At 41.8% G+C, this 144179-nt stretch overlaps 2 protein-coding genes across 7 annotated transcripts; both read left to right on the top strand.

The window, feature by feature from the left end:
* Nucleotides 1–18084: 18084 nt before the first annotated feature.
* Nucleotides 18085–58571, top strand: SGPP1 (sphingosine-1-phosphate phosphatase 1). The gene is made up of 3 exons (XM_024194419.3): nucleotides 18085–18819; nucleotides 49729–49818; nucleotides 51735–58571. The coding sequence occupies exons 1-3, from the start codon at nucleotides 18112–18114 to the stop codon at nucleotides 52284–52286; spliced, it is 1350 nt and encodes a 449-aa protein (XP_024050187.2). The 5' UTR covers nucleotides 18085–18111; the 3' UTR covers nucleotides 52287–58571.
* Nucleotides 18764–112915, top strand: WDR89 (WD repeat domain 89). Of its 6 annotated transcripts, XM_026654166.1 has the most exons (6): nucleotides 80178–80242; nucleotides 84408–84489; nucleotides 85023–85070; nucleotides 85535–85640; nucleotides 86937–87112; nucleotides 111552–112915. In XM_026654166.1, the coding sequence occupies exon 6, from the start codon at nucleotides 111592–111594 to the stop codon at nucleotides 112750–112752; it is 1161 nt and encodes a 386-aa protein (XP_026509951.1). In that variant the 5' UTR covers nucleotides 80178–80242; nucleotides 84408–84489; nucleotides 85023–85070; nucleotides 85535–85640; nucleotides 86937–87112; nucleotides 111552–111591; the 3' UTR covers nucleotides 112753–112915. The 6 variants fall into 6 exon arrangements, with proteins under 6 accessions (XP_024050196.1, XP_026509951.1, XP_026509952.1 ...); XM_024194425.3 differs by lacking the exon at nucleotides 80178–80242 and having other exon boundaries at nucleotides 83435–84489; nucleotides 87040–87112; XM_024194423.3 differs by lacking the exons at nucleotides 80178–80242; nucleotides 84408–84489 and having other exon boundaries at nucleotides 85021–85070.
* The last annotated feature ends 31264 nt before the right edge of the window (nucleotides 112916–144179 follow it).

The following is a 144179-nucleotide window of genomic DNA, read 5'->3' on the forward strand; positions in this document are numbered from 1 at the left end:
GGAAGAATGGAGAAGTTAAAAGCTCCACCAGACCTGAAACTCTCTGGAAATATGGAAGATATTTAAACTGCACTTCACTTTCTATCTGCAAGCACTGGGTGCCAGCAAAAAGAAAGACAATCAGGAAGTAGCCTTAATTTTGACAACAGCAGGTTCTGGTGCACTTGATGCATTTAACAGCTTTCGGTTAATTCAGGAATAGGAAGCTACCTATGAAACTGTACTGGATTAACTTTAGGGTTGTGACTATTTGGGGGTTCTCTCTCTACTACTTCTGAATTGTGGATTATTTAATGAAATTATATCATGAAATTACTGTGTAATGGAGAGTCTGTATGTATGTGGATCACACCATGAGTTAGCAGGTTTGTCAGAGACAATGGTGAGCGATCAGCTCTCAATGAAGATCTAGTCAAAGTAAAACACCTTGGGACAACAGGTTTGCTCTAGGTGGGAGAAGATGCTTCCTCTGCTTGTCTGAAGGGAGTGGAGAGTTGGGAGTAATGGAAAGTTACCAGGAGGTGAACAAAAGAGACCAGGAAGGGTTTAGAATAAAGGAACACACAGGAACAGGGGGTCAGAAAGAAGACACATGGGGCAGGAGGAAGCAAGGTCACAGAAACAGGGATGAGGCTTCATGACGGAGAGAGCCCAACTAGCATGCAACGAACAGCCTGCATGAGGTGAGAACAGCTTGCTTGCCTGCCTTCCTGGACCCAGATGGTTCCCCAAGGACTCAGAAGAGAAGGGGGAGACAGAAAGTGAGGGACAATGCAGTTTCAGATGTTTATTGTTTTGTATGATCGCTACTCTCCTGTGCTTTACATGATTAAGGATAAAAGAGCATAAAGGTATTAGACTGGCAAAGTGTGTATGTTGTCTGCTTTACAACTACTGTGTGTCCCTGAAGGAGTTAAACTGTAAATCTTTGGAGTGGAGTTCTGGGGGATGGGTGTATTTTAGGAGCGTGACAGGTCCCCGCTGTGCCCAGAGGTGCTAGGCAGCTGGACAGCAGGTTCCAACACTCACAGAGTGATGTCAGATAGGTCTGCTCCCTGAAAGTGTGCTAGGGACCCTGAGATTGGGACAATGGCTGGAGCTTGAAACACCCTGGGGAGCCAGAGCACAGAGGATTGCATTCCCCTAACAGCAGTTCTAGCGGAAGGCCAGGGGGAGTGCTCATAGGTCTCTGACAGGAGTACAAAGGGAAAGTAAAACAATAAAAGAATTTGTGACTGATTTAATACTGAAGAGTCAATCTTACCACTTTGGGAGAACTAATTGAGCCCCTAATAAGAGATCAGATTGTGACTAGAATCTAGAACAACAAACAAACAAAAATCCTTCAGCCAGAGACTACAGAAGACCCAGAATTAACCCTTGACAAAGCAATTAGAATTTGCCAAGCAAGAGAACTCAGCCAGTCCAGAATGAAGCTCATGCAGGGTGTACAGTGCTCTGGTGCTGTAAACATGATAGCGAATCCAAAATACAACAAGAATAAAGACCTGAAGCAGAAAGGAATGGAGCTGAAAGCCAGATTTAATTAAGAACAGCTCATGGAGCTGCAGATGCTGTGACAATCAGCACAAGTCAGGACAGTGCCTGGTTTATGGGAAGAAATGTAATGGATTACCTGACTTTACAAGAGATTGCAAGCTCCAGCAGAGTATGCACAGTGTGGACAAAAAGCATGACAGCACCACTAGCTCACATGAATTTTTCATAGGAGCAACAGACACCGTTAGAAGCAGAAGATGAATGGACTGTCAACCCGAAAATAAATGGAATATTTATTAATTTTAATTTGGACTGTAGTGCAAAAGCCAGTGTGTTGTCAGAAACTAAAAGAAAAGCCACAGGTAGTGAATGGTAAATAGGTAAAACCCAGGGCTTCCAGGGGCGAGCTTATCCCACTGAAGGATTAGAGCTGAAAGAGCCCAAACACCACACAATTCATGCCTCTATGAAAGTTCTGCTCACCCAAAGGAAGAGACTGAGGGTATGTCTACACTACGAGAGTAGTTCGATTTTAGTTAAATCGAATATGTGCAATCGATATTAGAAAGTCGAACGTGTGTGTCTACACTAAGGACAGTAATTCGACTTTGTCAGTCCACACTACCAGGGAAAGCGTCGACATTGGAAGCAGTGCACTGTGGGCAGCTATCCCACAGTTCCCGCAGTCCCCGCTGCCCATTGGAATTCTGGGTCGAGCCCCCAATGGCTTCTGGGTAAAAAATTGTGGCGAGGGTGCTTTTGGGTAACTGTCGTCATCCGTCAGTCACTACCGCCCTGCCTCCCTCCCTGAAAGCGCCGGCGGGAAATCAGTTCGCGCACTTTTTGATCAGTGACAGCGCGGACGCCACAGCACTGCGATCATGGATCCCGCTGCGACCATCGCTGCAGTTGTGGCCGTTCTCAACGCCTCGCACCTTATCATACACCTTTCCCACAGGCAGATGCAGAGAAATCAGGCGAGGAGGCTACGGCACCGCCGTGAGGGCCTGAAGTCGGAGAGTAGCACAGAGCTGTCAGAAACCACGAGCCCCAGCGCCCAGGACATCACGGTGGCAATGGGGCATGTGGATTTTGTTGAACGGCGATTCTGGGCCCGGGAAACAAGCACGGACTGGTGGGACCGCATAGTGCTTCAGGTCTGGGATGAATCCCAGTGGCTGCGAAACTTTCGCATGCGGAAGGGGACTTTCCTGGAACTTTGTGACTTGCTGTCCCCTGCCCTGAAGCGCAAGGACACCCGCATGCGAGCAGCCCTGACTGTCCAGAAGCGAGTGGCCATAGCCCTCTGGAAGCTTGCAACGCCGGACAGCTACCGGTCAGTCGCGAACCACTTTGGCGTGGGCAAATCTACCGTGGGGGTTGTTGTCATGCAAGTAGCCAAGGCAATCGTCAAGGTACTGCTCCCAAAGGTAGTGACCCTGGGAAACGCGCAGGTCATCATAGATGGCTTCGCCGCGATGGGATTCCCAAACTGCGGTGGGGCTATCGATGGGACTCACATCCCTATCCTGGGACCGGACCACCAGGCCAGCCAGTACATCAACAGAAAGGGCTACTTTTCAATGGTGCTGCAAGCACTGGTGGACCATCGGGGACGGTTTACAAACATCTACGTCGGATGGCCGGGCAAGGTTCATGACGCTCGCGTGTTCAGGAACTCTGGTCTGTTTAGACGGCTGCAGGAAGGTATTTACTTCCCGGACCACAAGATAACTGTTGGGGATGTGGAGATGCCTACAGTGATCCTCGGGGACCCAGCCTACCCGCTAATGCCCTGGCTCATGAAGCCCTATACTGGCGCCCTGGACACAGAAAAAGAACTCTTCAACTACCGGCTGAGCAAGTGCAGAATGGTGGTGGAGTGTGCTTTTGGTCGTCTCAAAGGGAGATGGAGAAGCTTACTCACTCGCTGTGATCTCAGCGAAACCAATATCCCCATCGTTATTGCAGCTTGCTGTGTGCTCCACAATCTGTGTGAGAGCAAGGGGGAGACCTTTATGGCGGGGTGGGAGGTTGAGGCAAATAGCCTGGCTGCTGATTACGCCCAGCCAGACAGCCGGGCGATTAGAAGAGCCCAGCGGGACGCGCTGTGCGTCCGGGAGGCTTTGAAAGCCAGTTTCAAGGCTGAGCAGGGTACCCAGTGACTTTTAAGTTTGTGGACACAGAGGCAGAACTTGCCCCCGTTTCTTTACCCAGTTGCCGTCGACTATCCTCTCCACTTACATACCCCCTTCACCCCCTTCCCAAAAAATAAAATCTGTTCTGTTTTGTTAATGGACACCGTTGTCTTTATTACTGTTTTCGCGGGAATGTTTTAAACCTGGGACGCAGACTGTGGCGGGGGGCGGGTTTAGGGTTGTGATGCAAATGATGCTTCTAAACTCCAGGAATGACAGGCTCCGCGGTGGTGGACTGGTTGTTTCAACGGAGCCTGCCAGCCCTCCTGGCCGGGACTGCGTGTACGTGTCGGCTATGTGACTGTCTTGCAGGGGGAGGAGGGTTACAGATCCCCTGCTGCGCGGCTCTGTGATGCAGGGTAAGGACCGCTGCATAAGATCTGTAACTGCCCTCCCCCGCCACCAAGTCACAGAGCAACACCACCGCCCCCACCACACAAAACATGAAAACCACCTCCCAGACTGACCAGGATAACTAGTCACTGCACTGTATATGTGCCCTGCTGCTGCACCTGCCCCCTGCTAAAGGTGACTGTCCTGTCCAATGACCAAGCCCCTTCCCCCCCCTTCAGACAGACTCCCCTCCAAAAGAAGAGGATGGAAACAGAAATGAACAGAAACGTATTCTTTATTAACAACCGCACATGGAACGGGGGGGTGAAACTTGGACGGGGTCTTGTGTGAGGCGGGTAGGAAAGGACTTTTCAAATTTTGGGGAATGAGAGCCTTCTAGTGGTAGAGCAGTCTGCAGGGGTGGAGTGAAATTTTTCACGGCCCCTTCCACCCCTCCGTGTTTGGACTTTGGGTGAGGGGGGTATGGGACTTGGTGGCGGGGCAGGGCAGTTACAGAGAGACTGCAGCGGGGCTCTCTCCTCCTGCCTCCGGTCCTGCAGAACATCCACAAGGCGGCGGAGCGTGTCCGTTTGCTCCCTCATTAGTCCAAGCAGCGTTTGAGTAGCCTGCCTGTCCTCCTGTCGCCACCTCTCCTCCCGTTCCATGTTTGCCCGGTGCATTTGGGACAAGTTCTCCCTCCACTGTGTCTGCTGGGCTGCCTGTGCTCGGGAGCATTCCATTAGTTCAGCAAACATGTCTTCCCGTGTCCTCTTCTTCCTCCTCCTAATGTGCGCTAGCCTCTGGGCAGATGTGGCTGTGGGAATTGGAAAAAGGGAGTGAATTCCTGAGACAGATCAATGTATCTGTGAACAGAGAACATAGTCTTGCTCTGTGAACAAGACCATGCAGAGCACCTATCACACGCGCACTGAGGACAAGGTCGAATTTTCGGCCCTCGCCTACAGTGCCTGCGGTCTTGCTGTGGCGAGCTGAGGAGCAGGGCAGGACACCGGACTTTGTCTAGATGGCAAACATGGTAAGCCGTAGACTTGTGGCCGCTTAAAACTTTAAGAGTGGCACTGGCCTCCTTTCACATAGAAAGCAATGCGAGTCTCTGCTGGCAGCAATCCTGCAAGCATGAACTCTGGCCCTGTCCCACCCCCTCGCGGCTGTAAACCGCGTGGCTGTAAACCGGCGGTTGCAGTTCTGTAAAGGGACGGGCAAGCAGTCCCAATACTAACTTTCCCCTACCTAATTCACAGCAGGGAGTCATGCCAGACATCACCCTCCTGAAGGTCTCCGAGAGCCAGAAGGAGAAGATGCTCCGGGACACCCTGCAGAAACCGGGGCCATTTGCTGCGCTGCTCTGCAAGGCCATGATCCCGGAGTACCTGCTGGCGTTGTGGCAGGGAAACGTGTCCTACCACGGGGGGCCTAATAAGCTCTCCCTGCCCAGGAACCTGCTGCTGAGGCTGGAAAAACACCTGCAGGAGGTGTATGAGGAGTTCTCCCCGGAGGATGTCGCCTCTATCCCCGGTTACATTGACCAGTTCTTGGCTTAGGTGCCCTTGGAGGGACAAATGACTGCAGGGTTTTGGGCACTATAATCATGAAGCGGACATTGTGAGATTTTTTGAAAATGGTTTGGACTATATATTGAGGCGCCCAAAGACAGAGTAATCATGATACACTTTGCACTGATTCCCCTTTTGTTTGACTTTCCTGTTTACATGTTTGGAAGCACTTTACCCACTGTTAATATTTTCAATCTTCCTGTTTTGTTGCAAATAAATGTTTACATGTTTTAAAGCACTTTAGCTACTGTTAATATTTTAAATATGCCAGTTATGTTGTAAATAAATGTTTGGATATTTAAAACACTTACTGCTTGATCCTTCCCCTGAATCTGTGTCTGGGGTAACGGCTGGGGAGGGTTGGTAGGGGATCTCTGTCAGGGTGATGAAGAGCTCCTGGCTGTCGGGCAAATCAGCGTTGTAAGCGCTGTCTACTGCCTCGTCCTCCTCATCTCCTTCCTCCTCTTCCCCGTCCGCTGAGGAACCGGCCGCGGACAATATCCCATCCTCAGAGTCCACGGTCAGGGGTGGGGTAGTGGTGGCGGCCGCACCTAGGATGGAATGCAGTGCCTCGTAGAAACGGGATGTGTGGGGCTGGGATCCGGAGCGTCTGTTTGCCTCTTTGGTCTTCTGGTAGCCTTGTCTCAGCTCCTTGATTTTCACGCGGCACTGCGTTGCATCCCGGCTGTAGCCTCTCTCTGCCATGGCTTTAGAGATCTTCTCATAGGTCTTTGCATTCCGTCTTTTGGAGCGCAGCTCGGAAAGCACGGACTCATCTCCCCACACAGCGATGAGATCCAAGACTTCCCGATCCGTCCATGCTGGGGCCCTCTTTCTATTGGATTGCACGGCCATCTCTGCTGGAGAGCTCTGCATCGTTGCCACTGCTGCCACTGCTGCTGAGCTCGCCACGGTGTCCAAACAGAAACTGCGCTTCAAACTGCCCAGACAGGAAAAGGAATTCAAATTTTCCCGGGGTGTGGCTGGTCAGAGCATCCGAGCTCGGACTGCTGTCCAGAGCGTCAACAGAGTGGTGCACTGTGGGATAGCTCCCGGAGCTATTAGCGTCGATTTCCATCCACACCTAGCCTAATTCGATATGGCCATTTCGAATTTAGCGCTACTCCTCTCGTTGGGGAGGATTACAGAAATCGATTTATAGAGGGCTCTATGTCGAACTAAATGGCTTCCTGGTGTGGACGGGTGCAGGGTTAATTCGATATAACGGCGCTAAATTCGACATAAAAGCCTAGTGTAGACCAGGCCTAAAAGTGGAGCTGGAAGGCTCATTGCTCTGTGAACCATAGAGAGAGCAGAAGAACCTATAGAGTCGGGACAGTCGGTCGTTACAGAAATAAAAAAAAAAAAATGGAACCCTTCACTTGCATATAGAGTCAAAATAATTAAATAAATATATTAAAAAGGGAACATTTCCCACTACCTACAAGGGGGGAAATTTGGGGGGAATATGGCTGATGCCAGGTATTTTTCTACACTAAGGCTTTGCTTACACTAGACAGTTTTGTCAACCAAAGTCAGCTTTGGTTGACAAAACAGTGGAGATGTACACACTGCAGTGCTCCTCCTGCCAATGTAACTACCCTGCTATGCCAACATAATAAAACGACAAGCACCATAGAGCTTTTAGCGACATAGAGTCAGTGTAGACACCTCATTTGGTTATGTCCAGGAGGTGTCCCACAATGCCCATCATGACTGCTGTAGTCAGCAGTTTGAACTCTGCGGCCCTGAAGGTACACAGGCAGGGCCGTCTCTAGGTTTTTTGCTGCCCCAAGCAAAAAAAACAAAACAACCCCCCCCACAAACAAACAAACAACCCTCTGAGATTGTAACTGCCGAAGCAAAAAAATAAAACAAAAAACACAACAACCCAGAATGCCACCCCTGGAATTGTGCCACCACAACCACCCGAAATGCTGGCCCGGGAATTCTGCCACCCCAAGCCCATGCTTGGTTTGCTGGTGCCTAGAGCCGGCCCTGTACACAGGGATGCACCCCTGTGGCACTCTGTACCTCAAAGCAGCCCTGGAATCCCCATATTCACCATTGTCATATAATTATGATATGTTTTGTACAAAGTATGCCTTGTGAGGAATCATTTTGAAAGTCTTGATCTGTTGAATATTAATATTCTGTTGGCTTGGGTAGTGAGTTGAGACTCATCAGTGCACCACCTCCTGCTGGTCGTCTTGGGAATTAGCTCAACTCCAGCTTCAGAGGCCCTCTGCTGGCCAGTGGCTCACCTACCTCAGGCCCTGGTCTCCCCCAGACCCTGGTGCCCTTTACCTCAGGATTCTGCCCCAGCAGTACCCCCATACTCTGGGTCTCCCCTCCCAGGGGAACCCCCAACCCTCTAAACCTACTTTGCTTCAGTGGCTACTGCCAGTCATCATCTAGTCCCCGCTCACTGGGGCAGACTGCAGTCTGTAATGGACACTCATCATTGACAAGGGGTTCGGACCAGGTGCCTCTGCCTATTCCCAGGCTGTATCTCTGCAGCCCCAGTACCTCTGTAGGTTTTCTACAAGATCTGCAGCCTGGGGTTTTACCAGGCTGGAGCTCCCTTGCCCTATTCCCCAGCACTGCTCCACTTCAAGTACCTTGCTCCCAGACAGCTAGCCCTTCCTACTCCAGGGCTAGAGTAAGACTCCTTCAGCTCCTGGCCCCTAACCCTCTTATAAGGGCCAGCTGGGCCCTGACTGAGCTGGCCACAGCTGTGGCTGCTTCCCCAATCAGCCTAGCTTGGCTGCTTTTAACCCATTCTCCAGGAGTGGGGCAATTGCCCCACTACAACTTGTATGTGCTATTATTGTACGTGAAGTTATGAAGTTTCGCTGTGTGTATGTTATTGAAATATGTTGTGAGGTTGGGAGCTCCCACAACCAGCCTTTCAGGTACAACAATGGAGGAGCCAGATGTGCTGATGGCCCATTAAAGAGAATCCACTATCCCAGGAACTGTATACAATGGAGACTTCTCAGGGAGAGCATGTATACATGGAGGCTGCTTGACCAATAGGGGTAGACCCCATGTCAGAGGCAAAGAGCTTTCCAGCAAGCTGGAAGAAACTATAAAAGAGGGGAAGTGACATCTGTGACGTTATTGACATAAACTGGGACCATATAGATCATTGTTGCAACCAAGGTCCTGTAGTGGCACCCAAATCTTGTATAAAGGGGGTCAAATGGGGTGTCTAAGACAAGGTTATGGTTTACTGGTTATGATTATGTTGTCTATATGTGTATCAGTTTTGTAGTTGAAGTTATGAATATTGGCTCTATACTGTCTGTATGGCAAACTTATGCTATGCTTCTGGGTGACATCCAAGACAAGCTGGGATTAGCTCTGCCTAGCCTGCTTGATGGGCCATTAAGGACCATCAGCTATACAATGGACCCATTGAGAGAAGGCAAATATGCCTTGAGACTCAGCAAAGTATGCAGGGACTCGCCCATGTGACTCCAGACTCCATTTTGCTGTAATTTTCCACAGTGAGAACAAAGAGGTGTTCTTACACCTGGAAAAGACTATATAAGGCTGATGCTTCATCTCCATTGGGTCTTCAATCCTGCTTCTTACCTCTGGAGGAACTTTGCTACAAGCTGAAGCTTTGAACAAAGGACTGAGGACCCATCCCAGCGGGGGATGTATTCCAGAGACTTGATTTGAACTTGCAGTTTATTCTATCGCTGCTGCAAGCCTGAACCAAGAACTTTGCCATTACTATATGTAATTGATTCCATTTAACCAATTCTAACTCTCATCTCTATCTTTTTCCTTTTATGAATAAACCTTTAGATTTTAGATTCTAAAGGATTGGCAACAGCGTGATTTGTGGGTAAGATCTGATTTATATATTGACCTGGGACTGGGGCTTGGTCCTTTGGGATCAGGAGAACCTTTTTCTTTTACTGGGGTATTGGTTTTCATAACCATTTGTCCCCATAGCGAGTGGCACTGGTGGTAATACTGGGAAACTGGAGTGTCTAAGGAGATTGTTTGTGAGACTTGCGGTTAGCCAGTGGGGTGAGGCCGAAGTCCTCCTAGTCTGGCTGGTTTGGTTTGTCTTAGAGGTGGAAAAAACCCCAGCCTTGGGCTGTAACTGCCCTGTTGGAGCAATTTGTCCTGAGTTGGCACTCTCAGTTAGGTTCCGCCAGAACCGCATCGTCACAACATCATCACTTGGTCTCACTCCCCCATAATACCTGGATGCACGTCTAGAGGAAAAAGACTTTGAACTGAGGAGGGTGGCCCTGGGCTGGAGGAGAGTTCCAGTCTGTGTACTGAAGATCTATGAGTTGTTCGTACCATCTATCTGGGTGAGACACTGCTTGAGTCAAATCCTGTTTAGTTTATAGAACTCAGATTGTGAATTTACTTTTATTTCTTAGGTAACCAACTTTGATCTCTATGCTCACTACTTATAATCACTTAAAATCTATCTTTCTGTAGTTAATAAATCTGTTTTATATTTTACCTAAAACTGTGTGTTTTGGTTGAAGTGCTTTGAAAATCTCAGTTCAGGTTACAAAGGCTTAGTGTGTAAGCTTTCCACTTTGAGGGAGGGACGGACTTGGTAATAAACTTACACTGGTCAGGCATCTGACCAGAGCAAGATGGTATATTCCAGGGGTGCAAGGCTGGGGAGCTGGAGGGAATTGGCTGGAGCCTCTCTCTATTGTTGGTTCATGAGTGGCTGGCAACCCTTGCCCAAGAATACAGAGATCATTTTTTTAGTAATGAACATATGATTTGCAAATCAAATACAAACCTGGGTGAGATTTGGTGGTTGCAAACTGTCATGCATTCACAGAGTGTGCTATGCCTCTGACCATTATGCAGTCCCTCTGAGAGCATACCCCTTTAGAGACAGGCCGTATGCAATGTTTCCTCTAATTTTTTCCACCCATGTGCGGAATAAATTTTGTTATGCGCACCAAAGTATGTACGGATGTGCGCCACCAGTAGAAACCAAAAACCTAGATATAATTTTTTTTTTAAAGTTACCAATAGGAATAATTCCTCCAGCCAGGACAGGTTAGGCATTTTAGAACTCACTACTCAGAGAATTAAATTTAAGTGTAAGAGAGAAATAAAAATTATGAAATACATTGACCAGTCAAAAAACCAAAATAACACACTTTGAAATAACAAAATTACAGAGAATATATGTGCATTGCAGGAAGCACTAAGAAGTAACAACAACAGTGTTGGGAGGTATGTGACACAGAGACTGTGTATGTGCGTGTGTGTGTGTGTGTGTGTGACCTAGAGACTGTGTGTGTGCTGGCTCACTGGGGAAGTTTCTGAGAGATGCCCGTCTCCTGTCTCTCTAAGGCACTCACTGTAAGCTCTCCTCCTCCTGAACCATGTCCCCCCTCCCCTGCTCTGCAGACCTGGGATACATGGGCAAAGGGGAGGGGGAGAGACAGAGTGTGTGTGTGAGAGAGAGAGAGACAGACAGAGATTGTGTGTGCTGGCTGCTGCCTGCTGGGGAAGTCTCTCAGAGACCGTGCGCTGTCTCTTTAAGGCACTCACTCACCTGAAGGCTTGTTCAGACCTCAGAGCTGCTGCGAGTCCTAAGCCCTGTCCCCTCTACCCTGCTCTGTGGCGATGGGGTACAGGGGCTGGGCTGGGGGATGGAGAGGGGGACACCCTGACATCAGCATCCTCCTTCCCCCCACCCCCTGCTCTGCACAGCCAGCAGGAGGGTCCCGGGAGCAGCTGCAGGAGCAACCTGGCTGCAAAGCAGCGGGGGAGGGGCACCTGAACACATGCTGCTGGCTGGATGTGTGTGGCTGTGTTAATCAACTACGTGGCACTTAAATCTCTCCTGGGCAGCCGCCCAGGCGCACAGCTAACAGGGAACAGAGGCCCTATGCCTCTACTTTTTGCCAGGGAGAATCCCACGGCTTCATAACTCTGAGACGTGGTCTTTGGCTTCAGCATCTCTGTTCTTACAGTGGTGCCTCCAGTGCTCCAAATGAGTTCAGACCTGTGTCGGAGACTTACCTTCTTGGGAGCCACATGACCAGCAGATGTTTGCAGTGACCCAGGACAGCCTTTTCAAAACAATCCAGCATTTATTAGTCAACTGGAATACAGTACATAAGGATCCCTACGTTAGAATGGAAAAGCAAAGTTTGTATACATGTCCATGTTGGCAGCATTATCTGTCTCTGTCATCCTAAGAGTCCAGGATTCCATCTATCCCTGCACAGGGCTGCAGTCTACTGAATCCTGGCTGCTCTTTGTTTCACGTTGCTGTTTTCACATATTTTATCTCCCTTTCCTGGCAGTTTTTAAAGTTAATGAGACAAGGTGGGTGAGGTAATATCTTTTATTGGACCAACTTCTGTTGGTGAGACAGAGAAGCTTTCGAGCTTACATTGACCTCTTCTTCAGGTTTGGGAAACTTACTCAGAGTATCACAGCTAAATGCAAGATGGAACAGCCTTTCTCAAATGTGGCCGCATGTGGCCACCAGGGGCTTTTCTTGTGGCCACAGCCTCCTGGGCAGTGATGGGGGGGCATGGGGCAAAGCAGCAGCCCCTCCCCTGGGGCCATCAGCAGGGGCTGGTCCATGTTCCCTTCAGGAGCCACAAGCACTGTAGGAGCCTGCGGCCAGCATGAATTCGCCATCTTCCTGGGGATGATGGGGCTTGGGCTTCAGCCCTGGAGTGGCGGGCGGCAGGCTCTGGCCGTGTGGTGGCAGGCTGCATCCCCCACCCGCAGGGCTTTGGGTCCAGCTCTGGGCTCATTCCCCACATGTCACCCCGGCCCCCGCTGCCTCTTCCAGTCCCCAGCCATGCAGCAGGACTCCAGGCTCCCGTCCTGGGCTCACCCCTTCATCGTCTCTGACCCCGTTGCCTCCCATCTCCCCTAAGCCCCCTACCCACTCCCCATCCAGGGCTTAATTTGTTCTCCAACTTGCCAGGGCCATGTACGTCTGCTGTGAAAAGTGATATTGTTAATATCATTCACAGTCTCCCAGCTAGCTAGCAAGTCTGCTGTGAAAAATATGAACAAATATACAAATGTCACTTTTCACAGTAGCAGATTTACTAGCTAGCAAGTATAAAAAAAAAAAAAGCAATTAAAAAAAGCAAAATATGCAAAGCACCTTATTTGTGTTTCTACTCTGTTTAGAGCCAGTAAAGAAGAGAGACAACTGTAAATTATTTTTAATTATTGAGTCTGCAAAAAAACAAACCAAAAAACCTACATAAATAAATTACAATGATTTGGACATGTATATATGCATTCCCCCCCCTCCCCCCCCAAAATTAAGTATTTTAGGGAAAATTGTTAGAGTGGCCACCAGCAAGAGTTGAGGCCACCCAAAAATTTGTTGTGAGAACCTCTAGCATAAGTAGTTAACACATCTCAAGAGACCATTAGCTGTGACACTCTGAGTAAGTTTCCCAGACCTGAAGAACAGGTCAGTGTAAGCTCGAAAACGTGTCTGTCTCATCAACAGAAGTTGGTCCAATAAAAAGTATTACCTCACCCACTTTGTCTCTCTAATTTCCTCGGACCCACATGACAACAACAATATTGCATACATCTTTAAAACTTAATATCCGGTCATTTATCTTCCATTCTATCTCCAAGTATCTACACACATACACCTCTATCCCGATATAACGCTGTGCTCGGGAGCCAAAAAATCTTACCGCGTTATAGGTGAAACTTATATCGAACTTCCTTTGATCCGTCGGAGTGCGCAGCCCCGCCCCCCTGGAGCGCTGCTTTACCGCGTTATATCTGAATTCATGTTATATCGGGTCGCATTATATTGGGGTAGAGGTGTATGTTGACAGTTCTTGATAGTCTATTCATGCCAAATGATATGCCTGCTGCCTATATGACTCTTACCCAGTCCCCTGTCTCAGGAAAGAAATTAACCCCTTCAATCCCAGCAGCTAATAATTCCAAAGTGAGTGGGGAAACTGTGTTATGTATATTTTGTATACAAATAATACAGAAATTTCTCACATCCTCCACACAGACACACTTTCTAGAGCATTTGACAAACATGCAGTGGAGCAAAGTCCAGAGCTATACATTGCACACGCCAATTTGATTTAAAAAAACCTGTGCAGTCTCAGACAAAATGTAGACTGTGATTGCCAGAGCAACAGCTCAGGATGAGAACTTGAAGTAAGTGATTAAGGATATTAGCACAGGGAGGCCAGGACAGCATGTTCCCAGTCCCTAATACAAATTTAGAGGGGAGCTCTCAGTCCTAGATAGGGTTTTGTTTAAAGATACCTGAATGGTGATGCCTAAGGTGTTACTGAAAAATATTTTTAAAAGGATTCATGAAGGTCATTTAGGGACTGAAAAATCTAAGAGGAGGGCAAGACACTGTTAATTTGAAAGACAAAAGTGTCACCTTGAAGAAGCTGTCATTGCTTGCTGCATAGGCCAAAAATATAGGCCAAGTCAGGCAAAGAGCCTATGTTGGTGGCACACAAAAAATTGGCTTCCCGGAGCAAAGTAGGCATAGATTGTTTACACTGACTGGAAAAAACTATGTACTTGTCCTAGACTAGTATTCTCACTTCCCTGAGAAAGCTTTACTAGATAGCTTTACGTCAAGTCTAGCTTTGCTAGACATGGTATACCTGACATAGTAATGTCTGACAATGGGCCACAGTGTAGTAGGCATGAGTTTAAACCCTAATTTTACTGTTAATTGCTTAGAGATTTAATTGCTGGTCCCCACTATCCCTAATCCAATGGGTTGAGTGAATGCTCTAACCAATGGTCTGTAGGATATATGGGGACAAACCCCCCACCCCATCTATTTTACCAGTGGGGCCTAATCCAGTAGGCATGCTCAGAGCACACCTACCTGACCAGGCCCTGCAGGCAAGATAGGTGGAGGACTATCTAGTTTGAGAAGCTCGCTAAGCGTTAGGTGTGAGCTAGAAGTCAAGTAGCTCCTTGGCATCAGGATTTAAGTCATTTAAGGCATGCCCACTGGAGGAAATATAGGCACCGGGATGGGGAAGCAAGATTACTGTAGTGATTTGACAGAGAGAACTCCTCCAATATGGGCCCATTCATTATTTGTCTTCATTTATTTTTTTGTTTTTGTGTTTGTTATACTGAAAATAACAATTTGTGCCTCGCATATGTATATAACTAGCAGGTCATTAAAGTTCTTTGCATTCCCAAGACCAGGTGCAAGTGAAAACTTCTGAAAAATAAGAGGCCTTGACAATGATCTTCTGATTCTGAAGTAAAGTATTCACTGTTTTAACAAGTTTTGTGCTTTTGGTTTTGCTGCTACTTGGAGCTCATCAAATTCATGTTATTTGGAACATCAGTTTTTGGCCTATCTGGTTTAGCCAGCAAAGTCAGATTTTTGACATAGCCGGTGAACTTTCCTGATCATATTATCATACTACAGCATTTTAATAGTGTGCAAACAGTGATGCCCTGACTGAAAAGTTTTGCAATTCTATAGCACACCAATCATTTAGGAAAAATTTAATAAAAACAAACAATGTGTGAAAGAAAAATGTGAAACTGTAAATAGAGTTGTGCAAATAACAAATTTTTTGGTTTGTTGGCAGCAGTGAAAAATTGAAAAAAATTGTTTCACGTCGACCTGAAATGAAAATTTTTTGGTGAACTGAAAAGTAAAATAAAAATTTGTTTGGGGCTGAAATAAATGTTTCATTTGACCCAAAATAAAACATTTTGTTTCTATTTTGAACTTAAAATGTTTTTACAAATAAAATGGAAGGAAATTTTGAAATAAAAAGTCATTTTGAAAATGTCAAAACACAACATTTCTATTTTGTCAGAATTTTCTTTTTGTTTGGCTTTCTTTTTTTCCAGATGAAACAATTAGGCAAATTCAGCACAAATTTAGTGAAATATTAATCTGCATTTTTCACACAAAAAAAGTTTCCCTAGAAACTTGTGTTTCAAGAATAATTGCATCATTCAGACCAGATTCAGTATCTGGGGATTGTAGCAGTTAGTGTCATCCCTTTTTATTGCAGTGTGTAAAGTTCACAGCATAGTGATCAGGAGACAAATGAACAAAACTGCCTATTCTTTTTTCTCATTTGCATTCTCTTCCCATTCTTTCAAAACTGCCTATTCTCTTTGCTTCCTGTAGAGTAAGATAATTGTTGGACCTTATCTAAATAAAGTGCTACACTGGTTCATTGTGTATTTTGCTAAAGATAGCTGGATTCCTGTAAGTGCCGAATGCAGAAGTAATCACTGGAATTCATGAGTGATGACTTTCTTGTAGAGAGATATGGTTAATTTGAATACTTCAGATTGCTTACTAAGATAGTAAGGTACAAGGTTCAGTACTGGAGAGCAATGGACAGCCAGGGCAGATCCCAGAGCACCTAGAGTTATATGGTCCTAGCAAGATACCCTGCTCAATAAAGCAGATGCTGTATTCTGCACAAGCTTCAGTCTCCAAATGGTTTTAAGGCATAGCCCCATGTAGCGCACATTGCAATAGTCTAATCTTAACACTACAAAAGATGAACAACAGTGGCAAGATCTACTTCTGAAAGAAAAGGTTGCAACCTTTTTAACCTATTTAAATAAAGTAGCAATAATTTAACTGAATCCTATATCAGCTCTTCTGTTGTTTTGCCCAGGATTGATGTCAGGGTAATTGTCCTATAGATACTTATAGTAATAGGGTATCTGGCCTCTTAAATGAGGCTGAGCCCGGTTCTCCTGTTCCAGTCCAAGTTTGTCCTAATTTGGTGTACTGAGGAGGGCAGAGCTGCCCCTGGGAGTTCTAAATGAGAGTTCAGACAGCTGAGAGGGAGGAGTCCAGAACTAGAGCTCTGAAGTGGGGAGCAGTTAGAATTCCCTAGAGAGCAATGGAGCCCGAGGAGGCAGGTGAAAGCTGAAGGCAGGAAGGTCACCTACAAATTTCTCTAGGCCAGAGAGAGAGCTGGGGAGGGCTGAAGGCTGGGAGTAGCAGGGGTAGATACCTACTGGTTCTTTGAGCTGGAGGGCCAGAGAGGACTGAAGGCTGGGGAATAATGAAGGGGTAAGCCTAGCGGTGTCTCTGGGCACGAACTGGAACCATATCTGGGAAGGAAATAGGGCAGAGAAGCACCCTACGTAGAAGGGCTGGGATGAGGCATAGTGAAAGACCCCAGAGCCACACTTGAGAGCTGGGGTATGTATGGTGAGACACCCCAGAGCCATATTTGGTGTTGGACTATTGAGACTAATATACTTTTTGCACTGCACTGGGAGAATTCTGCTTTATGGTAGTGGGACTTTTGGTAATAAATTAACCCCACAAAAGGGCTATTTATGTACTCCAAATGCTGTACAGTATTGAGTTTATCTGATGAACCAAGAGGGAAACTGACGCAAGGGGCATTTGCAGGGCTGTCCTGAGGCTACCAGGGGACAGGTGGGAGACAGCCTCAGGTTTACACATCATCACACTTGCCCTTTTTGAACATTGACACAACAATAGCTTTGTTATTAACCTTATTACCATAGGCCCAGGACTCAGCTGTGTTGGCTCATTTTAAGATTCTCTTTGATTTAAAACCATCTGCAGTCACTCCTATTGGTCTTTTTAGAAACTTGCCTTTATTTCATTAGTTGTTCTTTGAACCAGACATCTTTCCCCCTACTTCATTCCTTTTGGCCTTATAAGTCATTACTTTCAAGGCTCTTCTCCATGCTCAGTGGTGGCGAGTGTATTGGGGGGCTCGTCTCCCCCCAGTCCCCGGGTAATGGAGATGGGGGTGGGGTGCGGTGGAGGGCAGCTCTTCCCCTCCGCCCCGCCTCTATAGTGGGTGACGGAGGCGGTGTGGAGGGGCAGCTCTTTTCTCCCTACCCCTGCTGGGGAATGGAGATCGGGTGGGGGCTCCTCTCCCCCCGGCCCATCTCCTGGCTGCTGAGGGGCTGAAGTGCCTCTGCTCAGTGCCCACCCCCCACCCTTGGGCGTTTGTGAGCATCTCCACGTGACACTCGCGCAAGGATGAAGCAGGCAGAGTTCATTGGCCGCTCCCGCGTTCAGAACAAAGTTGTGATTGGTCGCACTTTCTCCTAGAAGGGGGGGATACAGCCAATCAGCAGGGCCTTCCACCAGGATGACAGATCCGGCTTGCGCCGTCAGTGCTCTTGCCTTAGAAGCAGAAGTTTGCGCAGGCCCCGTGGCGGGACCGCGCGCACGGAGGGGCGGTGACAGGAGGAGGGGGCGGGGGTGCGCGCGGCGGGGCGGCCGGGCTCGGCTGAGTCAGGACGGTCACAGGAGGCAGCGGGGAGGGTGACCGACGGGCCGGAGCTGCAGCTGCGTAGCGGGAAGGAGCAACGGCCGGCTGGGCGGGTTTCTAGGGTCGGGTAGAGGCTAAACCCCCTCCCCGCCTCAGGCCGCCCCCGCCGGCATAGTGTCCCCCCCCCGTGGGGAGTCACGCCCCGCCCTCCCCTCAGGGAGAGACTCCCCGCAGCACCCGGCTCCCAGCATGGCTCTGCTCCAGCGCCTGGCCCGGCTCGCTGCCTACCTGCAGGACCCGCAGAAAGTGGCCGACTTCCAGCGTCTCTGCGGGGTGGAGGGGCCTCCGGGCTTGGCGGCCTCCCCTCCCCTCGCTGAGGAGAGCGGGGAGCCGGGGCCGTTAGCCAACGGCAGCTGCCCCGCCATGAACGGCGGAGGCGAAGGCGATGGGTGGCCCCGGCTCAGAGCCGCCGCTGGCGGGGAGGAGCGGCACTTGAAGGGGCTGGGGAACGGGGCGATCCCCGAGGGAGCCGGCGGGGAGGGACCCCCGCAGCAGCAGGAGGAAGGGCAGCAGACCTGGGGGAGGAGGCAGCCGCGCCGCAACTCCCTGACCGGGGAAGCCGCCTGCCAGGAGATCGCCGTCCGCAACCCCTTCCTCTATTATCTGTTCAACCTGGGCACGGAGCTGGGCAACGAGCTCTTCTACATCCTCTTCTTCCCCTTCTGCATCTGGAACCTGGACGCCTGGATGGGCAGGAGGCTCATCATCGTCTGGGTCTGGGTTATGTACCTGGGCCAGTGCACCAAGGATGTGATCCGCTGGCCACGGCCTGCCTCCCCTCCCGTGGTGAAGCTGGAGGTCTTCTACAACTCCGAGTACAGCATGCCCTCCACCCACGCCATGTCGGGCACTGCCATCCCTCTGGCGCTCGTCCTGCTCAGCTACGGCAGGTGGCAGGTAATGCCCGCCCTTCTTTTTCATAGCAAGATATGCGCTTCACTGCCTTAATGGGAGGGGTGAACTGGTTTGGATAAAATACAAAACCTGTTCTCCCCTCTCCCCCTCTATTCTTAAAAATGAATGTGAACTTAACTTTTTTTTTTGGTCATCCAGGTAAGGGTTTAGATGTCAGGAAAGAGACTTCTGGTATTTCCAGCTTTTATTTGAATGGTAACTATGTTCACAGTAAAAAGAACAGGAGTACTTGTGTTCTTTTTGCGGATACAGACTAACACGGCTGCTACTCTGAAACCTGTCATTATGTTCACAGTGTGCTCTAAATCTCTGTCTGCACCCTGTTCTTATGAGACTTTTGTAGCCTCAAGTGGTTTGGGGAAACTTTGTACAAGCATCTGATCTTTTGGCAGGCTGATTGGTTTAATTGACTGACAGAGCACCAGGAACTTTAGAGTTCAGTGATAATCTTACTTTTGCTTCTGATTTACTACGTGTCCTTGGCATCTCCGTGAACTCTGTTTTAGTTTAATAATCTCTTATCTGTGTGTTGAAGATGTAAATAATCCTCAAAGTGCTGCACAATATAGAAGTACTAATTTTTATCAGGAACTGACTTCTGAACCTTTTCAGGTTTGCCCTTCTCTCATCTAAATCTTAATCTCAGGTATATTGCATCATAAATCAACAAGGTCAATTTAAATGATAAATTGTACTCTATGGATAATTAGATCATGTCATGTTTTCAGTTGTGGTAGATATTGCTGAAATTTTTGCTATTGAACATATTGCTAGAAAATCCTCTACAAATACATGATCCTCGAGTTCTCTCACACCACTTGCAGGGGCAGGTGAGCAACAAGAGTTTTTGGTGGGTTTTTTTGGTCATTCCTTGGTAGTAAGTGTTATAGATGGATGTTTCAATGCACTGCATATTAAGCAACAGCTATGTATTTGGAGGATACAGATCTCCTATATCCAGTTTATGTAAAAGAGGTTGATTTCTACTTGCAACATGTTTAGCATTTTCAGACTGTCTGCTGCCTGTACTGCTTTTCATATAGCTGTATAACTTTTAAGAAGTGCAGCAAATTGCTATGAGATACTTTCAGCTTAGTGACTAAAGAACCCTTATCTTTTCAGTCAGTGCTGTTAATGGTCACTGGCTGTTCACAAGCGTCATGCTATGACAGTAGTTTTTGTCTCAGTCTGTGAAATGGTCTATTCTGAAAGGAGAGAGCTGGTTGAAGGTTCAGAAATGTGCAAGTATGGGGTTTAAACAAAGATTGAGATTCAAAGTAACTAACCTTGGTAAAAGTCAGTCCACTCCCAAAAAGTGTAGTTATTTTGGATACCTACACTTTTTTTTTAGCCAAAGGCCGAGTGCCTTCCACTACACAGCAAGTCCCCACCCACTTGATGTGCACAGGCATCTGATAGATCAAGCTGTTAAGGTTTACTTTATGAAATATATATACACCTCTACCTCGATATGATGCTGTCCTCGGGAGCCAAACTGTGTTATAGGTGAAACCGCGTTATATCGAACTTGCTTTGATCCACCAGAGTGCGCAGCCCTCCCCACCCCCCAGAGCTGCTGCTTTACCGTGTTATATCTGAATTCGTGTTATATCAGGTAGCGTTATAGCGGGGTAGAGGTGTATTCAGTTATTAGTCACTGTTTGTTTATAGTTTCACTATAAAGAGTGACTCATAAAAAATGGACCTTATTCAACAACATGTGTATTCAATCACAGTTGCTTACTTTATTGACAGAAAAATGTTTTATTGCCTTTTACCCCATTAGCACTGGAGAGCTGACAGTCTGAGAATGATCTGAGTTATATTACTTTCTATATATCCTTAACAGAATAACTTACTAATGCCAGAGAGACAATGTGGGCGAGGTAATAGGTTTTATTGGACCAATGCCTGTTGGTGAGAGAGAAAAGCTTTTGAGCCACACAGAGTTTTTTCAGGTCTGGGAAAGGTACTCCGAGCATCACAGCTAAATGCAAGGTGGGACCAACAAGACTACAATTACATCGCATATGTTACTAATGCTAGTCAGTTATATCCATGTAAACCCTATGAAGGCAATGCTGGTAGTGATGTATGGGAAGCAGAGCCTAGCTTGATTGTCAGAGTGACTTTGCAGCATTGGCAATCAGAGAAATAATATTTTTACTGGTAAACTAACTACATTTGTTATGAAAATTCAAGTGATGACAAACATGGGAATGCTTTGGTTTAGTTTGTTGTCACTATTCAGAGTAGAACCACGCTTAACCTTTCCAGTAAATCAGCATCTTTTAAATGGATTGCTCTGCCATCTCTTGATTCTATGAAAAACTTAATTTCATATGAAATTATTTGTTTGAATAGTAGAGCACACTGAAACTAAAGTTTATTCAGGATAGTCTGTCATCTGAAGAAGTCTGAACAATCAGACTAGAATGCTTCAGAAACTTTACAGAAAATTGATGCTGTGAATAAATGTGCCGGACTTCACATAAAAGTTTGGGCAGTAACATTTAAGTAGGTTCATTGACACTTTTAAATATTTTTTATTCTTGTTGGGGAGAGGAGTTTGATTTATGTGGATCTCTGTGATTGGGCCTAGATATTGAGAATCTTCAGAACCTCAGTTTTGACTCTTTGTGCTTATTGTCTTATACTAGGCCTTTTATTGCAGCTTGACATCTAACCAAGGAGGATGGCAATGTTTTTTCCGTTTGAAGCCTATTTGTGCTGCTCATGAGTGCTGGCTATAAGGATTTGCTATGAAGCAGTTTAGAGGTTCTCTCTCTACTGTACAATTGGGTGTACTGCATTCATAATAATTCCAGACTCTGGTAAAAGTTTGAACTCATGTCTCTTGTATAGTAATGAAGTGCTCTGTTGATGGATTTTGTTGCATTATGTATTATGAATGCAACTTGCACAATTTCCTGGTGCAAGTGCTGGAGGAACCAACTAGGGGCAGAGCTTTTCTTGACCTGCTGCTCACAAACAGGGAAGAATTAGTAGGGGAAGCAAAAGTGGATGGGAACCTGGGAGGCAGTGACCATGAGATGGTCGAGTTCAGGATCCTGACACAAGGAAGAAAGGAGAGCAGCAGAATACGGACCCTGGACTTCAGAAAAGCAGACTTTGACTCCCTCAGGGAACAGATGGGCAGGATCCCCTGGGAGAATAACATGAAGGGCAAAGGGGTCCAGGAGAGCTGGCTGTATTTTAAAGAATCCTTATTGCGGTTGCAGGAACAAACCATCCCGATGTGTAGAAAGAATAGTAAATATGGCAGGCGACCAGCTTGGCTAAACAGTGAAGTCCTTGCTGATCTTAAACACAAAAAAGAAGCTTACAAGAAGTGGAAGATTGGACAAATGACCAGGGAGGAGTATAAAAATATTGCTCAGGCATGCAGGAGTGAAATCAGGAAGGCCAAATCACACTTGGAGTTGCAGCTAGCAAGAGATGTTAAGAGTAACAAGAAGGGTTTCTTCAGGTATGTTAGCAACAAGAAGAAAGTCAAGAAAGTGTGGGCCCCTTACTGAATGAGGGAGGCAACCTAGTGACTGAGGATGTGGAAAAAGCTAATGTACTCAATGATTTTTTTGCCTCTGTCTTCACAAACAAGGTCAGCTCCCAGACTGCTGCACTGGGCAGCACAATATGGGGAGAAGGTGACCAGCCCTCGGTGGAGAAAGAAGTGGTTCGGGACTATTTAGAAAAACTGGGCGTGTACAAGTCCATGGGGCCGGATGCGCTGCATCTGAGGGTGCTAAAGGAGTTGGCGGATGAGATTGCAGAGCCATTAGCCATTATTTTTGAAAACTCATGGCGATCGGGGGAGGTCCCGGATGACTGGAAAAAGGCTAATGTGGTGCCCATCTTTAAAAAAGGGAAGAAGGAGGATCCGGGGAACTACAGGCCAGTCAGCCTCACCTCAGTCCCTGGAAAAATCATGGAGCAGGTCCTCAAGGAATCAATTCTGAAGCACTTAGAGGAGAGGAAAGTGATCAGGAACAGTCAGCATGGATTCACCAAGGGGAAGTCGTGCCTGACTAACCTAATTGCCTTCTATGAGGAGATAACTGGCTCTGTGGATGAGGGGAAAGCAGTGGATGTGTTATTCCTTGACTTTAGCAAAGCTTTTGATACGGTCTCCCACAGTATTCTTGCCACCAAGTTAAAGAAGTATGGGCTGGATGAATGGACTGTAAGGTGGATAGAAAGCTGGCTAGATCGTCGGGCTCAACGGGTAGTGATCAATGGCTCCATGTCTAGTTGGCAACCAGTTTCAAGCGGAGTGCCCCAAGGGTCGGTCCTGGGGCCGGTTTTGTTTAATATCTTTATTAATGATCTGGAGGATGGAGTGGACTGCACTCTCAGCAAGTTTGCCGATGACACTAAACTAGGAGGCGTGGTAGATACACTAGAGGGTAGGGATCGGATACAGAGGGACCTAGACAAATTAGAGGATTGGGCCAAAAGAAACCTGATGAGGTTCAACAAGGACAAGTGCAGAGTCCTGCACTTAGGACGGAAGAATCCCATGCACAGCTACAGACTAGGGACCGAATGGCTAGGTAGCAGTTCTGCAGAAAAGGACCTAGGGGTCACAGTGGATGAGAAGCTGGATATGAGTCAACAGTGTGCTCTTGTTGCCAAGAAGGCTAATGGCATTTTGGGCTGTATAAGTAGGGGCATTGCCAGCAGATCGAGGGACGTGATCGTTCCCCTTTATTCGACATTGGTGAGGCTTCATCTGGAGTACTGTGTCCAGTTTTGGGCCCCACACTACAAGAAGGATGTGGAAAAATTGGAAAGAGTCCAGCGGAGGGCAACAAAAATGATTAGGGGTCTGGAGTGCATGACTTATGAGGAGAGGCTGAGGGAACTGGGATTGTTTAGTCTCCAGAAGAGAAGAATGAGGGGGGATTTGATAGCAGCCTACAACTACCTGAAGGGGGGTTCCAAAGAGGATGGAACTCGGCTGGTCTCAATGGTGGCAGATGACAGAACAAGGAGCAATGGTCTCAAGTTGCAGTGGGGGAGGTCTAGGTTGGATATTAGGAAACACTATTTCACTAGGAGGGTGGTGAAGCACTGGAATGCGTTACCTAGGGAGGTGGTGGAGTCTCCTTCCTTGGAGGTTTTTAAGTCCCGGCTTGACAAAGCCGTGGCTGGGATGATTTAGTTGGGAATTGGTCCTGCTTTGAGCAGGGGGTTGGACTAGATGACCTCCTGAGGTCCCTTCCAACCCTGATATTCTATGATTCTATGAACTTAACTTTTTTAATAAAATGAATTTTTAGCACTAACTTCCCGAGCTAATATTTCCAAAGGAATATTTAAAATTAGATTAAGTGACATGAAACCATTAAACTAAGTCTCTCCTGAAAACCCATATTGTTTGCAGTGATGATGTAGCTGGTTGGTCCCAGGATTTCAGAGGCACAGGGTGAGTGAGGTAATATAAGTTGGTCCAATAAAAGATATTACCTCACTCATCTTGCCTTTGAGAAACCCTACTTGTTTTAAAAACCTTGCAGAATATTCTCGCTAAGGGTCACATCCTGCTTCCACTGAGGACAATGACAAAACTCCTTTTGACTTCAGTTGTGCTGGATTGGGCAAAATGAGTGTATAGTGTACGGAACAACTCTGCAGAGATGCTTTTTATTCTTCAGTAGAAGAAAGTTAATAGTTTTAAAAACATTTTTGAAGTACTACTTTTTTGTAAAGGTAATTTTTATGCCAATACATAAAACTACTCTTCTAGCTGCTACCTTCCACCAGGTGCAGTTCTTTTGCATTCATAGAATGCTGACAGGGCTTTTGGAGCTGTGCTCTGGCTCTGCTCCAGCTCCAGGCAAAAATCTGCAGCTCCACTGCTCCGGAGCTGCTCTGCGCTCCAGCGCAGGGCTCCGCTCCAAAGCCCTGGTTCTTAATGGAATTTTGTTCATTACTTTTCTCTTTAACAAATAAGCAGAGCTTGGTAAATTCTTTGTGAATAAAAGGGTCTAAGCCATTAACTTCTACAGAGTTGAAGTTTTAATTTACAAAGAAAATTCCTGTTATCATAATAGCCATAAGAAACATTCTAAATGTGAATCAAATATAAACTGATGCACTATTGTCTGTCCTTGGATTCAGGAAGGCAACTCTAATACCTCTGCTACTCCACATAGTTTACCCATAAAGTAAAAGTGGGACATAAATAAAACACTGGTTCTCTTTACTACTCTGGAAATAGTGGTTTGACAGGAATCAGGCAATTTAATTCAGTTACCGCTTGGGAGAGCTTTGAACAACAGGGGACCTCATTAGTAGTAGTCCCCATCTTTTGTGTGTAATAGCTGAAAGGTGGCTCTCTATGAGCTGAGGGGTGAAAATATTTCTATTTTGGTATGTTATTGCCAGGACTCAAAGATCTCTACCTAGAGTGTGACATATGGAGCCCTAATCTATAGTCTGCAAATATCCCGTATTTTACCATATTGCTTGAATTCTTTTGCACAACCAGAGAGACCTTGAAGGATTCTTGTTTCCAAAAGAACAGTATTGCTCTTTTAGCAGCAAGAAAAAAAATTGTTTTGATAATACTTCATCGTAGTTAACTGTTCTGTCCTCTTGTAATATATGACTTTTTAATTGTTACTTATTTTGACACTATATAGGAACTTGACTAATGAGCTCTCTATTTCAGCTATACAGGATTATGTTGACAAAATCCCTTCATTTTATTATTAAATTGTTTACTAAGGTGGAAAAACCCACAAACTTTATAATTTTACTTGGTGACTGAAATACAAAGCAGATGCAATCTATCCATGGAAATTTAGAAACACTATTGTGGATAGTAATACAATAGATGGTGAAAATTGTAAAGAGAACTAATTAACTGGAAATAAGGGTGCCATGGATGATATTTAAAAACAAACAAACAAACAAACAAAAGGTGTATTCCCTAGTTCATATCCAGATCTACATTCACACACCTTTTTCTAAATATATGATATTACCACAGTAAAGAAAATACAGGCACTCTCTAATCTTCAACCAGTCTTCAATATTTTAAATATTATAAAGTGCCATGGGGGTAAGAGGTAAAAGCACTGTATGATGTAAACAGTTAACTGACATTTGATAAAAAATTCATGAACTTTAGAGAGTGCTTGAAAACAAGTACTTGTTAACCTGATTTTTAGAAAATATTTTATATTAGAATGAGTTTGATCTGTACAAAAACAAAATAAACTTTCAAAGCTTGGTATTTTCATGTGTCACATTTCAGATTTATCAGACTCTGCACAGCTCAGGAGAGCTGCTGCAAAGGTGATTTTTAGCTACCTTAGTGCCAGATTGGGGAAGCACAAGTACAATTCTTCCTGTAAACTAGAGCAGCCTGTGGATTTTGCCAAATTATGCTGGTGGCCAATAGTCCTAAAGGGTTGTTTCAGGAAAGAGTAATTGTGGTGCCTATGGAAGACTAGGTCATGCCCTCTGCTCTGGTAGCCAGGAGTGCGTGGTGTAAGAGATTTTGTAGCTTCTCTAGACCACCTCAGAACATCTCTGCCTATGGAGAAGGAATCTTCCTGTGGCTGGGTAAGGCCAAAGCTGCTCTACAGTAATGACAGGATCTAGCCATGAAGAGCTTTAGTTATTACTCACTTGGGTTTGAGTCACTGTAATGACTCACTTAAAAAATGTGTGATGTCTTATCTAGTTACACTTAGTATTGAGAGGAACAATTCACTTAACATGAAGAAAATATAATTGTGTGACTATTAAATTGATTAGTTCTCAGTTAATTTTGTTCAGGCTATTTGCATAATATACCATCTTTCCTAGCACCTGTAAACATTAGGCAGGTTTGAATTAGTGTATGTATAAATTGACAATCCTGACTCCTTTATACATATGGCTAGATAACAAGCTCTTCAGCTGTTTAATATAAAAATGTAAACTACATGAAGCTAAGGTTGTTCATTGAGATTTCTGAAAGCTGTTCTAGTTTGTTTTGGCTGTTCAGTGAGATTTTGGAATGAAGCAAATAGATTTGGATTGTTAAAATATGTGATGGCTGAACATTCATATCTGTTTGATAATTCTGTGTTGCCTTTTCCCTTGCCCGGAAAACCAATATTTATTGTCATCTTTATTCATTATGCTGAAGACCTTTAATGTAAGCTAATTAGGGTGGTTGGGTTTTTTTTTTTTTTTTTTTTTGGTAAGTCAGTGTCTTTCCATGGACTTTAATGTGAATCAAATTGTGTCACATTTTAGCTTGGTATCCGGTCAGAAATGTGAGGAGGGAGAACAAGATTTACAATAATAAGATAATATGGATGTCTTGGTTAGTGCTTCTTAAAAGCTTAATTAAAAAAAAATAATTATTAATACTAGCCAGAAAAGGTCAGGAAGAAAGTTCCAGCTGTAAAATTCTGCATAGAATTTGCATGAAGATGAGGAGGAAAAGGAAATAGGAGGGTGCTTAAACATGTAGATGGCATATATACTGTACCTGAGTTATCTTGATATATAGGTATTCATGCATGTAACTCCCTGTGCTTTCATTTGGAATTCAACCCCCCCCAAACAGTGCTGTTAGCAAATATTGCAGTACTTTGCTTATAAATTGTGTAAATGTTTTTGTGTACAATCACTCTTTGGATAGACTGTGTAGCAGCTAGTGTGAAAATTTAAATCATACAATAACAGGCTGCTGGCAATTGACTTATTTAGTTTCTGCTCATTAGCAAATAAGGAAACAAAACTATGCTTATCTTACTCATCAAAGTTATTGGCTTAACTTTTTGTTCTTGCTCTTATACAGCCTGTGTTTAAAAGACATAGATTAATAAAATGGACAATTGGGAATCTTTGGTAAGCTTAACACAAATTTTAATTGCTTTTCCCAAAGCTAGCAGTACCCTTGCTTTTCTGCAAAACATAATAATGTGTAATAACCTATGGGATGTTTTCATCCCAGTTGAATCAAGGCACATTACTAGTATTAATCTTTCTATATCTGCCTATGTCTGAAGAAGAGCTAAACTAAAACTTTAATAGTGACAGCCTCTGCATCTACAGTACATTTTGAAATATGGTTGATTCTCCATCTGTCTGTAGGAAACTTTGGCCAGGTCTGAGTTTAGGCCTGGATAATTTTATTTGGTAAAATTAAGTTTAGTATTAATAAGGAATACTGAAATCAGAGCTGCTTTAGGTGAAAGAGCACTGAAGTAGGCCATGCACTCACCTTGTGCTTGGCTCCATTTTTGAGTCTCTTTTGGACATGAATAAAAGGGTAATGGACTACACACTGCTAATTATATTTAGCAAAGTGAGAATGGGCCATATTCTGCTAGAAGTCTGTTGCCAGCTCCTTCTCACATCTTCTGCTTATGAAGAGGACATCTACTTGTGGTCACCTATGGATGTTGGAAGAAAATGTCCACCTGAGACTGGACTCTTCTACTATGACCTCAGATTGAGATACCGAATTACTACCACATTGAGCTATAGCCAACATGCTGAAACCCTAGTTGTAGAAAGGTGGTCCCCAAGGCAGAGCAAGAGGACACAGAATCCTACAAGACTAGCCATGCAGAAGGAAAGTAGGGGGACTCTCTCTTGCATCACCAACGACACCTGAAGTTGTGTCCTGCTTTCTTTCCTGGACTTGTCATCCAGAGAAGTAATTTAAAGACTGCTCATCAGCTAAGCCAAGTCTGAAGTCACAACAGAGAGAGAGAGAAGAGTCCAACCATCACCGGGCATGCAAAAGGAGCTCAAATTTTTTGCAACATCAGAACTAGTTCTCACCTAAAAGACTGATCATGTTAGTTAGAGACTCTAAGAAAAAGACATGCGTGCATTTGTATAGAATTCAGAGATGGCTGAATTCTCTTGACATTCTATTTGTGTGTGTCTCTAACCTTTTTCCCTAGGTAGACACTAAAAATTAGTAAGAAATGATATTGGTTAAAAGTGTTATTTCAAAGCTGTTAAGTGCTTGATTTTAACAATAATTTCTGCATCTGTATAAAAGTGTCAGGAAGATGCAGACAACGTATTTTAATGTGGGAAGGTGAATAAGCTAAGTAAATAAAATCTAACGTGGGTCATATGTTCTCAGAAACTTAAGGTGGAACAGCTCAGTGGGAAGATATAAAGAAATAATTTTACATATTGTACTCCCTTAAAACAAAGGCAAGAGTCAGCTTCTGTCTTTAGCAGACTCTAAGCCCGATTGCCTTTCTTTTAATCTAAGCATTCTTCCTTAACTTTCCTGTAAAGTATTGAAGTGTAATTCTTGTGAATTTTGATAAATGATTTAATTACCGATTGTAGTAATTCGTGAGCCAGATAAATTGAACCATTGATATGTTGATTGAGTTTTCAATTGGAACCTTGTTTTGAACATTGCATTGTGTTATATTTGATTAGTTTAAGGAAACTACAAATAAAATTAGTGACATATTTACTTCATATTTGATTGCTTATTCTTTTACTAAATCTATAAAAACACATTAGATTTGTTCCTCTCTTGAAATTTCAGTGCAGGAAAACAACCTAGTTAAGAGTTAAAGGTAAATACATTGAATAACCTTGTATTTTAATTGACTAAAATCCTATCACCACTACATAACCTAGAAGTTATATACTACATACTCTTCACTTTGCTATTAGTGCTTTGCCACACAATTTGAGGGAGTTCTCAGTAATAGGAAAATTTCTCCCCAGCAGGATCATATTATTTATACTGTAATGTCAGATGAAATAACTGACGCAGTTGTCAAGTTCTCAGGATCATGTTTAATTTATAAATTCACAGATGAAAATACTCAAAAACTTCATTGAAGATTGACCATATACTGTACATGCAAATAAGCTCCTTACTTTCTATTTCTTGAAAGTTTTATGAAATACATTTAATAATGTATTAGTAGACTCTAACAGTAGAACAGCCAGTAAAACTACAAATCATAGAAGTTTGTATCTATAAATTGACACCAGTTGCAACTTATTTACTTGGTAAAGTATCCATAGACTCATTATGTATAACAAAGCAAACATTGTTTTAAATTCAAATTGTCAGTCAGATCACATATGACCAGTCCTTGTTTCAAAAAAAAAAAGTCTGCGTACACACCTTGTCATATTCTCATGACTTCGTATGGTTGGCACAAATATGTGGTTAATATTTTCAGGGCTTGTCTACCAAAAACTGTAGTGACCGTAAGGGTGCAGTATTTTGCCATATTACTTGCAGCTAGCAGGATTGAGAGATTTTGACAAACTGTATGATTTCTTTAAGGTCTTGAGAAATGTTTTGTATTAATGATTATAGATGCCTTTCATAAGGTTTGCACCTCATAATCTTGTAAAGATAGTGTAACAGTTCTTCCTTCCCTGTCCTCACTAATCATCTTCTTATAGCTTTCATTACCTGAATTATTTTCTGGAGTCTTATCTTGAGCCTCATCCCCAGAGATGCTGAGCGTCCATAGGCACTTGGCACCCAGCAAGTTCCCAAATTTACCGTTATCTTGTAAATACCTTGAATCAGATAATGTCTAACTCTGGAAAGCATGGAGTAAATTTTGTTTAATATAAATGAGTTATTAGTTACGTGGTCCACAGATCCATGACTCAGTTATGTGCAGCATTGGAGGCGGATCAAACTTGGCAGTAAGGGAGGTGTGTCTCCAACACAGAGAAACCACCAGATTTCGTCTTCCTCTTTAGGGTATGTCTACACTGCAGTTAAAAACTTGTAGTTGGCCTGTGCCAGCTGACTTAGGCTCGTGGGGCTTGGACTAAGGGGCTGTTTAACTGATATGTAGATGTTCAGGCTCAGGCTTGCAGCCTGGGCTCTAGACCCCACGAGGGGTGGAGGGTCCCAGAGCTTGGGTTCTGAGCCAGAACATCTGCACCACAATTAAGCAGCCCCTTAGTCCAAGACTGAATCAGCTGGCATGGTCCAGCCCCAGGGTTTTAATTGCAGTGTAGACATGCCCTTAAACTGCAGGCAGGCAGACCTGCTACAGAACATATATAAAGAATGGGGGTGAGGGAAGAGAAGGTTGAAATTCTTGAGGCTCTGCTTTTATCAGCAGAGGCAATCCCCCTTTCTGTCCCTCCCCTCCTTGCTTATCCGTGTGGAATGCATCCTGGGTAAGAAGCGAGAGAAAGCTGGACACTGTCTCCTGCACCTCCCTCTGCTGATTGAGTGCCTTCATGGACTTCTGTGGTGACCCAGGCCCTTCTCAAGGGCTCAGGCTGAGACAGCATTTCCTGCAGCCTTCCTCCCAGAGCAGGACAGCTTCCAGGAAACGTTGGCAGCACCTCACCATAAAATTACCCACACAGAGGCCCCAGGACTGTCATAAGTGGCAGCTCCCTACCATATGAGGGGTGTGTAAGTTGAGGCACAATAGCAGAAGGCCAGGTGAGCCTCCCGCCTAATCGCTGGAGCCCATGCTTACAGTCCTGAATGTTGGCCTGGAACCCTGTCCAGCCTCTTCCTGACAGCTGCTGCGCCAGCAGGGATTTACTGATAGAGACCCAGAGAGCAGACAGAAAAAGGAGAGTCTCATAAGGGACCCCCTAGCCCATCTGCTCCTAGTGTTCTGCAGCATGCTTCTCTGTCCAGCCCTGCAGTGCCTTAGGGTTACTGCTTGCCAGCAGTGTCATACCGGTTCTGTCTACCAGGTGCAGCATGTTGGTTAAGGATTCTGTTTGAATCACTGGGGTTGCAACCTGCTGCCCACGCAGTTGACTCAGGCTGTGTCTAGGAATCTCTCTCCAAAACAGGATGTGGAATCCTGGAAAGCCACCTTCTGCTCCCAGTGCAGCACAACCTTTCAGTTTGAACCCCCTCTTTCTAGGGCAAGAAATCTGCACAAGAAAGTAACCACAAGGTTCCATGGCCCTCCAGGAGACCCTCAGTCTGAAAATTCTCTTGGTGTCTGAGGAGGAGCATCAAAGGGGTCTCAGATGTTCAGACCCCTCTACTCATACCATTATGAAGCTCTAAGGGAAGAAAAAGGGCCTCCCAATCCCTCTCAGTCTTATGAAGAGTCTGATTCAGGTAATTTCTCTAGGAGGCACTCTAAGGGCTTGTCTACAAGGGGCTTTGCTTTGTGACAAAGCAGTGTGTGACTCTACAGAGCAGTAGCTTACCATGCAGTAACATTCCATGTGGATGCTGCTACAGCACATTAAGAGTTGCATAGAGCACTGTAGCATCATCCACATAGGAAAAGTCCCATGTAGACAAGTCCTGAAGAAGTACAAAGTGAAATGTTTCCCTCAAGCAACATAAATCTGAGGAATGCAGCAGGACAGATATTCCTCAGCACCTGCCTCCTGTGCTCACCTTCCTGAAGTGCAGCATAACAATCAATGCAGAAAACAGCAGGCCATAGCCATGAACTCTTTCCTCGAGGTGTGCATAGTTGAAACCCTACAAAAGGAAATTCTCCCCACTTATGGAAGGAAGGCCACAACTCCAAATCAGAATTAGCGAATCAAAGTTAAATAAAATACCCCTCTCCCCCGCCCCCAGGCTAGACTCTCAGGGAAGAATGTACTGAGTATTCTAAATCATGATTATAAGGTCTGCAGATGCCCTAGACAAGCTATAGCTAAATATCTCTCTTTATGCACCCTGGGAGGGTATAATAGTAGGATAGGGATTTCCTGCCACACCTAAAAGATAAGGAAACTATCGGACAGTCATCCACCACTGCGGCTGTGAGTTGTTGCCCTAATATACTGGGTGTTGCTATCAGCCTCTGTTGCAGGTTGCTGTGCCTTGCCTTCACCTTATAACCCATGGGTTCTCAGACTGGGGGTTGGGACCCCCTCAGGGGGTCATGAGGTGATTACATCGGGGGTTGTGAGCTGTCAACCTCCACCCCAAACCCTGCTTTGCCTCCAGCATTTATAAGGGTGTTAAATATATAAAAAAGTGTTTTTAATTGATAAGAGGGGTTGCACTCAGAGGCTTGCTATGTGAAAGGGGTCACCAGTACAAACGTTTGAGAGCCAGTGTTCTAACCCAAGTAGATGGCTGTGCAGTAATGATAGGGAGAGCAGCTCAGATGTGGAAGAACCAGCAGGCACTAAAGGGCATCTTGGCCCACTGTATTTTTTTTCTTCCTGCCCCTGATTTCCATTCTGTAAGCTCAGAAGTTTCCTCAGTGTGTTTAAAAAAAAGTCTCCGTTAGAAAAGATGAGTTCCTGACCACCAGAAAAATAGGCACATTTTTCTTTATAAGAGATACCAGGATAATTTTGAATACCTGCAAGAGTGTCTTCCTCCCTATCCAGCCCAATCACAGGCAGCCAAGTCCAGGCAGGTGTATTCTTAGCCCCCTCCTTCTGGCATGAAAACTATTGGGAGCATCAGGCCCCAAGAGTAAACAAACATACATCATATCTGTTAATCTGATACCCTAAGTGCCCATTCATGCTTTCACAAGCAGTGATAATATGGGTGCACAATATTGTAAGTATGGTCCCTCTCAACCTATTTAAAAAGAGAATTGTATAGTCTAAGGGCTTTTCCCTAAGGAGGAAGAATCAGTGCATGCAGACAGTCATCCTAGATCTCTTATGAATGGGAACAATATAACCTGTCCCCTCTCTAGAGAGGAAAACAAGGCTTTTACTCCATATTGTTCCTAGTCTCTTCTTCCCTTCTACCTCCCCCCCCCCACCAAATCAGAAGGCCATAAAGAGCAGTTCTTGACCTCAAGTATCTCAACAGTTCCATGAAGAAATCAAAATTCAGTATAGAGACCTTAAAATCCACAGTGGCTGCCAACAACAAAAGGAACTGCATGGTATTAATGGATTTGAGGGATGCCTATCTCCATACAAGGAAGGATGACCACCTAGTTTGGGCACTGGCCTGAGGCATGGCAGACTTAGGTTCCAATCCCTGCTCTGCCATGGACTTCTTGTGTGACCTGGGACTAGTCCCTTAGCCTCTCTGTGCCTCAGTTCCTCATCTGTAAAATGTGGGTCCCAGAGATGAGATGGGCACTGCCAATTTAAAACCACCCATTGAAATGTCATGAAATGACACCCCTATGGACCAAGTTGGTCACAGGATATACACACTATTGCTGTATCTCAATCTAACAGTCTAACAGATGCTTCCTAAGCTTTGCTCTCTATACAATACAGGTCCTTGCCCTTTGGTTTAGTAATAATATGGCAAGTATTTACAAAAGTGCTGGTAGTGTTAATAATAGCTCTTGGTCTGGAGGGGGTCTGTGTCTACTTACCCCTTCCTGTGTGACCTCATCCAGAGCGACTTTCATAGATGGCACCATGTGATGAGGATGCTGCAGAGCCACAGTTTTTTGAAATCAGGTAACGTTGTCTCAGTGGATTCCTCATCATGGAGTTGACATAGATGTGGTCCTTTATAAAGTTTCTTTTTGCAGGAAAGAGAAGAGAAGCTGAGAAATCTTAACAGAAGTCAGTCTCTCAAGGGAAGTACCCCTTCATGTTTCTTCTGGGATCAGTGGTCTTCATTGTGGATATTCTTAGTGGCTCATGCTCACATGAGATCACTACAGAGCTGCTTCTTATCCACCCTTCAGCGAAAGTCTATCTCCCCAGCAGGATTCTCAGGTCATTCAGATGGTGAATGAGTCTCAGCAGATTTAAGTTAGGAATTCTAATAAGCGAACCCACTCAGGACATTTATCACCAAAGATGCAAGCATAGAGGGATGGGGTGTTCACAAGGTGTCAAGGACTTTCCAAGGGTTCTGATGGAAACGAGAGCAAGCACAGCATAAATTGGTGAGACCTCAGGACAGTCTGATATGGTCTCTAGATTCTGCTCCCACATGTGGACTCCCCTCATGTTGATCATGACAACACTTCAGCCATGTCATATGTCAGCAGGCAAAGGGGAACAAGGTCTACAGTCCCTCAAAGAGAAGCTCACCTCCTGATGACTTGGACAGATAACTATCTGCAGTCAATTCACTCTCTTCATATCCAAGGGAAAATAAGTGTTATGGCTGGCTGGCTCAACAGGCCAAAATTAGATTATCCTGAGTGGGAACTATAGCCAGATGTGTTCCATTTACTTGGAAAGGAATCTGGTCTCCCAGCAATAGATTTTTTTGCCTCACACTTGAATTGCAAAGTTTTTCAGTGTTCTTATCTGGCTGGTGGAATCACAAAGTCAAGGCAACAGATGCTTTTTCAGAAAGATGGCCCAAAGGGATTCTTTTATTTATGTCTTCCCTCCCTTTTCTCTCCTTGCCAAAATATTACAGGGGATCAGCAGAGAAGCAGCACTGGTAATTCTGGCTTCTCCAGTGTGGCCAAGGAAGCCTTTTTTGACATGGTACAAAATGCCTCTGTATATTTTCTGTCCAGAAAGGATCTGATATTACAGGGGCCAGTTATGCATCAGAAGTTGAAGTGATTCAGTCTGAATCTAATTGATAGTTCTTGAGCAGAGCCTCTTAAGCCAAAGAGGTTATTCAGAGGAGGGAATATTCATACTTTTAGCTTCTAGAAATAACTCTACTAACTCAACATATTCAAAGGCCTGGTTGAGGTATTCCTGTTGGTATGAGGACAATGGTCTCATCCCTACATCTGCATTTTTCATTAATTTCTTCAAGATGGATTTGGGGTAGGCCTGGCAGTTCAGACACTCAAAGATCAAGTTGCTGCTTCATCTACTATCCTTAATGCTGTAGATGAGTAGTGGATTTCATCTTACCTACATGACTAGCAGGTGGTTTTTGTTTTTTTTAGAGCAGCATCTTTAATACATCCAAGTACACAGAGTTCTTTCGTAGAATCTTGCCTAAGTGATCTTTTTTGACAGCAGTTATGTTAGTTCCCAGGTGTTTGAGTTGGGAGCTCCTTTCCTGCAACCTCAGTGCTGCAACTTCTGTGAAGATAGTGGTACTTAGAACCAACCTTGTCTTCATTTCAGAGATTAACTCCAGGCTCCACAGAGCACAGGAAACCATCCTTCCATCCTTCTGCCCAGCTCCATCGCGCTCCAGAGAGAAATGGTAGCCTACTTCAGATGTCCACAAAGCTCTTAAAATGTATATTCATTGCACAGCTGAGTTCAGAAAGACAAATGCTTTGTGCTTTATCTGGTGTCAAAGGGAAAGAAGATTTCAAAATCTTCTATTTCCATGTGGCTAAGATAGTGTATCTTAGAAGTGTACAAGTGCAGGATCTATACTATGCCCTCTTTTCCTCAATATGTACATGAGACCACTGGGAGAACTCATGAGACGTTATGGGTTTAGCTGCAAACAGCATGCTGACACTCAGCTATATATCTTATTAATTCATGCAGCCACCACTACTATTAAAATGTCAGTGCTTATAGGAAATTAGCTGTTGGATGAAAAGCAGGTGGCTCAAGCTGAACCCAGACAAGACTGAAATGTTGTTGGTCAGAAAGATGAAAGACTTCAAAGAGCTGGCTAAGATGTTGTCTCCACCTTCCATTAAAGACATATAGCCCCCATTTGTCAAGTGCAATGTTTTAGAGTCCTGTTTGACTCTTCACTAAGCTTGAATAACCAGATAGGCACAGTTTCCAGAAATATTCCCTTTCACCTCCAGCTTGCTAGGAAACTTCATCCCTTCCCACAGACAAGGACCTGTCTACAATAATCCAATCTTGTCACTTCCAGGCTGGGTTACTGTAACTGGTAGTATCTGAAATTGAATGTGAAGATGATGCATAGGTTCCAGCTGGTACAGAATGCAGCTGCCTATCATCTCTATGGCTCAGGCAACTGTGAGCCCATCAGGTTTGTGCTCAGATCCTTTACTGGCGCCCAGTGAGCTTCCGATGCTAGTTTAAGGCTTTGGTCCTAAATTTCAAAGCAATTAATAGATTATGCCCCACCTACATGAAAGACCAATTTTTTATCTGTGAACCATCACGACAGCTGTGTTTCTCCTGAACAATGCAGATCACTAAGACCGAGACCAAGCATGTGAGAGCTGAAAACAACACACATTCTCTGTCAAGTGGTTTCATCTGTGGAACGATCTTCCGAGGAGATCAGATGAGTCTAGCGTCTGACCATCTTTAGGAAACGTTGCAAAGCTTTTCTCTTTGAGAGAGCCTTTCTGCCATAAATGACACTTACAAATCAAACACTTCTTTTATTTCCAACTCCCCACCCAAAAAAGGTCCCTACCACAAACTGAGTTCTGACCCCATCAAGGGAGAAGTGCCACAGACTCCATAAGTCCACTAAGGACTTTACTATTGTTATTGATTTTTATCCGAAAGACACTTGGGCCCAGATTTTTGAAGGCATTTAGGTGTTGCTGCATTCAGTGTTGTAACATGTACCTGATTTAAAGCCTAAGTCTCATTTTCAAACGGGATTTAGGCCCTAGAAACTAAAATCCCATTGATAGTTAATGGGGTTTAGGCTCCTAAGTGCTTAAATCCCTTGTGAAAAATGAGATTTAGGCTACTGAATCAGTTAGGTGTTGCAAGGCTGAGTACAACACCACCTAAATACCTTAAAAAATTGAGCCTCAGATGTTATGGAGATGGGTGTTGTTACAAAACTTAAATTGTATTATTGCTATGGGCAACTTTTCTTTAGTTGGCTTTCCACTGAGTCCTATTAAAATACTATAATACCTAACAGATCTAAAATTGAAATGCATCCTTTCTGTGTCTTGTCTTCATCTTTAAACTGGTTCAGGGCTTGGCTCACTCACGAACTAAATCTTCCCAATGGGGTGGAAAAATACTTGGTTTGATACACCCCCAAGGCTTGCCTACTTAATATCCATTGGTACACAGTTCTGTCCTCCCCAAGAATAAATACATTCTGGTACACTGAAACAAACCCACTTTAATCTGTCAATTAATATTTGATAGAGTAGAAATAGAGGGAATTAGAATTCATGCTCTTTTGCTTCTTGAAAAGCAGATGGTGAACTGATTCTGGTTGAAGCCCATTTTACGGAATCAGCCTAACAACCATGCTTTTGTAAAGAACAAATAGACTGTCCTTGAATTGAGGGGTGTTTATTTGGAAAGTGAGGCCTGAAAGGTGGGTCTTGAATGCTGTTGTGTTGCTACATCTTCAGAAGAGCTTTAAGTTACAACAGTAACGAACTATTTATTGAAAGTAGCAAATAAGATTTTTTGAATGGACACACAATAGATATTTCATGAAACTTTGTTAAATCCCATTAGAAAAAGAACACTTTTGTGTACAACACAGGCCATAAAATTTCACTCTCTCACCCTGCACTGACTCCAATGACTTGTTTGGCTAAAACATATCTGCCTGATTTGAAGACATTAAGTGATGGAGAATCCACAACATTCCTTTGTAACTCTTCCTGTTTAAAAAAAAAAAAAGTGCCTTATTTTTAATTTGAATTTGTCTAACTTTAACTTCCAGCCATTGGCTCTTGTTGCTGTTTTCCTCCTTTCGATTTAAAGATCCTGTTAGTACCTAGTATTTTCTCCCTGTGAAGGTATTTAGACTCTGTAATCAAGTCACCTCTCAATCATTCTGATAAACTAAACAGATTAAGCTGTTTAAGTCTCTCACTGGAAGGCATTTTCTCCATCCCCTCTTATAATTTTTGTTCTTTTTGGCATCTTCTCCAATTTTTCCACATCCTTTTTAATGTGTGGTCACTAGAGCTGTATGCATTATTCCAGTATCTGTATCACCAACGCTCCATAGAGAGATCAAATCACCTCCTTACTCCTACTCCCCACTCCTACTCAGAAGTACCAGTGGTGCTTTCATTTTATAGATCAGAACAGCTGCTTCAGCAAAGCATGTTGAGAAAATTGGACAAACTTGCAGTATAATGGTAGTCTGTTAGATAAAATATAGAGGAAGACATGCCTTTCATTTCAGGACATATCACAAGACGAATTTTACATTGCAATCGCTTAATTTCTAATATGATGAAGAGGTAGATTTTATATTCTGCCACATACCCCTGTAAAGGTCAGTTCTCAAAGTCAGATCTCCTGAAATATTAAGGACCTGCCTGCCTGGAGTCTTCTGAATCAGCCTAAGGTTGGTAGATGTCTGAAATTTCAAAGTCCAATCCCCGGTTGCTAGTAGGGAGAGGAGCATGCATACTTTCCCTCCTCCAGGCCTCTCATCAAGTGGCTGGGAGGAGGGGCGGTAGGGTTTCTGGTACTGTTCTGCCTGCAGTCTTGTGGCTGCTGCTATGGAGCTGTGTCATTGATACCCTACTCTTTCCTTCGCTTTCGCCCTTACCCTAGTCTCTGTTGGGGTCCTTCTCCCAAATAAATATCTCCAGTTTGTCTGCTTCTCATAATTTCTGTGAGAAGCAGGAAAGTGTAAATTACCTGATTCTTAGTTCTTATAGTTGCCTATTAGTGAAAACTGACATGAGTCTGGTCAACTTTCAGTCTGTGGTAGCAAAGCTTAGTACAGCAGCCAAGGCATTGGGGCTTTCTGTCTAGACTTAAGAAAATAACTTTCCCTTCACATCTGAAAGTTTAATTATCTCTGCAATCATAAGCTCTGTAAAAGCTATCTGAGGGTTTAGCTAGCAGAAGCTTCTGATCTTGCCATTTCTGAGGGAGGAGAATACTGTTTCCCTCAACTACTATGGCCTACATTTGGGGGATAGAAAAAAGGGGCAAAATGTGAATTTTAATGTGATTAAATGGATTAAAATCAAATTTTATTTTAGTTCTCAAACATAGAATTACTGTACAGTAACTTCTCACTTAAAGTCATCCCGGTTAACGTTGTTTTGTTGTTACGTTGCTGATCAATTAGGGAACATGCTCTTTTAAAGTTGTGTAATGCTCCCTTCTAAGGTTGTTTGTTTGGCAGCCGCCTGCTTTGTCTACTGCTTGCAGGAAGAGCAGCCCCTTGCAGCTAGCTGGTAGGGGCTTGGAACCAGGGTGGACCGGCAGCCCCCTATCAGCTCCCCGCTCCCCTAAGTTCCCTGTGCAGCAGCTGCCTGCAGTTCAGCTGTGTCCCTCCCCCCCACTGCCATGTGCTGCTCCTGCCCTCTGCCTTGGAGCTGCTCCCCGAGACTCCTGCTTGCTGTACGGGGGGGGGGAGGGGAGAGAAGGAAGAGGGGGGGCTAATGTCAGGGTGTCCCCCTCCCCCCTGCTCCTGCATCCCGCTTACCCCATCTTCCATAGAGCAGGGCTCAGGATGGAGGAAGCTTGCAGCAGCTGCGGTCTCAGCAAGCTGATCTAATTAACAAGGCAGTATACTTAAGGGAAATGCGCATATCTCCCTCCATTCCTGCTGCCTTGCAGAGGGAGAGAGTTAGCCCTTGAGGGCTCAGCCAATTGCTAGTTCATCATTTAGCTGTAAGGGAAATATCCCACCCTCTGACTCCTCCATCTCAACCAAGCTTCACAATCATCATCACTGTGTACCAGTATTAAATTTTGTTTAAAACTTTGTGTGTGTGTATGTATATAATATATATAGTCTTTTGTCTGGTGAAAAAAAATTCCCTGGAACCTAACCCCCTCATTTACATTAATTCTTATGGGGAAATTGGATTCGCTTAACATCGTTTCGCTTAAAGTTGCATTTTTCAGGAACATAACTACAACGTTAAGTGAGGAGTTACTGTACTGCACACAACAAAACTACATTTGGAACCCTGTTCTCATGCTAGAACCCCACCATTAGAAAGAAAGTTGAAAAAGGCCTGGCTTTTTTTAACTGAGAAGGAAGGGAAAATACTTTTTTTTTTTTTTTTTTCAGAATTTCCTTTCCACCTATACAGAAAACTGGAGTCTAAACTAAAAGAAATGGGTATCTAGAGTCCGCTTTGGTACTTTCCTCCACTAAGGAAGGGGAACTTTCTGACCCTGGGTCATAATCTTCCAAGACAGATTGTCTCCTTATGAATGTTTTCAAACAATGATTAAGTAATTAAAAACCTTGGCATTCAGTCAGAGGGAAAGAAGTTCAAGAAGGGCACTTCAAGGGAAATATTTTCTGCGTGGATCCAACCAGAAGCTTCCTAACCTACTTTAGGGGATGCAATTAAAACAGAATGGGAATTTCCCAATAAAAACAGGAGGCATAATATATGATATATGAACATCTAGGGATTTGAAAAGGAAAAATCTGATCTGTAAAGTACATATTGCCATGCCTTCATTGCTTAAGGAAACGATACTTTGGAGCATTTGTTTCTGTGGTCAAATAGATAAGTCTCTGGAGAAATTGCCAGCAGTGGCCAGACATTAGTTTACACTTTTTTGCCAGCTCTGTTATGACATTCTCATTATACCTAAAAGACAGCATAACTAGCAAATTTAAAGTTGTCATAATAGACTTCCTCAGCCTCTTTTTTTTATATTGGATATATTCATGGATACCCTGAGGTTTTTAACTGGAACTATAATACCTATAGGCAGAAATCAGACTTCATCTTTGCTTGAGATCATAGAAGACTGATATCCAGGTGAAACAGTTGCTAGCTTTGAAAAAATTTTTACGAGGAAAGGTGGAGAGGCTTTTTGGAGAGAGTTCTTGTCAGTGGTGGCTGGATTAGTAGAAAATTGGTCATTACCATCATCCAGACTTTTTAAGAAAGATTTCAAGACTTATTTAATTAATTCAGTTTGTTCAGAAATCCAAATAAAAGATTCTGGATATAAGAAGAAAACAGTAAATAAACACTAGTCTGGTCCATCTGTGGTCTTAAATGGATTTATTTATTTATTTTCATGGTTAACACTAGAAACTGTAAATAGCTACCAATGAGTTTGAACAAATGGAATTCAAAGATGAGTGAATAGGAGAATTACTACACCAGTGGCCTTTCCATGGCAGAAAATTTCTTATCTCTTAACTTTCTTTTCTCCTAAATAGCATGTCATCTAATCTGTCATTCATTAATATAATTCGTACACATAAAAAATATTAGGTAAGGTTCCTTAAAGGAAATGGCCGCTCACACAAACCCTTAAAACCAAAGAAATGTCAATTATGATATTCTTTTTTAGCCTACCATATCCCCTATTCATCACACACACCACTTTCACTGACAGACTCCTCCTCTCTGTAAATACCATCTCCAACATGTTCAGTAACAGTACAAACTCCTCATTCCTCAGAATCTGACTGTACTGTGAAACCTTAATTCTGACATCTGCAACATGTAAATGTCTATTGAACATCAGTGCATTGCTGAAGTGTCTGATGTGGTGTTTTATCATGGAGAAGTATGTGGTTGGAGTTAAAGTTTTGAGGTGACATTTGTGGTGACATTTTTGTTTTAGCATAAAATTAGTTTTTAAAAAATAGAGTGGCCACCTCTGAAAATATTGGTTTAAATGACTTGCTCAGCATCATATAAGAAATCTTTGGTAGAGCTGGGGATGGAATACAGTTCTCCAAGGTCCTAGATCAGTGGTTCTCAATCGGCTGCCCACAGGCTGCTTGCGGCCCAATCGGCACAGAGCTGCAGCCCATGTGACATCCTCAGGGCCATACAGGTAGTATTGGATGTGGTCCACAATGGAGAAGCACTGTCCTAGACCCATGTCTTGACAACACCACTCTAAAGGGGCAAGGAGGAAAGCATGGGATCATGTAATTAAAGATTATCATTCACTGTATGTCTTGCAGTGTCTTATAGAGCTGGAGATGCAGGAGTAGCCCGTTTTAAAGAAAGCATAGCCAAGTATGAAGACTTAGTCTAATCTTTCTGAGAGACAGCATGGCAAAATGGATGAAATTTGGTTTCTGTTCCCAGCTGTGCCAGGAGTGATCTTGGGAACCTTTCAGATCTTCACACATTTCCTCTGTGAAAATATTTTGAATGACACTTGTGTACCTCCTGAGGTCTTGCTTAATAAGAAGAGCAGTGAACCACACCCCTAGTATGTGGATGAAATAAGATTTGAACTCATCATCTCCTGGATGCCAGTGCACGTTTCCATAGGGGAATTTCTCATATGCTGTTGCAGCTCTGCTGATCTGGCACTTTCTTACTTAAGGAACCACATATTGAAATTACTGTAATTTTGTGGCTTTACTTTGGCATTTTTCTTTCTACTTAAGTAGAAAGTGCTAGTACTGTGGAAAAGATCCAAGTATCAATCTATGCCATTATTGGAAAGCTGAGGTCTCTGGGATTCCTGATTAGCTAAAATCCTAAGCATGTTCCCCAAAGACAACTGGAGTACATAAGAGCTCTGATACATTTTACAAGTCTTAGATTTTGTATGACTCCTAGCACCTGCAATACTCCTGTACAAAAAGCTACTGTGGTCTATATTGGACACAGTTCTTAAATTTATACTAAACTTATCAGACTGATATTCTTTTTGCTATATAGAAAATGAAACTAATCTTGGAAGTATGCCGTGGGTCTTGTGACTGCCTCCCTTTTATGGCTTTGTAAAACTAATGATTCTTCTCAAAGATAAAAGGAAGCTGCACCCTATTTTGCACAATACAGTGTTTTGCAAATATGTAGTTTAAGAAAAATGTCTTGCCCTTTATGAGTTGTGAAACTGTATACCATCTTAATCTGAGGACTTCGAAACTTTTATTAAAAAGTTTGAAATTTTGTTTATTTCTGGACTCTGATACAGTACATACCAGTTAAAATGAAGCATGTTCTTCCTTCCCAATAATGTAGTGTAGAGAATCTTGAAAGATTTTTTCCATGCCATGTGTTCAAGAAAAGCATTGACATTCATGCTTTAACAAAAACCCTAAAGAATTAAAGTTCTTTTTATGTGGTTTGTAGAAGACAATATCATAATTTTCCAGGCTTCCTTATGTAAAGGTCAAGGAGAATGGAGTATGTTCAGACTATTTCAGGTTTCTCCCTAACTTTGATGAATGCTTGCATATCACATTTATTTTTATTTTGAGTTGAGCCTCCAAAGCTCCTTGGATCAGTGGATAAAGTTTGTGGTGACTTGGTGTTGTCTCATCTTCTGTGTTCCTAAGGGTTAGCAACAAGAGCAGATGAATTGTTAAGGATCCTAGATTAATGTAGATACCTTTAGTAAGCAAGCAAACTGGGAGAAATAGAAACTCAGCAGAGTTCTTTCTATAAATCAGTAGTATTCAGTTTCCTTCCAGGCAGCTATCTTAAACAATTTATATTTGATTATAAATTCAGTATTGCTAACCACAAGTGATGAAAAAATCATGTCAGTTACTCCAAAATCATGAGACTATTTTAAATCATGAGATTTAAATTTTTTTTTTTTGTCTTCTGGGCTTTGAGCCTTTAGGGTTCGTGTTTCAAGCCTTTTTTCCCCCCCCTGGAACCCTGAGAAATAGAAACATTCTCTCCTCCTCCCCTGCACACCCCCCCAGTTGGAAGCTGAGCTGCTTATGCAATTTCGTTACTCCAGGAGCTGAGGCTTATATCATGAGACAATTGCAGGTGTTGCTAAAATTGGAATTAATGCATTTCATGAGCTATACTCAAGTTTAAAAGAAGTTAAGTGTTTGAATCAGTCAGCCAAAAACATGTGAGAATCTGTCTCACCTTACTAGATTACATGGCAGCATGTCCTTAGGACTCCATATTCAAGACTCCACCTCCATCCTATTCAGGGGGCTGATATTAGTTTTATCAACCAATCAGGCGCAGCATGGACTACTGGTAGAAGTACGAAAAGTGCTGCCATCTCCGTGTTGATGGACAGACCTTCAGATCTGTCAAGGTGTTCTATTCCACCCACCTGCCCCCTTAGATTCATTGTGACAGATGTGTCCAAGCAGGACTGAAGTGCACAGTAGGACAACCTCCAGATACAGGCGGTCTGGGGTTTTGGACGCAGTCTCAGTGATACAAATAAATTAGAAGTCAGAACTGTTTGTCTAGTTTGCAAGACTTTCCTACCCCTGCTTTGGTGCACCACTGTTCAGGTCCTAGCAGACAATCCAAATGTGATGCACTATATAAACAGCAAGAAGGGGAAGCATCTGCCCCACTATGATGGGAAGTGGTTCTTTTGTTGGCATGATGTATTTTTTTTCATTGAGTCAGCCTGATATCCCTTCATTTGCTGGGTGCTCAAAACAATTTGGCAGATTATCTCAGCAGGAGGGCTTAGTCACTCAGGAGTGGGAGTTGAAAGACTTGGTTCTGCAGCAAGTATTTCTGAAATAGTGGGTCTCCTCAATAGACTTATTTGGCTGTTAAAATATTTTAAGGATCAAACTTGTAAAATGTGCAAAAGTGCATCTGAGTTATTTATGTATCATTAAAAGGCTGCTAGCAAAGGTTTAATTAGTGTTTCTAGATTGCTTTTAATGTAATCTTGCTGTAGTAGATGGTTGACTCATGGAATAGATGGTTATAAAACATTTAAAGTGTTCTGGGATAACTGTAATTCTAAACAGTTTATTTTATTTATTTATTTATTTATTCTCCTTTGAATAAATATAACTTCTGTTTTCCTGCACTACCACCCATTTTTTAATAATATGCAGACAATTAATTGTTTAACAAAGTTTGTAAAATCTTCAGACAGTAAACTATGTCCTCTTTTCAACAAAAGATTGCAAGGTTCTGTACAAATATTATGTTTTGTAAGACCCTGGAGAATAGATAAGTTATTTTTCCCACTTCACAGATGGGTAAACTCAATATTATGTAAAACACTTTCTGATCACAATCTGACAACTCTTTGGATCTACAAACTCAAACTTAATGAAGTGTGTATGAATCCATATAGCCATATTAATTAAAGTGGTGTCTTTTGAAGGGTTAGTGAAACTACTGTTTAAATACTTGGCAGCAGCATCATGTGTTGTAGATTGCAGCATGCATTTTGAATGGAAATGGAGAATGTGTTCTGTTATATTTGTGACTCGAAGGATGTTGCACCTACTGGGTGTCCTCTGTCAATCCTAGCTTTTTCTTAAAATGTCGAATGGTATACTGTTAGCAAGTTTTTCTCATAGAATAGGTTAGCACTAGTCTCTCTCCTGTCATTGCTACTTTGAAATCAGCAAAACTGATGTGGACTACCTCTTTGGAGTGCTTTATCACAACAGTAATTTATCAGTGTTGTACCTTTTCACAGGCTATTGTATTATAAATTTTACTAGATCATAGGAAACCTCCAATGCCACTAAGGATTTGTCATTTTGGATGCATCCTGTTTACCAGTTCCTTGATACTTATTAAATATTAAATACTATTTTTGATTTTAGGAACTATTAACTTCAAATTAATGATTTACTTGTATTGAATTGTGGAACACTTCTCATACAGGTATAAATTTTCCGAAAGTATGAACTGAACAAACGGGTCCAGTTATGGGCATAATTTTTGCAGTTTCCAAACTGAAATTTTGAAATGTTCTAAAACCATATTCCAGTTCATATATTCAATTAGTTTAAATTGAGTTTGCTTATTTACAGTATACAGCATAACTTCAGAGTTATGAACACCTTGGGAATGGAGGTTGTTCGTAACTCTGAACCAAATGTTATGGTGGTTCTTTCAAAAGTTTGCAACTGAACATTGACCTGTTCTGCAAAGCTGTATTTATGCAGAAAAAAATGCTGCTTTCCCTTTTATTTTTTTTAGTAATTTTCATTTAACACAGTACTGTCCTGTATTTGCTTTCTCTCTCCCCCCCCTCCCCCCCTCGTCTCTTCTGCTGCCTGATTGCATACTTCCAAATGAGGTGTGTGGTTGACTGGTCAGTTCATACTGAGGTTCTACTGTAGCTTTTTAAAAGCAGTGGTGCCTTCTCTAAAGTACCTCTATTTTTAATACCTCCCCCCAAAAAATGAAGCACTGTCTTAAACTCAAGGATCTGGTGTACGGTCAGCCTTATCTGCTGACTTTGCTGATTTAAAATAAATGTTCGCCATTTTTGTTAGTCCTTTCCATCAACTTTGATGGGCTTTGGATCCAGCTTTGGGGGGAGGAGATTCTGTTCTGGCTTATGCATCAGCAGAATTGATAACTTAGTTTCGATTGCAACATTTTTAATTGTTAATGTGTGAACTTGGAAAGAACCTAGCCAGAGTTTCACTTCCCCAGATAAGTTTAGAGAGGTGGAAATTAAAAAAACAAAACAAAAAACATGTTTTTACTGGTAAACTGAGCAGAGTTGATCTGGAACTGTCAAATAAATATGGAACCACACTTTTTTTTTTTAAGTCACTTTTCAGAGAAGCATGCTTTTTCCATAGTCAACTATTTTATGCCTCTGCCTTGCATAGTTAGTTACTGTTGGGGAGAAAAAAAGTTTCAGGTACAAATCTTGGTCTGTTGTAACAAAATAAGCAATGAGCATTGGTACTATAGCTGATTATAACTTTGTCATTTTGCAGATAGATTTTGGAAGATGAGTGATTTTCTGTACCTTCTAGAAGAGAGCCAGTAATTAAAAATACAGTCTAAACTTTTAGTCTGTGCATGACCACTATAGGCTATGTTCTGGTTCTTTAGAAAATAAGGCTTTTCTTCTTTCTATTAAAAGAACAGGAGTACTTGTGACACCTTAGAGACTAACAAATTTATTTGAGCATAAGCTTTCGTGGGCTACAGCCCACTTCTTTTTCCACAAACAAACAAAAAGTATTGTATGATCAGGTGAAAGATTCTAGCAAGGATTACTTGTAAAAATCTAGGTAGTATTACTACAGGGGAGGAGTAGCTGCTACTGGAGAGTAATGTTATGATGTAATGATGGTAATAATAATTTAAACATTATGGTGGCAAACTAGATGAGGGTCCCATTGTACTAGGCACAGTATGAACACGCAGAAAATGACAAAAAGCTTGGAGTCTAACAGATAAGAGAATAAGGCATTGGCTACACAACAAAGTTTTGTCGGCAAAAGCTACCTTTTGCTGACAAAACAGGGGAGGTGTACACAGTGCAAAGCTACTTTTGGTGGCAAAACAAAACCACCTTGATGAGAGGCATAAAGCCTTTTTTTGCCTCAGGATAGGTCGGTCAGCCCGGTGTCTTCCTCGCCCCAGACACACCACTATCCTCTCCCTCCCCCTCATCCCCTTCAGTTGAAAAGCTGACAATCTACTAGGATGCCCCTGGAATGATGAGATTGAGAAACCTGCATCATGTGATGCTGTACCTGCCCCATGAGGCATCGCAAACCCTTCTCAAAGCACCCTGCGACCAGTTGCACCATGGGATAGCTACTCCAGCGCACTGCTCTCTGTGTTGATGCAAGAGCTGTTTGCGTGGATGCACTTTACCGACACAACGAGCTAGTGTAGACATGCAACAGCAGTTTTAATTAAAGCGGCATAACTTTTACAACAAAACTTTGTAGTATAGACAGGGCCTAAGTGGACAGACAAAGGCAAAAAAATAACCAACTGCCTAGCTTGATTATGAGAGAGACCAAAAGCAAAAAGTATTTAGACTTGAATATTAAAATCTGATGCAAACTTCCAAAACAGAGTTGGTTGGGTATGATGGTAATACTATGTGAATAGTGCCCAAAATGTTTTAAGCTCTGTCTCTACTCTCAAGAACCTACATCCTTACTCAGAGCCGTCCCTTGGGTAGGGCAAATCGGGGCGACCGCTCTGGGCCCCGTGCTTTCGGGGGCCCAGCGGGCTGTTGCGATTGGCCAGTGCGGTCGGTCCCGGACGAGACGAATCGGTAACTTCCGCTCCGGGCCTTGCACCCCCCCTAGGGATGGCCCTGTCCTTACTGTGTTACAGTATTATAATTTTATTACATATCTTCATAATGTTATAACTTTGTATGATGCTTAATTGATTAAAATGACATGGTCCTGCCCAGCACTGCCTGTACTGTGAATAGAATAGAAAAGCAGACAGAGGGAAGGGGGTAGGAAAGAGAGACAAGGGTTAAAATAAATGGATCCATATAGTGAGGAAATGATGTAAGCTCTGACACTTAAGTAAAAACTGAGCCTAGGGCAAGAGGAGAAATAGTAAACAGCACTAGCGTATAAAGCCCTGATACAGTAAAGCACTTAAGCATGTGTGCAACTTTAGAACTACTTAAGTGCTTAAAGTTAAGCATGTGATTTAGTTCTATTGACTTTAATAAAGTTGCACACATGCTTAAGTGCTTTGCTGGATCAGGACCTAACTCGATAGTGGAAAGTAAAAGTAGTTTTTGAAGTGGGCTTTAAAAGAAGAGTTGAGGGCATTTGAGACCTGATTCAAAGCCCATAGAAGTCAGTGGAAGCAAGTTTCTTGAGATTTGGGGAGTGGGGAATATCACTGGAGTGAGAGTCAGTCAACAGGAGTTGAAGGAGAGGAAGAACAGACTCACTCAAGATGCTTGGAGAGAAAGGGATTGAAGGAGAGATTGTATTGGTAAGGAAACAAACAAGTGAGGCTTTCTTTAGGATAGGGAAAATAATATGCAATGATTTTGTAGCACCAACATGCTGGAACTCCTTTTTATGGAGATTTAATACATCATGGAAGCAACTAATGTTTCTGTAAATCAGAGAGAAATGTTCCACTCCCCTCAGTCTGGGCTGTAGGCTTTAGCTAACTTTATTAGAACTGTAAAAGCAGCAAAGAGTCCTGTGGCACTTTATAGACTAACAGATGTAATGGAGCATGAGCTTTCGTGGGTGAATACCCACTTCGTCGGATACACCCACGAAAGCTCATGCTCCAATACGTCTGTTAGTCTACAAGGTGCCACAGGACTCTTTGCTGCTTTTACAGATCCAGACTAACACGGCTACCCCTCTGATACTTTATTAGAACTGTTCTGTGTACAGTTTAAAATGGTATTTGAAATATGAGATCCAAGTGTGGTGTAGCTATTCATTGCTAAATCATTTTCATGGAGTATATACTTATGGCTTATGATTCTAATACAATCTTTTTCTTTTCTTTTTTTTTCCAGTATCCCCTTATGTGTGGTCTGATTCTTGTGATCTGTTGGTGTTCCCTGGTTTGTTTTAGTCGAATTTACATGGGAATGCACTCAATTTTGGTAAGAGAAACACCACACATTAAATCTGTTACTTTACATAATGACGACACCATATACCTGCTTTCATATCCCTCTGTAATATTCAGATATTTAAACTACACTAAGGTATCTTGTGCATTGTGGTAATCCGAGGGGCTTTTTTCAGCATATGTTACTGTATGTGGAGCCAGTACTCTATTGTTAAATTTAAATGAAATAAATTGTTTATCATCATATAATTTATTAGCAAATAGAAAAACTATACAGTCCACAAAGATTTTACCTAGTAACTTTATAAGTTTGCAGAAAAGGCAGCTGTCTAGAACCCTAGATGCTTTTGACATAATTTTTTTAAATAATTATAGTAACTAAAACTAGCAAAATGTGTGCCCTTATTAAGAGGTAATAGTTTATTGCTGATTGGGTTTGTAACTAAAAACATTTTCCCCACACATACTTAAAAGCAAAATAAATTGTATAAAGCATTTTTTACATAGTAAGACTGGCTGAAGGACCAATATTATGGTTAAAAATTCTGTATCAAGCTTATTAACTTATATAAATTAGTTACACAATTAAAATTAATTGGCACTCTTGTTTGCAGTTTCAGTGCAGAAGTCAAAGACTAACAGGCAAAGGGACAAACTTGCCCTCTCCCTCTCTGATAGTTCATCCAGAGAAGGGTTGAAGTACTTTGTTAGGGCATGAGGAAAACTTTTCATGCTCATTCAGCTTTCACTTGTCACCTTGGCACTTTGCAAAAGCATCAAGTTAAATCTTATTTAAGGGAAGAAGAATTTCACGCTACAGCACGCTGGGAAGAGAATGTACTTGGTCAGTAGTTTTGTGTTGCCTTGATATTCTGGAAGATATCTGCATGGTCAAAGGGCTTCTCCCTCCTAGTTCCACTGCTGCTTTTCTTCTTAGTCATAATCCTATTTTTGTGACTTACTTTTGTATGGATTAGACTAATACTATGCTGCTTCTGCCTTTGTGTTAACAGTAATGCAGCATGATGTTGGCTTTATAGGACCAAAAAAGACAAACATTGATGGAGTAACCCTTTTTCAAACACACAACTTTGTTAATTCACAAACGTGGTAACCAAATTATGAAATACATCTGGCAGGTCAATTTGTTTCTTAGTCATGATATATCAAAAATTACCCAAGTAGGGCAGTCTCCTTTTAAAAACAAATTACAAAATACTTTATGGAAGTTTAAAAAAATAAAGCATATTCAGTACAAGTATAACGATATGTCTGCAACACAGCAGAATCATTTGAATAACAAACTAGTATTCAAATGAATGGATTCTTCCTAACATATATTACAGCTGTGTATTTCTACATACTGTAAATAGTAGAGATATCAGTACTTTGTTGTTGCAATCCCAGAGTGTACTTGCTAAGAAATTCTGTTGTAGGCTTAGTGACCATTAGTAATATCTAACAGTGACACTATCTGCTAGTTTTTTTTTTTAAGTTACCAAACATTGTTGCTGTTTATCCCATTCCTACCTGGCAATTTTTCACAGTGGGTTTTACCTTTGTCTCATTCTTAGGAGTGCAGATACCAGAACTTGGCAGCTTCAGATGGGGCTTAGGACCACTTCTTTGAAAACCAGTCCCAGAAACCATCTCTGCTGAATCTTAGGCTCTTTGTACATTGCATTAGAAAAGGAGCAAGTACAATTCCTTCCCCTACTATTAGAACAAAACTATATACATTGTGAAAGGTTAAATGTAAGAAAAAGGAGATTTCAAACATGAGGAAGCATCTCTACCTACAAAGCAACTAAACTATTCTTCATGTTAATGTAAATTACAATCTTAAATGAATTATTGAAAAAGTTATTTCGAAGTTGGATATGAAAGAAATCCTAAAAATAAAGTATATCATACTAAATGATTGTATCTTTTATCTCCTCTCAACAGGATGTTATTGCTGGATTTCTATATGCTATTCTCATCTTGGTTGTCTTCCATCCAGCTGTGGACCTGATTGATAACTTCAATTTAACTTACAAGTATGCACCACTAATTATCATCAGTCTTCATTTAGCCTTGGGGGTTTTCTCTTTCACTCTTGACACCTGGAGCACATCACGAGGAGATACAGCTCAGATTCTGGGTTGTGGTGCTGGAGTTGCTTGTGGATCTCATTTTAATTACATGTTGGGTCTAATGCAAGATCCTTCCCCAGATACATTGCCTTTAATTCCTCCCTCCATCACTGTGACTTTATTTGGAAAAGCCATATTGCGGTTATTGATTGGAGTAGTACTACTATTGTTAACAAGAATAATGATGAAGAAAATCACCATCCCACTGGCCTGTAAAATGTTCTCTATACCGTGTGATGATATACGACAAGCAAGGCAGCGCATGGAGGTTGAACTTCCCTATCGCTATATTACATATGGAATGGTTGGGTTTTCTCTCATGTTTTTGGTTCCTTGCCTGTTTCTTTTTATTGGTCTTTCTTGATGTAGACTTATTCACTTGACAAGGGAAGAAGGGAGGTAGTTGCCTAACATAAGAAAATGTGCACTGGTTTGCTGTTGGCAGACTTGTGAACTTTGCTTTAGCAGGGACTTTAACAGCAATACATGACAGGCACTGCATTTAAAGGAAATTGCACATCTTAGGTATGGTGTTGGGCCAAAAGCCAAGAATTACTCTCCTGAGAAGTGCTATACTCTATAAATGCTATGTCTATTCTTATTGCTGTAATGATGTGTGTGTGTATATATACATGCAGTACATATATATGTGTGTATACACGTACGTAGTGAAACATACATCACACTGTACTTGTATACTTTGGCATATTGCAAAGGTGTCTGACAGCTGATCAGAAAGTTCCATTTGTGTTCGGTTTAAGTCATTTCATAATAACTTACCAGTTATTGAACAACAAACAGCTAATGGAACAGCTTATGTGTTTTCCTCCATTCTTCCCCAAACTCAGTTGTTTATATAGATGGCATTTCTAATGGACCAAACTTGCAGTGAGATCAATTGTAAAAACTGAAGTTATTTCCTTCAATCCCTTCCACAAAATAAAATGTGTAGGTTGACATTGGTTTTAGGTCTAAATAAAACTGTTAGATTCAGGTACTGTATTTTATGGCTTAATAATTGTGCCTTTCTGTTGCTAAGTTAAGAAATGCCATATACTGTGATGTAAAAATATGACAACTAATTTTATTTTAAGTCATACATAATTAGGCAGATATTTTTAAATGTAGGTGTCCACATATTTGAATGGTTAATTTTAACTATACTGATCACAATGTAGCTTATATTTAAAATTATATAGATGGAATGAGCTGAACAGTGAATCACTAAGCTCAACAGGTTGTGAATGGACAATAATTCCCTTTTGTAGGTATTTTTTATGTGCATTGTCAGTTACTGGTAGAGGATATATTTTTCTGCAAATTGTCTTAATAGTTTATATACTGGACAGGTATGTCCAATATTAAGAAATAAATTATAAACAATAACAATGCACACCCTAGCTATAAATGGCCTCATTTGTTTTGTTATTCCAAACTGATTTTAAAAGGGCCACTATTTTTAGAGGTGTACTTAAAAGATCCTCTTATCTTGGCTTTAGAAAAAATATATAAATTTTTATGCACAAATTGAATATATTGTAGTTCAAGAAGTCTTACCACTTTTACCCATACCTAGACAAAATATATAAAAGTCAAAGTAAATTTCATTGTGATCATTCTATAATAAATTAAACTAAGTGTTTGAAGCAAAGTCGACAGCATTGTGAATGCATAAACTATTTGTGCATAATGGGGTTATTTTGAATGGCTTTTAATAGTAATGCACTTTTCAGTTTTATAGCGACCTCTTTTCTGCTGATAAGTAAGATGCAATCCTTGGACTATCTAATTTTACATGAACCTGGGATTTGAATTTCATTTTGTCCATATGATTGTTTAGGTTCACGTGTTGCCTAAGCGATATGTCAGGAGTTGTTATTGCAATGTTGCAGTATTCTGACGACATAACTTGTGTTGTGTATCCATATTATATGTTCAGGAAGAACCTTAACTTGATTAAGAGCTTTCTGTTCTAGCTTAGCTATTTACTTTAATGTATAATTTTGTAGAGGATAACTTGGAATTGGAACTTTTTGATTTGGAGATATGAACTCCACACTCTATTAATAATATGTATATTAACAAAACTTAGTAAAGGCACTGACTGACTTCCTATCTCTTTCTTATTAGACCAGTCAGTAGATCTTCTTATGGTACGCAGACATCTGAAGTTGTGAAAATTGAACTTTTCAGATGTGCATTTAGAATGCACTGTTGGTTATGAATGTATTCCACCGTGTTCAGTGTGTTAAACCACTAACTTTTTTTTTAATAGTTGAAGAGGTTTTTAGCTTGCAAAAAAAACTTGGTTAGCTTGTTTCAGTACTTATTTGTGTATTTATGATTTTCTATCTATTCCTTTATTACAGTTTTGTGCTTAATGTGCAGTAGAAGTTAATCCCATTTCCAAAGTGTTGAGAAAGGAGATTTTGTACTGGTATGGTTCTGGATTTATACTTGCATGTTCTGAGCAAATAACTAGGGAGATTATATAAAAAGGCTTTCTTCCTTAAAGCCCTGAAAAAGATAATTTGTAGCTCATGTAATATTAAATTGGCCCTGCTAGAGGTAGAAATAATATTTGTAGAATGGTTTCCTTTTCTTTAAATAGCCTGGCTTTACTCTTCTAGTGAAGAATGTTTAAATAGTAGTACAAAAGGGCAGTTATACAAGAACTAATTGTTCCAAGTAAAAAATTGCACTCATGGTTTATAGGAACTTGAAATTCAAAGCATGGGATTGCTCTTAAGGCTGAGTTTATAGTTGTACTGCACTGTTATACCGTGAATGCAAAAGAAATCTCAGTTGCTGAGAGAGCTCAATGTGTAGTACCTATAAAATCACATGCAGTCATGGTTTCCAGAAGAGTAGGAAAAATTGCACTGTAGTTCTACTGTTACTCTGTATATTTTTATATTTTGTACATTGCATTTGGTAGTTTTAAAATGTCATTCCTCGTGCACAGAGTAGTTTAGTCTACAGGAAAAATGTACATCCAAATGTCAATTTATATAGCACTTTTACAATCCTGTCCTTAGATCATTGCTGCTTACTCGAGTTTACATGAAAATGGAATATTAAAACCTTTCTTTCATGTTTTATAAGGGGGTTGGATCATGTGGGTAGTGTAACAGAAGATGCCATGCAATACAGAAAGCAGTATGGGGCAGGGAAAAAAGGCAGAAATGCAAACATTTAACAAAGTTGAACTTTAAAGAAAGTTCATATGAACATTTGATTGAAAATCTAATTTCGTTTTGTGGTTATATTTTCCAAAATGATTCCTCCAAATCTGTAATTAACACTTGGCAATTGATATAACTTGAACGTTTTAATTAGCCTAAACAGATATTCTATTCCTTTATCGTTGGAGTTGAACATAAAAAACAAAGGCTTATAGTTGGAATATCAGCTTGAACCAAAATGAAAAAATTATATATGCTTTAAAATGATGGTGGTTAGCAGTCTTTTCAGAGTGGGAATACACTTGAAAGAACTTGAGGAACTTTTATGAGGTGTAGTGTGAGAACTTAATTATTCAAATATAACTGTGCTAGAGAACTTTTTCAATTCCAGATACTATTTCAACTTTTAGGAATATGCTATTCTTGAAAGAAGTAGGGCTACATCCATTACTAAAAGATATTACAATATTACATTTGAGTTGGGTTTTTTTGGTTACTATATGCAATTTAAAGACGTCTGAAAATGTTAATATAGGGCCTAATTTAGCAAAGAATTTTCCACAAGGCCAAAGAGGCTCTAAAATATTGACTTGTATGTCTGCCTTAAGAATGGAAGCAAGATGAATTTTTTTCTGACCTGGCTCTTAAATAAGACTAATATATGTATTACACTGTCTTTAAAAAATGTACCCAATCTATTACTTTTTCATGTTTACAGTATAACTACCACTTTTGCTTCCTAAACTTACGTTGATGTTGAGCTGGTTTGTTTTATGCAGTCATGTACAAGGCTCTTAAGCGTTTGATCACATTTGCCTTATTACTTAACTTGCTAATAAATTAAAAAAAAAAAAAGAATAGGCATTTTAAAGGTAAATTGGCAAACCAAAAGTAACTTTTGCTTTGTTTTAAGTTTACTTGGACTTTTCCTTTTAGGTATAGCTTTTTTCTGAAAGCTAGAAAGATGTTTTTTAAAAATCACATCTCTAAATGTACTTTTTTTTAAACCACAACAGTGTTAATTGTCCAGGTTTTAAAAATTGTCATTTTTTCTTTTTTGCTGTTATATTTTAAATTTGCTCCTGTATTTTTGTTACTTATTTCCTGGGTTTTGTGTCCCAGAGAGGGTCCTATACTATTTGTAAGCAAATGCAAACATTCTATTACCTATGTAAAGATTTTGTCATTTTGAACTTGTAAATATTTAAGGGCTGTTAGTGGCTCAAGTTCATGAGAACAAGCCATGCATGCTGTAAGTAAATTCATCTATTGTGCTAAAAGTGGTTTTATCTCAGTATTTGCTTTCTAAATACGAAAGACAGGCAAGATTTTTAATGCAAATATTTTAAGGTATTAGTAATCCACACATGGGAGGAGATAGATGCCCAGCTCCTATTAACTTTGTTGGGAGTTTTAAATCCAAGTCCATGCATACTGAGCGGAAAATTTACCTTTAAAGGCTTGACCTTGCTGTAGTATGCAGACATGCATCACTGTGTATGTGGAGTAGCTAACTTTATAAGATACAAATATAACATACTCATTTTTGAGAACTGGGTGATTACTCTTTATAGAATAACGTATAGGACTCAGTCCAATTTCACAGCTGTCTTCTTTTTTCATTTTAATTGTTTTCTTTATCTGGAACTAGTACTACATTTGCAAAAGTGGATTAAAGCATTCCCCTTTGTATTATAATTATGATGATGGACAAGATCCCAGAATAATACATAAAGCAGGAGAATTAATATACTGGGAAACTTCAACATGTTGAGGCCAATGCACTCTATTCAGTTCTTTTAATGGCAGAGTGTTTTGCCTTGTGAAATTCACTGACATATTTTAGAAGTGACTTTGAAGCAATTGAAAAAAAATTGGTCTTTCTTACAGCCTTGCATTCCTGTCAAGAAGGCTCCTTGAATGATTTGCATCACTTCTTTATTCAGAAACAGCTGACAAAAGCTTAATTGGTCACTGCATTTTTGGCATAAATAGCTGATCCTGTTCAGAATTTACTCTGGATGTATTGATTATTATATAATTTCAGATAATTTGCATTGGTTACCTTTATACAGTACTTCCTTCTGAATCAAATGGAGGAAAACACCTTAACTTGGAAAATAAAATCAGATTAGGCAAAGTAGCACTTAGTACTGGTGAAATATTGCCTTTAAATTGCAAATATGACATGCTAGAGCCAATTCCAAGTTGGAAACTATTTTGGAAATTATTTGCAGCTACTGACCAATGAAGACAGGTTTCATAAAACAATCATTCAGTAATAATGGTTACAAAATATAAATTTGGCTCTTTCAATAGCCATTGTAAAATTTCATAGGCGTACTGGTGGGTCACCAGTAACACAGAAGAATTTAAAACACTCACATTGACATTTGAAAACTTTTCTTTGGTACATTCAGTTTTGATCTGGAAAATAAACTAGATGTGGGTGGGAGAACTCACTAAAACAAATTGATAGCAAATTTGTGTTTACAATGTATAGGCAGCCTAATTAATAGTTACTTCTTGCAAGGTCCATGAAGAACAGAACATATTTAAAATATAAATGGGAAAATTTACTTTAAAGCTATTTATTTTTCATTGCAAATAAGGGCTTTATTAAGTTAGAGGGTTTTAGTAGTACTTGATCTTTCTGTTATTTAATTTTATAGTTATTTTCTTTTGGTTTTGAAAGTCCTAATGAATATCAAGGTTAGTATTACTGAAATAGACACCAGGGTTCATGACTTCATTCAGATCACCCCAAAACAGCATGACTGAAATTAGGTAAATTCAGGAACTGGTAACTTTAAAAAAACAAAGAAGCCCAAACCAAAACAAAAAACCCACCACCCTACAAACAAAAAAACCAACCAAACAAAAAAACTCTAAAGAATAAAAACTCATAGGCAGATTTTGGACCAAATTTTGGTGTACATAAATGTGATGTCAGAATTTGGCCTATACTTGAGTTTACAGGCTCTGTAGTATACTGCAGCTGAAATAGGAATTTCACAGCATAAGATACATATAGAAGTGTAATCATTTGTTGTTTTCTCCCATTAATGTTGTTGTGTTCATTAATGAAAGCAAATATTCAATATAAAATATTTTATAGACTTTCTTCATTTTGTGAGGCTGCCAGCAAACTCTTTCAGTAAACAATATTTTTTAAACTGTTGCCAGCCTCTCAACATCTTAGAGAGAACAAAAAAAACAAAACAAAAAAAAACTTGCTAGCACAAGTCCTGAATTATTTGCTAGATTACATAATGGTTACTGTATGATAGTGTACAACCTGACATTTAAAGATAAAAAAACTGTTCCGGTATTTCTGACATTATGGTTAATGCTTTTGCATTCATTGTACATTCTCCACAGTTGTCAGAATTAATATTTAATCTTTAACTGATAACGGAAACAATATTTGTAACTCCATCTGCAATGATTGGATAATAAACTACTGTTGGAATCAAATGTTTGGTCATTTCTGCGTCCCATGTTAGAAGGGATATGTGGTTGGATGCCTAATGTAAGGTAAATTGTTGGCTTGAGAAAACGTGCATATATTTAGCTCTTTATATAGTAAAAGTCATTAGGATGACAATGTGTGGTATTTTCACATTTAACTTTTGAATCCTTCTGAAAACAACACATTGACAATATTTTTACTGTCTGATAGAGTTATGTGGCATATTTGTCAGTGTCTCATACCCTAAATGGGAAGCCAAATCATTGATCAAATTAGATAAAATATTTTATTGCTGAGAACTTTAGATCCTACCTTCTTTACCACCTTCCCCATTCCTCACCCTTTCTTGTTCACAGAAGCATGCTCCTGCTCCACAGCATCTGATAGAAATTTGCTTTCTAGAAAATGAATCAAAGCAGGCACACAAAGAAGCAAAATGTCTGATACAACCCACTGGTTTGAGGTGTTTGTGTTTATTATTTTATGCTAATATAGCACCTAGGAGCCTTAGTCGTAGACCAGGACCCCACAGTGCAAGATGCTGTACAAATACAGAGATGGTTCATGTCCCAGAGAGCTTACAGTCCAAGTATAAGACAAAACAATAGATGGATACAGACAGACGGGAGAGTACACAAAAACAATTTGCCAGTGTTGGTCAGCATGATAGATGTTAGTACTCATAGACCTCTAAAATGTCAAGTGAGGAAGTTTAAACAATCAGTGCATTATGGTATGTTCTACCTTAAGACGTGCATCAGAGTTCAGAAACCTCTGAAAGAGGCAGGAAACGGCTTCCTCCTCCCCTACCATTTCTAATCTGATTATAAGGGATTTGATATCAGTCCTCCATGCTTTGCTAATAACAAAGGCTTACATGGTAGCTGGGACATAGACTCTTCCTTCTGTTCCAGTGTAAAATAAGTAGAGTCCTACTAAATTCACAGTCCATTTTGGTCAATTTCATGGTCATAAGATTTTAAAAATCATAAATTTCACAGTTTCAGATATTTAAATCTGAAATTTCATGGTGTTGTAACCGTGGGGGTCTCAACCCAAAAGCGGGTTGAATGGGGGGCTGCAAGGCTATTGTGGGGGGGGCGGTCACGGTATTGCCACTGGTGATTCTGCACTGCTGCCTTCAGAGCTGGGTGACCAGAGGGCAGCTGCTGGCTGGGCACCCAGCTCTAAAGGCAGCACCACCGCCAGCTACAGCACAGAAATGAGGGTTGCATGGTATGGGAGGTCTTCCCTTTTTGGGGGCAGGGCCAGCCTTATGGGTGGGTCCATGTGGGTGACTGCCCAGGGCCCTGTGGTCAGGGAGTGTCATGGTCCCCCTCATCCTCCCCCCCACCCCCACAGCCAGTCTAAGGCCTCTTTAACTCCCGAGTGCTAGGCCTGGAGCTAAGGAGGGGCAAGGCTGGGGGTGCCCCAGTGGGGGGCTCCTACCATGTGCCAGACTCCAGTTACTAGTTCTGGCCGGGCTGCTGCTGGCGGCAGCGCTGCCTTCAGAGTTGGGCTCTCAGCCAGTAGCCGTGGAGCTTCCTGCAGCTGGGGTAGGTTCCTGGAGGTGGGTCTGACCCAGCCTTGGGAGTGGCCCGTGCAGGGTAAGAGGAAGTCCCATCCCTCCTCAGCCAAGCCAGGACTAGCATCTGGAGCCTGGTGCATGGTAGGAGTCCATGGCTCCAGGTCCAGGACTGGCGCTGTGTGTGTGTAGGGAGGGGACAACAGTGCCCCCCTGACCACGGGGCCCTGTCCCCCACAAAAGTGACTACTCCCCCATACCCTGCGACCCTCATTTCTGTACTGTAGCTGGCAGCTGTGCTGCCTTCAGAGCTGGGTACCCAACCAGCAGCCACCACTCTCCAGCTGCCCAGATCTGAAAGCAGTACCACCACCAGAAGCAGTGCAGAAGTAAGGGTGGTAATACCATACCATGTCACCTTCACTTATTCTGTTCTGCTGGCAGCAGTGTTACCTTCAGAGCTGGCATCTCCACCCCCACCCCCAGCAGCTGTGGACCTGGGGGAGGTTCCTGGAGGTGGATCTGACCCAGTCCCGGGAGCAGCCCGTGCGGGGGAAGAGGAAGTCCCATCCCTCCCCAGCCTCGCCAAGACTAGCCTCTGGAGCCTGGCGCATGGTAGGAGCCCCTAGCCGGGGTGCCCCCAACCTTGCCTCTCCTACAATCACCAGATTTCACAGAGGGAGATCAGGTTTTATGGTCTGTGACGTGTTTTTCACGGCTGTGAATTTGGTAGGGTCTTCAAAATAAGATTTTCCTGCTACAACTTGCAAAGCTACTCCTTCTATTGTTTGTCCTACAAAGGCCATCCCGTCTTCAGTTAGGTGAGCTGATGGTGAATGTAAAGAACTTGGAGACTACATACAAGGATTTACTCACCACTGGGACAAGGTCTGTTGCTCGTCAGAGTGTTCCACTCATTTCTATTATAACTCATCAATCTTTAAGTCTGGAAGGAAACATTATGATAATCTAGTCTAACCTTGTGCATAACACAGGCCAAAGAACCTCACTCAATAATTTCTACATCAAGCCCATAACTTCTGTTTGAGCTATAGCATATCTTTTAGAAAGACCTCTAATCTTGATTTTAAATACTTCAAATGAAGAAAAGTCTACCACATCACTAGGTAAACAGTAAAGGTAAGAGAATGAATTCTTGTTTGAAACCAGCGGTTTAAACCATTCACCCAAATCTGTGTTTACTTAAATTGCGTATGCTGCATGTTAAAAGCAGGGCAACCTTTCAGAAGTGGCGTGCCGAATCTTCATTTATTCACCCTAATTTAAGGTTTCGTGTGCCAGTAATATATTTTAACATTTTTAGAAGGTCTCTTTCTATAAGTCTATAATATATAACTAAACTATTGTTGTATGTAAAGTAAATAACGTTTTTAAAATGTTTAAGAAGTTTCATTTAAAATTAAATTAAAATGCAGACCCTCCCCAGACCAGTGGCCAGGACCTGGGCAGCGTGAGTGCCACTGAAAGTCAGCTCTCGTGCCGCCTTCGGCATGCGTGCCATCGGTTGCCTACCCCTGATATAAAGCCTTAATGATTTATTTTGGCATACCATAGCATTTCAAGATGTTCCAGGTTAAATAATGATGGAGGCTGGTAAATGCTTTCTTAAAATCTAGGAAGTTTGAGTGGTTTTTGCCATTCAATGCTTTCTTTGATGAGTATTCTTAGGGTGAAAATCTGGTTGACACATGATCTGGGTCAAAATCTATCCTCCCGTATCTTTCTTTCAACCAACTCCTTTATTCTGCTTAAGATGATACAGCAGAAGACTTTTCCTGCCACTCAAAGGAGTGTAACACTACTTCAGTTACTGCAATTACTTAGGTCACCTTTCTTTAGTATTTTGATATATGCCATTTTCCCCATTGTTCGGAGGCTTTTCCTCGTTTCATGTGACGTTGAAAAGTTTGATAATTTTTGTTTAAAATTGGTCTCATCACAAGCTTTCAACATTTCCCTGGGGACTTGGTCTTCACCTGCAGCCTTCCTAGGCTTAACTTTTCATTGCACTATTCATTTTTTGTGAGGTGAGACATGATGTCTAGTTCTGAGTGTTTAATTTCATTGTCAAAGTCAATGTTTCTTGTGGTTTAGCACGTCTTGAAAATGCTCTGCTCTTTGTTCTTTCTGTTAAGGTATTTTTCCTTGTTTATCCATAACAGGCCCTCTGGCTAGTATAAAATTGCCAGTTAGATCTTTGTTGAGTTGATACACTGTTTTACTATCCTTTCTTTCAGCAGCCTCAACTTCTTTGGCCATTTTATCCATATATTTCCTTTTCTCTTCTTACAGTGCTTTTATTGTTTCATCCTTTGTTTTATATAGATTTTTTTTGCTGCTGCTTTTTTGGTAGATATTTTTAAGTAGTTAATGTTTGCTTTGACTTGTTTCCTTTTTTACCACATAGTTCCACATATTCTCAGTTATCCAGACTTGAGGTTTGCTTAGAAAAAGCCCCATGACATGTCCATGATGACTTCTTGTGGTGGATCTAAGTCTTGTAGCACCTGAAATTGATTCTAGTTCAGTTCGAATCTGCTGCTGTATCCACTAGCCTTTTGCTGTAAAATGTCTTGGTACTTTGGGAGACTTCTTGTTTTTCTTGAGTTTATCTTCAGTCTGGCTGCACACAAATTGTGGTCACTTCCAACATCAGTTCCTATGTATACTCTAAATTTCTTTCTAATATGTAGATTGTCAATCTGATTACTGGTGACTCCATCTGGGGAATTCCAAATTACTTTATATATATCTTTTTGTGGGAATAGTGTTCCACCAATGTTGACCCCGGATGCCAAGTACATAGGGTGACCAGATGTCCCGATTTTATAGGGACAGTCCCGATATTTGGGGCTTTGTCTTATATAGGCGCCTATTACCCCCCATCCCCTGTCCGGATTTTTCACACTTGCTGTCTGGTCACCCTACAAGTACAGTTCTTCTAGTCTTTCACAGTTCTGATTTTGGGAACCAAAATTGCCCATTGATTTCTCCACTCTCTTGTTGTTGTTGTCATCATCAACCGTGGCATTGAAGTCCTCCATTTCTAAGCAGATGAATGTCATGCTTGAAATATTGTCAGAGTTTGTAGACAGCTCTATATCTGCTCTTTGAGTTCATCATCATAGTGGTCTGTCTGTGCATAACACTGTATAATTGTCATTTTCATTACTGTGTTTAAAACCTGGCTCAAAGCATTTGGGTATTGGTTCCCAATCTAAGTGATTTTTCTGCTTTGGAAGTCACAATTAGTGCTACTTCCTGAGTATCTTATGATTTTATTTTCATTTTTGAATTGCTTTTTATCAGCTCCTGGCCATCAACATTTGCTTACTCCAAGGATTTGAGATTATATTCATCCATTTCTTTCATCACCTGTGCAGCCTTTGGTGTTGCAGCCATCATTCTAATGCTTCAGAAACCTATTTTCATAGTTTTATTTTTACCTTTAGTAAAGAACTTTTCAAACACTTGGCTTCCTGATGGCTCGTTATTTCTGCAAGACATGCTGTTTGCCATAGAGGCTATCTTCTTGTATGTCTATAACTTGGCCTATCACTCAACCCCCAGATCTGGAGGACCAGTGGGCTGCTTTTTATCTGGCCCCTACCCTTTGACCTGTCTTGGTTGGGTGACCCTACCAGGAGTTATAACTGTCTCTGGCATAGCTCTGAGGATCATTGTAGCACACAAGCCTTCCCACCACATCAAGGTGCAGTCCTCAGGGAAATGATCTTACCCACTTAGAGTGGGATTTTCATGACTGCTCAGCATTGACCAAACTGCTCCCGTTAAAGTCAATGAGAATTTGACGACTGATTTCAAAAGGCGCAGTTAGGCCAATGTTGAGTGCTTTCGAAAATCGTACTCTGAAGCTGCAGTCTCCTGGTCAAAGAATCATTGCAGGTGGCGCCTTTAGTTAGGACTCATGCTGTAATTACTAGTCTCTTTTCCAGGGTCGTATCAAGAGCATAAAGTCTGGCTATTAATTTATCCAATGGCTGAGAAACAGTTTCTTTAAAAGTACCAGCATTACAGGATTCTCCTTGGGTTTCAAGCCTCCAGAGCAAAACAGGCAGCGAGCTTCAGAAGCTGAAGATATTTTTTTTCAGGGTTGCTGTCCCACACACATCAGCTGGCAGTACGTTCTGCTTCTGCAGTGGAAATGGAGCAGCCCACTGGTACCTCCAAATGCCAATTCCTTTTTTACCACTCATGAATGAGAAGCTCCCTGTGGCAGCCAAATCTACTTGGCTTTTGGCTAATTTTCTTTTTTATTTCTGGGTTTTCCCCCAAGGGTTTAACTGACCATCAGTTTGCTGTCAGTTTTAACAATTAAAACATTTAGAGAGGCTCTTGCCATCTCTTTGGCATTGGATTAGATTTCTTGCCAGTTTAGGCCTGTTTCTCTTTTTTTTCTCTTTCCTAGGCTAGCTTTGGTTCCTAGGAAGACGATGCACGCTTGCAAATCTCATGAAGGGTCCCTGTAGTACTTTCTTCTTGCAGACTTTGCAAAGCAAGTACAAGGTTCATGGGTTTTTTCCTGCACACTACTGCCTGGCCCCTGTGTTAAGACTATGGATTCCAGACCCATAGTAGTGTGGCTAACTCCCAGCTCTAATCTATTCTGGGTACCTTCCCACCCAGAAAACCAATACAAATATAGATACAGCAAATCTACATTAATATCAATATACACACTGTTCTAGCTGTAAATCTGCATTTAATTAAGCTTAAAATTGGCACACACCAACAAATGCAGAAAATGCAAACTTGAGGACAGAACTTCTGTGTTTAACTTTCTTTGGTGATTTAGAATATTTTGTAATGGCAGTAGCAACATATCAACTGTTACATTATAAACATCTTGAAAACACAGGCCATCTGAAATATAGAAAATCAAACCTGCCAGTAACAAGAACCCTTTATTATCACTTTTCAGAGCACAATCTGTTGTAGACTTCTCCTTGTCCCATGACTGCTTTACACACACATCTACAAAAATCCGACTTTACCAAAAAATGTTTAAAGCCCTGCTCTAAACTAAATTGAAAAGAAAAATCTCAGACTTCTATTAGAGTTGACTTCAGCGTTGTGGAGCACACGTGTATACAACAGGAGCTATTACAATTTCAGATTTTCAGTATGGGTGCAAGCTGGGGGTCATGTTTGAGGTTAGCTGCACCTGTGCCCCTTTTGACCTCTGAGGACACACAGTTCAGTCTTAGGCCTCTCTCAGGATGGAATCTTGCAGTTTCTTCCACTATTAGACGGGTACATTGATCAGGTTATCCTATGCATATCTACTGCTCACCACCCTGAAGATCTGACTGGGTTTTCGGGACCTGCATTTCTTCCTTTGGGAACCTGAGACACATGAGACTGACCAACAGTCTTCTTAGAGCAAAATATTTGTATTTAGCCATTGGAACAAAGCATTATAGAAACAAGGATTTTAAAATAAGAAACAACCTACATGTATGTCTATTATACCAACAGTATTACCACCCCATACTGGTGACCTAGGCAGGCCTTATTTTTTCAGATACACCTATGCTTTCCTGTGCCGAATAGCTTTCAACCTAGTTCCTGCGGGACCCAGCAAGAGTATCTTTTTAAACAGTGCGAAGTTCTTTGTTCTTTTCATTGTTGATGGGTTTTGGTCCCTCCTGATCAAAACTGTTTCAAAGGCTAGCGTAGGGTATCAAGCCAGACTAGATAGAGCTGATAGTCCAATAACCAGGTCAATATACACTATTGAGAAATTGTTATATAGCACTCCATTATTGTGTCACTGGAGTTTGTGGGCCACCAGTAGTAATGGAATGCTTCGGTGGTTTGCTGAGAGCTGGCTAGTCATGGTGGTGGTGATTCTCCCTGCTAAAAGAAATAGCAGGGGGAAGGGGAAATGAAATGAAGTGCAAAAGAGAAGGCAGTGTGAGAGCTCTTGCAAAACCAAAACCACAACCTTGTATCACACTGATGAAGCTAAAATACTTTTCCATATAAGCAATTGCTGTAGTTCAATGGTCATTTGTTTATCTACTTTTAACTGTATATTTACGTGATCAGCACAGTTAGTTTAACCCCTATGTATGCATTTAGGGCTTGATCCTACTCCTACTGAATTCAATAGTAAAACTTCCACTGACTTCAGTGGTGCAGGCTCAAATTGTTAGCCATTACTTTTGATAATCCAAAGGCCATAGTTTGATTATCTCTGGTGTAGATAATTCATTCCTGATGTTCATTCAGCCCTTTTCCTCTGTGCTACAACTGCCAAAAAAGGTGCCAATTGTAAAAGATTACTTCTTCACAGCACTGAACAATAGACTGAAATCACCTGCTTACTGCAGATCACTGAGCAACTTTCAGAGCACGGTGACTTTGGTCACTACTAACTGGGGATGGATTTGAATTAATAACCTGGAGCTTGAAAGTCTGCTATTGGGGCCTCCTATGTAATTGATGGGTACGTTTCATTTATATTACTCCTCAGGGAATTCTGCGCCACTGCACAATGCAAAATTTCACAGAATTCCCTGTTTCCCCTGCAGAATTGGGGCTGCAGAGCTGCTGGCCACCACTAGGGGGCTGCTGGACTTTACAGAGCCTGGCTGGGCTGAAGGCTGCATGCTCTGCTTGATCCTCATTCTCCCAGGGAAAGGAAAGGGCCCGAGAGGCCCAGCTATGGCAAAGGGCAAGTAAGGCCAGGGCTGCACCACACCACGTCCTCCAGCAGGACAGTAAAGAAGCTGGGGGGAGTAAAGGCTCTGGGGGTGCTGGTGTCTGGGCAGGGCGTGCCCCGTGGCTAGGCTCTGGGGGCCCCACACAGCCCCCTCCAGCATCCTTCAACTGGAACTGGGTTGCCATAGGGGTTTCTTTAACTCTCTACTCCTGGGGGAATCTTCTTTGCTGTTGTCTGTATTGTTGACAGGTATTTTGAAATAAATTACCAAAATAATTGAAACTAGAGTGTTTATATTGTGTTGTTTTGACAAATAAAATGTGCAGAAATTTGCAGAATTTTAAAATATTGTGCACAGAATTTTTATTTTTTTGGTGCAGAATTCCCCCAGGAGTTAAATAAATAAATAAATTAAATTAAATATTTAAGTCTGCTGATCGTGTGTGTGTGTGTGTATATATATGGCCTGTCAAGCTATTAAATAATTGTGTGATTAATTGCTCTGTTAATAATAGAATACCATTTATTTAAATATTTTTGGATGTTTTCTACATTTTCAAATATATTGATTTCAATTAGAACACAGAATACAAAGTGTACAGTGCTCACTTTATATTTATTTTTTATTACAAATATTTGCACTGGAAAAAAGAAATATTTTTCAATTTGCCTAATACAAGTACTGTAGTGCAATCTCTTTATGATGAAGGTTGAACTTACAAATGTAGAATTATGTACAAAAAATAACTGCACTCAAAAATAAAACAATGTAAAACTTGAGAGCCTACAAGTCCACCCAGTCTTACTTCTGGTTCAGCCAATCGCTATGAAAAACAAGTTTGTTTACATTTATGGGAGATAATGCTGCCCACTTCTTATTTACAATGTCACCTGAAAATGAAAATAGGTGTTTGCCATGGTACTGTTGTAGCAGGTATTCCTAGGTATTTACGTGCCAGATATGCAAAACATTTGTATGCCCCTCCATGCTTCGGCCACCATTCCAGAGGATATGCTTCCATGCTGATGATGCTCATTAAAAAAATTATGCATTAATTAAATTTGTGGCTGAACTCCTTGGGAGAGAAATGTACGTCTCCTGCTCTGTTTTACCTGCATTCTGCCATATATTTCGTGTTATGGCAATCTCGGATGACAACCCAGCATATATTGTTCATTTTAAGAACACTTTCACTGCAGATATGACAAAACGCAAAGAAGGTACCAATGTGAGATTTCTCAAAGTAGCTACAGCACTTGACCCAAGGTTTAAGAATCCGAAGTGTTGTCCAAAATCTGAGAGGGACAAAGTGTGAAGCATGTTTTCAAAAGTCTTAAAAGAGTAACAGTCTGATGTGGAAACTACACAACCCGAACTACCAAAAAAGAAAATCAACCTTTTGTTGGTGGCATCTGACTCAGATGATGAAAATGAACATGCATCAGTCTGCATTGCTTTGGATCGTTATCGAGGAGAACCATTATCAGCATGGAAGCACGTCCTCTGGAATGGGGGGTGAAGCATAAAGGGACATATGAATGTTTAGCATACCTGGCACATAAATATCTTGCGACACCGGCTACAACAGGCTCATGCAAATGCCTGTTCTCACTTTCAGGTGACATTGTAAATAAGAAGTGGGCAGCATTATCTCCTGTAAATGTAAACAAACTTGTTTGTCTTAGTGATTGGCTGAACAAGAAGTAGGACTGAGTAGACTTGTAGGCTTTAAAGTTTTACATTGTTTTGTTTCTGAGTACAGTTTTGTAACAAACAAACAAAATCTACATTTGTAAGTTGCACTTTCACAAAGAGATTGCACTACAGTACTTGTATGAGGTGAATTGAAAAATACTATTTTGTCATTTTTACAGGGCACATATTTGTAATAAAAATAATATAAAGTGAGCACTATATACTTTATATTCTGTGTTGTAAATTGAAATCAAATATTTGAAAATGTAGAAAAACATCCCAAATATTTAATAAATTTTAATTAAAAATAAATAAATACAAAATAAATTGGTATTCTGTTTAACAGTGTGATTAAAACTGTGATTAATTGTAATTTTTTTAATCATGTAAGTTAACTGATTAACCAACAGCCCTAATATATATATATATCTAAAGTGTGTGTGTGTGTCCTTTTTGCCAGGTGGAGCCAGCAGCAACAAGGGCTGGGTTCAGTATCTAGGGGTTCCTTTTCAACAATACAACGCAAACCGTCTCGAGCCCCACCCAGTGACCTGGGACAATTACACACCACCCCCTGGCTGCCTCTAAGAGGCAATACTTCCCCTCTCACAAGCACAGAGTCTGAGAGTAGCAAAAACTTTTAATAAAAGGAGGGAAGTAACTTAGCATTAATTTGGGAAAACACTGCAACTAGGGTTCATAAACATAAACCGTGAGCAAAAGACCCACCCCCAAGTAAGTTGGGCAGTGTCCTTTTCCCCTCAGGAAGTCCTTGCCACACCTCTCTGCCAACCACCCTACTGGCTGCTTGCTGTACCTCTCCACAAGCCACCCACCAAGATGTCTTCAGGGTCCCCAACTTAACACAGTTCTCAGTGATTTCAGCTATTGGTGCGGGAGCCTCACTGCTGGTGCATATTGGGCAGTCTCTTGCAATAGAGACACTGTCCCAAAGTAGGTCTAATACTTAGACCTAGGTATCAGTGATTTCAGCTCTGCAGTATGTAACAAGGCTCTCAATTGAATCTAAATTAGCTCTTTTATTATACGGTGAAGAGAGGAACAGGCAAATGGTGTTTAAGACCCTTAAACAGGGCCTACACAACCAGATACAAGTACCTACCTATCTACCCCCCCAAATTGGGCTTTGGAACCCATGTCCCCTGCTTAACGAGTACCATTCAGTTGAGGGTGGGTCCCTCCATTGGGGTATGCCAGGTACAGTTCTGCTGCCCTCGGTTCACACAACAAGGATAACAACCCTTTATTACTCTTACCTCACTAACAAGGAGACTAGAGATCCAACACCAGCCACAAGAGATCATTTGGGCAATAGATCCCATCATGCTGAGCACCTAGGCAAGGTGGGTGTGCCCATGCAAACGGGATCAGCTCCTGAAGTCTATTTCCACAGCTCACCACTAAATGTCAGGGGAAAGCTCATTCAAATTCTGCTTACATCTATCTATCTATATATAGTAACCTCATGTTTTAGAAAATAAACCACCACCAACTGATTAATTATGGTCCAGTGATTACTAAGTATTTTTGTTGTTGATTTAAACTAAACTGACTTAGTTATGACTAAAAACTACAACTGGTTTTTTTTTTTAGTTTGTGTAACTGAAATTGTCACTGACTTTATTTTAAGAACTAAAAATATTTATTTAGGGCTGAGGCTGTGATATGCCAAAATTCAGTATGTTCAATGTTTTAAGAGTTGAAAATGCAACTGCTGCCAATATCTTTGGTATAGTGGTAAGAGCACAAACAGTACCAATTTAGTATGCAGACTGGCGGGTGCCATCCCAGTTATGTTATAGCAACAGCTGCTGCTGAGTTGTCCTCATTACTGTATCAGTATCGTGTCTAGACTTCAAGCTGACTAACCTCATTAATACAGAGTTGAAGGAAAAATATAAAATTATTATAGTTAGGTTTGGCTCTTTGCTTCAATTCTTTCCATTGATGGGCATGTCTGGACACGGCTCCCACTCCTTGCTAGTCAATGAAAATGCTTATTTCACAATCAGCATTTGATACTACACTTTTAGTGGATGCATTGTTTATAATAATGGTAATATAGCAATTCTGAGACTGTAACTAACTGGTCCAAATACACAATGCTTTTCTCATATTAATTTGAAATCGTGAAGCCCAATCATGACAGATGCTAATATTCTCAGTGGCTGTTGATTTCAAGGGGATCAGGCCCCAGGTCAATAAATAAAATGATAACCTCTCCAACAAAAGTGCAATTCAAAACTGAGTCCACTTAATAACTGATAATTCTATAAGAGAGGCAGAATAATTTCTCAGCAGATAAGATGTCAACTCTATGTCTTCTTCATAGTGTGCCTCAAGTGGCATGTGACCAAGATTCATCACTGAATTTGGACCACTGGTTGGATCATTAGCTTCCCTGGCCTGGGCTGGGTACTGACGGGGAGTATGATGTGAATGCTGATCCAGATGCTTTGTAATAATTTATGAATAATGTATGACCTAGTTATTGGGAATATTTATTATATGAACATGTTGGTTTTGTAATGGGGGGGTTTGTCTGGACAAACAAGCAGGAAGAAAAACAACAGCTCAAGACAAGCCCCTCCTTAGTCAACACGAATGGGTTGTTAAGAAACATTGGATAGGAAAAGACCCAGCAACAAAAGATGATCAGAAGGACTAGTGCAGTTTAAAAAGGGACTCGTGGGAGAGAGGATGGTAGTTGCTGGGATAGCTGTGCTGGGAAACCAAACTGACACACAGACACCCTGCCTGTTTTATCATCAAATGGGAAGCCTTCAATAAGAAAGATGTGTTTAGACTATTTGTTTTGAAAATCCTTTTTCTCTTAGGCTTTGTTCCTACTGTGGGAATAAACAATACTTTAGTTTTAAGAAAGCTGACTGGCAACTGTATGTAACACTGGTTATATATTGTTGAAGGGAAGAACTGTAGATGCCAAACCCAGTTGGACCTGCTGGATAGGCATGGTTGATATATAGACTCATAGACTCATAGACTTTAAGGTCAGAAGGGACCATTATGATCATCTAGTCTGACCTCCCGCATGATGCAGGCCACAAAAGCTGACCCACCCACTCCTGGAATAATTCTCTCCCTTGACTCAGCTGTTGAAGTCCCCACATCATGATTTAAAGACTTCAAGTCGCAGAGAATCCTCCAGCAAGCAACCCCTGCCCCATGCTGCGGAGGAAGGCAAAAAACCTCCAGGGCCTCTGCCAATCTACCCTGGAGGAAAATTCCTTCCCAACCCCAAATATGGCGATCAGCAGAACCTCGAGCATGCGGGCAAGATTCTCCAGCCAGACCCGCATTGACCATTGATACTAATTACCTGCGATGGCATGTTATTGACCTGTTGACTAAAATCACGTTATCCCATCAAACCATCCCCTCCATAAACTTATCAAGCTTAATCTTAAAGCCAGAGAGGTCTTTCGCCCCCACTGTTTCCCTCGGAAGGCTGTTCCAGAACTTCACCCCTCTTACGGTTAGAAACCGTCGTCTAATTTCAAGCCTAAACTTCCCGACGGCCAGTTTATATCCATTTGTTCTCGTGTCCACATTAGTACTGAGCTGAAATAATTCCTCTCCCTCCCTGGTATTTATCCCTCTGATATATTTAAAGAGAGCAATCATATCCCCCCTCAGCCTTCTTTTGGTTAGGGTAAACAAACCGAGCTCCTCGAGTCTCCTTTCATACGACAGGTTTTCCATTCCTCGGATCATCCTAGTGGCCCTTCTCTGCACCCGTTCCAGTTTGAGTTCATCCTTTTTAAACATGGGAGACCAGAACTGCACACAGTACTCCAAATGAGGTCTCACCAGTGCCTTGTATAACGGAAGCAGCACCTCCTTATCCCTACTAGAAATACCTCGCCTAATGCATCCCAAGACCGCATTAGTTTTTTTCACGGCCACGTCACATTGCCGACTCATACTCATCCTGCGATCAACCAGGACTCCGAGGTCCTTCTCCTCCTCCGTTACTTCCAACCGATGCGTCCCCAGCTTATAACTAAAATTCTTGTTAGTCATCCCTAAATGCATCACCTTACACTTCTCACTATTAAATTTCATCCTATTACTAATACTCCAGTTTACAAGGTCATCCAAGTCTCCCTGCAGGATATCCCGATCCTTCTCCGAATTGGCAATACCTCCCAACTTTGTGTCATCCGCAAACTTTATCAGTCCACTTCTACATTCGGTTCCGAGGTCAGTAATAAATAGATTAAATAAAATCGGCCCCAAAACCGAACCTTGAGGAACTCCACTGGTAACCTCCCTCCAGCCTGACAGTTCACCTTTCAGTACGACCCGCTGCAGTCTCCCCTTTAACCAGTTCTTTATCCACCCCTGGATTTTCATATCGATCCCCATCTTTTCCAATTTAACCAATAATTCCTCATGCGGTACCGTATCAAACGCTTTACTGAAATCGAGGTATATTAGATCCACTGCATTTCCTTTATCTAAAAAATCTGTTACTTTCTCAAAGAAGGAGATCAGGTTGGTTTGGCACAATCTGCCTTTCGTAAAACCATGTTGTAATTTGTCCCAATTGCCATTGACCTCAAGGTCCTTAACTACTTTCTCCTTCAAAAATTTTTCCAAGACCTTGCATATTACAGATGTTAAACTAACAGGCCTGTAGTTACCCGGGTCACTTTTTTTCCCCTTCTTGAAAATAGGAACCACATTAGCTATTCTCCAGTCCAACGGTACCACCCCCGAGTTTACAGATTCCTTAAAAATTATCGCTAACGGGCTTGCAATTTCTCGCGCCAGTTCCTTTAATATTCTCGGATGAAGATCATCCGGTCCGCCCGATTTAGTTCCGTTAAGCTTTTCAAGTTTGGCTTCTACCTCGGATATAAGGTACTGTAGCCCGCCAGATCCCAGTCTAAGAATGGCAGAACTGTGGAATTCCACCCCAGAGGAGGTAAATGCATGAGACCTAACCTCTGAGGGGGTGCACTCAGAGAGACCAAAATGGGGGCAGAGATGCAGTAGCCCTATCACTATGACGTGTTATTCTATACAAAGCACACGGGATCTTTTATAGGGGAGAAGGCAAAAACGCCGCATTTATTGAGAATACAGCAGTTAGCATATGCTTTCCAGTTACACACACACACACACACTCTCACCCAGTCCTGCCAGTTGATGTTTATAGTTACCAATCCAGAGTCTGGATCAATCTAGTGGCCAGCCAGATTGGTCGCAGAGGGGAGCCAGGCTCTGACAGTTGGGGTACGATGCTCCTGGAGTGTGGCAAGACGAACCCAAAGTTTTCGTGCCATGTTTTAAAGTCTTCAAAATTATGTCATCCAGTAATCTATACATAGACTTTAGAGTATTTTGCCAGTTTTGCCACTGATTTCAATGCAGCCAGGATTTCACTCAGTCTTCTAGTTGCTGCAAAATTAATTACTTAGGCCCTGATCCTGCAATCAGAGTCAGGCGGGCAGACTCTTGCACCTGTGCAGCGTCCTATTGACTTCAATGGGAGTCCACCGACCTAGATTGGATTTGCAGGACCTTAAACAGTGTATGCCTGTTTCCACAGCATTTTTATATTAGTCTGGAAAAATTCCTCTTGCCCAATCACCTAAAATTAGTAAAACATCATTAGCATTTCATGATCAATCATAGTCAAAGGCAGCAGAGTACATTTTGTGTTTGAGCTTGTACATTTTCATAGCAATTTTGAAAGGCTGTTATTATCACTGCAGAACTAAGCATGTGATTTAGGTCTTTATTATGGCTGTACTGTGTTTATACATTATATACTATTAGATTTTAAATGCACAACTCAGGAAAAAATCTGACCCATGAAACAACTGTTACAGAACAAAAAATACACACTCACACACAAAAACAAAAAACCCCACACCCTGAATTAGTCTGTCTTCTGTGTCACTACTACGTGATGTCTGCATGGATAGCAGGCTTCTGTACTCAAGTAAGCTATTTGTCTGTAACTTGTCATGAATGTAGAAAGCTATACCAAATACACTACACTAATAAGAAACCAATTAGAAATAAATTTATCTCTATTGAAATCTTGGTTCACAGTATATCAAGATTGTTGTGAATTACAAAGAAAGTTGACTGTTTCTCACAATATTACAGGATGTTCCTAAATAAGAATGCACTCTAGTAGTCATCAAAACAAATTATAATGCTGCCAGAATAACTAAATAACAAAGTAACTGCACTGTAATGTGAAATGGGTAGATTAATGGTCATACTGCAGCATGAATAAAAGTTTATATTTATTAACATTAAGTATCTCCAGCTCCAGCTACTCAGGGTAAACAAAAATTAAGCTTTGCTTTACAGTGACAGATAATTGAAATGTCAGTACTCTGGCCTTCTGATATCAACTTCTGCTTACCCTATGTGACCAGGGTTGTTAAAAAAAAAAAAAAAAAAAAATCTTATCAAGACCAAGAACAAGTCATGTGTTTACTATGCTGGTTCTACAGTTATTGCCCATGTGACTTGACCACATTATTGGCTTTAGCTAAAGTCCTTGTTTTACATGTCAGAAAAACACTAAAACTTACACAGTCGGCTCAAATGTGACTCAAAAGTTTTGGGTGTGTGCATGTGTTTTAAAAAAAGGCAGTGGCAACTAAACTAATGGAAATGTTTCTATACTGTTTTAAAAAATCCTGCTGCAAACACTTTTATTTTAAAAATAAATTTTCACTTGCAATATTTGTAACCCATATTTAACACCATTCAGTTATTGCAAAAGAACATGAAACTGACTAGAAATAAGTTATAAAATCAAAGGTTAGTCATTTCCACTCATCTGTTTTGGGAAAAAAATGTAAATTAAAAACTTTAATGCTAAAAGATAAATTTGATTTTAAAAATTCTTTCAATTTCTATAAGCTTAGGTATTTGTAAAATAAATAAGGAGAATTACTTAATTATACTAATATAATTTGAATATGTAAGGCTGTTTTTGTTCTTCTGGCTTTTCTGAGTTTTAAATTGGTTTATCTTTTCTACTTTTTTATTACTGGAATGTTTATATTTAACCCCACCCCCCCATTTGGATAAATGTAATAACAAAAAGTTGTAGGAAATACTGACCTACAGCTGTTGGATTATTTGTGGGGGGGTGGAGGGGTTAATATTTGTCTTAGGCTATCCTTAAGCTTAGACTGACTATCTCCTCTCTATCCACCATGTACTCTCCTTTTCCTTCTGCTCCTACCTTCCTACTTGGATTTCCTAAGTAATATCCCTGTGATTTCTCAAGCCTGCACTGTTCTATGTGTCACACATGTTGTAGATCCTGATCCTATAAGATCTTCTACATCTCTGGATCCTAAAGTCTATAATCCCACTGATTTTAAGTTTCTATGCTCACTACTGGCATATTATGATTTTTGTTGATGCTGTCTGTTGCCTCGATCCCATACATCTATAAAGGAAAACTTAGTCCCCACTTAAAATCTAGATCAGATTCAAATGAAGAGTGCAAATTCAAATGCACCAGTATTTTAAAAATTCTTAATTTGATGCACAGAGATTCTGTGCCCTACTTTGTAAATGTTGCTGTATTATCAACTACAAACACTGAAAAATCAGCAGCCCTCCCATACCGCCACCCTCCCAAAAATAATGGGATTGGCTTAGAAATCATGTGTTTTTTAAAATATGTATTTTGGATTATTTTGATTTGTCTTCTGGTATTAGAGCATTTAGAGTTTGTGTTTTTAAACTTTTCACTGCAATGTTGCAGAATCTTCCTTTAGCTCAAGTGGCAGGAGCCTGGGCTTTTGGAGCTGGAAGAATAACTTGTGTCCCTGCTGTAGTTGTGTGGGTCTGAGGGACTGCAGTGTAGTTGTAGCGGTGTTGGTCCCAGGATATTAGAGATACAAGGTGGGTGAGGTAATATCTTATTGGACCAACTTCTATTGGAGAGAGAGACGAGTTCTCAAGCTTTACAGAGCTTAGGACCTGAAGAAGAGCTCAGTGTAAGCTCGAAAGCTTGTCTCTCTTACTAACAGAAGTTGGTTCAGTAAAATATATTACCTCACTCCCCCACCGCCTTCTCTCTGTAGTACTGCACAGCAACAGCCATAGGGGCCTCCATGGCTGCAGATGTAGTTACATATGGGCATGAAAAAGGCTGAGGGTGTATATGGGTTTGGCAAGGAGACCAATCTGTATGGGGGCAGCTACAGTGGAAAAAGGGGATGTTATAGGGTGGCTGGCCCTGGCCCAGGTCCAGGCCCAGGCCCAGGCCCAGGCCCATTACTGTTCATAGCCCTACACACCGGGCCCCTACACAGTGGCTCATGGCCCTTCACTGTTCATAGTACCACTTGCCTGGCTGGTACCAGGTGGCCCGTCCCTGTTCATAGCACTGCATGCCTGTTCTGTACAGCATGGCCTGTCACTGTTCACAGCATAGCATGCCTGAGCTGTACAGGGTGACCCATCATGGTTCTGAGCACCCTATGCGTAGGTTGTATGGGATGGTCTTGGGCCCATCATTGTTGTTAATATTGTTGCACAGCTGGGCTGTACGAGATGATCTGTAACTGTTCGCAGTGGGGTTGCCAACTCTCCAGAATTGTCCTGGAGTCTCCAGGAATTAAAAATTAATCTTTAATTAAAGATGTCATGTGATGAAACCTCCAGGAATATGTTCAACCAAAATTGGTAGCCCTACTTTGCAACACTGCATGCCACAGCTGTATGTGGTGATGTGTCATTGTTCACAGGGCCGTCCCTACCCATACGCAAAGTACGCAGCTGCGTGCTGCGCCAGTCCCTGCTCCGCCTCTTCCCCATGGCCCCCACCCCTGCTCTGCCCCAGCCCCTTCTCTTCCCACCCCTGCTCTGCCCCAGCCCCGCCCCCACTCCACCCCTTCCCCAAAGCACCAAAATGGCAAGGGACGGCCCTGATTGTTCATAGTACCACACGCTTGGGCTCTCTATTGTGGACTGTGCCTTGTCATTATTCATAGCATGGTATGCACCTAGCAGTCTGTTGCCTGTCTGTATTCATAGCACCGCAGGCCTGGGCTGTCCATGATGGACTTGTGACCGTAACTGGCTCAGCACAGGATGTCAGGGTCAGTCACTGTTCATAGTAGTGCAGCCCAGGGCTGCATGTGATGGACTTGGCCCATAACTGTTCATAGCAATGTACGCCTGGGCTGCAAGTAGGGTAACCAGGTGTCCAGTTTTCAACTGGAGCACCCAGTCGAAAAGGGATCCTGGCGGCTCCAGTCAGAACTGTTGACTGGGCTGTTGACTGTCCAGTTGGTGGCGCCGCGCAGCAGGGCTGGCAGGTTCCCTGTTAGCCTCCGCGCCACGTGGCCCCCGGGAAGCAGCCGACATGTCCCCCATCTGGCTCCTACGTGTAGGGGCAGCCAGGGGGCTCTGCACGCTGCCCCTGCCCTAAGCGCCGTCTCCGCAGCTCCCATTGGCTGAGAACCGCAGCCAAAGGGAGCTGCAGGGGCGGCGCCTGCGGACAGGGCAGCATGCCTGGCCGCGCCTCTGTGTAGGAGCCGGAGGGAGGACATGCTGCTGCTTCCGGGAGCTGCTTGAGTTAGCACTGCCCGGAGCCTGCACCCCTGACCCCATCCCGGGCTCCAACTCCCTACCCCATCCCCAATCCCCCTCCCACCCTCCAAACACCTCGATCCCTTCCTGCACCCAAATCCCTCATCCCCAGCTCCACCCTAGAGCCCACATCCTCAGCCAGAGCCCTTCCCCTGCGTCCCACCCCCCCCGCCCCAGCCCTGATCCCCCTCCTGTCCTCCAAACCCCTCAGTCCCAGCCAGGAGCCCCCTCCTGCACCCCAAGCCCCTCATCCCCAGAGCCTGCACCCCCAACCAGAGCCCTCACCCCCTCCCATACCCTAACTCCCTGCCCCAGCCCAGAGCCCCCTGCCGTGCCATGAGCCCCTCATTTCTGGCTCCACCCAGGAGCCTGCACCCCCAGTTAGAGCCCTCATCCCGTCCTGCACCCTAATCCCATGCCCCAGCCCAGTAAAAGTGAGGGTGGGGGAGAGTGAGCCACTGAGGGAGGGGAATTTAGTGAGCAGGGGCGGGGCTTTGGGAAGGGGTGCGGCCTTGGGGAAGGGGCAGTGCTAGGGTGTTCGGCTTTGTGCGATTAGAAAGTTGGCAACCCTAGGCGCATTGCCATGAAGAGCAATGGGCCCAAGGCCACCATGTACAAAACAGGTGCAGTGCTATGAACAGTCATGGACCACAGGCATGTGGCGCTGCGACAGTGACAAACCACCACTTACAGCTAGCGTTGCCAACTTTCTACTGCACAAAACCGAACACCCTTGCCCTGCTCCTCCTCCGAGGCCCCACCCGTGCCCCGCCCCTGCTTTGAGGCCCCACCCCCTGCTCACTCCATTCCCCCCTCCCTCTGTCACTCACTCTCCCCAACCTCACTCGTTCATTTTCACTGGACTGGCTCGGGGCTGGGGTATGGGAGGAGGTGAGGGCTCTGGCTGAGGGTGCGGGCTCTGGGGTGGAGCCAGGGATGAGGAGTTCAGAATGCAGGAGGGGGCTCCAGGCTGAGACAGTGGGTTGGGATGCGAGAGGAGATGAGGGCTCCGGCTGGGGGTGTGGGCTCTGGGGTGGGGCCAGGGATGAGGGGTTTGAGATGCAGGAGGGGGCTACGGGTTAGGGGGGCTCAGGGCTGGGATAGGGGGTTGGGGCACGGGCTTACATCGGGTGGCTCCCGGTCAGCGGTGCTGCAGGGTGAAAGCAGGTTTCCTGCCTGTTCTGGCTCCACGCTGCGCCCTGGAAGCGGCCAGCAGCAGGTCCGGCTCCTAGGTGGTGGGACCAGGAGACTCCGTGCGCTGCTCTTGCCTGCAGGCACTGCCCACCCCCCACCCCAGCTTCCATTGGCCGAGTTTCCCGGCCAATGGGAGTGTGGAGCTGGTGCTTGGGGCAGGGGCAGCACGCGGAGCCCCGTGGCTACCCGGTGGAGGAGCTGGATCTGCAGCGCGGTGCCTTAGCCCCGCAGCGCTGCCGACCGGATTTTTAAGGGCCTGGTTGGCAGTGCTGACCGGAGCCGCCAGGGTCCCTTTCCAACCAGGCGTTCCAGTCAACAACCGCCCGCCTGGTAACCCTGCCCGCGCCCCTCGGCGTAGGTGTGGCCGGTCACTGTCACAGCCTAGCACTGCACCCCGGTCTGTACAGGGCGGCTTTGGGCCCACTGCTCTTCACGGCACTGCCCACCTGGGCCTGTCTGTGGGGTCCCGTGACTGACCCACACACCCGGGCTGTAGGGGGGGGGGGGCAGTGGCCTGGGACTGTTCGTAGCACCGCCCCCAAGGGCCTGCTTCTCCCGGACACCCGCTGAGCCGGGGGGCAGGTTTATGCGGGCCAAGCCCCCGCCCATAGGGGTCACCCCTAGTACGTTCCGGGTACCCCGCTATCGGGGAGGGGTGACCCCTACGTGCCAGGCCGCCCCGCCCTCGTTCCGGACCAATCCCTCTGCCCGCGTTCCCGAGCTGGTACCCAATCGTGACAGCCGAGCTGGCCCGACACTCCGCGCAGAAGCAGCCAGTGGCCGGCTGGGCGGGGCGGGACTGAGGGCAGCAGCCGGGTAGGGTGCGCGGCGGATGAGGACGGGGTTTGGGTGAGGCGTACAGCGCGCGCGTGTCTTGCTGGGGCCAGGGAGAGAGGCAGGCGGCTCAAGGTGACGTTATTCCCTCGTGCCGGGCCCGGCGCACGTGGGTGCGAGCGGGCCGGAAGGGAGGGGGGAGAGGAGGAAGAGGCGGCCGCAGGGAGTTGAACTGGTGTGTGAGAGGAGCGGCCGGGGAACTAGTTCGGGGGGAGGACCATTGCGGGGAGTCAAAGGGCGTAGGGCTCTGGGGCAGAGTCTGTGTGGGGGGAGGGGCTCTGGGGCAGGGTTTGTGGGGGGGAGGGATGCTGGGGCAGGATCTCTGGGGTGGTGGGGCAGGGTCTGTGTGTGGGGGGGAGGGGTTCTGGGGCAGGGTCTGTGTGTGGGGGGGAGGGGTTCTGGGGCAGCGTCTGGGGTGGGGGGGAGGGAGAAGTGGGGGTGGTTGTACAGTGTGTTTCATGCCCCTAGCAGTAAAAGACCGTGCTGATTGCCTGCACACGATGGTGCCCGGCTTGTGCTGACATCTTGGCTTATGTTGAGTAGTCCTTGGTAGTTCCATTCTCTCATCAGATGTAAATTACTGATATTACACATCTCTGTGTACAGCATACCCTTTTTGATGTTGCCTAGAATGCCCCATGAGAAAAATATCTTGATTGCAACATGTACCAATTGGAGTTCAAGATTTTCTCACATATGTATAGACACTGGCCAACTTCTTGGTATCTTCCATATCCTGTTTGGTACAAGAATATGATAGCAATTTTATGAGATTTTATTCCTGGCAGGTATTGAGAAATACATTTAGTCTCAGAGCTGTCTTGCTGAGGCTGCTCCTTGAGAAAGAAAGACGATCCTGATCCCAACATCTTCACCTCTTGTCTTTCCGCCAAACTAAGTTGAAACGGTTCTCATTTCTTTGGTTATGATAGCATCCATGTTGCTGATAATACACCAGTAAAAATATGCTTCCTTTTATTCTCTCATATCTTCAAGATCCGTATATATTGAAGTGGGAGAAAACCATGATTTAACTCTACGGTACCACCAGTATCAAAACTTTCTTGTACAGTGTTCTGTTCCAAATTTCAGAAATGGCACAAAATAGAAACACCTTGAGCACTGGTGAACTTTTAGTTTCCAAATGAATGTACAAGGAGTAGCCCCTACTGCTGTTAATGAGGTTTTGAGAATTTTTTAAAATTGTGATTATGGTTTGACATACTATAGCTGTACCTACATATGTATCATACTGCTCTGACAAAGCATGAAGCAAATATGAAGCAAAGGCAGAATTGGCCTTAAATATGCTGTCCTATATATGAATGTAGGCTTTGGTGTATTTTATTCCCCTTGGCCCATTACTTCTGTAATTTCTTCCTCTAAGAGTCTGTCCCTGTTTTTTGCACAGTTATACGTAGTGAGTTTCTTTAGCAATGCAAATAATATTTCACAAATATTTCTCATATACATTTATTCTGAGTGTAGCAGTGCATCAAAGGAGATGGCACAAAGGATTCTGGGGCATGATCAGTTTCTAGATGGTAAACTCTTCAGAGAAAGAACTGTCTTTTTGTTTTCTCTGAAGCTTATGCTCTAATAAATTTGTTAGTCTCTAAGGTGCCACAAGTACTCCTAGTCTGTATCCGCAAAAAGAACAACATGGCTGCTACTCCGAAACCTTTGTTTTCTCTGGTGCTCATCACCGTAGTAGCTGATAATGCTTCACAAACATGAATTAATTTCTTCACAATATCCATGTGAAATAAGGTGATATGTATTTATTATCCCCATTTTACACATGGGGAGTGAAGTCCAAAATTGTCAAGGGTGATAAAAGTTTCATAGGCCTTGATATATTCAGACCACAGGTCCCATTGAGTTGCAATTGAGAATGCTAAGCACTTCTGCAAATCAGTCCCCAGGTATCTCATATTGGGTACGCAGAAAATGAGGAACACAGTTAATGACCACCTGTGAAAATTTTGGTTTATGTGACTTGCCCAGAATCTCACAGCTCACATGATCGAGGCAGGGATAGAATCCAGTTCTCCAGTGGTGGTTAAGGCAGCTGAAACTACACCTTCATTTTTCTTTTTTGAATCCCCTGCCTCATTTGCTGCATAACTTCCTACTTCTATAATAGATGAGGTAGAGGGTCCTACAGATAAGTCGTCTTCATTATACAATCCTGGTTCATTCCCTGAGTACTGTCCATCCTGTGCATTGAATGAGATGGGGTCTGTCACACCACTTCAGTTATCCTTCACCAGCATTGTGTTTTTTTGTGGTGGTCAAGCAGGCCACCACCTGTAGTACTATTTACATATATTTACCCTCCCCCAGCCATCTCCCCCACTTACTTCTGGGGATGGGAACAGGACTAGCAACAGCCAGTTCTGACTATCTCTGCCTTCCTCGGGCTCTCTGCTCTCCCCCGAGCTTTCTTCCTCTCCATTTATATACTCCCAGCTGCTAGGGTTGCTTCCCTCTCAAATATCCCCTCAGCCATAGCTCTATTCACTTAATTGGTCTCAATAAACGTATATTGGTGGGGAGTTGAGTCTCAGGCTGAGTCAGCTCCTGACTCAGTACGTACTTTCCAAAGGACCCTGTAACAGTATGATCATGTAATTAAAGACTGTCATAATGCCTAAGCAAAAGGGGGCCAAATTAACTTTGCGCAGGCAACCTTAATTCTGGCATTTCCTCACTTTTGAGTGTTCAATTTTGCAACCTTAATATTCTTTTTATATATATATAAAATTTCCTAAGTTTTAAAGAAAGCAAACTGAAAAAAACCAGAAACCATATTGACCACTACATGGGTCATGAGTAGAATTGGAATCTTTAGACCCCCCCCCAGCACAGATCTCTTGCCACTTGAGCTAACTAACTGTAGTGGTAGTAGGCTGTTGTCCTCTGTGACTTAGCCAATAGAGGTTGATGAAAGACATACTTTCTTAGTCTGTTTCACAGCTATTTGCTACACATAAAGAGGAATGATGATTCTCAGGAATTCTGAGTTCAATTCAAAGTTCAGGAAGAGAGTGTTGATCTTTTTTGTATCCTGTGTTCCCAGTGTCAAAAACCAAGGTGAGGTTGAATTAAGCTAATCATTTACTGTTTCCACGTGTCAGATGTAGAGAAAGTAACACTAATGAATCGTCAGAGTAAGAGGGTGTTAGGTTATAAAATGACAAGGTAATGCTTATCAGCAATTTATCTTTAAGAATTTAGTTTTAATCTTAGATTTTTATTTTGTCATTTGACTTTCAACATATAGCACTTGCAGTTAATTTTTGTGGCCCATATTCAAGAAACATTCCTATCCACAAAATCACTTAAGCACCTGTTTCATTTGAACTCAATAGAGCTCGGACACAAGTGCTTTCATGAACTGGGTCCTATAATTGGATATGTACCTTATATTGGAACAGAAATATCATGGAAGCTAGTTAAGTGACATGGCATTTTAATGCACTAGCCTTTAATTTTTTTTTAGACATTAGTTTGATCACCAGGAAAACCAATTCTTCAGGGACAGTTTTCCACATCACTAAACATAACTTGAAGTCTTCTCAAAACAGATGAATACTGGAATAGCTTGGATGCACTGTGGTGCTGTCGAAACAACATGGCCCAGATCCTCAAAGTATCTTGGCCCATGTAAAATTTTGTCCAGGAACTGCATGTGCTTTGTTTGGTTCTAGCCAACGCTGTCAGTATCTCTTTCAGTAACACTAAAATGCACTAAACTAAACAATCTTATGCAATGTCTGGTTATTACTATGCCGTCATTGTTTGAATGACTGTAGTCATAGTTTAGAGTTTGGGGTTCAGTTACTACTTGGAATAAACTCTTATTTGTAAATGTTTGGGGGAGATCTATATATTTTTTTGTTTTACTTAGATTGTATTTTACTGTAATCTGCTGTTGCTTCTGCTTGGTTCTGTAGTGAAGTACTATAGGATCTCAGCTACCCGAACACTAGAATTATTCATATAATTGGGAGTCAATTTAAAGAAAAATACTGTAACAAAATGTTCAATAAAGGCTCCTCTTCTCCATCATTTGCTGAAATCATTCATGGTTTATTTTTTATTTGGCCTCAGCAGCACTTTGCATTAATATGCAAAGTCTTAAAGTTTTCTTTTATACTTCTGTAGTGTCTGTAATTGTGAACACCCATCTCCTTCCCTCATACAGCCAGAGCTATCACACTCTTCTTGTTTCCAGATCTGTCCGTTATTGCCAAAATCTCCTGCACGGCTTTTCAACAAGAATTCATAAATACAAAGGAATAAGTGCCTTATAATTGGTAAGCAATTAACAAATTGGCAAAGTGACCTCATAAAGTCATAGTAATGTTCCTTTCGGGCCTTAGAATCTATCGTCCACTCTGACCTTCTGTATAACACATTCCATAGAGCATCCCCAAAATAATCCTTAGTGTATATTTTTTAGAAAAACATCCGCTCTTGATTTAAAAATTGGCAGTGATGGAGAATCCACCACGATCCTTTGGAAACTGTTTTGATGGTTAATTACTCTCATCCTTAAACATTTATACCTTATTTCCACTCTGAATTTGTCTAGCTTCAACTTCCAGCCATTAGATTGTGTTATAACTTTCTCTGCTAGATTGAAGAGCCCATTATTAAATATTTTTTCATCATGTAAATATTTGTAGATTGTAATCAAGTCACCCCCTCAACCTTTTCTTTGTTAGACTCAAGGAGCTCAATCTATTTAGCTCTATAAGGTATGTTTTCTAATCCATTAATCATTCTTGTGGCTCTTCCCTGAACCCTCTGCAAGTTATAAACATCCTTTTTGAATTGTATGTTCTAGACTGGACACAGTTTTACAGCAGTGGTCTCACCAGTGCCAACTACTGAGGTAAAATAACCTCTCTACTCCTACTTAGAATTCCCCAGTTTATGCATCCCGGGATTGCATTAGCTCTTTTGGCCATAGTGTCACACTTGGAGCTGATGTTCAGCTGATTATCCATCACAACCCCCAAAGCTTTTTCAGAGTCACTGCTTCCCAGAATAGAGACCCCAATCCTGTAAGTATGGCCTATACTCGTTGTTCCTAGATGTATACAATTACCCTATTAAAACACATATTGTTTGCTTGTGCCCAGTTTACCAAGCAATCCAGATCACTCTGTATCAGTCACCTGTCCTCTTCATTATTTACCACTCCCTAATAAACTAAAATTGGCAAATTGTTTGCTAGACAGGGAGATACTGGTGATTTTGGATAATCAGGGAGCCTAATCTAATAAGCATATGATTATGTCTGTTGCTATGGCAGTGATGGAGATAGCAGAAATTAGCATTACGATTTTCTTACAGGATCCGAAAGGACAAACAGATGGGTTATGAAAGCACTAATACTTGTTCAATAAACACAAGTCTATTACTAGCAAACCCGATAAAAATTCTGCAAAACTTGTATTAGGTAAGTGGATTTGTTTTAGTTTATGTAGTTTCCACAGTTAGTGTACTGTATGCACCAACCCCACAGGGAAAATAATGTATTTAAGACAAAATTAGTTGAGCAGCTGAACAGATAGGGTGCATGTTACATAATTGCATCATGCTTTGGGAACTCTGTTGGGGCCCAAAATGCTAGTACTATATTCATTTGAGAAGGGGTAGTATCTCAGCATGACATCTGTTGTGGAGTCTGGTGTGGACTTTGACACTTGCTGGATGTTTGAAGTGCAAACACAGGTGTGTGTTGTGTGACAAGTGACTTGACTTCTGTGTTTGGAGACAGCAACACCTGTTCTCAGATTTGGAATCGTTGTCTTGATAATGTCAACCCTAAATGTTCACAAATCTTGATTCAGGCCCTCCAAAAAATCATGAGATTAGCTTAAAAATCACGAGATTTAAAAAAAATGTTGGGCTGTTTATTTGCGTTCCAATTTCCTAACTTGATATACTGGGGTCATGTTTTCAAGCTTTGTGTCACAACAGTGAGGGCCAGAAACTTACTTTGTTAATGAAAGCTGAGATTCTCATGTAATCACTTGATTCCAAGAATTTAGTCTCACATGTTCTTGTAATAATTAGATAATTCCTCATTACTTCTATCAAATTACTGTATTAAACTTCTTTAAAAGCTTTGATTCTCTAGTTTCATGAAGATGGTGTTTCAAATATTCATTGACTGATGGTCAGTTAGTGACCCCAAGTGGATTTATTAGGGAATAGCATGTTCCATTGATGAGACATCTGTTAGCGCATGTAATGAAGGCATCAGTGGGAATCATAGAATATCAGGGTTGGAAGGGACCTCAGGAGGTCATCTAGTCCAACCCCCTGCTCAAAGCAGGACCAATTCCCAACTAAATCATCCCAGCCAGGGCTTTGTCAAGCCTAACTGGAACTCCAGTTAAGGTTGAATTGAGATGTACACTTAGTTCAGGACTAAAATCCTTCTGTTTCACACTTCAGTGAGTAAAAATAGTCTCAAAATTTGGCAGAGGACAGTTGAATTTTCTGTGTAATATTTTTAAGAAAACTTTGCAGAAAAGACACTTAATAATGCTCTCTTTTTTCAAATTTTGCCCTGACGACTTTGCAGGCTTTTGGGGGTGGGGGAGGCAGGCAAAGGCGTCATATAGGGAGGACAGGAGGGGCACCTACCCCCCCGCCATGTTTCATACCACATTGTAATTTTACGAACAATACACATATCTAAAATGTGAAGTTTGTGCAGTCACATTCTTTTTGCTGATTTTCCTAGCCTGTTCCTACAAATCCCATAATCCCCAGCCACCACCTCTTGGTGCTCTTCACTTCAGCGGGAAGTTTATTAGCTCACGGTGCCAATTCTTGTGTTGAAACAGTTCCGTGTCTACACACACACTGATGGAGGTTGGAAGAATTCTGCTTTTTAGACATGGTGTTCCGTCCTCTCTGGTAAGGTTGTTGTTGTTGTTGTTGGGTTTTTTTGTTTATAATGATGTGTCATTATTTGGTCTCTTATTTTACTTTGATTAAAAAAAATCCATTTAAGTTGCTTACATCATATTCACTTGATTCTTTAGTCCATCACTTCAGTATTCACTGAAGTTCACAGACAGGCTTCTGGCAGAGTCTGCTTCATTTTATAACGTAATACCTTGTTTATTTGAATTCCATAAGAGAGTAAAAGTAAGTAAACTCTCTGAACTCATAATGTTCCTATGTCACTATGTAAGAACTCAGGTTCTTACAAAGTAAACTTGTTGCCCTGACAGCCTGAAAACACACACAATAATAGGCCAGGGATTTTAAAAAAATATTATTATAGTTTTTAACTAGTTTAGGGGATTTTGTTGTTGTCACTTCTTGGTACTGCCTGTCAAAATGTGCAATGCACATATATTCTCTGTAATTTTATTCTTTCAAAGTTTAAGGATTACAGTACTGTTCTTTTAGTTTTTTTTACTGGTCTATGTATTTCTTAATTTTCTCTTATGCTTAAATTTAATTCTTTGAGTAGCGAGTTCTAAAATGTCTAACCTGCCCTGGCTGGAGTAATTATCATTATTACTTTTATTACCATCTTCTGCTTTGTCATTTATTATTTAAAGTGGTACAATCAAATAGTAGTAGCCTTCTAGAATGTAAACTTAGCTTGTACTCACCTTAGGCATGCCAATTTCAAGAAAAAAAAATAAAGCAACTATTTAATATCAATTAGTGTCATTAACATTAGCGAAATACCTACGTTTAGACACTGTGCAGATGAAGGTCGCTTATTTTCAAATTGTATTTTTAATTATATCTGTAAAATAACTTAACATTTGAAAGAGAGAAATACGGTTCCAAGTCTGATACTAATAGTAACGATGGAGTCAAGTGTTAGTGAGTCATGTACATGATTATGACTGATAAATGTAAATGCCAAAATAAATAGAAAAATAAATCCCCATTCTTAATAAAAGAGAAAATAAAACTTAATTGTGTATGTTAAAATTAAGTAAAGACAGTTTTAATGGCATGAAAAAAATTGACTAAAATAGAGTAGATCAGAGGTTCTCAAACTGTGGGTTGGTTGGGACCCCAAAGTGGGTCACAACTCCATTTTAATGGGGTCGCCAGGGATGGTGTTAGACTTGCTGAGGTCCAGGGCCGAAGCCTGAGCCCCGCCACTCAGTGCCGAAGCCAAAGCCTGAAAAAAGTAAAAAAAAAAAAACAAACAAACAAACAAAAAAAACAAACTTTTATATTTGTTTTATGTGTTTTTGTTTCATTAATTGCACAAGTATTCACTGCCTCATTGAAAGGCATTGCTGTATTGCCTTTAAATAATATTTAATTTAATAGAAATATAGTAATAAAATAAAATGTACACTATTCTTATTATATTTTAGTTTAAAAGTTGATTTAAAAAAAATTCTCATGTACAATGGCACCTGTACCACCACGGCAGAGGAATATTTTATCATTTTTTTTAAAAGAAATGCCTCTGACCATTAAAACTGTGACAATGAAGAACCATCCTTGAAAATGAACTGTGCAAATGCTTCCTCAAGTAACATTGTCCTGCAGTCAACACAGAAAAACAAAAAGGATAATGATCCTTGTGCCAGTATATCAGTGGCCACCAACTACACATCTAAGGATGTCCTGTGTGCTCTGACATCACCAGTGGGGGCAGAAGGTTTTGTTCATGACAGGAAAAACATCATCTCCACAGCTTATTTCATTGCACAAAGAGGAACAACCAATACAGCCTAAGGTGGATTTATATCCTACAAATGGTGGACGTTTCAACTGTAGTTGGTTTTCTTTGTACCCCTTTATTGAATACTCAGTTGTAGAGGATTCTGTTTTTTGCTTTCCATGCCATCATTTTGCTACTCAGAGCAAAATTGGACCAGGAGAATAATTCAACAACAGAACATCCATTGGGCATAGCTTTAAGAAATGGAAAGATTTTCATAGTTTGTTAAAACAACATCCATTCAGTTCCAGGCATACGGCAGTTTTCATTTCATGGCAAAACTACTTGAAACTTAGGATCAGCAGTTCCAAAAGTGTTGCAGATCAACTTGTTTCTAGTCGTCAGGCTCCACAGCTGAAAATTGCCAGCATATTGAGACACTGTTAAAGGTGTCCATGCACTGCATGGTATTGCTTTTCCAGGGCATGATGAAATACGTAACTCTAGCAATCAAGGCAATTTCATGGAAATTCTTGAGCTGGTTGCTTCCACTCAGCCCAGCCTTTTGAACAGATTCAGAAGCAAGTATGGACACTGTGATCCAGTGTGTCTGGGGCAGCCCTTACTGGAAATGCCAAGTTCAGGGCAGGCTGCAAAAGGGAGAGCAGATACTCCCAAGACTGGTGGGTAACCCTGAAGTTAAACTCCCCAGCCAGTCACAAATTGTGCTCCTGATCCCCCACACTGGTTATTGAGAAGCTGAAAAAGGAAATCACACAGCCCCCTTTATTGCATTCCAGTTCTCTCACGCCCAGTCAGCACACAGGTCCAGTACAGTGAAAAACTATTTAAACTCTGGTCACATATACAAAATGTTCTTCTGACCCCAAATGGTCAGCCACCTTACCAGGTCAGTATAGGTTTGGATCTTACTCAAAATACCACACTGACAGCCAATCCTTTAGCATCTAAAACTAAATGTTTATTATAAAGAAAAAAGAACAAGAAGAGAGATGTTAAATGGTAAAGCACTCACATACATACAAAGATTCAAAGTTCATGTATCAGACTCCTAGCAGTATTGGTGAGTTTATTGGCTTGAAAGTCCCTCTGGAACACATCCACAGCTTGGATGGGTCATTCAGTCCTTTGTTCAGAGCTTTGTTTGAAGAAAGGTTACTCCAGAGGTAAGAAGCAGCACTGAAGACAAAATGGAAAAGATGCAGTTGCCTTTTATCGTCTTTTGCCATGTGGCTTGTGCTTCCTTTGTTCCAAACACAAGCTGCCCAGCACATGGCCTGGAAGCCTTAGAGTTCTATCCATATGCATGCGCCTGCATGCCTTGCTGAGTCATAAGGTGTAGCCCTTGACCCTTTCAATGGGTTAATTGTACAGTTGATGTTCCTTGATGAGCCATCAAGCAGGCTAGGCAGTGCTGATGTCAAACTCTCTGGGGGTGTCACCCAGAAGCATAGCACAAGGGTACGTCTACACTACGAGATTAATTCGAATTTAGATAATTCGAATTTGGGAAACAGATTGTATAAATTCGATTGTGCGCGGCCACACTAAGCACATTAATTCGGTTTTTAACCACATTAATTCAGTGGTGTGCGGCCACACTACCCCATTAATTTTAACCACATTAATTCGGTGGTGTGCGGCCACACTACCCCTAATTCGAATTAACAAAATCGATTTTGGTGCTACTCCGCTCGTCGGGGTGGAGTACAGAAATCGATTTTAAGTGCCCTTTAATTCGAAGTAACTGGCTCCGTTGTGTGGACGGGTTAAGGATTAATTCGGATTAACGCAGCTAAATCCGAATTAAAGTCGTAGTGTAGACCAGGCCCAAGTTTGAAATACAGACATACGTACATATCTATAACTCATAATACAAAGGTGATACAAACATATAAACAAGATTATTATACTTGACAAATTATAACATTTTTGCAGATATCTTACATGGTGTATCTGGCACAACGCATTGCAATTTTACAATATTGGTGTTCATAATATCCTAAAGTGTCCCCCAAATTCCATACAGCGTCACAGACACTGTTCCTCTCACCAGTACCAGAATGATTTAATACATTCTGCAGCAGAACTCCCGAGAGAAAGCATTGTTGAAGAGGTTGGACAAGTCAAGTATTTTTCTGTCCTTGTTGATGAAACTAAAGATGCATCAAAAAAAAAGAACTGTGTCTCCTTTTATGCTGCTATCGAAAAGGAATCATTCAGGAACGAATTCTGGGCTGCTTCCACATGGAAAATCTAAATGCTGAATCTGTTTAAAAATGATTATTGAAGAACTACAGCATTTGAAGCTTGATATTAATTACATTGTTGCTCAGTGCTATGATGGAGCTTCTATCTGGGTGGGCATTTAACAGGAGTACAAGCTCAAATTCAGGAAAGGATTATTCCTGGCATTTATGTGCACTGCCATGCTCGCAGGCTTAATCTTGTCATTGCAGATACATATTCCAGCATCACCCAGTATCAGGAAGTCTTTGCATTTGCTAAGGAACTGTACATCTTTTTTAGCAGTGGTTACAAGCACCATGAACTGTTTAAGGCACAGCAGGTGCTAGGCCAGAAGGTACTTGAGCTACGTACAGTATGTGAAACTCGCTGGTCGTACCAGTATGACTCCCTCTGAAAACTGCATGTTAGTTACGGCACTGTAGTGGAAACACCGGAAGCCATTTCAGTTCAGAGAGCTGATGGACCATCAGTTACCTCTGGAAAGGACTTGATGGTAAGGCTAAGGAGCTATCCCTTTCTGTTGAATCTCTTGGTTTTGGAAAGAATATTCAAAATTTTGAATAGTGCTTTAGAAGAATTGCAGAATAAAAAATTGAATTTATCAAGTGCCATGGAATTAGTAGCAAGCAATGTTGCTATTCTTCAAGAAATAAGAACATCTGAAAGCAAATGGAAAGAACTATGTGATGAAGCTGAGATCATTGCCAAGGAACTTGAAACTGGTAGTCCGGGTCAGGCAGTCGGAACCGATCAGCACAGCAATACAAAAAATGGCAACAAGACCTAACAAAGTATCCTTCAAGATGGCCTTGTTATTTGTTTCTAGTACACTGAGTCAGTCATTGACACATGATGATGTTCCCAAGAGCACTCAATCTATAAAATCTGATTTCTACTATCCTGTTCTGGACAGAATTTTTGCTGAGCTTGATAGAGGATTCAACTTCAACTCCAGTTTACTTTCTGCACTAACTGCTTGTGACCCCAAAAGTGAAAATTTTCTTGATTATGAGAAATTGAAAATAATTGCAGGATCAACAGGTACCAATTTTTGTGATCTGGATGCAGAAGTCGAAGTTGCCAAGAAACCTATTGCACCAAAAAAATTGACTTCAATTTCTGAATTCTGGAATGTTCTCAGTGACATACCAAGGGGTTATCAGTCTTTTGCTGTCTAGTGTATATTTTGTGTTGAGCCTTCCAGTCTCTACAGCATCACGTGAAAGGTACTTATCTGTGCTCAAGAAAGTAAAGGACTATTTAAGATCCACAATGGGAGAGGAATGCTTAAGTGACTTGGTAATTTTAATCTGTGAATGTGAAGCTTCAAAACACCAGGATATCAACAAGGCCATTAACAATTTTTCCAAGATGAGACCATGCCATTATCCATTGTATTAGCTCATATCTGGAGTAGTATTGATTGTTTTTAATAATTTATTTACCTTTAAACATTCCTGGAATAAATTTATCTGTCTCATTCTCCTCTTCATAATTTGAACATAAGACTGTAGCGGGGTGGTTACCCCACTCCTGCCCTGAAGGGCTTAAAACAGCCCTGGGGGAAGGTTGTGGCTGGGAGCTGCTAAACTGGGCTGATTGGGAAGCAGCTGCAGCTGGGCCACACCCCAATCAGGCCTCAGCTGGCCCTATATAAAAAGGCTGTGAGCCAGAGGCCGAACAGTCTCTCTTTGCCTTCAGAGGGAGAAGGGCTTGGCTACAGCGAGCTAGAGACCGAGTACCTGAGTGGAGCAGGGCTGGGGACAGGCTGAGGAGCTGGGGAGCTCCAGCCTGGAAAGCCCCAGGCTGCGGCCTAGTAGGAGGCCAAGGGGTACTGGGGGTTGCAGAGGGCAGCCCAGGGCTAGGCCAAGGCAGCAGGTCCAAACCCCCCTTGCCAGTGATGAGTGGCTGATACTGCAGTCTGCCCCAGGGAGTGGGGTCTTGATAGTGACTGGCAGTGGCCTTATTCTGAGGTGAGGTGGGGATAGTGGCTGGGGGTTCCCCAGGGAGGGGAGACCCAGATCTGTGGGATACTGCCAGGGGGCAGCAGCTCAGTAATAGGGGCACCGGGTCCTGGGAAGGGCACGGGGCCGGAGGACAGGCGAACCACTGGCCTGCAGGGGGTGCTCCAGCGCTGAAATGAACTAATTCCCGGAGACGACCAGCAGGAGGCGCCGCAGGGGTGAGTCCGCCCCTCTACAAAGACATTTTAAAAAAAAATTGTAGGGGCAATCAGATTTTATTTATCACTACTAAAGATAGAATACAAAGAATTAAACTTGTGTTTCTGATATCTGTGTTAAGGCTCCAAAACGGATACCTCAAGGCTTGGGATTGGGAACATTTGCTAAACTTACTTAAAATATGGTTTTAATTGGTGTTTATGTATATATTTTTTCTTTATATAGGAATTAGATACACTGCTTCTGTCAGATAATTTCTAAATTGTTATCTGCAAAAAAGCTAGAGTTTTCAGGTGCCAAAGTAGCCCCTGAAACCATGGTCGGACGGACACACACACACACGCCAAATCTGAAGTGGCATCCTGGGAGGCAAGGGGTCCTCTAGCTAAATAACTGGTGTGTGGGTGGGTGGGTGTGTGTGTGGGTGGGTGTGTGTGTGTGTGTGTGTGTGTGGGTGGGTGGGTGTGTGTATATATATATATATATATATATACACATACATACACACCCCTACCTTAGACACATACTGCTTTTGAAATCATAATTTAGTCAGTTATTCTCCCCGTTCATCATAAACAATTTGATCTCTGCCAAAAAGAGACAATGGAATTGTTCAGATCTGTCAGCTGTTTCCCAACTTGACAGCCTCCTTCATTGTGGAGTGGCCCAAATTGCTGTAACCACCTCTTCTCTGGGACACACTCATTATTAGAGACTGAAGTAGTGGGAGGGGCTGGTGAAAAGGAGGGGTTTCAGCTAAACTGTGCTGACAAAACAAGGCTGCACCTTCATTTTAAAAAAAAGAGGGCACAGTCTGGATTTGACAAGCCTTTTGTGGTTTTCCATTGCCAGAAATCTGCTGCACTCATCTGTAGATGAATCACAGTGGGACTCATGTTTCCAAACATCGTGCAGCTCAGCAGTTTTGGGAACTAGCAGGAAGTTAATGCATCTTTTGCAGGGGATGGGGAAAGAGCTGGAATGTGGGGGAGCATGGAGGTGTGTAGCACTTGTTACAGCTTGCCAGGGAGAAGAGTCTCTGTGTTGCTAATCATAGTAGTCTGTCGGGCAGAGAAGGCAGGAAAAGCATTAATCCTTATCTGCCTTTTTGCTTCTCCTGTACAAAGCCCCACTCACCTCATTACCTGAGCTCCTCAAACTCCCATATCACCTTATATCCCACTCCTGCTTACATACTTACAACTTGAAATCCCTGCTACCCTGGGACATCACCACACAATCTCGCTGCTGCCCTCCCCATTCCCAAGCCACTATTTTCTCTATCACCACCAAGATTACTACCTATGCTGTGTTGTCTGCTACCCCCCCCCCCCCCCCACACACACACTTAAAGAAAACTAAAAGGGAATTCACAACACACAACTCTTACTAAGTCAGTCTAATAAATAATAGTAATAACTAATGAATTTCCAATCAACACAATCAGTAAAATAAACCCAGACTCTTCAGCTGTGCGACAAATTTCCTTTCACTTGTAATACAAATCCACTTGCATTCAGTTGGTCAAAATATACTCAGATTCTGACCTTGGGGAGATTATTATTTTACTGAAAGACATAATGTCAGTTTGAAAGTGTGTAATGTGTTGTTAAGACCTTAAAAAAATTGTCATAATTATGATTCATACATTTTAAAGCCAGAAGGGGACTCCTGTGATCTTCTAATCTGACCTCCTTCATAACACAGACCATAGAATTTCACCAATAATTCCTGGATCAAGCCCATAATTTCTGTCTGAGTTGCAGAATATGTTATGAAGGACATCCAGTCTTGATTTAAAGACTTCAAAGGATAGATAATCCATGACATCCCTAGAAAAGCTGTTCAAATGATTAATTATCCTTTGTTTAAAATTTGAACCTTATTTCTAGTCTGAATTTGTCTAGCTTCAGCTTCCAGAGATTAGATTTTGTTATGCTTTTGTCCACTAAAGAATCTTCTACTGTTACAAATTTTGTCCATGTAGGTATTTACAGACTTTGATGACATCATCTCTTAACTGTCTATTGTATAAACCAAATAAAGTAAGCTCCTTAAATCTCTCACTATAAGGCAGGTTTTCCAGATTTCAAATAATTGAACGTGCATGTCTGAGTGAGATTTTATGATGTCATATGTTCCAGATAAAGGAATGGGGATACCTGTTAATGTCATCTATTCATTCTTAATTGGCCAACTGAAATTGAGTTATTTTAGTAGATCAAGAGCTGTAATAGGTTGCTCTTACTGCTGTAGCACTCCCCTGGCATCAGGGCACTATATTGCAGGGGACTTCGCCTCTTGTACCTCTGTCCCACCCCCTCTCCCCCATGTGGCCACTTCTTTGGCCCCACAGTGGCCTGTCTGTGTCTTTTCCCAACAGTCTTTATCTGGGTGTTTTGTGGCCTACCCCTCCGGCCAAGGTACAAAAGTTCACTCCCCTTCCAGGAGTAATAAGAGTCCAACAATGAGTCTTCCAACTAATAATTCTTCTGCCCCTCTCAGGCCTCTCTGAATTATCTTCTGCTTTTGCGTATACTCCTAGATCCTGCAGAATTTCTCCTAAGCTGTTTTTTCCCCAGCACGTTTTCCCCCAGGGACTTTGGCAGTTTACCTCAGGGATTTCTCTGTTCCTTGCAGGCCTGTCTTGCTCCCTTTGATTCTTTTCCAGCCTAGTTTTCCCAGGCCTTTCTCAAAGAGGGAACTCTCCTTGTTCCTGTCTCCTGGGTCTTCTCCCTGACTGAGTTCAGCTGTTTAAATAATCCTCTCTCTGATTCTCCACAGCTGGGGTCAGTCATTCTAACTAAACTCCATGACACCCAGCCAGGATTACTAATTATCACTACATTTCTAGATCACCAATGAGGCTGAGGGATACCGGTGACAAGGCCCAAATTTGCAAGCTCGCCATGTGCAGAACTCCCACTTAATTAATGTTTGAAGAGTTTGAAGGTTCAGACTTCATGCGATTCTGTGTCATGTAATATGATTTTGTGAACTGAGCATTTACCACTATAGAGAATGATAAATATATCCTTCCACAAGACCCCACAGGTTTTAGATAGTTCTGGGGACTTTTGACTTAATTCCCACCCTTCAAGTAGCTATTCAACCTTATTTCATGTAGTACCTCATTTGATGAGATCTATTGCAGCACTTTAGCTTCACATAGAAGGGCTAGATGCCACTGATGTTTAATCTTCTTGTTTTGTGCCATTTTCTTCTTGTTGTCTGGATCAGGCTGTCAGAAAACCAAGGAGGTTTGTATGGACAGTTAGGAGGAAGCCATCATTTGGGAATCAGAACTTCAGTGGCTATGTGTAGAGGAGGATGGCTCACCAGAGCCGTAATTATTTGACCTGTAGGCAGAGTGCTTCTGACTTTTACCATGTTTTGGAATTTGATGGGATCCCTGGGAATTTGTGGACAGACTAGGATCATGAGTTGTCTGGTTACTAGAGAATTCTCACCATTGCCTTAGTGGGGTAATAGTGTAGCCAAAGCAGTGGCTTTATTGTGGTCTCTTCTGTATCAATATGTAATCCAAACACCAGGTTCAAGGTGTGACCAACTGTGTGGGTTGATCAGAGGTACCCCCATGAAAGTCCTGGGGAAACAACTGAGGAAATTTTTGTTTCCTCATTAATAGGGATCAGTAAGTGTTTACTCTTAAAACATGGTATTGTGACTAAGGCACTGACATTGGTGTAGTGTTACAAAAATGATAGCTTGCATAAAAATATATTTTTCAGAATATGAAGTGGGAGTAGTAATACCACATCTGCACAGGAGGAGGAGGATAATTAAGATTAATTTCTCATCAGTTTTCTCCATAGAAGCTGTGAACAGTAGGAACAAATTTTAAGGTTATGGATGCATGATAAGCAAAGCATCCAGAAAATGCTGTAATCATGGGTTTAAAAGAATGAGCTTTGGTACCGCAAAGCATATTTATGCTAAATTATTGGTGTATTATTTAGCATATGTATTGCTAAATTATTGGTGTGAAGACCCGCTAAGTCGATGGCAGAGCGCTCTCCCGTCGACTCTGGTACTGCAGCTTCCTGAGAAGAGTAAGGTAAGTTGGCAGGAGAGCATCTCCCATCGACACAGAGTGTTGTAGACACTGTGGTAAGTTGACCTAAGCTACGTCAACTTCAGTTACGTTATTCACATAACTGAAGTAGCGTAACTTAGGTTGACTTAGTGCGGTAGTATAGACAAGGCCTATGATTTGAGCATTACATGTTCCTTGGGGTCTAACTGTTCCTCCCAATGGCTGCTCCAGCTAGCAAGGCTATCTCCACAACTCTGTAAGTAAAGAGAGGCAGAGCTCCTTCCTGGCCAGTCAGCCCTGAACTGAGCCAGGTTGTCTGCTTTTATTCCCCCTCCAGGCTTGGCAGTGGCCATAGGTATAGCTAGGCAGGGCTAGCTGAGCTAAAAGGTTCTCCTTAACGCTGCCTTTATTGGTATGGGGCTCCTCTGACCCATCACAGGAGATGACTCACATTTGCCATGTGGCCTAGCGTAATGAACAGTGCTCTATTCCCAACTTTGCCACTGACTGGACTTACTAATACTTCCTACATAAGGAACACTGTGAAGTAAGCAAATATAATTTATCCTCATTTAAAAATGAGGATTATAATCCAATTTGAAAACAGTAGTTGCCTAAAGTTATACAGTAAGTCATATGAGAACCAGTATTAGCAAATAGATTTTAAAGATCATGGCCCATGGCAAATCCACACTGCCACCCAGGCAAGTAACTTAATCTCTCTGTCTTGCACATCTGTAAAATGGCAATGTTTCTAGAATCATAGAAATGTGGGATTGGAAGAGACCTTGATAGGTCATCAAGTTCAGTTACCTGCACTGAGGCAGGACTAAGTATTATCTAGATAATCCCTGATAGGTGTTCGTCATTGGCGGTTTTTAAGAACAGGTTAGACAGAGATTCCACAACCTCCCTAGGTAATTTGTTCCAGTGTATAACTACCCTTACGGTTAGAAGGTTTTCCTAATATCTTATCTAAATCTCACTTGCTGAAATTTAAATCTATTACTTCTTGTCCTGTCCTCACTGGATAAGGAGAACAATTTATCATCTTCCTCTTTATAACAACCTTTTACATACTTGCAGACTCTTATGTTCCACCCCAGTCTTCTCATCTCTAGATGAAACAAACTCAATTTTTTCAATCTTTCCTCATAGGTCATGCTTTCTAGACCAGGGGTCGGCAACCTTTCAGAAGTGGTGTGCCGAGTCTTCATTTATTCACTCTAATTTAAGGTTTTGCGTGCCAGTAATACATTTTAACATTTTTAGAAGGTCTCTTTCTATAAGTTTATAATATACAACTAAATTATTGTTGTATGTAAAGTAAAGAAGGTTTTTACAATGTTTAAGAAACTTCATTTAAAATTAAATTAAAATGCAGAGCCCCCCGGATCAGTGGCCAGTGTGAGTGCCACTGAAAATCAGCTTGTGTGCCGCCTTTGGCCCATGTGCCATAGGTTGCCTACTCCTGTTCTAGACCTTTAATCATTTTTGTTGCTTTCCTCTGGACTTTTTCCAATTTGTTCACATCTTTCTCAAAGTGTGGTACCAGAACTGGACATAGTACTCAAGTTGAGGCCTTATCACTGCTGAGTAGAGTGGAAGAATTACTTCTCATGTTTTGCTTGTAACCCTCCTGCTAATACATCCCAGAATGATGTTGCAAAACAAGTTAACAGTATTACAGTGTTGACTCATTTAGTTGTGATCCACTATAACCCCCCAGATCATTCTTCTGCATTACTCCTTCCTAGGTAGTCATTTCCCAGTTTGTATTTGTGCGGTTGATTGTTCCTTCCTAAGTCTAGTACTTTGCATTTGTCCTTATTAAATTTCATCCTATTGTATTCAGACAATTTCTCCAGTTTGTCCAGATCATTTTGAATTTAATCCTATCCTCCAAAGCACTTGCAACCCCTCCCAGCTTGGTATCCTTTGAAAACTTTATAAGTATACTCTTTTTGCTATTATCCAAATCATTTATGAAGATATTGAATAGAACCAGATCCAGGACAGAGCCTTGTGGGACCCCCTTCCAGCTTGATTGTGAACCACTGATAACTACTTTCTGAGTAGGCTTTTCCAACCAGTTATGCAACCACCTTATAGGAGGTTCATCTACGCTATATTTCCCTAGTTTGCTTAAGAGGTCATGTGAAATAGTGTCAAAAGTCTTACTAAAGTCAAGATATATTACATCTACTACTTCCCCTCTATCCACAAGGCTTGTTACCCTGTCAAAAAAGGATATTAGGTTGGGTTGACACATGTTCTTGGCTGTTGACTGTTGTTTATTACCTTATTTTTGTCTAGGTACTTACAGATTGATTGTTTGATTATTTGCTCCTTTATCTTTCCGGGTACCAAAGTTAAGCTGACTTGTCTGTGATTCCAACAGTTGTCCTTATTATTTTTCTTGATAGGTACTATAGTTGCCCTTTTCCAGTCCTCTTGGATCTCTTCTGTTCTCCACATGTTCTCAAAGATAATCGCTAATGGCTCATAGATCTCTTCTGCCGGTTCCTTAAGTATTCTAGGATGTATTTCATCAGACCCGGCTGATATGAAGACATCTAACTTGTCTAATTGCTGGAAATGGGCCATTTTCATTACCACTACAAACAGTTCTTTTTCTCTCTTGTTGATAATAGCTCATCTTAACTGATCACTCTCCTTATAGTGAGTATGGTAACACCCATTGTTTCATGTTCTGTGTGTGTGTGAATATATATATCTTCCTACTGTATTTTCCACTACATGCATTCGATGAAGTGGGCTGTAGCCCACGAAAGCTTATGCTCAAATAAATTTGTTAGTCTCTAAGGTGCCACAAGTACTCCTGTTCTTCTAACTTGTCTAAGTAATTCTTAACTTGTTCTTTTCCTATTTTAGCCTCAAATCCTATCCCATTTACACTGATGTTCACTATGTTTAGTTGTCCAATCACTGCTAATTTTTTGGGTGAAAACTAAAGCAAAAAGGCATTTAACACTGTGGCCATTGTTGCATTTTCTGTAATTGTCTTTATTAGAATTTTCTATTGCATAGTCCTCTGGAACCAAATGCACAGCTGGCACTCTACTTAATGGCAGTGTCATTCTTAAATATTTAAGATTTTCTGAATTAAAACTTCCTTTGGTTATTTAAGCATTATTGCAATCACTTAATATAGATCTGGCCTAATTGTCTGAATTTTGTTCTGTGTGTCTGTCTTATGTAGTCTTATTACGGAGAGCAATCCTTTCTTGTGCTGCTTTGTGATCCCATTTGCTGCTATTAACTGTCCTTTTCTAGTTCATGGTTTTTATATCAGTAGGTCTCCAACTTGTGCTTCACCTCCTATCCAATTTCTCTTACCTGTACTTCTACTCTGCTAATTTTCCTGCTCAGTTATAATGTAAATAGAGATGGCCAGAATTAGAATGGTGAATTTGGCCCAGGCTATATATTTGAATTTTCTTTATCTATGCCTATCCGTACAATTTTTGTTTCACATCAAATCCAAAATTAGAATGGAATATGTACCCCAGTCTGGATGCAGCCAAGATTCAAATTAACAATTGACTTTCTAAAGCTTCCATTTTTCTTTGGAGCAAAGTTGCACTAGAACAAGTTGGTGCTGACTAACTCTAAACTTAATCTACACTTAATCCAGATGCAAACACCATTTTCTTGGTCCATCTCTGTGAATCCTGTATAGTGATGAAGAAGAAACTTCATATTCTGTATTGATGGGAATGTTTCTAAGCAAAAAGATTAGGGTACAAAACTGTTCTCGTTCCCTTCTTGTGTAGACTAATAGACTTTAAGGCCAGACAGGACCATCTTGTCTGACCTCTTGCACCTTGCAGGTCACAGAACCTCATCCACCCCACTCCTGTAATAGAGCGATAATCTAGTTACTGAAGTCCTCAAATCATGGTTTGAAGACTTCAAGTGAACAGAGAATCCACCATATACAATAGTTTAAACCTGCAAGTGCCCCCTGCTGCAGAGGTAGTCTTCTTTCCCGCTAGTTCTTATTGAGCCTCTAGATCAGGGTTTTTCACCCAGTGGGTTGGGACCCAAAATTGGGTCGCCAGAATGTTTCAAAGGGTTGTGTGGCAGCTCCTGTGACTCCTATCTCATGCTCCAGGCACTGCAACCTCTGGAGTTCCAGTGCCGCCACTCAGGTTTGCCCCAGCCATCATGATGACAGGAGTCCAGGTAGACCAAATTTGAGTGAGTGTCACTGCAACCCCCATGAGCCAGGTCATAACGCCACTCAAGCAGATTTGCTCCAGTCAGGGGACTGGGGCCAAACCTGAGTGGCACTGCAACCCCAGAGGTTACAATGCCTGGAGCAGAGAGCCAAGTCTAGCCAGCCCCACAGAACAGGAGCTGCCACTGTGGGGTAAGTGCCAGGCAGGACCCAAGCTCCCCAGGGGGCAGGATCCAATCAAAACTACTCCAGGGCCTCTACCCCCAGACTATTTTCTGAGTCGTGACAGGCCATAAACATTTACAAATGGGTCCTGAACCCAAAAAGGTTGAGAACCACTGCCTGTATTAAGCCTCTGTGACTTTCTTCTTGATGCTCTTCTGGTTGTCTGATTTATATTTTTCCTTTTATTGCCCCTGGTACCTAAGCCTACTTCCCTGCTCCTTTTTCCTATCCCTTAGCCTTTACTGTTGTTCTTGGGCCGGATCATACTCCGATGACACACGTTGTGAGGAAGTAGAGATGGAATTGGACTTGCTGAATGACAAAGGTTTATATTTTCTCCTCCACCCCCACATTATTTGTCTGTCCCTCCCTTCTGCCCATTAAGAGTAATAATTTTCTCTCTTGTACAGGTACAAAATCTCCCTAGATTCAGTTTTACTGCCTTTGACATGCCACTTGGAACTTAGACCTAGCTGATTTGTTTGGAAGGAAAAAACAAATGTCTGGACTGGATTCACCATTGTGATCCTCTGTTTGTTGCACAAGCCATACAATTAACTGCCTCTTACATGTTCTCTCAGTCTCATCTTTGCACTTTCCACAAAGCCCCTTATGCCTGAAATTCCCTCCCTGCCTGATATGCCATGTCTCTACCCTCTTCACCTCCAAGTCTCTCCTTAAAACCTATTTCCAGTAAGCATACATCTCTGTTGTTCTCACCTCAGTAAGATTAACAAAATCAACTGCAGTATTTACAAATAGCACAAACTCTCAAAGCACATACTTGTGTTTACCTCTGTTCCTTGTTTTTTGTTGCATCTTACCCCCATCCTAAATTTTGTTGTCTGTTTAATTTGTAAGTTTGGAGCTGGAATCCTTTCTCCAGTTGTTTATAAAGCATGTTGGCACCCTTTTTTGTACAAGGAATTGTAATATACTGAGTAATTGTCTACGTGTGCTTCCTTTTACTGATTAGTAGACTTGGCTGATTCACCTTGTTTTCCCCACTGGTGCTGATGATATGGGAGGTTCCAGAAAGCATTATGCTATGAGTAAAAGTGGAGCATATTGTGCAAATGTAATGTGTTCTCCTAAACCAGTGCTGTGCTTGGTGTTTTCACTGTAAAATGAAAACCACATATTTGTTGCAGCTGTGTGGACCGCTTTACATTGGCCAGTGATTGCTTGTTCATTTTCATTTTTTTTCTTTAACGTCTAATAATTGTGAAAGGGAGGGAGTGAGGATTTGTTTTCATTGCTGAGAGTGGGAAAGAACTGAGCATGATTCCACATACAGTTGTTCAAACCACTTGCTGTGTTTGGTTTTTGACCTGCAGTGAGCAGGCTGCCAAATCTGTAGGTTGTTTTCATTTTTAATAAATGCTTCTATTCGCCTATTGATAAGTTACTCTTACATACTGATTAAACCTTTCTAAGATAAACAGCTCATTTCTCCCATTTTCCACCATGTATTTCAGAGAGATGTGATTTAATTTGTATACATTGTTGCACTGACATTCCTTTTTAGGAACAAGGGAAGAGCTGCAGAATCTCACGATTCCCAGGAGCCATTCTAAAAAGAGAAAGAATCTACTTTATGAATCACTGGGTTATTTTTTGAAAACCTTGTTGGATTAAAATGACTCATTGATCTGTCTTCTTTAGCTGGGGAAATGCTGTTTAAAACTATCATGCCAAGCACAGAACATTACAATGTATGTTCTGATAACACTACATATTAGCCCTGCAAAATTGACAAATATTTATTCTATTTCTTTAGAATTCTAATGTACCTACCCCAGACACTTGGCACCTTGACACTTTAAAAATGTAAGGGAAAATCAGAAGCAAACTCCACCATAAATCAGAAATAAACAGCTATCCTATATATCAAAAAGATATCACCCTCTCCTCCCCCATCCTCTCTCTACTCTCCCCTGCCCCTAAAAGCCAGTAAAAAGGTGAGCTTTGCAGCATACTCTGAAGGTCCACAGATTTAGACTGTTTCAGATTGGTAGGTGTAAAAGCTTGAAAGTTGGCGTGTTTTCACAGAAAGTGCCCTACAAGAAGCTGCTTCTCTCTCAACCAAGGAAGCTGCAGCTTGAATGCCTCTGCTGATCTCAGTTGTTGCAGTATGGCATAGGGGAGTGGGTCTGTCAGGTAAGTAGACCCCAGGCCATTTAATAGGGCTTTATAGGCCAAAATTAATACCTTAAAGTGTTCCCAGAAACCTAAAGCCAGCCTGTGAAGATAATGAAGCACTGATGAAATGTACTTAAAGTGAGATACTCTGCTTAAAAAGTAGGCTGCTGAATTCTGTACTCGCTTCAGCTTCTGAATGGATTTAAGAGTTAACTTCAAGTAGGGAACACATTGTAATAGTCTGATAGTGAGTTGCCAAAGCCATAGATAAGTGGCCAAGTCCGCGTCCAAAATACAAGATCACAACTTCTTGGTTAGCCACAAATAAAAGAGAGCTATGCAGCCACTGCTGTAACTCGATCATCCAACAATAACTGGGAATCCAATCAGATTCCAAGGTAGCAAACACAAGTTACAAATGGTGGCCAAATCCCTTCAGTCAGATCTTCCATTTGCTTTCCTCAGTTAACCAACATCGTCTGTGTCTTTACTAAATGTTGGTGTTCCATCTCATCCAGTCACTGGAAAAGGCATTCATCCACACCACCTCAGCTGGAAGAGAGAGAAACATAAAGCTGGGTTTCATCCTGCAGGCAGGACAACCAGTGCTTCCTTGTTCTCGTTACAATTAGGGTAAATTTGTTGACCCAGTTATTACAACAGCACTTACAATCACTTTAATACTGGACCCTGTACTTCCCGGCTAACCTCCACCTGCCAAGGACGACATGGATCTGATGCATAGGTTGTGTCATGAGGTTTTGCTAGTACCTCAGAGAGCTCTACTGGTTAAAATTCAAGTAGTGATGATACAGCATTTGTTGTCCCCAAGATATTGTCCTGCTTCCACAGAAATGAAAAATTTGGTCCAAATCTTGACAATGTATAGGGAATATTTTTTTCGACTTGGTGTTCTCAGTACAAGATGAGGCTTATATAATATTTTCTAGAGATAGATGATAAAGGTGTAAATCAGTAATTAATAAATTAGTCTTTCCCCTTTACTTAATTGGAGAGGCTTTAAGCATTATGAATAAAAATGAAACCACCTGTGCCATATTTCTTTGTAATGGTTGTGAGATCTGTTCAGGAGCCTTGTAGATTTGGGGAGTGTCTAAGACTGATCCACCCAGTTTGTTGCTGTGTGTGTTCGTGGGGTTGGTCAACCAGCTGCATATTTTGAAAACTCTAATGGTGCCAGTAAAGATGTGAACAAACTACAAACTGGAGAGAGTCCAGACAAGAACAAAAAAAAATGATAAAAGGTTTAGAAAATGTGACCTGTGAAGAAAGGTTGAAAGAATTGTGCATTGGGAAGAGAAGGTTGAGGGGGGACATCATAGCCCTGAAATATGTAAAAGCCTATTGGAGAACAAATGATCATAGTCCTCTTTACAAGGCCACCAAGGGGCGTGGCAAGAATTAATCATCTTAGTTTGCAGCAAGGGAGACTAGGTTAGTGTAGACAAGCGCTTCGTTGCTCGCGGTACAAATTCGCTGGAGACCACTCTTTCACACACCAGTGCCCTTTTATTTCCCTGTATTTTCCCACCACCACGTGTATATACAGTTCAATATCAGTCAGGTATCCCCTTAGGAAACAGCTTGCTCTTAGAGCTAGTTGGGAGCAACAGGTCCTCACTTTCCTGTTCTCCTCCCCCTCCCCCCCTTCCTTCCTGCTAGCTTTATAGGCCTTCCTCTTAGCAGGCTCACAGGTGATTGCTCTCAGGCTCCTTTAATGAGCCACCCCCTGCCAGCTCCAGTCAGTTCCCCTTTATGGGAGCTATGCTAGCAGGTTCTGAGCTAACAGGGGCTGGTTCAGTGCCTCTTAGGCCAGCACCCTGTTACAGTTAGATATTAGGAAAAATGTTCTAACCATAAGGATAGTTAAGCACTGGAACAGGTTACCAAGGAAGGTTGTGGAATCCCTGTCATTGGAGGTTTTTAAGAACAGGTTGGACAAACACCTGTCAGAGATGGTCTAGGATTACTTAGAATCATAGAATATCAGGGTTGGAAGGGACCTCAGGAGGTCATCTAGTCCAACCGCCTGCTCAAAGCAGGACCAATCCCCATCTAAATCATCCCAGCCAGGGCTTTGTTAAGCCTGACCTTAAAAACTTCTAAGGAAGGAGATTCCACCACCTCCCTAGGTAACCCATTCCAGTGCTTCACCACCCTCCTGATGAAAAAGTTTTTCCTAATATCCAGCCTAAATCTCCTCCACTGCAACTTGAGACCATTACTCTTTGTTCTGTCATCTGCTACCACTGAGAACAGGCTAGAGCCATCCTCTGGAACCCCCTTTCAGGTAGTTGAAAGCAACTATCAAATCCCCCCTCATTCTTCTCTTCTGAAGACTAAATAATCCCAGTTCCCTCAGCCTCTCCTCATAAATCATGTGCTCCAGCCCCCTAATAATTTTTGTTGCCCTCTGCTGGACTCTCCAATTTTTCCAAATCCTTCTTGTACTGTGGGGTCCAAAACTCCAGATGAGTACTCCAGATGAGGCCTCACCAATGCCAAATAGAGGGGAACGATCACGTCCCTCGGTCTGCTGGCAATGCTCCTACTTATACAGCCCAAAATGCCGTTAGCCTTCTTGGCAACAAGGACACACTGTTGACTAATATCCAGCTTCTCGTCCACTGTAACCCCTAGGTCCTATTCTGCAGAACTGCTGCCTAGCCACTCGGTCGCTAGTCTGTAGCAGTGCATGGGATTCTTCAGTCCTAAGTGCATAACTCTTCACTTGTCCTTGTTGAACCTCATCAGATTTCTTTTGGCTCAATCCTCTAATTTGTCTAGGTCCCTCTGTATCCTATCCCTACCCGCCAGCGTATCTACCACTCCTCCCAGTTTAGTGTCATCTGCAAACTTGCTGAGTGTGCAATCCATGCCATCCTCCAGATCATTAATGAAGATATTGAACAAAACCGGCCCCAGGACCGACCTTTGGGGCACTCCGCTTGATACCGGCTGCCAACTAGACATGGAGCCATTGATCACTACCGGTTGAGCCTGACGATCTAGCCAGCTTTCTATCCACCTTATAGTCCATTCATCCAGCCCATACTTCTTTAACTTGCTGGCACGAATACTGTGGGAGACTGTATCACAAGCTTTGCTAAAGTCAAGGAATAACACATCCACTGCTTTCCCCTCATCCACAGAGCCAGTTATCTCCTCATAGAAGGCAATTAGGTTAGTCAGGCATGACTTGCCCTTGGTGAATCCATGCTGACTGTTGTTTCAAAATTGATTCCTTGAGGACCTGCTCCATGATTTTTCCAGGCTGACTGGCCTGTAGTTCCCCAGATCCTCCTCCTCCTTCCCTTTTTTAAAGATGGGCACTACATTAGCCTTTTTCCAGTCATCCGGGACCTCCCCCGATCACCATGAGTTTTCAAAGATAATGGCCAATGGCTCTGCAATCATATCTGCCAAGTCCTTTAGCACCCTCGGATGCAGTTCATCCGGCCCCATGGACTTGTGCTCGTCCAGCTTTTCTAAATAGTCCTGAACCACTTCTTTCTCTACAAAGGGCTGGTCACCTCCTCCCCATACTGTGCTGCCGAGTGCAGTAGTCTGGGAGCTGACCTTGTTCGTGAAGACAGAGGCCAAAAAAAGCATTGAGTACATTACCTTTTTCCACATCCTCTGTCATTAGGTTGCCTCCCCCATTTAGTAAGGGGCCCACACTTTCCCTGACCACCTTCTTGTTGCTAACATACCTTCATCCTGCCTCAGTGCAGGGGGATGGACTAGATGACCTCTTGAGGTCCCTTCCAGCCCCACATTTCTGCAATTCAAATAAAAAACACTTTATAAAATAATAAAAAAAAAAATACAAATTACAACAGCTGGAAACTTCCTTTAGGTTAATTTTAAACCTAATTTACAAACTGTGCACCCTCTTTTCCAAGGATAGCACCTGGCTGCTAATCTCATAGGTGCTTTACTGTATCTAAGTTCAAAACATTAGTAGACCTGTTGAAACAGTGGCAAAGTTGTTGCAGGCTTGGCAGATGGAGGGTGTGGTAACACTGCATCACAGACTACATGCTTGAGTACATAGCATGGTTTGCCTTATATATTCTTGTAAATGGCATCATTCCAACACTTAGTTATCTTCTATTTTGCTTGGAAGATCATTATTTCCTATTTATCTCATAAATTTAACACACATCCTATTCCTCCTATTTAAACTCTCCCACCAAAATACAACAGTGACTTCCCCTTCTGAAAAGGAAGGGCTGGCAGCTACACCCTGAAGTTAGCATGAATTGTTTATATAACCTTCAATCAGGAATTCATAATAGACTAAAGTATTTTTCACCAGAGCAGAGATTTTGTTGCATATTAGTATAACAGGTTTTAGTGAGACATGCTAGCTGTCAAGTGCAGCATAAACCCCTTTCAGCCATTTCATTGAAAATAGAATTGAAAGACCATACCCCTCACCTTCCAGTACATATAAATTACATCTCTCTGGAAAACATGAAAACATTTCCCCTCAGTATTTCAGAGCAACTACAACTGTAAAATTTGGAGTAAACAACTAGAAGAGGCCCCAGGCCATTCTGTTTTCTAGAGAACCCCAATATGTTAAGTTGAAGTAGGACTTTGCAGACTGTGCACACTGTAGGCTATAACTTGACATTTCCCTGTGTTAGTAAAATTTTTGACACACAAGATGAGTGTTGCAGAAATTGCACATGGAATAATGTATTTTATCAAAGTCAGTAATATTAAACAATCACAGGTTATTTTCCAAATGGCTGACATTTGTCAGGAGAATGTCTGTCTGAGTTTACTTGACCTTTCTGGTCTAAAAAGGTTTGATTATTTTGAGGTAGAAATTTAAGTCAACATGGAAAATTACCTTTTTCTTACAAACAGAATCTGGCTGGGACCCACTATATACATTTTCTGCAGTCATCACAGTTCAGAGATTACCCCAGGTTCTGCAGATCACTTCCCTCCTGTGTCCACAGGCAGGCACAAATTTGGAAATACTCCTTTAAAACATAAGTTTCTGTTGTAATTCTTCAGTGATCTTGATTAAATATGCCATGTTCCATTTCTGTTTTCTGATACTAATAAAATTATCTGTTTTCCCCATAATTTAAAAAAAAAAGCAGATCACAGATTTATCTGAGCATTGTTAAATAATTAAGCCACTTTTTTCTCTCTCAAAACTGTAGTTTGTGTCTTTTGCTTTTTTATCCATTGCCTCATCTTTGAAGTACTGTCATAAAACTATCTGGTGAGTATTTTTCACCCTATTAGTATATCAAGGAAAAGTAAGGACATAATTATTTTTGAAAAAGCACTACCTAGGTAGGTATAGCTTAATGAACCCAGAGTAAGTTGCAGTCCCTGCTCTGAAGAGCTTACAGTCTACTGAACAATGCTTATGAACTGGCTGGTGTTTATGTAATTGCATTGCTGAACACATGCCTAATCTGGAAGACCTATCCAGAAAGGTTTGGAAGAAGTAAACTGTGATGATTAAACTTGTGCACACCGTTGTGCCAGACAGAATATTGTACTTTCTCTCTCTGGGGAGAAAGAGTTTCCACAGGATGTCTGCATTTTGTAGCAAAAAATGCACTTGCAGATGTATTCTGTAGGGTTGCTTTGATGTGGAATATTAACCTGGGAACCTTATTGTCACAGGATATTACTGAAGCAAATAGTTTTGTGAGATTATTTGTGACTTGGGAATTAAGCTTTTGTGAGTGTAAGTGTGTACTTAAACTGATGTTTGGTGTGAATTTGGTCCTGATTGTTTCATCATAAGATGAATATTTTACACATTATGAACACCTCCCTACCCCCAAACTATCTATTTCCAGGCACTACAGACAAACCCATAACTATATAAAAATTCAGATACATTCTAGAACATTCTATGGTAACCCATGGTAGCTGATAATTTTTTTTTCATGGAAATTTTAAAAGGTTTATCTAAAACAAGTAATATAGCCCTCCCTTACTCTCCCCTGTAATCCATCCACACACTTCCCTCCTGACAGTCAGTCCCTTCCCTCTGCACAAATCCCCCGCCCATGCAAAATGGTCAGTTAACACAAGTAGTTGCTGGTTTTTGGGTCTGCAAAAGCTGCCAGTGAAGTCTGTGGGAGTTATTGTAATAATGTTTTACACTCAATTTACAATGGCATAAATATCTATACAAGATGAAGGGCACTGGAGGGAGAATTGGGCCCATAGAACTTGGTATATGGTTTTTCAATTAGATAAATTTTTATTGACATTATTGCTGATTTCTATTTAAAAAGAAAAGCTCAGTCCATCCTGTAAACTTTGCCAGCCACATGGTCTGACTTCTGTTAAGTTTTCATAACCAAATGAAATTTCAAAAACTTTTGTTCCTTTTTAGTGGCCAAAGTCTGTAAACGGACAGAAACTGGGCATCATGGCAAATTATGTCAATTTAAAGGCTGTGTTAAGTTTTCTGATTCAGAATTGGCATCAACCCTTTACTATAGTTGCACAATTTCTTACTGCTTTATAATGTAGAAAACAGGGTCTGCTTGGTAAAAAGAGATCTCCTGTAGGGCACCTCATATATTTTGGAATAGGATTCTTTTCATGTTAGGAAATGATTTTTTTTTTTATGAGTAATCCGCACATTTTAGGACCTGTACATTTACAGAAATATCTTAGATTTACAGGACAGTTCAGTAATGTCACAGAAGAAATTGCATCTGAATGTAAGGTTTTTACCTACAGTGTGTTAAGTGCTTTATACAGTCTATTTTTAAAAATCGTTTGATATAGGTCATTCACCATTGATCTTCAGTGACCGTTCCACAATCTAAAAGCTGTTCTCTGTTTCTCAGTTTCATCCCATGACTCCTAATTTATCCTACCTTGGATTACTTTAAACAAAAATGTACTGTAGTGTTCATTGTATTTTAATTCTTTATTTTACCCTTTGCGCTAAGGGCCAGACGTACAAATATATTTAGGTGTGTAAAAATGCAGATAGATGCCTCATGGGATTTAGGAAAGCACCCAAGCAGGTTAAGTGCCTAACTCCCATTAACTAGGTACCAATGGGAGTTAGGCATCTACCCTGTTTAAGCTTTTCTGTTAACCCCACAAGGCACCTATCTTGCCATCCTTAGGCAAATCTGACCCTAACTGACCATCATACTGCCAAGTAGCATTTCAGGTAATATTACATATAGCTGAGCAGGTTAGGGTGTTGACTTGAGTGTCTTTCCACTTGTCAAGAACATTGCTTTCCTACTTATGAGTAGTATTAAGCAAATTTGGCTAGAACAATTTGCAAATGATTCACGAAGAGAACAATTAAGATTTTATCAGCTTAGTTAAAATACTTATCTTAAAACACATTTTACCAAAATGGTTTCCTGATGGAGCAGGCTGCTGTATTCATACTTACTTCTGCTTTATCCTCTTGTGTATATATCAAATGACAGTAGTTGTGGTGTAAGAATAATTTAAACCTACTTTTATGCATGAGATCTGTTGTGAAAGATGCTGTTTCAGAGTTTTTTAAGAGCTGGAATTTCTGCATAATTGAAACTTGTTTAATTCAAATAATATATTTGAGATTTGATGTATTGCAGATTCCTACCAGCTTTGGGTACAGTCTTTCTGACAACTGCTATGGAGAAGATTGAAGAACAGTTTGCTAATCTGCGCATAGCAAAACGTTGTGCACTAACTGAAGACTCCACTTACTTACTGGATATAGATGTTTCAAAATCTGTTCAAGCAGAAAGTAACCACTTAGTTGCTGTTTCATGTTCCAATAAGTCAATTAAAGTATATAGTAGAGAAACATTACACTTGCTAAGGGAGTATAGTGGCCATCCTGGGTTACTTAATGGAGTCAGATTTGCTCATACCAGTGAGAATATGTTGTTTTCAGCATGCAGTGATGGCACAATAAAATGTTGGGATACTCGCTTAGCTACTCAGGAAACTATACAATTATTCAGTGGTTATCCTTCAAATGTTTTCATCAGCTTTGATATTAATTGCAGTGATCTTATAGTTTGCGCTGGGACAGAAAAAGTTGAAGAGGACACATTCATGGTGTTTTGGGATGCAAGAAGTAATACAAACTATGCATGCGCAGCTAAAGAGCCCTTAGGAACCTATTCAGAGACTCACAATGATGATATCACTAAAATATGTTTCCATCCTATGAAACCCAATTTGGTAGCGTCTGGATCAACTGATGGATTGGTTAATGTGTTTGATATTAACAAGGAAAATGAAGATGATGCTTTGATTGCAACTTGTAATTCAAATTCATCAGTAAGTTTTATTGGTTGGTCTGGGAAAGATTATAAACAGGTATATTGCATGACACATACGGAAGGATTTTGTTGGTGGGATCTTACTCAAATAGATACTGAGGAACCAATGGCATTGTTGCAGATTCAGGATGTCAGAGAAGTAGTCTTCATTGAAAATAGCAACTTAAACTATCTGATAGGTGGCTTGTACCATGAAAAGGCAGACAAATTGTTTATTGTTGGTGGAACAGCTATGGGAAACATTCACCTAATAAACTGTGGCATTGATGGACTGAGCCTTGTGGGCACCCTTCATGGAGGGCATTCTGCTGCAGTTCGCTCATTCTACTGGAACATGACAGATGATTCTTTGTTGACTGGTGGAGAGGATGCACAGCTGTTGCTATGGAAACCTGGAGCTGTGGAAAGGTCCCTTGTAAAGAAGGCATCTATGAAAATTGCTTCCTCTGTTCAGCAGCGAGTGAGAGTTCACAGCAACTCTCTCAAAAGCAAGAAAAAGTAAAATTATGAAAATGGGACTCTTAAATTTGTAGAGGTTTTTCACTGTTCTGAGTAATATATTTGGGGTGATGATTTGTTTGCACTATGTGGCAAATATAATTTAGTATGTAAATTTTACCTAGAAATGACCCTCATTTTATCATGTGAATAACTTTTTTTTTTTTTTTTTAAAATAATTGATACTTATTAAAAGGGTAAACATTTACTTTGTATTCATTGAACAAAGTATGTCTTAAAATATTGTATATTTTTATATCAAATTGATTATTTCAAATAAAAAATATTGGCACAGAGATCTTGGATTAGAATAAAAGCCTGCAACTTGTATACTTCATTTCACTGTGGGCAGTAATATATTTTGGACATTTTAAAAGATTTCAAATTTGTAGCCATCTTTTTCTTACTTGCCTTACAGATAATTTAATGAATGAAATTGCTAAATATATTAAGGACTTAGTAAGTAGCACTAATTCTTAGAGGAAGTACTTATTGATGAAATAGAGAAAGGGTATTGTTTTGCACTATTCTCACTATTTAATGACAAGTATATAAACAGTAGTTCACAGAACACACTTTATAACAGGTGTGTGTGTTTGTTCTAGAAAACAGTAATACTTACTATATCCGAAGTACCTGTAGCCTTTTTTATGCTTATGAAAAGTATTATCATTGACAATATTTGGGTGTTTTGATTAGAAAAAAATATCTCCAATCTAATGAAAATTGCAAGCTATCTCATGCCATCCTGGCAATATATCTCAATACTGACCTGGAAGCACTACCTATAAAGACTGAGGAGGTAGGTCAGTCTCAGTGGGTCATAGGAATTGATGCACACGATCTCCCCAATGCTCCATCTAGTCCACTACCTGTTTTTGACATGCCATCCCACGTGCCTCATAGGAAGATACAGAAAAACTTTCAGAATATAGTTATGGAATAACCTGCCTATAGAGAGTTTCTTTTTAACCCCCTTTAGCTTCTGCCCTGCAATATATGAACAGTAAGTAACTAGGTTCTTTACAGCACAAATACTACTCTCTGCGGACACCTTTCTAGGAGCAATGAGATTTCAGTAATCTCACCAAACAGCTGTTGGGTGGTGTAAAAATTACCTTGTACCTGCTAAATTGTTGGTCGTCTCATTCTGCTCCATTGGTACATTTTAACCTCTGTGCCTCTGACTCAGTACTCTGAAAGTTGCTTTTATCATATTCTGCCCTCCCTACGGTTGTTGTAACATTCATATCAAATATATCAGTCAGTAATTACCCTAGATTTAACAGATAAGGACTATGCTTCAGTGAAGCTTAAACAAATGTAAGAATTGGTTGTTTACAGAATAGAGCATGGAAATCAAAAGGATTGTAAGTTTAATACACACACAAGTACTTTGAAGATATTTACAGACTGCATCTAAACTTGAAAATACCCTGTAGTTTGAAGTAAAAATGGTGTTTAATTCACTATGCATCATAGGTAATTTATTTTCAGCTATACCACAATGTATGGTTACTATATGTTATAAACATACCTGGCTTAATCTCCTGTGGAAATGAGTCCTCTCCAAATACACATGCATCGAGTTTCCTTCTGATATCTATACTAAACATTTATATATATATAGAGAGAGAGAGAGAGAGAGCGCGCTAGGGGATATTTAGCTTTATGCTCACTTCATACCTGGCCTTTGGTCATGATGAAGGTGTGATTACATTGCATTTATTAGCACTAAACGTTCATTTAAAGAACACTTTCAACATCAATATCATGCTTCTTTCTGCTAGCAGTCTCCCCCAAAATTTACCCACCCTGGATGGCTCGTTAGCCAAAGGGTCAGCTTTTTATTTGGACAGTTACTATGCAGACAGTTGCCTGAGTTGGCATTTGTTGTTAATCTCTTTCTACGAGTTTTACACAGCTTTGGAATGACTCATCTGGTGGCAAGTGGGAGGAGGAGGCACGGCCAGCACACGCTGTGTCACAGCTTTGAACCGCCTCTGGACACTGCAGAATGGAGCTGAGCAGTCCAGACATAAAGAAATTGTGGTAGTTGCTACCAAAATAGAAAATTTCTTACCTGATCATTTCCTATCTATGTCCCTGAATGTAGGTTTCTAAAGAAATGTGACCAGAACACCTTTTTCCCATTTAACAGTCATTGTCCCGTTCCAGTGGCTCCCTACTAACCTACACTTTTTGAAACTAATTATCATTAGTATCAGTTTCTTACTTAATATAGCCACTGGTTTTTAGAAATATATTTTGTGCTTTATTTAAATAGCTTTCTTCTGCCACATTCCTTAATATGAATTTTAGTGGTAATTCTTACAAGATACCAATAATTCAAATTTCAGAAGAAGTCAAAATATTATACTTTAAAAAGGGATACAAATACTTTCAAAATTGTTCTTGAAATGGGGTTAATGTTAATGCAACTAACCTGTGCTCTATTTATTGGCTAGTCTGATCTGTAAGAGCAAAGTATTTCAGAGTCATTTTCCCACCCCGCATTGCTTAAGAACAATAGTTAACTTGAGAATATTTTCAGAGTCTAGAAAATGTTCCTCATCAGAATTGGAACTATTTTAAAGCAAGTCAAATGTTAAGGCTGGATTACTTGACATTGTTTGTTTTTAGCTTATGCAGAAGCCCTAGCATCAGTCTAGCTTCTTATTTTGATTATTTTTCTGGTTCCAAAAAAAGACAGTAAAAGCAATGGAACAGGAGTACTTGTGGCACCTTAGAGACTAACAAATTTATTTGAGCATAAGCTTTCGTGGGCTACATCCCACTTCTTCGGATGCATAGAATGGAACATATATTGAGATATATATACATACACATACAGAGAGCATGAACAGGTGGGAGTTGTCTTACCAACTCTGAGAGGCCAATTAAGTAAGAGAAAAGAAACTTTTGAAGTGATAATCAAGATAGCCCAGTACAGACAGGATGATAAAAAGTGAGAGAGTACTTACATGGGGAGATAGATTCAATGTTTGTAATGGCTCAGCCATTCCCAGTCTTTATTCAAACCTAAATTGATTGTGTCTAATTTGCATATCAATTTGAGTTCAGCAGTTTCTCGTTGGAGTCTGTTTTCGAAGCTTTTCTGTTGTAAAATAGCCACCCGCAGGTCTGTCATTGAATGACCAGACAGGTTAAAGTGTTCTCCCACTGGTTTTTGAGTGTTATGATTCCTGATGTCAGATTTGTGTCCATTAATTCTTTTGCTTAGAGACTGTCCGGTTTGGCCAATGTACAATGGTTTACTCAACTGTAATCATAAACACTTGAGAAAGATTTGTGGCAGTGACAAAATTATGCAATTAAAAGCAGCAACGGAAGTGAATATGTTTCACTTTAGCTCTGTGCTACAACCTACAGTCCTGCTTTTAAAAAAAGAAATAGTCTGTCTACTGTATGATATAAATCTCAAAAAATAATTGTTTTCAAAATTCCACTGAAATATTTTTATTTTCTTACAGTTGTCAGTTACTGAGAAAATATGCTTTTTCTGGAGTTAAAACTTCCCACTGGATGAAGCTAAATTAAATATTGCTAGTATTTTCAAGATAATAAGGATTTTTGAACAAATGGTACCTGAGCCTCATTTTGTGTTGTCTCACTGAAGAGGATGTGATTTCCCTCTAGATGGCTCTGGAACCTCCAGAGGGCTCTCTCAACTCTAGGAGACTGATGCTGTGGTTCCTCTCCCCAGGACTCTGAATTTCTTATGCAGTTTGGGGTCCTGATTTGTGAGAACCAGAGGGTCTGGAAGGCATATGGGGTGTGTGTGTGTTGTGGACATTTCCTGGGACTGTCCACCATTTTAGGGAGTCGCGCACCTGATTAGGGACCAGCACCTGGTCTTTCATGCGCTCAGGGGAGCAGGAAAACTTGGAGACATCTGATGTGTGATCTTGCCCATGGAGTGATCCTTATGCACACATTAGGAGGCCCAGAAGCTGCAGTGGTTAGCCTCATGCACTCTTGTAGAGATCCTGGATCTCCTGGAATCTTTCAAGTGATGGATAGAGGTGCCTATGTCCACTTGTATGTGAGATATCCTTGTCAAGGGACTCAAGGAAATTTTCTGGATGTTTATTACAAAGTTGTGTACTTGCAAGAGATCCAGAATCCTAATCATGGTGGTGTGCACTGCAGACTGGCTCAGAGCTCTGATCAGGATATCATCCAGAAAGGGGTAACCCTGCAACCTGACTCTAGCTATCATTACCACTAGTATCTCTGTAAGGACTGTGGGGGCTCACAAGAGACCAAATGAGAGAGTTCAGTACTGGTAGTGGTCTGTGCTGTTAAGCAAACCTCAGAAGCTTGTAGTGGTATGGGCATATGTGAATATGGAGATATGCCTCTGCCAGATTCACTAAAGTTAGGAGGTTCCCTTTGGGATAGGGATGATACCGTCAAAGTTAGGATCTCCATCTGGAATTTTGTTTTCTTCATCCACTTGGTGAGTCTTTTCAGGTTGAGGATGGCTCTGACTCCCCCGGTGCACTTCTGAACAACAAATAGGTGGAGTAGAATCCTGAGAACCTTTTTTCTAAGGGAACTCCTTCCATTGCTCCATGAGCTGGGAGATCTCATTCCAGATCAGTTTGTGCTGGGCAGAATCACTGGATAAAGGAGTCTGGATGAAGAAGGGATGGGGTGAAGCCTGTGGCTTGCAGGAGTTACCCCTAATTCACACGCTCACTTGTAACCCACGGGGCTAGCCTGCTATATTATATTTGTTTTTCTCTATTGGCTTATTATTTTGGCTTATATTTTTGTATTGAGTAATTTCAGCAGACGTTACTTCATTATATTTGGCTGTAATGCAGAAAACCTATAGGCTTGTATCCTGTATGATTAGCTAGAGCAAGTTAGCATAAGTGGATGTAACCTTTGGCATAGATAAATGTCCTACCCTTTTTGACTTTGGGGAACGGAATGTGTTTACTAAAATTCTGGGATACCAGTAACCACAAGGTACATCATAAGAACATGGAAGTAACGGTTCAGGCAAAGGTAATGGTTTCAAGAATGAGATAATTGGCATTAATATGTATGATTGTTATTAATATGTAAGAATATGCTAGCCTATAGAGTAAGTGTACCCTAAGATTTATGTGGGTGAGGAAATAAGAATTGGACATGGAAAGTTGGGCACTGACATGAATAATCAGGATAGTGCCAAGACCCTATAAGAGGGTAAACCAACATATGGAGCTACCTTCTTTTAGCTTCAAGTTCTCTTTTGTTTCGCTATTAGCTCAGTTTTTGCAATATAGCTTAGCTACTCAACACTTGACCCTGATCTCCATCATCTTGGGATTGAGGGACCTGGAGCATCGGTCTCAGTTGGCATGTCATAGACGAGGCTGGTCCTTTGTCTCCCACTACCAGGTCCCCAAAGAAGGGGGTGAGTATGCTAAATCTAAGTAGCTTTTGTAAGGGATGGTACCAGAAGTCCCTATAGAACCGTATTACTTCTTTTTGATTGTGGTTCGAAGCTTTGATAACTTTTTCCTTTATTTTAATAAATCTCTCTAAAGCCTGGCTTTGTCCTCAGTGTGAATGTCCTTGCACACCCAAGGGTCTGTATGAAATATTGAACTCTCTACATTCTCTAATTCTGTAGCCTGATTTTGGGATAAGAACCTAATTATCTTCTGGTCAAATCATTGGCAAGCCTGTAATAAGCCAGCCCTCTAAAATTCAAGTTTAACACTTACCCACTTGTCTGTGGTCCACATGGACCAGTCCTCTGAAAAGTGGAAAATTCTGTCATCTACAGTCAGGTCTGAGCAGAGGTACATTTGCTTGTTGTCACAGAATCACAGAAGTGTAAGACTGGAAGGGATCTCGAGCAGCCAACTAGTCCAGTCCCCTGCACTCAAGGCAAGACTATGTAACAACTAGACCATTCCTGACAGGTGTCTGTCTAACCTGTTCTTAAAAACCTCCAATGACGGAGATTCCACAACCTCCCTAGGCAATTTATTCCAGTGCTTAACTACCCTGACAATTAGGATGTTTTTCCTAACGCCCAACCTCAACCTCCCTTGCTACAATTTCACCCCATTGCTTCTTGTCCTATCCTCAGAGGTTAACAAGAACAATTGTTCACTCTCCTTGTAACAACCTTTTAAGTATCTGAAGACTGTTAGGATGCCTCCTCCCTCCCAATCTCCTCTTCTTCAGACTAAACAAACCCAACTTTTTCAATCTTTCCAAATAGGTCATGTTTTCTAGACCTTTAATTATTTTTTTTGCTCTCCTCTGGACTTTTGCCAATTGTTCACATCTTTCCTGTAATGAGGCACCCAGAACTGGACACAATACTCCATTTGAGGCCTTATCAGCACGGAGTAGAGCGGAAGAATCACTTCTCATGTCTTTCTTTCAACTCTCCTGCTAATGCATCACAGAATTATATTTTCCTTTTTTTTTTTTTTTTTTTTTTTTTTTTGCAACAGTGTTACCCTCTTGACTCACATTTAGCTTGTCATCCATTATAACCTCCAAATCCCACTTCTGTAGTACTCCTTCCTAGGCAGTCATTTCTCAATTTTGTATGTGTGCAGTTGATTGTTCCTTCCTAATTGGTGTACATTGCATTTGTCCTTAATGAATTTCATTCCATTTACTTCAGACCATTTCTCCAGTTTGTCCAGATCATTTTGAATTTTAATCCTATCCTCCAAAGCACTTGCAACCCCTCCTAGCTTGGTATCATCTGCAAACTTTATAAGTGTATTCTCTGCGTTTCTCAAACTGGGGTCCGTGGACCCTATTAATCAACTCCTCCCCCTCCCTCCCAGTGCCTCCTGCACGCCAGAGAGCTGCTATTGAAAGGTGTGCAGGAGGCAACGGGAGGGAGGGGGAGGAGTGGGGACATGGCACGCTCAAGTGAGGGATCATGTCCGGGGCCGCTGATCAGCTTCTCCTGTTCCCTCCCAGTGCTCTAGCTGTTCCCCAGCGTATAGGAGGCACTGGGAGGGGGGGTAGGGGGAGGAGCAGGGATGAGGCACACTGGGGGGGGGGCACGGAAAGAGACAGGGAAAAGGAGGGGCAGGGGTGGGGCCTAGGGGGAAGGGGTGGAGTGGGGGTGGAATTGGGTTGAGTGGGGGAGGCTTGGGGGTCCATGAAAAAATTTAAATCAAAATGGGGATCCTCGGGTTGCTAAAGTTTGAGAACTGCTGCTCGATGCCATTATCTAAATCACTGATAAAGATATTGAACAGAACCAGACCCAGGACTGATCCCTGCAGGACTCCGCTCGCTATGCCCTTCCAGCTTGACTGTGAACCACTGATTACTCTCTGGGAACAGTTTTCCAACCAGTTATGCCCCCACCTTACAGTAGCTCTGTCTAGGTTGTATTTCCCTAGTTTGTCTATGAGAAGGTCATGTGAGACGGTACCAAAAGCCTTATTAAAGTCAAGATATACCACATCTACTGTTTCCCCCCGCCACCACCCGCTGGGAGTTTGGAGTTCCCCTGCAGTGCCATCCCTAGAAGCAGGGAGCTGGGGGACCTCTGCCGCCTCCCACCAAACCCCTAATCATTTTAGTTGCCCTTCTCTGAATCTTTTCTAATGCCAGTATATCTTTTTTGAGATGAAGAGACCACATCTGTACACAGTATTCAAGATGTGGGCATATCATGAATTTATATAAGGGCAATAAGATATTATCCGCCTTATTCTCTATTCTTTTTTTAATGATTCCAAACATCCTGTTTGCATTTTTGACTGCCGCTGCACACTGCGTGGACGGCTTCAGAGAACTATCCATGATGACTCCAAGATCTCTTTCCTGATTAGTTGTAGCTAAATTAGCCCCCATCATATTGTATGTAGAGTTGGGGTTATTTTTTCCAATGTGCATTACTTTACATTTATCCACATTAAATTTCATTTGCCATTTTGTTGCCCAATCACTTAGTTTTGTGAGATCTTTTGCAGTTCTTCACAGTCTGCTTTGGTCTTAACTATCTTGAGCAGCTTAGTATCATCTGCAAACTTTGCCACCTCACTGTTTACCCCTTTCTCCAGATCATTTATGAATAAGTTGAATAGGATTGGTCCTAGGACTGACCCTTGGGGAATACCACTAGTTACATCTCTCCATTCTGAAAAATTACCATTTATTCCTACCCTTTGTTCCCTGTCTTTTAACCAGTTCTCAATCCATGAAAGGATCTTCCCTCTTATCCCATGACAACTTAATTTACATAAGAGCCTTTGGTGAGGTACCTTGTCAAAGGCTTTCTGGAAATCTAAATACACTATGTCCACTGGATCCCCCCTTGTCCACGTGTTTGTTGACCCCTTCAAAGAACTCTAATAGATTAGTAAGACATGATTTCCCTTTACAGAAACCATGCAATTTCACATTTGAGTTCTTTCAGAACTCTTGGGTGAATGCCATCTGGTCCTGTTAAGTTTATCAATTAATTCCAAAACCTCCTCTAGTGACACTTCAATCTGTGACAATTCCTCAGATTTGTCACCTACAAAGGACGGCTCAGGTTTGGGAATCTCCCTAACATCCTCAGCCGTGAAGACTGAAGCAAATAATTCATTTAGTTTCTCCGCAATGACTTTATCGTCTTTAAGTGCTCCTTTTGTATCTCGATCATCCAGGCGCCCCACTGGTTGTTTAGCAGGCTTCCTGCTTCTGATATACTTAAAAAACATTTTGTTATTACCTTTTGAGTTTTTGGCTAGCTGTTCTTCAAACTCTGTTTTGGCTTTTCTTATTACATTTTTACACTTAATTTGGCAGTGTTTATGCTCCTTTCTATTTACCTCACTAGGATTTCACTTCCACTTTTTAAAACTTGTCTAACTTGTCTAAGTAATTTGTAACTTGTTCTTTCCCTACTTTAGCCTCAGATCCTATCTCATTTTCACTGACGTTCACTATATTAGACTTCCAATCACTACTAAACTTTTTGGTGAAAACTGAAACAAAAAAGTTGTTTAGCATTTCTGCCATTTCCACAATTTCCGTTATTGTCTTTCTCCTTTCCCTATCCTCTCCTTGGTCTTCCTCTTGCTTTCATGTATTTGTGTAATATTTTCTTGTTACCCTTAACATCTCTACCTAATTTAATTTTGTCTTTACACACTTGTGGTGTTTGTTAATATTCATCATTTGTAATTTGACTAGTTTCCACTTTTTGTAGGACTCTTTTTTGAGTTTTAGAGCATTGAAGATCTCCTGGTTAAGCTAGAGTGGCCTCTTACCATACTTCCCATCTTTCTTACGCAGTGGGATGGTTTGCTGGGCTCCTGAGGGCTGTGGGACCACCTCTGGGCTTTCTGCCCAAGCCTCAGTTCCAAGACTTGCCCTTGGTGTATCTAGTATCTTTTCTCTGGTACTTCTGTGAAGAGGACGGGTGAAAGGAGAGTGGCTGCCAGAAAGTGGGATTATACTCCCTTCTTGGACCACTCAGAGGAGACGGGAGGGCTAACTTTTCTCCAAAGAGGAGAGATCTTGTGAATTAGAGGAGCACAGACTTGCTTGGAATGAGCGTCTATCTTCTGGGGGCAGAGTCATATATAATATATGCCTCCTGGCTGCTGAGCTGGATTCCATAGCCCCCGGTGAGAATCTTATTGTGTCCACTACGGTGTCAGCCACACATGCTGTTGCCAGGGAAATTTTCTTAAGTATGCAGCTGATGTCTGTGCGATCTCTGTCCTTATTTGTTTCTTGCATCTATGGTCGTGCTTGTTAATATGTTTACTTCTTATCAGGTTTTTCCAGTTCCTCCCTGATCACATCCTCAAAGGAGTGCTGAGGAATCGCTGCCTTTGGGGAGGATTTTGAGGAAAGGTGTTTGTTTGGGGGCTTATTCGCAAGAGCCTGCTCAGGTTGGATCTGGATGGTGACCACAACCTTTTTGCAGATGACCTCAAACTTCTCAGGGGGAATAAAATAGTGTTGCATTTTTTCCTGCTCAGATTTGGAGCCTGAAAGTTCTCCTCTCTCAGTAGAGGAGGTGGAGTCTGAGTCAGAGGACAAGTACCTTTGGGATTGTTTTGCACTTTTTCTTCTTCTTTTTACTTTTTGACGTGCTTTGCAGTTGTTACTGCCTGGATGTGGCCAGAGCACAGTCTTTTGCGGCTTGCCTTGTGCAGAGCTTGGAACCCTCTACAAACTTCTCCTTCTGAGTCCTCCCCTTCAGGGTCCCACTCCTCTTGAGTGGGGATGGGGTCTCATTATCAGAGTTCCCTGACTTTAATTGGGATGGAGGGGAGCTGAATATGAGCCCTGGAGAGGAAAGCTTCTAGAATTCATTGGAAAGATGACTCTTGTGGAAGGACTCAACAAGGTCGGACTGAGGGATGAAGGTCTCATGAATTCTCCAGAGAATGAGGAGTGAGATAGTCCCTTGCTATAAAGTACACTATTTTCCCTAATACTTTAACTTCTGGAGATGTGTTTTTGCCAAGCAGAGCGTGATAGGTACACTTATACAAACACACTTGCATCTGTTGTGCCTGCAAATATTATACTACCACGTGCAAATCTGATCAGTTATGTGAGCAAATGAGCTCAAATCAGGTCTGAAGCAGTTACATGTGGATGGCTCTTGTGAAAATCATAGAGACTTAAAATACTCACCGGGTGTTTTTAAAAAGTAGGGGTGGGGAGAGAGCCTTGTCTTGAGTTCTTTGATTCTTGGATGATGACAGATTGAAGTGCTCACCTGCACTAAATTCCAGAGAATTGAGGATTGATGCATGGTACTCTTGAGAATGCAGTGACCTGAGGGGATCAGACTATGTAACCCTTATTGGTACAAGGAATTTTTCCACATCAGAAACCATGAAATCTTAGATAGTCGGTAAGTTGCTTGGAAATGACCAGTTGCTATGGACACATACTGTGTGTTTGTTGCAAATTATGTTTTAGAATCTCTAGGAAACACTCTGCCCAACAGGACATTGAAAATAAAATTAGTCTACAGTCAGACAGTCTGAGATCTGATTTGTTCAAGTTAAACAGAGATCTCTACTTCAAAATAGGGCCTGAGCCAAATCTGATGTCATGTTAAATTGCTGCTTTTATAAATTAGCTGAAAGAACAATAAACCCTATGGCAGTGAAAGATCCATAAAGTCATTTTAAAATAAGATTATTCAGTGATATAAACAGGCTATTAGCAATTATAAGGCCAGATCTCACAAATCTTTTGGGAATATTCATTGCTCATTAAAACAGTCCTATTGAAGTCAAAGGTACATTGACTTAATTGGGACTACCTGTGAGAGTAAGGATTGCGCATGTAAAAGCTGCTGATCTAGCCCTTGATATCTGCAGTATTGAATGCTATAGCTAAAGATGGGAAGAGATTTCCATTCTAAACCTCTTCAATTGCTCATGAGCCTTAGGGCAGGTCTACACTATGGGGTTAAACTGACCTAAGTTACGCAACTCCAGCTATGTGAATAACGTAGTTGGAGTTGACGTACCTTAGGGCGACTTATTGCGGTGTCTACATTGCATTGGGTCGACGGGAGAAACTCTCCCATCAACTTATCTTATGCTTCTCGTTTTGGTTAATACCAAATCGACAGGAGAGCGATCGGTGGTCGATTTAGTGGGTCTTCACTAGACCCACTAAATTGACCCCCAGTGGATCGATCGCTGCAGTATCGACCCATCAGTAAGTGGAGACAAGCCCTTAGTAACTAAATCTGGTCGGGCCTAATTGACCAACTATCAGACTGTTTATTGATCAGAAATGCCAGTGGAAAATACTTGCTTGAATTCAACTTTCTTTTGTTAGATGATCATAGAATGGTCGTTATGAGGAAATACTTTTTGATAGTACACCAATAATGATGGAGTACTGAATCTCTTAAGATTGTCAGTCTGCCAGCATGTATATTGAATTAAACTGATCACTATATTATATATAATTTGAATTCTTACAGTTAACGTGTTTAAAATGAATTTGGCCTAATTGCTGAAGGGAGTACAAAGAGTATTATAGCAATAAAGGAATAGTGGTGTTCTTCCTGTAATTAAAATCTTTTTGAAAGCTCAGGCCATTATGTATTATTTTGTTTAGCATCTATTTAGTCAGAGTGCCTGCATGCTGATACCAAGCCATAACTCTGTGGTCATTCATCAGCTATGCAAATTCTTGCACTCTGGTTTGTGTGATGATAGTATGGCTATTCTTCATTAACCTCCTCTATTGACACCTCCATCTGGGACAGTTCCTCAGATTTGCCACCTAAAAAGAATGGTTCAGGTGTGGGAATCTACCTCACATCCTCAGCTGTGAAGACTGATGCAAATAATTAAATTAGCTTCTCCATAATGGCCATCTTCCTTGAATGCTCCTTTAGCAACTCAATCATCCAGTGGCCCCACTGATGGTTTGGCAGGATTCCTGCTTCTGATGTATTTTTAATTTTTTTTGCTGTTTTTGTGTCTTTTGCTAGTTGCTCTTCATATTCTTTTTTGACCTGCCTAATTATACTTTTACACTTGACTTGTCAGAGTTTATTCTCCTATTTTCCTCAGTAGGATCTGACTTCCAATTTTTAAAGGATGTCTGTTTGCCTCTGTTGTGGTTGTTCTGGTTCAGGGGACAATGCAGACCAGTGAGGGGTTGCCCTGCAACCCTGGAATGCCTTGCTTCTATAGTGCCCAGCCTGAGATACTCACAGTCAGCAAGAAGCATGCAAGTCACACCCTGAGTGTCTGTTTTCTTGACAGCCCTTGTTTAGCAGCTCTGACCCCAGGAGTATGGTTGCCAACCCTCCTGGTTTTGTCATGAGTCTCCTGGAATCATGTTCTATCTCCTGGAGGCTTCTTCAGCCAAACCAGGAGATTTTGGGTGCTAACAGTCTGGTGCGGTAGTGGGGGTAAGGCAGGCTTCCTGCCTGCTGTAGCCCCTCTCCCGGAAGCGGCTGGCACTGTCCCTGTGGCCCCTGGGGGAAGGGCAGGGGGTCTCCGCGTGCTGCCCCCGCCCTGAGCACTGACTCCACAGCTCCCATTGGCCGGGAACTGCGCCCAAATGGGAGATGTGGGGCGGTGCCTGTGGGCAACAGCGCATAGAGACCCCTTGGCCCACCTGCCTAGGAGCCGCTGCCACAGGGATGTGCTGGTTGCTTTCGGGAGCTGCCCAATGTAAGTGCTGACCCCCTCCTGCACCCCAACCCCCTTCCCCAGCCTAGAGCCTGCACCCCACACCCAAACTCCCTCCCACAGCCCACACCCCCTCCCGCAACCCAACCCCCTGCCCCAGCCTGGTGAAATTGAGTGAGGGAGGGGGATAGTGAGCAACGGAGGGATGGAGTGAGTGGGGGTGGGGCCTTGGAGAAGGGGTGGCATGGGGCGTGGCCTCGGGGAAGGGGTGAGCTGGGGGAGCTGGATTTGTGCGATTAGACAGAAGCCTGTCTACAGCCCCACTCTGGCCTTGGATACAAGCAGCCAGATGACCCAAACACAATTCCAGTCCTGAATTTCCTCAAAACCATGTTCCTGGAAGAGTCCAGACCTCACCTGGACAGTTCAGTGAAATAATAAGATTCGTTGCTCCTGTAAAGAGACAAAACCACATCACAACTATTTAACTTAACTGGGGTAAATGCAGCCTTCCATTTAAACACAACGATGAGTTGGTTTCTAGTAAGAATAAAATCAATTTATTAACAATAGGATATAGGTTAAGTGATGCCAAGTAAAAATAGTAAAGTTAGAAAGGGTTACAAGTAAAACAAAAGTGAAAACACCCATCTAAAAGTCTAAAACTTAATCTAGCAAGGTGCAGGCTTTGCTCCAGATGGTTTTTCTCACTAGTCATTCTTCCTCCCAGCCATGGCTGATTTTCCCTCAGTCAGAATCTTCCACGAAAGTACAAGGTGCTGGCTTCCCTTGCCTTCTTAGGAGAACAATCTTTATCTAGGCAGGTTTCACAACTATATTCAGTTTGAGAGACTTCAACCTCCCCTTGGTTGAAGGACCTATCTTTCTCAGCGTGCAAGAGCTCAGTTCCCTTGTGTCCGTCTAGTGATGGATGCCAAAGATGGCTTCTGTCTTTGCTCATATCTTCCAAAGTCTGATGACTTTGTTTTAAGAGCAGGGTGATTGCTGTTCTTTCATTCCTGTGGGCTTTCCATCCCCCTGTATAATTTCTATGTAAATGGGGCTTCCATGGTTTCTGATTCCACCATGCTTAAGTCACATAGGAGACAGGTAGATAGCTGTAACTTCCTTTCTGTCTGGGCAGACTGTACAGCCTAATATCAATGAGTATCCATAATTCCTTACTCAGTATTAGTACATACATTTTATAATGATATTAACCACCAGTTTGTCATTAGCTTTCAGAAAAGAGCTGACTCGATACACTCTTCTAATACAGTAATGTTGTATACAATCAGTTGATTCAATTGCTTATCACTTGAGGTTTAGACCCCCTACCTTTGAAATGGATTCTTTTGAGGGTTACCCCTCAAAGTAAAGTTTATTCAAGCTGTGAGGAAGGCAACATGGAGTCTGGTGGTGAAGGAAGCTCCTTGGTCTTTAATCCCCCACTTGTGTTTGCTGAAATGCAAATCATTCTGTTTTCTGCCATCTCCTCCCCCTGCTGTGTCTTGATGGTCCTGTTTATGTTTATATGTCAATAGCGACCTTCACTGTCTTTTCCTGAATATTGAGCTGATCAGAGAATCTAATTCACATTCCTTTGTCTAAAACAGACCTATTTAACAACTCCGCTTGACATACCTGGTTTACACACACAAGTCATAATTCCAGTATATATTCATAATCCTTAATACACATTGTATACATACATCATGCAAGAATATTAATGATCAGTGAGTTGTTAGTTTTCAAACGATACCTCACAAGGCATATTTTGTACAATGATTATTACAGTCATGTGTGGGGTGTGAATACAGAGGTGCTTAGCTTCAGAGCCTTTAATCACCTTTTTTACTCTGTTTAGGCATGGAGGAATTTTTTGGTCCTCTTACTGTTTATTTTGATTTAGGGTATACACTTAGTTTGTCTATTACGGTATTTTTAAATAGTTTCTCTGCAGCTTGCAGGCATTTCAATCTTGTGACTGTTCCTTTTAATTTCTGTTTAAGCAGCTTCCTAATTTTTGTGAAGTTCTCCTTTTTAAGTTAAATGCTACTGTGGTGTGTTTCTTTGGCATTTTCCCCCCTAAAAGGATGTTAAATTTAATTACATTATGGTCGCTATTACAGAGCAGTTCAGCTGTATTTGCCTCTTGGACCAGATCCTGTGTACCACTTAGGATGAAATCAAGAATTGCTTCTCCGCTTGCGGGTTCCAGGACTAGCTTCTCCAAGAAGCTGTCATTAATGGTGTCTAGAAATTCTATCTCTGTGTCCCATCCTGAGGTGACATGTACCCAGTCAATATGGGGATAGTTGAAATACACCATTATTATTTGGTTTTCTGTTTTTTGTAGCCTCTCTCCCGAAGAATTTCACAATCACTGTCACCATCCTGGTCATGTGGTCAGTAGTATATTCCTATTGCTATATTCTTATTATTGGTGCCTGGAATCCATATAGATTCTATGGTATAGTTGGATTCATTTAAGATTTTTATTATATTTGACTCTATCCTTTCACATACAGTGCCACTCCCTCACCAGCATGACCTACTCTGTCATTCCTATATATTTTGTACCTAGTATGTCCCTTTGATTATTATTGTTCCACCAAGTTTCTGTGATGCCTATTATATCAATATCCTCACTTAATGCCAGACACACAAATTTACCCATCTTAGTATTTAGACATCCAGCATTTGTATACAAGCACTTATAAAATTTGTCAGTATTTAGTAGTCTGCCTTCATGTGATGTAATTGGACGAGACTCCTTTTCATATGATTGTTTCTCTTCAGTTCCTACTTGTTCTTTCTTTGGTTTAAGTGTATCTGCTTCTGGCTGCTTCTCTGCACCCAGAGCTGTGGTTTTTAGCAGAAAAGAATTCCAAATGAAGGATGTCTTTCTTTTGTTTACTTTTTAATGTCTGTCTCTCTTTCCATGGTATGAGTTAGGCCAATGAGGTGGAGAACTAAGGGCTCAATATATACAGGTCTGCCCCAATGGCCGATGGTCTGGATTAGCTCCTGAAGATGATACATACTCGGACTGCTCTTCTTTGGCTGGTCAAAGCCAACTGTCTTTTACATTATTTGTATTTGTATTTTGTTGTCCTGTCTTTATATTGATGATTTTTCAATTGCACTCAGTTTTATAGCAAAACCACAAGATATACTGTGTTGAACTAGTAAAAACTTGGATGCAGAGACATTTTACCATTCTCCACTTCCCATTAAACCAGGCATTGTGACAACTTTCCCTCACCAAATGAACCTTCTGCTTGAATTCCCTGCCAACATCTGCTCCAAATAGTCAACATTTCTTTCCCTCTCTTTCTCTGGGTCATCTCCCTATGCATTGGGATGACTCACTACAATGAACTAAACAACGCAATGCCCATACCATAATATTTTAACTTTGATTTGCATTATGGATGTTTTAAATCTTAGAATTGACTACTCTTTTCCCATCTTCACAAATTTTGGCAAGAGAGAAACAGAAACTCAGGGCCAGTTACTCAGTATAAGAAAATGGCATGGGATTCTGTGATGGGGTGTTTAACCCACGCTAGCCTTGAAGGGGTTAAGGTGGCACAGAAAGTGGATGCAGAGTGGAAACCAGCAGTCACCTTCTCAGCTTAGAGAGGGAAAAGGAGGACATCCAGGAGGAGAGAGATAAGCCTGGGGATTCTGTCCCTGAGAGAATGGTTTACCCAGAAGAGTGGAGAAGGCCTGTGGGAGGCAGAACAGGAAGCAGTCCAGGTAAAGAGCAGCAAGGATAGAGATTGTGCAGACCTTGGCTGCTGATTGTAGCGTCTGTGGGCTGAAACCTGGAGTAGTGGGTGGGCCCTGGTTTACCTACCAGCCACTGGGAAGTGGCACAGGATTGTGGGAGACATCAACAAGACAGCTGGTCTGGAGGGACTCTGGTGCTTCAGAAGGGGGGAACTACACAGTAACCTAACCAGAGGGCCAAGTAGCAAAGAGAGAGAGAGAGAGGCTGTGGGGCAAGCAAACAATGGAAGGGGACACCAGACCAGATGAGAGCTGATTCCCCAGATGCAGCCACAAGGAGGGGCTTCAGCTGTGAGTGAACCCCATTAAAAGTTAAAATGTTAAAAATTTAGTGTGTCATATTTTTCTAGTGCTATATGGATGTACCCAGTATAAGGGGACACCGGAGAAATCATGAAGGATGGCATAAAAGTCCTTTTGGATTATTTTGCAAATATTGCTAAAGATACATTGACTGATTGTCCTCCCAATAATCTTATTTGGAGTTTCTTTCCATTTAAGTCTGAAGAAAAAATTGTGTAGTCGGGAATGAACAACATAGCTGCTCCCTTTGGAATCGAAGGGGAAAAGGGAAGTTATTTACCCTATTGTGACTAGTTTTTTGAGATCTGTGGTCCCTATCTGTATTCCATTGTGGGTACACATGCACACTGGAGAATTCTTGCAAACGGTGTCTGCACTGAGGGTATGAGGGATGGGGCAGACTGCGCACCTCTCCAGTTCCTCCTCTACCATGAATCTTGCCAAGATGCAAAGTAGAGAAGGAGAGTGGGTAGCAGAATACAGCTAGGGACCACATACCATGAAGAACCCGTTACAATAGAATAAGTAACCTCCCTTTCTTCTTTGAGTGCTGTGTATGTGTATTCTACTATGAGTGACTGACAGGCAGTATCCAGAGAAGGAGACAGAGGGTGCGAGGATGCAGATGGTATAGCTGCTTGTAGAACCACTGTCCCAAAGGATTCATCAGTGGAGGAATCTCAGATCAAGGTATAATGTCTTGTGAGTGTGTGGATGGAACTCCATGTAGCTTCCCTACAAATGTCAAGCAGTGGCACTTCTTACAGTGATACTATTGAGGCTGCTTGTGCCCTTGCAGAGTGAGCCTTTGCCCAGTGTGAGGGAGGAAGCTGTGCCTACTGATAAAGGTGTATGATACAGCCAGAGATCCTCTGAAAAGATAAAACTTGACTTCATACTCATTCTTCTATGACAACAAACAGTCGAGGTGACTTTCTGATCAGATTAATCCTCTGCAGATAAAAAGTCAATGCTTATCGCATGTCGAGGGGATGAAGTCTCCTGTCTTGGCTAGAGGAATTGGGCCTAGCGAAAAACACAGGTTAGTGAACTGATTGGTTTATGTGAAATTCTGCAACTAATCTTAGGAGTGAATTTCAGGTGCAGTTATAGTGAGCTCTTGTCCTTATGGAATATTGTGTAAGGTGGATCAGCCATTAGAGACCCAGGTTCACCTTCTGGCTGATGTGAAGGCAGTTAGGAAGATTATTCTTCCATCCCACAGCTTTCTGGATGGATAGACGCACACACATATACATGCCTCTTCCGAATCTCTCTCCAGTACTGCCATAGGTAGCTTTTGAAGTTCAGTTTATCCAACCCATGTAGAAAATACATCACATGAATTTTTGGCCTGTCCAGACTCAGCAGCAGGGTGGATGCGTTTGGGAAAGGAAGATATGGAAAAAGCATGCTCCTCCCTCCCCCCCCGCTCTTTTTTTTTTTTTTTTTTGCACCTGCAACTTCTACTGTATTCAGCATCTTTCAGGATTAGGTCCTATCTCAGCAAACAAGGCTTCCCATTGGGAAGTGGCAGTAAAATGAGTGTTCCTTGAGGGAGACTAGGACCATTCACAGTTAGTTAATCCTGCTTCAGGGTGGATGCATACTTGTGTGTTAGATGATCTCTTGAGGTCCCTTGCAGCTCCTACAGTTCTATGATTCTGTGTAGAAATTAAAATGATTGGCTTTTTTAGAAAGTTTTAAAAATTCTCTGTGTATGCACTTGTACTTATTTAGTGGTCTACCAATCACTTTAGTGTGACATTAAGCATTTTCTTCAGTAAAAAAAATGTCTCCACAGTAAATTGACATATCCTTTTATTCATTGAGTGTTTTGATTTTATAGAGGAAAGAAGTTCCTCCTGGCCCTTATGGCAGACATATTCTCTGTAGCGTGGCTGCTACAAACCTAATAACTCTCTGTATAGATTCATGAAATATTTTTAAATTTCTAAATATGTTAATACAAGTCACACTTGGAGTAAGTGAGTGAGAAAATGCAGATGAAGGTACACAGAAGCAGTAAGACTGCGCTTGTTGCTATTGTAAGCTACGTACAAAGAAGCAGAGGTAAGAAGACAGGTTCATGTTTCATTTTATTGAAGCTTGACAAAACCATGGAAACCCTCCGCCCCAGGTCAGTTTGGGTCAATAGGAGTTTAACTATGTTTTATTTCATGCGTTAAAGCCAATGACAACCCTTGAAAAATATTCCTCTTAGAAACAATGGACTGGTCCTGAAAGGCTGTGATGGCATATGACACCCCTTAAAGGCAGTCTGGAGAGAGATTCTGCAGTAGATATTAATGGCAGTGAGGAAAACCTAAATTTCCTACATATGTGGGTTCTCTATTTTTTTAAAACTTAACTCCTGAAACAAGCAAAACATTGAGTACTTCTGCTACTTCCAAAAACTTTGATAAACAAATGCCTCAGTCCTGCAAAGTTACAAGGGTGATAGCAGCAGAGAAAATGCTTATTTTGGGACACAGTTGTGGGCGAATATCTGTAGATAATCAGAGACCTCAATGCGTAGGACTCTGACATAGTTTGGAGAACTACTGCTCTTACAATTTCCTGTAAGTTTGCTGCTGTGTAAAATTGTCCCTGAATTTTGTTCTGAAATAAAATATTTCTGCTGATATTTTTGTGGTGGGCGTACCCGCCTTTGAAAGGTTGTCATGGGTAAAATCTGTAAGCTTCACCCACCAGCACACCACCATTACACCCCACCCAGACAGCTGTGCCAAAGGGGGATTCATCTATAGGGGCGTTGGTGGTGTTCCTCAGCACTCTGTAGAATTCCTCTCTCCCACTACCACACACCAACTTTGAACCTTGCTTATGTTCAATGCCTGGTGAAGTAGATTTTTCCAGTCTTATCCTATAGTAGCAAAGGGGGCTTCTTAGAAGTAAAAGGGGTTGGGGAAGATTGGCATAAAGACTGAAGACCCCACAATGACACACAAGCACCCTTTATTCACCTGAGATACTGAAACAATTACAAGTTCTTCTACAGCAAATTTGGAACATTATAATATTCTAATTTAGTAAATACTTTAGATATGTCACCTAGGTTCAATAAATCAGTGGACCTTTTCTTTAAACTGGTGATTGTGAAAAGAAAAAAAAACTTCCCAAAACCAACTATAACTAGATTTGGGGTTTACCCATAATTGACAATTACACAACTTATTTTTTTCTTCATTTACATTAGCTTTCTCTAGGTTTGTGCTGTAGACTAGGTCACAGCACCAGAAGACGGAATCTATGAGTATATTAACATTGCCAAATGGTTATGAAGACACGCCCTAAGAATTCTTCCTTTCACTTCTTCCTTTCATCTTTATTTTACAATTGTTATTTCATTCCTCTTTCTTTAAGTGTTTGAGTTTGTCATCTTCTAGGGAAGGAAACAAACAATAACAGCTGATAACACTAACCCGCTGCAACCTGTAAATTCCTGCTTACCGTGAGCTCTGCACATAGCAACATAGTCTGTATTAGTAACCTAGAACTGTGCGCAACAAACCCAACCTTACAGCTAAGTCAGTGTCATTTTGCTACATATTTTAATGTGCTTTAATACTATGTCCCGTATAAAGATTATGTTTATATCATTCTGAATTCCTACATTTCACTGTATTGAATGTGTAGACACAGATTTCAGTAATCTCATATTTAACAGGGGTTTCTGTGGAACACCACTAGATGCCAATATTCTTGGTAAAATGGTAACAGTTCAAGGATTTAGGCACCTGATCCTGCCACCCTTACTCAGACAAATAGTCCTACTGTGTTCAGTGATAGAAGAACTACTCCTATGAGCAAGGTCTCATTATTGTCCTTTTTTCCTTAAGCAGGTCACAAATGTTGCGAAAAATAGGCTTCATTACATATTAGAGCATAGAAGCATTTTGTGTTTACACGTACCCATCTACTATTGAATGAAATATTTGTAGAACTGTTTTATTCGGATTTTTATTTCTATTTACACATATTTCAATAGCCGGAGGCTGCTCTAATTTAGGCCAGGGCTCACAGTGTCCCCTGGTCAGCTCCAGGATTAAAGGAGATGGAGAGGGGTCATAACACCACCTTGCCCCCTACCTTTCAGAAGGGCTGAATTTAGGTTAGGCACATTTGAAAGTTGAGTCCTAAATGTGTAATTTCTGAATCCAAAATCAACAGCTTGAGCCTTCCTTCAGATTGTGACAGGGCTGCGTGCACAGCCCCAGTTGCCAATATTCCAAGTACCACAGCAGTGAATGCCACCATTTCAGAGAGCAGAACACTGTTCTTCAGTTATAAAACAATCATACAAAATTCAAAGTCCAGAATACTTCTATGAGTCACTAAACTTCAAAGTGTTTGATCAACTTTTCCTATTCACTATAAGCTTTAGAAATTCCACTCCAAATACAGCTAACTGAAAACATCAAGAAATGTGGAGTGTTTGCTGCACAAATGGAGTGATTTGGACAGCGTCCATTTACTGCTTCTCCCATGGGTTGGCAAAACCAATAATACTCAGCAACTGGCATGTTCAAAGCACTACAAACATCAGCTACTGAATTCTAACAGCAGTCCTATGAGGTAAACTCGTACTGTTACTTACCCTGTGTTAGAGGGGAAACTAAGCAGAGAGATTAAGAGATTTTCTCAAGTAACACAATAGGTTGGTGGTGAATGAGGATTAGAAATTAAGAGTGAAATCTGGCCCCCCTGAAGTCAATAGGACTTTTGCTACTGGGACCCAGGTTTTACCGAAAGCCTTCTTAACTCTAAACCCTCTCCTCATTTCTCCAGCCATCTTGCTATTCCTAAATTAAAATATTATACAAAATACATGCAACTTTTAAAAGTTTAACATGATCACTCAGTTTGGCAACATTGCCCAATGTGGAACCACGATGCATCTAATTCAAAGTGGCAGCAATCCACCATCATATGAAAATACTAACATAAAGAAGGGATTTTTCTTTAAAAGAGTGAAAAAGAAGGGAGAACAGTTTCTTAAGTGGATGTTAGTTTTCTTCACTTGCCTGTTGCCAGTCCAGCTCCATGGATTTGTTTTACCTGCCTCTTCTAAGAGAGCACTTCAAGGCCATTAGTATTCCAGAAAGTTTCAGATCTTCCCAGGGCAATGAAAAATAGTAATGTCTAAAGTAAGGCCATGTCTACATTGCATATAGCTGCTGCAGTCTGTCCATCACTTGTGTGCATGCATATTTGGCTCCTTGTGTCAGTGGGGCATGTATTCACCAGGAGTGCTTGTATTGATGCAGAGTGAAGTGCACAATTATTAGGTATGCAACTCGTCATCATCCAGCGCTCTGTCTTTTGGGAAATTTTGGCAATGTGTGATGAGGCTGAAATGAGTTGTGCAGAGTTGACTGGGAGCATGGAGTCAGCTTCCCAGTTTGCAACTGTCTCCTTCCCATAATGTCATCTATATCCCATAATTGTTATACTTTTTTTTCAAAATCCCAGACCTGCATGGCCCTCCTTACTGTCCATCATCTCTGACAGAAGCAGGGAGCCTGCACAGCTCTGCACTATTGGAATGAGTGTTGCAAGCACAAGGTGCATGATCCTGGAGTATGTGCAGAGGAATGGGGACCATGATGATTCCTTGGAGGACAGCTTGCTGAGGGATATAGTGAAAACCAATTCCAAGTTGTTGGTGGAATTCACTAAGCAGCTGCAGATGGTGGGGCGCCATTTCTGGGCCCGAGAATCAAGCACTGACTGGTGGAATCAAATCGTCATGCAGGTTTGAGATGAAGTGCAGTGGCTGTAGAACTTTTGGATGCACAAGGTCACGTTCCTGGATCTGTGTGCCAACCTCACCACAGACCTCCAGCTCAGGGACACCAAAATTAAAGGTGCACTGACAAATAAGTGGTAATAGCACTGTGGAAATCTGCAATGCCAAAGAATCCATTTGGAGTCGGGAAATCCATCGCAGGGGCCATTATTATGCAAGTGTGCCGGGCCATTAATCGCCTCCTGTTATGCAGGATTGTGACTCTTGGCAATGGGCAGGACATAGTGGATGGATTTTCAGCCATGGGTGTTCCTGAACTGCGGGGAGAGTGATAGATGGCATGCGTATCCATATTTTGGCATCAGACCACTTGCCACAGACCACATCAACAGAAAAGGCTACTTTTCTGTGGTTATGCAAGCGCTGGTGGATCGCCAGGGATGCTTCATCGATATCAGTGTAGGCAGGTCAGGGAAGGTGCATGACATTCACATCTTTAAGAACACAGGACTGTTCAGAAAACTGCGAGCGGGGACTTTCTTTCCCGACTGGCATATTACCATTGGCAATGTTGAAATACCAGTACTGACACCGGGGGACCAGGTCTACCCCTTGCTCATGACGTACACTGGCCACTTCAACAGCACCAAGGAAGCGCTTCAACTACTGGCTCAGCAGGTGCAGAATGACAGTTGAATGTGCCTTTGGTCATTTGAAGGGACACTGGCATTTTTTACTCACAAGATTGGACCTCCATGACAAAAAATTCCCAATGATTATAGCTGCCTGCTGTGTCCTGCCTAATATCTGTGAAGCAAAGGGGGGAAGTTTCCGCTGGGGTGGAGTGGCTGTCTGCTGAATTTGAACAGCCAGATATAAGGGCTATTAGAAGATCTCAGTGCGGAGCTATATGGCTCAGGGAGGCTTTGAAAGATCATTTTAATAGAGTCAGAGCGTGTGATGTTGTAGTGTGCTCTACCTGGCCTTGCTCTTTTGCAGCCTGGTATAAATCATGTGGTGATTGCTTTACATGCTGGGATACAACATTGTCATTGCACCTATTAATTTTGTTTGTGAATGATCTTGTGTTGTGTGACACTGTGTAGTAACACGTAAATGGTCACTTTCAGAACTGTTGAGCACCAGCCAGCATATGGTGTGAAATGACAAAGATTAATTATGTTTCAAATAATAAAATTTTATTCTGTAACAAAATCAGTGCAAACCTTCCCCCCCCCCCCCCCCCCCGATTTAAAAACAACTGCATTCAAACGTAATAAATTAGAACAGAATTTATGAAGGGGAAAGAACATTCATGTCCATTTCAGCTATATATACACACACCACTGTAAACCAGGTCTAAGTGAATAATAATCATTTATAAACTCAATTTCTTACTTCTACTTTGCAACTCTATAAAACTATGCAACTAAGACTCTCAAAGTGCATTTCAAACACTAAGGCCCAGGTTCTCTAAGGTATTTAGGCTCCTAACTTCCATCGATTTCAATGGACATTAGGAATCTAACTACCTCTGAGGATCTGGGCCTAACTAATTAGCTCACACAACATCTTTGTTTGGAGGGAAATATTAGCCTTGTTTTATAGATTGCTTAAACAATGTCCCTGAAGTGCCACAGAAACTCTGTGGCAGAGCCAGGAACAGATACCAGCTCCCCTGTGTCCTTGGCCTATGCTTTAGTCACAAGTTTATTTTTCTTTTCAACTTGCAGGAGGCATCTGACCTGGCCTAAAACTGGGAGAATCTACATGATGTTATCTTTCTCTAGTGTTCTCTTACACTGTCCCAGAATAATGGGACTTGATTAGCTCATGTATCTCCCGAAAATTGATGGAAATATGTAACCGCACCGGTAGAGGCTTGCCACACCTCAAGCAAAAGAGTAAAAAAGTTAATGAGACTGAAAATTGAGACTTTCTATAAAGATGTCAACACTCAAGTTATTTTGGAATGTGCTAGAATTCTACTATGACCATTACAGAAGCATTCCTGTAATCCTATGTTTGAAGCATAATTATCAAACTGAAATACAGTGGAATTTATTGTAAGCAACCACCCAAAGGAACAACATAGATCAAGTACCCAGCTGAGGTGGTCTTCAATTAAAGATTAAACACTATGGCACTGCAAACTTTGGGGAAATGTTAGAAGGCTGGGCTGTTCACTGGAGATTGTCTTTAGCGCAGGTTACAGTGAGTTAATAGGTACTGAATGGCTTAGTGTAGTCTTTCTAAACTACCTAGTAGGAGTTAACTATAAATCAACATAAGAATGGCCATACTGGGTCTGACCAAAGGTCCATCCAGCCCAGTATCCTGTCTACCAAAAGTGACCAATGCCAGGTGTCCCAGAGGGAGTGAACCTAACAGGTAATGATCAAGTGATTGCTCTCCTGCCATCCATCTCCACCCTCTGACAAACAGAGGCTAGGGACACCATTCCTTACCCATCCTGGCTAATAGCCATTAATGGACTTAACCTCCATGAATTTATCTAGCTCTCTTTTAAACCCTGTTATAGTCCTAGCCTTCACAACCTCCTCAGGCAAGGAGTTCCACAGGTTGACTGTGCGCTGTGTGAAGAACTTCATTTGTTTTAAACCTGTTGCCCATTAATTTCATTTGGTAGTCCCTAGTTCTTATATTATGGGGACAAGTAAATAACTTTTCCTTATTCACTTTCTCCACACCACTCATGGTTTTATATACCTCTATCATATCCCCCCTTAGTCTCCTCTTTTCCAAGCTGAAAAGTCCTAGCCTCTTTAATCTTTCCTCATATGGGACCCGATCCAAACCCCTAATCATTTTAGTTGCCCTTCTCTGAACCTTTTCTAATGCCACTATATCTTTTTTGAGATGAGGAGACCACATCTGTAAGCAGTATTCAAGATGTGGGCGTACCCTGGATTTATATAAGGGCAATAAGATATTCTCCATCTTATGCTCTATCCCTTTTTTAATGATTCCTAACATCCTGTTTGCTTTTTTGACTACCGCTGCACACTGCGTGGACGTCTTCAGAGAACTATCCATGATGATTCCAAGATCTCTTTCCTGATTAGTTGTAGCTAAATTAGCCCCCATCATATTGTATGTATAGTTGGGGTTATTTTTCCAATGTGCATTACTTTACATTTATCCACATTAAATTTCATTTGCTATTTTGTTGCCCAATCACTTAGTTTTGTGAGATCTTTTGAAGTTCTTCACAGTCTGCTTTGGTCTTAACTATCTTGAGCAGTTTAGTATCATCTGCAAACTTTGCCACCTCACTTTTTACCCCTTTCTCCAGATCATTTATGAATAAGTTGAATAGGATTGGTCCTAGGACTGACCCTTGGGGAACACCACTAGTTACCCGTCTCCATTCTGAAAATTTACCATTTATTCCTACCCTTTGTTCCCTATCTTTTAACCAGTTCTCAATCCAGGAAAGGACCTTCCCTCTTATCCCATGACAACTTAATTTACGTAAGAGCCTTTGGTGAGGGACCTTGTCAAAGGCTTTCTGGAAATCTAAGTACACTATGTCCACTGGATCCCCCTTGTCCACATGTTTGTTGACCTCTTCAAAGAACTCTAATAGATTAGTAAGACATGATTTCCCTTTACAGAAACCATGTTGACTTTTGCTCAACAATTTATGTCTGAGCAGTAAGCACTCCATAAGGGCTTTTAAGCCACCATTTATTATGCATAGTTCCATTTTTATTCTTCAGGAGATTAAATAAATTAAAAGGAATGTTCTGGCCATAAACAACATTGTTGGTAGTGTGGCTGATCCTCAGCAGACACTTTGTAGAGAGAGATTCCACTGGGATATTTGCATCTCTCTCTGCATCCCCACCCTAAAAACAGCAGCCTAAAAGGCTGACCACATTTTAAAAATATAACATCTGCCTGAAACAGGAATCTTTAGGGCAATCAGATACAACAGTGATGAGCACAGTATAAAAGCCTAGATTGACTGAAGAAGAGTTGTAATCGGTTTGCTATGACAAGTCATGTGCAAATGTAGGACAACTAGTGTAACAAGTATCAGAGGGGTAGCCGTGTTAGTCTGAATCTGTAAAAAGCAACAGAGGGTCCTGTGGCACCTTTAAGACTAACAGAAGTATTGGGAGCATAAGCTTTCGTGGGTAAGAACCTCACTAGTGTACACAACCACCAAATGGCCAAACGGTTGACAACTTCTCAGCAACTACCACAGCATCACATTTAAACACTTCCAATATAACCACAGCTGGTTTCAATTTTTCTTCATGAACTTACCTTGCTACATCATGCTCTCACCATGCAAATCTAGGAGTTGTGATTTTAACCCTTTACTGAGATTTTCCACAAAACACTGAAATTCCCATAATCAGACATTTAGTTTAATAATTCTATAATAGGACCCTTATCCTCTCCAGTACCCCAAATCCTAGGCTTTCTTTAATTTAGGGAGGACTTTAATCCAAGCATTATTAATGTGAAACTATTACTAAAACCATTTGCTTTTTTAATTAATGTATTGTTTTGACCCTTAGAAATGCTGGCATTCAAATTAGATCTAAATTTTAAGAGACAATGGGCTTGATTCAGGTGACTTGTAGTCAGTGCTGCAACTGCAGTTCTATTGGTGAAAATGGTATAACAAGCGATACCATCTTGATGCTCTAGTAGTTTTTACAACAGAAATGCAGAACTGTAAACGGGAGCTCTTTCTTTTGAGTAAGACAAGGACCCAAAGGAATACCGAGGCCTTGCAGACACACACCCATTACCTGTTATTTAGTTGTCTCTACAGCAGCAGGTTGCAGAGGTATAGAATCATAGAACCATAGGGTTAGAAGGCACCGCAAGGGTCATCTAGTCTAAACCCAAGATGCAGGATTTGTTGTGTCTAAACCATCCAAGACAGATGGCTATCCAGCCTCTTTTTGAAAATCTCCAGTGAAGGAACTTCCACGACCTCCCGAGGCAGTCTATTCCATTCTCCTACTGTTCTTAAAGTTAGGAAGTTTTTCCTGAGATTTAATCTAATCTGCTATGCTGTAGCCTCTTGTCCTGCCCTCTGTGGCAAGAGAGAACAACTATCATATCTCCCCTTAATCTTCTCTTTCCCAATCTAAACATACCCAGTTCCTTCAGCCTTTGCTCACATGGCTCGCATTCCATCCCTTTGATCATCTTTGTCACTCACCTCTGGATCCTTTCCAGTTCCTCTACAGCCTTTCTATACATTGATGACCAAAACTGGACACAGTACTCCAGTTGAGGCCTAACCAGCACTGAGTAGAGTGGTACTATCACCTCCCATGACTTACCTGCTATGCCTCCGTTAATACAACCTAAAACCGCATTTGCTTTTTTTTGCAAGAGCGTCACATTGCTGCCTCATGTTGAGGTTGTGATCTACCACAACTCCCACATCCTTCTCGGCAGTGCTGCTGCCAAGCCAGTTATCCCCCATTCTGTATCTGTGCATTTGTTTTTTCTTCCCTAAGTGTAAAGCCTTACATGTTTGTCTGTTGAATTTCATTTTGTTGTCTAGAACTCAGTTCTCCAATTTATCAAGATCCCTTTGAATTTTAGGTCTATCCTCCAAAAGTGTTTGCAACCCCCTCCCTCTTTGTGTCATCTGCAAATTTGATCAGTATGCTCTCTATTCCTACATCCAGGTCATTAATAAAGATGTTAAACAACACTGGACCCAAACAGATCCCTGTGGAACTCCATTTGAGACCTCCTTCCAATCTGACATAATTCCATTAATAGCTACTCTTTGTTTGCAATTGTTTAACCGATTATATATCCACTTAATGGTAATTCTGCTGAACCCACATTTCTTCAGCTTACTTATCAGAATGTCATGTGGGACTGTGTCAAAAGCCTTGCTAAAGTCCAGGTATATTATGTCCACTGCATTCCCCCATCCACCAAACCAGTTACCTTGTCAAAGAAGGAAATCAGCTGGTTTGGCATGATTTGTTCTTAGTAAATCCATGCTGGCTGCTAGTGATTACCCCTTCATCCTCCAGGTATTCGCAAATTGAATGTTTTATACCTTGCTCTAATAGTTTACTAGGTATCGAGGTTCGGCTGACTGCTCTATAGTTCCCCGGCTCCTCCTCTATTCCTCTTTTAAAGATGGGCACTACACGTTAGCCCTTCTCCACTCTTCTGGGACCTCTCCTGTCATCCATGATTTTGAAAATGTGATTGCTAGTGGCTGAGATTTCTTCAGTTAATTCCTTCAGCACCCTGGGGTGAACAGCATCAGGCCCTCCTGACTTGCATTCAAATTTGTCAGAAGATCTCTGACAATTTACTTATCTTGATTAGCATCCCTTCCCCTTTATCGTCTATGGTGACTTCACTAGTCGTCCAGCCACATTATTTTTGTGAGAAGACTGAAGCAAAGTACACACTGAGGAGCTCTGCCTTCCTATCATCTTCTGTTACCAGCTCACCTTGTGTGGCTCCACTGCTCAATGGACCATCCCTGCTCTTTCTTTTTTGTCTGACCATATTTGTAGAACCTCTTTTTGTTTCTAACATTTCTTGTCAACTGTAACTCAAGAATTGTAATCCCTGAACTGCTGTTGGGGAAATATGGAGAATACCACAAGGAGTTGCCTATGAAAAGAGGTGCAAAAGGTACATAGGCAAATGCTGAAATAAATGTGCACAGGAAAAACGCTCCTCTGAAAAAGATGTGTCACTCCTATGACACAGCCACAGGAAAATTCCTCAAAGTCTGTCCTACTGCAATGCTCATGTACTAGCCTCCATGTGACCCTTGCTGAGCAAAGTCCCTCCACGCTAGCTTTGCATTTCAGAATGGAGTAAGCCATTTTCACCAACTTTACACAGGTACCTTGATGGTACAGATTTTTGCTAACCCAGCCTCTTTTGGCTCAGTAACCCCCCTTTCCTTTCAGTTTACAGAGCAGGAAAACATAACTGCAACTGTCTTGCACACTCCCACATCTGGGAATAAACTTCCTAAAGTCCTGAGATAAAGAACAAACAAAGAAAGGTAGAGCTCTTCAAGCTGGGTCTTCTTTCCTTCTCTCAGAAATCTGATGAATGGGACACAAACTCATCTTGGTTCTTAAACTGACTAGATACTGGCCTCTGGAAAAGCAAGCAGATCTAACAAAAATCTTGTCATAGCAGGGAGAGGGGAGGTGGTCTTTTTCTCACCACTGCTATTTCAAGTGATGACAGAACAATTTGGCTGATATCACCTCAAACAGGAACAGAGCCTGGATCTGGACATCAGAAGGGTTAGTGGCAGTGTAAATAGCAGATGGAGAGGACGAAGAGGAGGAAATTGAACGAAGTGTGAGCAGGATTATTCAGGGCTAAAAGTTAATAAAAAGTGGGGTAAAGTGTGTGAGAAGAAGAGCATTAGGGGATTGAAAATGAGCTAGAGAAAGAAAGGAAAAGGAAACTAACAAAACAAACAACCCACAGAATCAAAGACAAAGAGACTGCGAAATTCAGCTGCTAAGATAAGTGAGCGTGTGGTTCTCTCTCAGTGCACTGTAGGTATTGAATGGTTTGTTTCATAGTGTGATTTTTGTTTGAACGTATCTTTCTCCACTAAATACATTACTAACTGGAGGGAAGTAATTAGTTCTGGTTAGGGGTGGAGGATCAGAGATGTGATATTACTAGTACTGAGTTATTTATAAAAAGAACAGGAGTACTTGTGGCACCTTAGAGACTAACAAATTTATCAATTCGAGTTCAGCAGTTTCTCGTTGGAGTCTGTTTTTGAAGCTTTTCTGCTGTAAAATAGCCACCCGCAGGTCTGAATTCTGCTGAACTCTAATTGATATGCAAGTTAAACACAATCAATTTAGGTTTGAATAAGGACTGGGAATGGCTGAGCCATTACAAACATTGAATCTATCTCCCCATGTAAGTACTCTCACACTTCTAATCAACCTGTCTGTACTGGGCTATCTTGATTATCACTTCACAAGTTTTTTTTCTCTTACTTAATTGGCCTCTCAGAGTTGGTACGACAACTCCCACCTGTTCAAGCTCTCTCTCTGTGTGTCTATATATATCTCCTCAATATATGTTCCATTCTATGCATCCGAAGAAGTGGGATGTAGCCCACGAAAGCTTATGCTCAAATAAATTTGTTAGTCTCTAAGGTGCCACAAGTACTCCTGTTCTTTTTGCGGATACAGACTAACACGGCTGCTACTCTGAAACCTGAGTTATTTATGTCAGTTGGTGTGAGGATTTGGGGGTGCCATTCACAACCATCAGAATATTGGACACTGGTCTGCTAACATTTTGACATAGCAGCATAGGAAATAATTCCAAAACTGAAAAGGGAAACGTTTGAGTACAGAGAAGGCTGAGGTTTATTCCAACATGATGTTCCCATGGGGA

Source organism: Terrapene carolina, unplaced genomic scaffold (genome assembly GCF_002925995.2).
Source record: "Terrapene carolina triunguis isolate 2854851 unplaced genomic scaffold, T_m_triunguis-2.0 Scaffold189, whole genome shotgun sequence".
Classification (NCBI taxonomy): Eukaryota; Metazoa; Chordata; order Testudines; family Emydidae; genus Terrapene; species Terrapene triunguis.

Bases quoted from the DNA above. Each gene is read 5' to 3' on its own strand.
- WDR89 (XM_024194428.3), top strand. From the start codon at position 111,592: ATGGAGAAGATTGAAGAACAGTTTGCTAATCTGCGCATAGCAAAACGT.
- SGPP1 (XM_024194419.3), top strand. From the start codon at position 18,112: ATGGCTCTGCTCCAGCGCCTGGCCCGGCTCGCTGCCTACCTGCAGGAC. The intron at 18,820-49,728 runs GTAATGCCCGCC...TTTTTTTTCCAG, and splicing joins TCAGCTACGGCAGGTGGCAG to TATCCCCTTATGTGTGGTCT. The intron at 49,819-51,734 runs GTAAGAGAAACA...TCCTCTCAACAG, and splicing joins TGGGAATGCACTCAATTTTG to GATGTTATTGCTGGATTTCT.